Source organism: Lytechinus pictus, chromosome 2 (genome assembly GCF_037042905.1).
Source record: "Lytechinus pictus isolate F3 Inbred chromosome 2, Lp3.0, whole genome shotgun sequence".
In the NCBI taxonomy this organism is placed as follows: domain Eukaryota; kingdom Metazoa; phylum Echinodermata; class Echinoidea; order Temnopleuroida; family Toxopneustidae; genus Lytechinus; species Lytechinus pictus.
The window spans coordinates 52,363,354-52,507,532 of NC_087246.1; the positions used below are offsets into that span (position 1 = coordinate 52,363,354).

The 144,179-nt window shown below is 35.3% G+C and overlaps 4 protein-coding genes across 4 annotated transcripts; 2 read left to right on the plus strand and 2 right to left on the minus strand.

Annotated features, from left to right (window-relative positions):
- The first annotated feature begins 2,400 nt into the window (after positions 1-2,400).
- LOC129277883 (anoctamin-10-like) lies at positions 2,401-28,742 on the plus strand. Its single transcript, XM_064095130.1, has 15 exons — positions 2,401-2,515; positions 9,803-10,087; positions 10,637-10,841; positions 11,104-11,238; positions 11,945-12,067; positions 14,123-14,365; positions 15,207-15,536; positions 16,758-16,813; positions 18,382-18,456; positions 19,014-19,217; positions 21,256-21,447; positions 22,559-22,690; positions 23,679-23,795; positions 24,183-25,810; positions 27,697-28,742. The coding sequence occupies exons 1-14, from the start codon at positions 2,456-2,458 to the stop codon at positions 24,294-24,296; spliced, it is 2,271 nt and encodes a 756-aa protein (XP_063951200.1). The 5' UTR covers positions 2,401-2,455; the 3' UTR covers positions 24,297-25,810; positions 27,697-28,742.
- Positions 28,743-28,864: 122 nt separating this feature from the next.
- On the minus strand, positions 28,865-57,416 carry LOC129277871 (conserved oligomeric Golgi complex subunit 4-like). The gene is made up of 18 exons (XM_064095129.1): positions 57,286-57,416; positions 51,861-51,943; positions 50,966-51,080; positions 50,524-50,574; positions 49,661-49,787; positions 47,967-48,160; positions 46,195-46,351; positions 45,657-45,825; positions 45,106-45,202; positions 44,318-44,479; positions 42,780-42,865; positions 41,702-41,918; positions 39,962-40,135; positions 38,901-39,077; positions 37,303-37,404; positions 36,821-36,949; positions 35,659-35,750; positions 28,865-31,688 (listed from the first exon to the last, which is right to left on the minus strand). Exons 1-18 carry the CDS (start codon positions 57,385-57,387, stop codon positions 31,646-31,648), a joined length of 2,277 nt encoding a protein of 758 aa, XP_063951199.1. The 5' UTR covers positions 57,388-57,416; the 3' UTR covers positions 28,865-31,645.
- A 2,702-nt stretch (positions 57,417-60,118) lies between these two features.
- LOC129270764 (uncharacterized) lies at positions 60,119-62,081 on the plus strand. Its single transcript, XM_054908091.2, has 3 exons — positions 60,119-60,211; positions 60,737-60,790; positions 61,552-62,081. The coding sequence occupies exons 2-3, from the start codon at positions 60,754-60,756 to the stop codon at positions 61,980-61,982; spliced, it is 468 nt and encodes a 155-aa protein (XP_054764066.2). The 5' UTR covers positions 60,119-60,211; positions 60,737-60,753; the 3' UTR covers positions 61,983-62,081.
- Positions 62,082-64,283: 2,202 nt separating this feature from the next.
- Positions 64,284-98,347, minus strand: LOC129254003 (ankyrin repeat domain-containing protein 12-like). The gene is made up of 12 exons (XM_054892447.2): positions 97,702-98,347; positions 89,940-90,282; positions 85,380-85,479; positions 76,462-76,626; positions 75,793-75,990; positions 74,676-74,818; positions 73,987-74,242; positions 71,412-73,588; positions 70,839-70,937; positions 70,352-70,492; positions 69,801-69,896; positions 64,284-69,325 (listed from the first exon to the last, which is right to left on the minus strand). The coding sequence occupies exons 2-12, from the start codon at positions 89,967-89,969 to the stop codon at positions 69,146-69,148; spliced, it is 3,585 nt and encodes a 1,194-aa protein (XP_054748422.2). The 5' UTR covers positions 89,970-90,282; positions 97,702-98,347; the 3' UTR covers positions 64,284-69,145.
- Between the last annotated feature and the right edge of the window lie 45,832 nt (positions 98,348-144,179).

The following is a 144,179-nucleotide window of genomic DNA, read 5'->3' on the forward strand; positions in this document are numbered from 1 at the left end:
ATGTCCACTATAGACCCTAAATGCTCTTCTATTTCTTGAAACCCCTGAGATTTTGCTTCTGAGTGAAGGATATTGCACAAAGAAAAAAAAAGGAATAGACATTCGAGGAAATATAGTATTCTTTTCCCTCTCCACTAACCCCTTTCCCTGAATCGATCCATTGCCATTGTTAAAGTACTAATAAATGTACACAATATAATTCTATTTGTATAAAATTTTAGGAATGAAAAGCTGTCTTCTTTCGTACAAATGATATTTTGTAGTAAATGTGCGAATTGAACAGTAAAAAAAAGATAATTCAGCCAACAAGATAATAAATCCAAAGCAAATATTATTACAGTGTCAAATAAAGTTTCAGTAACTCAATTCACAATTACATTGAGTAAATTTAAAACTATTTCCAACAGTTAAAGATTAATGAGAGGACACTCTGAAGGGACTATAATGGTAGTATGAAACTAGTAGGACTTCTACAACCTGAAAAAAAAATGAAAAAACAACAAAAATATTACTATGAAAGCAATTACACTTTATTTGGCAAGAACAAATATGGCGAACTTTTTCATCAGTAGTCATTGAAGTCAATATCTATTTCTCAAGAAAGTCAATTATTTTCAAAGCTTTCAGGTTTATACTGAATATGTGTCTTCATTTTTGTTAGAACCCCCATTAAATAATGAAAGAGCTTAACTATTCGATTACAGTTCCTTTATCTGATTGGTCAAATGTAACAGAGGTGTACCTTATTTGTTGTCGCTTTGAATGATTCATACACTCTGTGATACTGAATAAGTGAATACCGATTGCTTAGATCTGTGGGTGAAAGCAGTTGGAGTCAAGCTACCAATTTTGGACCTTAATGCATTCTAACATACATAAATAAATAACCTTGAGCAATTGAGTGTTTTTTCCTGGCCATATATTCATTTAAATGTGAACTGTTCAAAACACAAAGTGATACCTTTCGTGATAAACCATAGATATTATCCTTATTTGTCATGAAACCTTTCCAGGCCTCCAAAGTTTTTTATATGTCCACCCATTGCAATCCAATAGAGAGAGAAAGGGAGAGAGTTGGCAAGGAAATATCTAACCTCCTGTCATGTGAAAGGGGCAGTCAGTATTTGTTGAACTTATTCCATGACATTTGCTCCGACGACAATTGATCCGCCATAAATTCAACACACTATGCATGCCCTCCTCGCCCCCTCAGTCCCCAGTCTAATAAATTTTAGTCATGTGTCCACAACGTGCTCAAGAAAATATTTGTGATCAAATGCAAATTTCAGATTTAAATTCACAAGTGATATTTTTAGATCAATTTCAACTTTAATAAGCAAACCCAAGTTATACTTGTTGATGCAAGAAACTGTCCGTCAACCAGTTGGAAATGAAATGCACGACTTTCAATCAAATTTTTAACCTAGAATTGTCTTGCAATTGATCACAGTTTCTTGGAATGTCCCATTAGATTACCGAGAGAATGTAGCTATGCTGTCATTGTATAACACCATCCTCTTTCCTTCTTAAAGGTGTATGAAAGCTCTTCTTTCATAATCATCTACTGCAAACAATTTCTTATAGAACATTTTGAAAAGTGGATAAGAATGGGGAACATATTATTCAGTTTGAGTTATATATTTTTATAATTTCCAACAAAACAGTAGACAAAATCCATCATAAATACAGTTATAGCAATTGAAATGTAATAAAGAAACATGTAACGCAATATATATATATAGTTCTATGAAGAATTTTAAAAAGATTATTCAGTATATTATACCTAGCTATTAAATCTGTATTACAGCGATCACACCATCACACCTTTATCCCGTCAATTAGGACTCGTAATCTCTTTGTTTCTTTGTTTGTTTTTTCTTCTAAGTCGGACATAATAGCATAACCATAGTGCATACCCCCAGAGAGCTCGATCCACCGTGCCTTGTCCGCCGCAGGTCCACGGTCCATCACCTCACTCCGAAGCTCAGCTCAAGGAGTCAGGCTTTAGGAGTTGCATGAAGAACACTATTGTAGTTACGCGATAAGGGCGATAACAAGGAAATATTTTATGTTTTACAATATCTACTAATAAGACTCCGATGTGGATCGAGTTGAACATCATTAGGGGTACCTTTTGGTGAATAAGAAATCTCTTCTTATCCTTTACAAGAATTAGTAGCCATTATCAAAATTTGTTCAGTTGATTTACAGGACCAGACCAGCTGATCCAAACTTCCTGTTCAAGTGCCCCGCCCACTCCACAAGCTCGCGCGCACATTTACCGATATCTGTACCGATCTATACAATGCAAGTATATATGCATACACGTACGTACGTATATACACGATGCATGCATTATAAACACAAACGGATACTCATTAACCACACATTGCATTGTGATGATTCATGCAGTGCTGAGCAATATACCGGTATCAGTCATCCAATACTCTGCTGCATGCTGCTAGATGATGTGGAAGCAGGCATGGAGTTGAACACAGATCAAGAAATTGGAAGCGTGAGTTATCTCATTTGAATTGATGTATACTATAACACTCAGAGTTCAGCCTAATGTTAGCAGCTAGTAGTACGTAGTTTAAGTTATATTTGAGCTATAAAAATATGTCAAGTGATTCTGATTTAGCCTAAGTTAGGTCTAACGTTAGTCTAACAAAAGTTTCTGATTAAACATAATTGTAAGTGTAACTTAGTCTAGATCTAGACAGTTGTAATGTAATTGTATGAATATTTAATTATCACTATGTTCAATGAGTTCAGATGGACACTTTGAAATTTGGGTTTCATGTGTGTTGAAACTTTCAGCTTTTTAATTTGAATTGATTATTTAACTTAGGAAGCCATCATGGCCATGATTTAATTTTAAATTGGACTTCAGTATCTGAAAGACTGAAGGGTCTTGGATAGTGGTCAGGTTTCAACTTTTAAGTTTTATTGTTAATGTTAGGTATTGATTATGTGGAACTCAGCCTCTGCCAATTTCAAGGGTGACCCGACAATTGCTCCGCCGACATCTGCTCCGCCGACAATTGCTACGCAAAATACGACATCTGCTCCGCCGACAATTGCTCCGGACAGTTGCTCCGCCGACAGTTGCTCCGTCGACACTTGCTCCGCCGATATCTGCTCCGCCGACATCTGCTCCGCCGATATTTGCTCCACCGATATTTGCTCCGCCGACATTTGCTCCGTCGACATCTGCTCCGCCGAAAATTGCTCCGCCGACAATTGCTCCGCCGATAATTGCTCCGCCGACTTCTGCTCCGATTATACGACAATTGCTCCGCCGATAATTGCTCCGCCGATAATTGCTCCGTCGACATCTGCTCCGCCGAAAATTGCTCCGCCGATATTTGCTCCGTCGACATCTGCTCCGCCGACAATTGCTCCGCCGATATTTGCTCCGTCGACATCTGCTCCGATTATACGACAATTGCATGAACATCTTATTTCTCCAAGTTGGTCTATGTTTGAAATGATAAGAAATTCATCCTGATACAAATTGTTTTCAGGCGCGGATCCAGGAGGGGGCCGAGCCGGCCCCGGCCCCCCCCCCCTATTTTTTGGCAACCTGCAGAAAAAAGTGTACAGGTACTCTTTAAATTGATAGTAACGATGAAAAAGAGAAAGTAAAGTAAGAAAGCGGTATTATACCCATGATGTGTAATTTACAGCCTCGTAACGGCTGGCCCGACCCGAAAGGAAACAAGAAAAAGGTGAGGGGAAGAATTTGAAAAAATAATTTACATAAAAAATTTCACTCGCGCTTTGCGCTCGCAGTGCCTGTGTAATGAATCTCATTCAAGAGGATTAAATGGCACTTACATGTAACATATCCAGTTCTGAAATCAATTTGCACACAATATTTTAGCTCGCAAATCAAGCTTTCATTATTTTGTTTGATTTACACACTGTATAAAAATTTTCAGCTCGCGCTGCGCGCTCACATTGTTTGATTTGTGATATACCTATCCTCTTTGGAAATTCTTACCAAAATTTCTCAAAATGCTCCTTTATCATGTCGGTAAAAATGTAAGCTCGTGCTTCGCGCTCGCATTTAATTGTTGTAGACACAGCTTGTTCTTTAATTAAATAAAAACGTGCTTAGACTGTCCAGTTTTCAGGTCGAAATATCCAAAATTTTGAGCTCGCGCTTCGCACACTCATTCAATTGGTGATACTTGTATCCTCTTCATTAATCACAAAAAAACAGTCCTAATTGATTCCCTTTTCACGTTACTATAATGCAATTTCGGCTCGCGTTCGCATTGTCCAGTTGGATACTTATATATCTTTGTTCATGATTATAAAAACTGCTCAGAATCTTCAGGTCTAAGGACAAAATATCAAAGAATTTGAGCTCGCGCTTCGCGCTCGCATATTATATTTAAAGACAACGTGAGATACCTTATCTTGTAACAATAAAAACTAAAACTTCAGTCTTTAGTTAGGACTACCCCCTGAAAAACCAACAAAAAATCAGATTATAGCGGCCAATCGAGAAAAATGTTGATGACAATATTTTTCGGCCCCCCCCCCCCCTATTGGCGAAAGCTGGATCCGCCCCTGGTTTTGATGGGTTTTTTTTCTTGTTATTCGTTAATGTTTTATTTATTTTATTCTCCCCCTATCATCACAACTTTCTGCTTAAAAAAACAAAACAAATCGTTCTCCCTGCCGCTGCCACTTGACAAATTGTAACGGAGAAGGGGAATGCCACACTCCCCATTGAAATTGTGAATCTGGATTTTTGTTCATATATTATTATCATTGGTTTCACTCCGGTCTTGAGCGGGGAGAGAAATTGGGGGGGGGGATGCTGGACACAATATCTCTTCTGCTTTCCAGCAACTTATACACCATACATTCGCACGGGTTCTCTCTCTTTCTCGTTTTGTTCTTTCACGCTGTTTATTTTCATTGATGACCGCTTGATTTATTGTATATTTAGCAGCATTATAATTATTAATATTTTTATCAATAATTTTTATTTACATCTTGGGCCTTATCTACCCTTGCACCTTTTTTCTTTCAATTTGTTCCAAACGAAAGTATGATCATCACTGGCGTACAGATGTGGGAGGGGCGTGCTAGGGGTCACGGATCCCCCCCCCCCCCCATTCTCCCTACCAATGAAAAAAATAAATAAAGGAAAGGAAAATAAATGTAATCCTTGTCTGGCCCCCTCCAATTGTTGTTGTTGGCTCATTACGCTACTGGTGAGTTACTATAAAACTAGACTTCGGTTGTATTTTTGTTCTATTCTGTGCAATAGCGACAATATAAATATGTTTTAATAAATGAATATATGTATCTCTCTCACTACGTCTAAACAAATAATGTTATTTTTAAAAGAACAATAATATATATACCAGTAATAATATAGTTACAAATTCATGAAACCCGATACGCATTAAACTGAATTTATAATGCGAGCACAAAGCGCGAGCTGTTATTGACCTGGACAATTGTAAACAATGAAACATATCTCGGGGGGGGGGGGGAGGGGAGATATCTCATAGTGAGAGCGCAATGCGCTAATTGAATATTTTTGATATATTTCAGAAAAGGGACATTTTGTGATCGTGAACTTGAGATATATTTAAGGAGTGGACCAAGCTTTCGCCACTAGGGTTTGGGGGGCCGGGTGGAAAAAACATTTTCATCCACATTTTCGCCGATCAGCCGCTAAAAGCGGATTTTTTTTAAAAGGGTTAGTCCTAACTAAAGACTAAAGTTTAAAGTGGAACCGTCGTGATGTGGTGTAGCGGTTCTGACTCTTGGCTTGTACTTAAACGGTCGTGTTTTCGAATCCCACCTTGGTGTAGCAAGTCGTTAATCCACACTTTGCCATTCTCAACCCAGGTGCTAAATTGTAAGATGTGAAAGTCATTGTAGCTTGTCCTGCAGGGGTCCTGCATTATGTGCGCCTAGTCGGTGACAGGCTGGATTACTCCCCAGGGAGTGGAGGATGTGCATACGTTGGGTGATTTCAAGTTCGGTGTTCGATGTTGGTGTTGGTGTTGTCACAACACCAACACCAGATTTCAACACCGTACTTGAAATCACCCGTTGTGTGCATGCGGGAATAGCTGATTAAAATGATGACCGGGGTGATAAATATGTAAGCGCTTAGATACATACCATGTCTTAAGCGCATTATAGATAACCAGATGATTGTTATTATCATTATTATTGTTATTATTATAATCATTATTATTATTATTATTACTATTACTATTTTCATTATTATTATTATTATCATTGTTATTAGTAGTAGTTGTATTATTTGTATTATACATGTATTTCATTCTCCTTCCTTTCATTTTTTTGTAATATTTCAAAATATTTTGATATCCGTTCCAGAAATTAATCAAAAGAATACAAATCTCGCCAATTAAATTATGGAGGAGCTAAGCTGAAACTTTTTTTTCATAGGTCGTGAAAACGGAATATAAAAAGAAACACACACAATCATGTTCAGTATCTTACTAAATAGCGCGATATGCAAGCTGGGATTATGTATAGGCCTACTGGTCTGACGCTCACAGTGGCATAATGAGCAAATTTTTTGACATTTTTAATACAGAAATCGATTTTTTTTAAAAGAGTTTGACTTAATATTCAGAAAATAATATACCATTTCACCCTTTCCGTTTCATTTTCTTTCTTGTTCATTTTCTTCTTAGGCGGCCATATACAGATGAAGGTATATCATTTATAGAAGAAAATCTTGTTTGATCGATTTGTTTTATTTTGAAACTACGTGTAAAATTATATATATCCCCCATCAACAACAAATTGTTACTTACATTATAACATCAGAATGAATATAATTCGACTATTGGCGGACCATATGGATTTTATTTTTTAATTAAAAAAAATTTAAGTATCCTTTTTCTATCAGTGAAGAAAACAATCATGATCAACTTAAAACAAAAAAGCAACTCACTATTATATATTATCATAATCTAAAAACCTACGGTGTATATGACATGATGTTATCAATAGAATGAAATTTCTTTTACCACAATCCTCATTATTTATGCTTTATTCGTCATTGATTTTGCCATACCTGAATTACGGTCTCTTGATTTGGGGTACCCATCAAACGTTGATAGAAAAGATTTTTATACTGCAAAAGAAGGTTATCCGGATTATTTGCAATGCTCCAATACGCTCTCATACTAATTCTTAATTTTTCTTTCGAAAACAAGATTTTTTAAAACTAAGGATTTATATTAATTTCAACTAGGTCAGTTTTTGTATCAATATAATAGCAATGATTTACCTATTGTTTTTATGACATGTTTCATAAAAATGAGAGCATTCATAAATACCCAACTAGGCAATCAGATGAATTCCATTTACCGCTTTTCAGGACGTTCAAAGCCAAAAATACTTTCATTTATGAAGGCCCAAAATTTTGGAATTCCCTTCATAATGACTTAAAGAATTCCCCCTCTCTGTACACTTTTAAAAGAAAGTTAAAATCTTTCTTACTGAAATCCTATAATCACGTCTAAAAAATACATCATCACAGATTTTTATCTTTAATCACCGTTCCTTTTCACTCATGCGCTACGTTGCTTCTGTTTGTCTACACTCCTCTCCCTGTAGTTCATTATGCAGTTCTAACATTCATTCCCCACCCCCCCCTTCCTCTCTCTTTCTCTCTCCCTCTCTCATTCATCCGCTTTATTTCTATACTGTTTCTCATTCCTGAGTTTTTTGCGTAATTTTCGTATATTTTGGTTATTTAATATTTTCTTTTAATGATGTCTCCTGTTGGTAATCATGGTTTATATTTTGATTTGTATATATAAATTTATTTCTCGCTTGTCATATTTTGAGGAGCCCACAATATACAAGCTTTGCTTTTAAGTGGGATCCTCCATTTTCACAAATTATAAATCACAAATCCTTTACACATGATTACTTTGTATGTAACTTTCTTATAACATGTCTTTTTCAAGTTGATTTTATGACCTTGGTATATTTTTTTATGATGTTGACTTCTTATGATTGTATTTATTTGATTTAAATTTTGTTGAAAATTAAATAAATGAAAATTAAATGTAGATGTGGAGACCAGAGCACTGTGTATACGAGAGGATATGGAAACCAGATTGGAGGGGTGTGGCGAGAAGGTGACACGACATGTAGCGTTTCACAAGTTGGTATTTTCGTGAATATTAATTTTTAATTACTGAATGTCTTGGTCATGTTTGTGAGGAACAAAATTTGCCGACAGTAAACATTTTGCGTGACTACAGGTTTTCGACAAAAAAGGTGGGGGTACCGTTGAATTTCACCTGGAGCAAATATCTCCACTTTGGAGCATATTTCGCCAGAGCGATTTTGACGCTAAGAATGGGGTATATCTAAGTTTTTTGTACTGTTATAATAATTACATGAAAACGCGTATTTTTTTTCTCATTCTAATCACGAGGCACGTAATAAAACTTACACAAATGCTCCCCCCACCATGAATAAGAATTAATAATATCTATCCCTCCTTTGTGCTTGCCCCTTTTTTTCTATTTCTTTCTATATGCATGTATCAGAATTCAGGAGCCGCGGAACCGTGGGGCTTCAGCCCCCCACTTTTTTTCAAAACCGTGTACAAAAACGTAAAAATGACCATATGATTGCGATTTTTAGCAGGGTCAGCCCCCCACTTTAGACTCATGCAGCCCCCCACTTTGAAAACCGTTCCGCGGCCCCTGTGTATGCCATGTAATATATCATGCAAGCATTATCGGAGCAGTTTACGGCGGAGCCATTTTCTGCGGAGCTGATATCGGCGGAGCAAATATTGACGGAGCAGATGTCGACGGAGCAGATATCGGCGGAGCAATTATCGGCGGAGCAAATGTCGTATAATCGGAGCAGATGTCGGCGGAGCAATTGTCGGCGGAGCAAATGTCGTATAATCGGAGCAGATGTCGGCGGAGCAACTATCGGTGGAGCAATTGTCGCGGAGCAATTGTCGTAAAATCGGAGCAGATGTCGGCGGAGCAACTATCGGCGGAGCAATTGTCGGCGGAGCAATTATCGGCGGAGCAGATGTCGACGGAGCAAATATCGGCGGAGCATATGTCGACGGAGCAAATATCGGCGGAGCAAGTGTCGACGGAGCAAATATCGGCGGAGCAAGTGTCGACGGAGCAACTGTCGGCGGAGCAACTGTCCGGAGCAATTGTCGGCGGAGCAGTTGTCGTATTTTGCGTAGCAATTGTCGGCGGAGCAAATGTCAGCGGAGCAATTGTCATGGAACCATTTCAAGATACACCATTCATATGTTGTCATCAGACATACCTAGTCTCATACCTTAACGTTAGGCGTGAAACTTCTGGTTTTCCAGACTCTAAGTCTTGCTCTTCCCTAACCCAGATGGGTGGCTGCAGGCCCATCTGGGTTAGCTCTCCCCCTGAATCTCTTTCTCATTCTGTATCACAGCTTATCCTGACGTTAATTATTCTTTTGTACTTCTTTAGAAATAGGACACTGTGTGAACGAATTTGTTGCTTATTATGACTCCAGTCATAAGAATAATTGACTTAAGTCTCTCCTAGCTTTAATAAATGATCTTCCTCTAGTCTTGGCCTATTCAATAATGGTACACAGGATCATAGGATGAGCATGTCTGTAACAAGAAATGGACAGAATTAGAAATAACCGTCTGCAAGATATCTTATTTTCGTATGTAAGTTCAAGTACACGATTTCGATAGAGAGTGTGTCATGGAATTGTTGAAATTCCACTAATCTCTATTTTTTTCTAGATGGAGTGTGATGGGGTCAACCCCGTCCAAGACCCGGTTGATGGACTGTTGGAGGACATCACCATCGAAGAACCATCACATCATGATGACCTCTATAACAAAGCAAGCATTCAAGACATTCCGCTCCATCAGGAAGATCCAAGCAGTGCACAGAATGGATCAGCAAGCTCTGAAAGTTGCTGTAACCATAGCGAAGATGAAGATGATGATAAAATGCTGTGTATCTTGCAATTCAGCAAAAGCACTAACATGGCAACAAAGAATTGGCTCTTGTCCTTTCTAAAGGTTAGTTCTTCTTGTTCTTCAGGTTACATCTGCCTCCTTCAGGGTTGAAGATTCTTGCAGATGTACATGAAACAGTTATTGTTTTAGTGTTGAGAGTTGGGAAAAGGATGCTAAACAGAGCTCAAACACCTAGTTACTAGGTTCAGAAAGATGATACCGATCATTTCAATCCCAGTTCAATTCAGAGTGATGACAACTACCTTTGTGCAATTGTCTCAACTTTTCGTAAAAAGTCTCACAATGAAGTCTGAGAACTGTCTCATGCAAATTCATAATCTAAGCCTGTAAGCCGAAAGAGCATCTAAAGCTCTGATGATTTGTACTCGTCTTCAGTTTCAAAAGTTTTTTTTTAGAAATGACTCATCAATCCTTAAGCTTTGAAGGTCACTTATACATGCAGTGTCAACTGCTGCCACATTGTCAGTAAGGTCCTGTATATCTAGATAACAACAACAAAAAAAATGTTTTCTGGATGACGGGCACTCAATAAGGATCGCAAGTATAGGAGGGAAAACTGGAAATATTTTCAAAGTTCTATTCTCCTTACAGGCTCCAGAGAAGGAGGGAGGAGGGGAACTCCTAGTCAGCACCATCCAAACCAAGAACAACGGTGATGGAGACATTGTACTCCAGCTTGGAGCAACAAGGGAGAGGCTCCTTGAGGGAGCTGAGAAGATCTGTATCAGGAAGAAATGCAAGGATGGATCCCTGAGGGAATTCAGTAGGGGACATCGGGATCACTTTGACAGTGGAAGTGAGTCGTGACTTGTCATAGATAATTGTTTTGAAATTTTTCAGAATAGATGAGAAATAGACTTCTTTCAGGATAGACATAATAGACATAACATGGACGAAATGTATCTGACCAGTCATATTCTTGCATGCTTGAATATCCTGTAGCTAGGGGACATAAAATGAAATTTGCCTCTCTCTCTTTTTAATTTGTTTTTTTACTTGTCACATTCACCATCAATGATAAATATACTGAGCTTTTATGTTATTTCATCTTATTGTAGATAAATGTTTCCTGACTACTTGCGAGAAACAGCGTGTAATCTACTACCTCCTTACTAATGTTCGAAGTTCAAAAGAAGAAGACATTCCTGGTACCGAGACCAAAAAGCTAACCCTTCACCCAGAACAAAGAATAGGTGAGAAACCTCAAATTATAATTTTTTTCTTTCTGTGCCTCATTCAGCATTGCTGTTTTAAATACACCCCTATTACACTTGTAATTGTTTGAAATAAGTGTCATATGTTTTACAATATTGGTAGTTGACCTTCTAAGCAGTGCAAAATGTGTACACGTGTTATGATCAGTATTTTAAAAGAACTTGATGCACTTGAGGATCATATTGAATAGATAAGCTAGAATGTATTGATTAACAATACCATGTGGTTCTTATATGTTTTTGATACCTAAAGTATGTATTAATTACAACTGTAGTACAATGAACAGATGTCTAAATTAACATTATTTATTATCCTTTTGGCTGAGAAGTGGATCATATTAATGCATTTATTAAAGATTGGAGTTATTTTTTTACATTGCATGTAGTCACAATTTTACACACTTTTAGTAGTATACATGATGAACTAAAAGAGAAGAGTTTTTCTGATTTTAGAATTACTGGGACATGGGGCTCATGTGAAATTATTTATTTTATAAATGAAAAAAAAAATAAAGATAAGTGATCATGTAGAAACACATCTTTCAGTCATCAATGGTATTGCAATAGGGGAAGGGAAAAAGTATTTGATTCAAAGGCATATAGTAATTTGAGGCATTCTGAAAGACTTACAATTGATACGAAATGTCTAATTTTTCAATCTCTGTTAATGACTTTCATATCTTAGTGCCTAAGATGATGAACAGTGGACTTATTGATGGAATCTATCCCCTACACACCTTATCTGAACTCATATCATTAGAGAATCATTGGTATAATCATTCCAATTACTTCCAAGGTCAACCAATAGGTAAGACTGTATCATTATTATCGCAAGCCCATTGCACAAAGAGTTATGTTTTTAAAAACATTCAAAAATCAATCAAGTCTGGAATGTATACTTCTGACTGGTTGAAGTTCAAGTTGTATTAGGTTATATGTCTGCATTAACTTGCGATCAATTGCAAGTCTATTTTGAGTCCCTAAATCACATTTGCAATTAAATTGTAAATTTGTGATTGATTGCTGATTTGCTTCCTTGCAACAAGCAGTATAATCTAAGTTGACCTATCATTTGTAAATTTGCTACAGAATATTTGCAATTGATTGCAAATATTTTCTTGCAAGACCCAAAGCGTAGAGTGTGCTCACTCTCTGTTTACTGAGTTTCTTCTACACAATGTGTGTCCCAGCAAGATCAATTTAGTTCTTTAGAATTGGTGGTAATTTTGTTCTTTTTTTTTTGCAATTTGAGTATTTAATCTATTTTTGTATGGTATCTTATAAAATGAGATGATTTCCCAAATTATCTTGACATGTGTATAATCCTGATGTTAATGTATTTTGCATAACAACCAAACTTCATGAATGTCTTGCTGGTATTTTGCTACGATTTATCACAAACCATGTCAGCTGGGTGTATGGACATGTGCAAATTAAGGGAAATTATTCCGTCAATGCTGATCATTGAAGTGTACTATTGCAGACATCGCTGGACCACATTATATTTAATATTCTAATCTGAGGTGTGCATGATTACCTGCTTTTGATGTGTTCTGCTAGACTTTAATGAGCACAATCCCACACCCTGATGTTGGTTTAGTCTCATCCTGTGTTCTTAATGATAAGATATCAGTTGATTCTTTGTCTTAAAGTTGACATGTTTGTATTCTGACGGTATCGCGTTGAATTTGTGTATAGGTCTCCATATTTGCCTTGGGTAAAGATCATTGTTTACAATTTGCAGGTGGACAATGAAACTGTACAATTGCAGTTACATGTAAGCTTATTTAAGGCTATGATCTTATGATATCTTCTTGATAAAATAATGAGTGACTGTTTAATAGCGCAATAGTTGTGTCGATTACTTTCAGATTAACTTCAGGAAAGTTTTTCATAAAGAGTTTTGTCTGTTATTTTTGCTGACTTACTTGCTCTCAGCCAAACAGATGTGAGAATCATCTTTAATTTTATTTTAATTCAAGATCTACTTGCCTCAAACCTAATGTGAAAGGGGCAAACTAAATAACTCCTCCCATACATCATTGTACAGTTACATTACCAGCAAAAATGATTGGAGATGAGAAAACTAAAAAAGATATCATGTTACATAACTCTGTATGTATGGAAGCATAAAATTCAAGGACTGAAATCCAATATGTGGAATATATTTCAACCCAAGGTTGCATTAAACTATGATGGGTTGTGGTCTCTGGATTTTATTGGTGTATTTTAGAATGTACTACATGTATGTATGGAAATATATGAACAGGTGAAAAAAATATTTTAATTGATTCATTAAAGTTTGACGTTTGTGTAGTTTTATGCAGGCATCAGGTACATGTATTTACAATATAATGCACATTGAATTTACTGTATAAAGCATTATTCCACTCTAGGATTTATCTTCATCTCCATTTACATAATATTGCTTGTGTAGTATGAACACAATATCTGTTTTTAGAATAACTGTATTTAAATCAATGTATAAAGTACATTCTTATATTCACACTTGGAACAACTGTTGTGAGTCTACAGTAGCAAACTTCCCAAAATTTCAGCCTTTTACTAATTTGTCAGAGTGGCACTCTGCATGTAAACAAACATTGAATATTTTTTATTATTATTATTTTTTTTTAAATTTGGGGGGGGTGTGCAGCCAATTAGAGCGCTCCACGTCTTTACCTGAACGGCAAGACCAAGTTGCGAGACTCAGGCCTGGCGAGACTACCTCCAGAGATGGTCCAAATGCATGGTCATGTTTAGTCCAGCATTTTGGATCTTGATCATCACAGTGACTGTAAATATGATCTTTGCATCTGGACGACAACAAATGATTTATTTTTATTTTTTCACTTCTTTATAGAGATGATCAGGGACTACTTTGGAGAGAAGATTGGCATCTACTTCTCCTTTCTTGGATTCTATACCAAGGCTCTGTTTCTCCCCGCTGCCTTTGGACTCATCTACTTTCTCCTGGATACATTTGTCGGCCATCTCCCCCATGGCTATGCTATCTTTGCCATCTTCAATCTCTTCTGGACCACCTTGTTCCTAGAGTTCTGGAAGAGGAAGTGCAGCTCAAAGGCTTTTCGATGGGGAACCTACGGTAAGAAAAATTTCATGTTTATGGACTATGTTTGGTCAGTGACTAGACTGGAACACTCTCCCTCCCTCCTTCCCTCCATCCACTTTTGAAGAGAAGATTGTGGGATTAACTAAAAGCAAATACGTACCCGGTAGAACTGAATATGCTTAGCCAGATATGTACCTAATTTATTTGCTTTGAGAGTTTTTTGTTATGCAGGATGTTTTTAAAGAGCAGTTTTGTAACAAGACAGGGGTGACTGTTCTGTCAAAATGTATTTCAGGTCATTAAATCTTTGCAAAAGTTTTGGTTTTTAAATTTACTTTAATTGTGATCGAAAGATCCTCTTTTTTTCAATATCCACATCATGTAGCATTATTTCAAGGTCACACTCTCAAAGCTGATGCAGTAAAAAATTGTGTAGTGCAAATGATAGCTCCAGGGACATTCATCTTGCCTAGCGAATAAAATCATGTTTTTCAAAATGTAACCCGCTCCAGACCCTTTTGTATTTTTTGATACTTTGATGATTGAAGATTATTTGATATTGCTTCCATATCTTGAGTATTCTTATGTGTCCAAGTTATAAAGAAGATTTTTAGAATTCATGACAGCCTATTCTCCTGGAGACTACAAGAACACTTGTCAAAAATGCAAAATTTGGGTGATCATTTACAGGACCAAAACATGCCCATGAATGAGTACATGGCATACTGTATAACCACTACACTCTTTCCCCTTTGCCACAGAAACCTTGAGAAGTTACACTATTTTGTGTGTACTTAAACTATTGAGGGTTTTTTTTCATCTAGAATGGACAAAATTTTATGGAAGATATTTTCATTTTAATTTTTGCCTTCAGGTATGGTGAAATTTGAGGAGCCAAGGGCGGAGTACCACGGACCGATCGGCACCAACCCTGTGACCGGACGAAGAGAACCTCGCTACCCAGAGTCCAAACGTTTCTACAAGAAATACTGTGTTTCAGCCCCAATCATCCTGGTCTTCCTCTGCCTTGCCTTTCTCATGATGTTAGGCTTCTTCTGGTTTGAAGATTACCTCAAGACCAAAGTGGATGTCAACACCACCGTCGGAGGCCTGGTGCTCCTACTGCCGAGTGTGCTCTATGCTGTCGTCATCATCATCGTCAACTCCTTCTACCGCAAGATTGCAAGCTTTCTCAACGATTGGGGTAGGTTATCGTGAAGTGTCTTGGTTTTGTGGATGCTCCCCTGTATACCTGTATGAGTTTGTGTTTCGAAGCTGTGAAATCTAATTCAACATTGAATTTATGCCAATTATCATGCCATTGGTATTCCAATATTCTTTAGATTTTATAAAATGAATTTTATCTTGCATGCAATGAAGAAGAGATAAGAGAATGCATATGTTGTTTGTGTGTCCACATACAAGTCACAAGATCGTTAATGTGTCATGGCATGAGTAGTTTAGTAATTAAAATATAATCACCATTGATACATTAAATACTAATCATTTTTATTAAGGTTCAAAAGAATTGCCCATATTAATAGAAGCTAGCAAATACTTTCTCTGTAAATTTTCACTTTGAAGCTTTTTTTTAATCAAATCAAGCAATAATTTTGAGCAGAAACTTCAACACATTAGAAGTAAAACATTTTTTGCAAGCATGTTTTAACAAATATGCATGCAAAGCAAATAAAATGACATTAGATTTGATTGCGTGTTTGATATGAATGTACAGTGGTGCTAAAAAGTTAGTGAACCCCACCAGAAAATGAACAAATTTAAAATAGTTCATGTTGTGCCGCGTTTTAGACATTTCTCTGGGGTTGCCAAATATTGTAGTGTTGTTGTCTACATTCAACACTTGGCATAAAGGAGTGCATTTTCTGGTGGGGTTCACCAAATTTTGTAAGACCACTGTATATGAATGCTGTTTGTTCAACAGAGAATTTCAAAGACTTTTAACAGTCTGTTACAGTTACAAATCATGTGTTTTGATTGTTATTTTAAACAGCTGTTACCTGTACCAATAATCAATATCAAATGGAATGAGATATTTTGCATGTTTGAATTTGCTTTCATGATGCATAATAGTGTGAATATTTTACTGTTGTCTTTTTCGTACTGAATTAAAATTTTAGATGAGAGTATTTTTGTTTTAGACTTAAGAAAGGACTAGTGCATAGCTGAGTAATACAATACTGAACAGCAAGTAATTATCCTTTGGGATATCACTGAATTGCACAAATGTACTGAAAAAAACACCACTTCTGGAATCTCCTGAAATATTAATACCCTCAATATTCCTTGCCCCTTACCTCACCCAACATGTATTGTTGCTTTCTAGTACATTTTAAGATTTGAATATCGTATTCACGTGGGTGTGTATTTTGCATGCGATTGTCTTGTTTTTGTGTGTGTATAACAGAAAACCATCGTCTTCAGTCAGCTCATGAAAACAACTTGATTCTTAAACTCGTTGTGGTGAGTGTCTTTTCCCAAAATTTGTCATATCCCTTGACCGTCAATGTATTATAATACTGTGTATATACATGTATATATATTTACTAATAATACTGTCAATATGAAACTAGACTCTCATCGTATAAGTATCATTATGATTCCAAGTACATAAACTATGATTCACTTTGCATGAAACACAAGTTCAGCTGCTTCGTGTTCCAAATAACTACATGTAGGGAGAAAAAAGTATTGCTTATTCTTTTCTTGCACAGCTGCACAAATAGCAGTGATAAAATAAGATGTTGATGTATGAAATGTTGATACTGTACACTATTGTAAAACACGAACTTAAATGAACACAACATGCAAAGCCTAGTTTGATGCCAGTACGTTTCATTCCTGTTTTCACAAATCATAATATATTTTAACTAATAGGTACATGTAGTACAAAATTTGAATTGAGACATTTTTCTGAAAATAAAAGACTATATCATTTGTACACTTTACATGAAACAATTTCAGAACAGTTGATTGATAAAAACTGGGGGAGGAAGGTGAGGGGTGGTATTTAAACAAAAATTATGAGTCTCTGTCATGCTGCACACAGAAGCGATTCATGTATGTAATTCATGAAAATTTAAAGGATTCAATGCATATTGTCAAAATGCAGTAAAACCTGTTTATAGTGACTACCCAAGGGGAAGCACAAACTGGCCTTTATAGACAGGTGATTGCTGTATACAGGTTCTGTACACACAATCTGCCTCCATGGGAATCAATTTCAGTGGTCATCATTATTATAGGCAGGGGCCTGATATATAGAGGTGGCCATATTATAACACAGGTTCAACTAAGTCTGCAGGCTCATCAGACCCTTGGTTCGCAAATCACATAGTGCATAATGCAGAGTCTGAATTGGTGAGACTAGAATCACTATGTACTGTGGCTGGCTCTACAGACAGAGTCTTTGGAGTCTAGTCTTTACTCTAGACCTGTTATTGTTTAAAGTGTCAAATATGAGTCTGTGCTTGCAGACTACTACCTTGCTGCCGTCAATATTCCCTCATTATCTCGAGCAGTTCTAAGACGATTTTTTTCGAAAGATTGCCTTGTCCTCATGAGGGCTGAAATACGACTATGAATTGAACCCAAAAAAATAATGGATGAAGACCAAACATGAATTATATTCCACCTAGGTGGATTGATAGCTTTTCCTTGTTCAATAGTCCTGACAAAAAGGATGAGATTTTTCATTTGAATTATTTTTGTACTAATGTTATTACATTTCTTATTTCTTGCTCATTTTTTAAACCAATTTTTCTTATACTTTACATTGAAGGCTTAAGATAATCTGTATTTGTTTGAATGAGTTGGCAGCCATCATTCCATTAATGTGTGGTCCAAGTTGTTCAAGGATTAATTTTAAGTCTAAATGTGATTAACTTTGCAAGTGTTGTGAGAATATCAACCATGATGTTTGGGTGTTACAATCATTTGAATAATTCCTTGTATGTTCTGCAATGGGTTTACAATTTATTATTACACGGTAATATTCATTTTTCTCTTTACTTTTTCTCTGTATTATACAGTTTGACTTTGCAAATTGTTTCATGTGCCTGTTCTTCATTGCCTTCTACTTGCAAGATATGGTCAAACTACGCAAGGTATGTCACTTTATTATGCCACTGGGCACTGGTTTAAATTGTTGGTGAACTTGTAAGAATTCTCTAGTTCCCTAGATAGAGATTGTCCATCATTTTGACTGAGAATTGAATTATATATATTGAATATATCATAGCATTTCACTTAAATAGAAACTACATGTATACTGATATGCACTTTTAATATAGTACTTTGCAGTGTTGATTTGTAAAAACACATCTATTATTATTGCCTGCATTGGAAATCACATCTTTTATTACTGTTATTTTTAGTTTTATTTAGGGGATCATTTCCATGCAGTAATTATTTTTCATTAAACAATATTGTTGAAATGTCTTAAATGCTTAGAATCTATTAAATTACTTGTTGTCGGCTGAGGCAAACCTCAGTAAATTTTAACGTTGCAAATGCTTACATTTCTTGGAATGAAGCATTTTATAATGTGTATATATAGCATACTGTCTCAAATATTAAAGGAATATTGAGTAATGATTATCAATTTTAGGGTGTATTCTAGTACATCTTTTCATAATTCATTTCATTTCTTTGTATCCTACAGTACCTATCAACCCTACTCATCATCCAACAATTCATTGAACAATTCCTTGAGACCGCTCTACCCTATCTCATCCTGAGGTTCTGGCGTGGTAGAAAGGATGATGATGTTGCCAAGGCTAAGAAAGATGATGATGCTCCTCGAGAGGGTGGAAAGAAAGATGCGGCTCAGCTGGTAGCAGAACAGAGCAAGATGGACCATTATCCAGTGAGTTCAGTTGATGATGGTGATGATGATGATGATGGTGATGATGATGGTGATGATGATGATGACGATGATGATGATGGTGGTGATGATGATGATGATAATATTCAGGAATGCCTTATAGTTTGAAAGTATTTTGCCTTATTTTGAATACCGGTTCATATATGTTTATGATAGCTGTATGATTTTGCAATAAAGGCAAACATTCAAGTAATGCTTATTTATGTATTTATACATTTCAAATATATTTTGCTTAAAAGTTTTATTGCAATTGCATTGTACTCTCCTATTGATTAATTTATTTTGATTTTATTGAATGTTATGTGAAGTTAAAGGTAAGAATTCTTTTATTGATATTCCTTTCAAAGTATTTAGGTACAAAGTTAATTCAGGTCTTTGTTTAATATTTCATCAACATTGTTTGAATAATTCTACTTTACTTATTCAGGAAAGTGTTGATTTTTTGTTTTTGTTTCAAAATTGCTATTCTTTGTGGACAGGATTACACAAAAATCGTTTTTAGTTAAATGTGTAGGAATAAGTTGGTCAAAGGAAATGTATTTACTATTAACACAGTTATGAGGTGTTCATGCAGGGAATGTAGGCAGGGTTTAATACTTGTGGCATAGTTGAGTGTGTTTTAAACCACCCCAAAGTTACATTAGCAAAGTTATGACTGACGATGGTTCCAACCCACAAAATGATATGTGTGTCATGTGATGAACAAAATGCGAATAATTAAGAAAAGGCATGAAATATAATTTACATCACTTGACACATGAAAATAATAACCAATGTGTGATACAGTATCAAAGATTTACCACTGCGAATCAAATCACCCAATTCTTTATAAAATGTTGCTCAATTCTGCATGAAGCTATGTTAGAGTGGAAAACATTATGTCCCTTGGATAGGATGTTAACTAGAGGCCTTGTGAATAGGAGAATTACCACCTTTGCCTTACTCACCGCATTACAGGGATTTAGTTTTAGGAAATTTAGTTTTCAGCAATAGGATGTTGTGGTAATTTTTTAGGATTTCTGATTTTTATTTCTTTTGTCTTGTAGTAAAAGGATATAGACTTTGGTATATCATTGAAGGAATTTGAGCTTATTTCGTGGTTTTTCCTGTTTTTATGCCTTGATTTCCACAGCTTCCTACACCTTGTGGAAATCTGATTGTATAATAATCTGTGTGATTAATATCACAGTTGTTCCATCTACTATTTTACATACATTAAAATGTAGTTTCATGATTTTTTTGTAGATTAGGGTAATTTTAAGAGAATTTCTACATCTTAACTTCAACATTATGAAAATTGATTTTTTTTTAAAGGATATTTTATAATTTTGTCATTGTGATTATTATTTTGATTTTTTTTTCAGAAGAATTTGAATAAGTAGTAATACATGTAGGTATAGTTGTACTTTGCCATTTATTATTTTTTCCCTTTTAGCATTTAAAGATTGAATATTGATATGCCAAAAAGAAAGTATGAGAGTCAGCCATGTGTATATTACAAATAAATGTAAATCTTTAAATGTATACTCTAGACAATGATTCCATTCCCTTGGAACTAGGTCAAAAGGCAATTGCCATGTATTAACTTTTTTTTTTTGTCCTCGGTGTTCCAAGGGAAATGTTTTCTTTCTGTTATATGTAATTATATTTTATATTTCTTTTGCTGAATACATGTAATATAATAATGATAACAATTCAATAATCTATTATAGGGAGTGCATGGTGTCAACTTTATTTTAAACTGGAGAAATTAGCAATGTTACACAGTCAACGGCCTTTTCTGAAAAATGACGTGATAAAGGCAGAATGATGTAATCTTTGCCTTTTTATATGTCAGTTGAATACCAGTAATGTGTTGATTTGGACATTATAAGAGTAATTCAAGCGAGTTTAAAGAGTAAATCTATCCCCCCTGATAAATCAAGATTTAAAAGGTGGATTTACATTATCCACTCCCAGCTCTCAGAACAATCAAACCAATGAACATTTCCTTTCTATGCGTTCAATTATCTTTCTCCAGGGGACGTTTGATGACTACCTTGAGCTGTTCCTGCAGTTTGGTTATGTATTCCTCTTCTCAGCTGTGTTCCCGTTGGCTGCTGTCTTTGCTCTACTTAACAATGTGATCGAGGTCCGCAGTGATGCCTTCAAGCTCAGCAGAGTCTGTCAGAGACCGTTCGGACAGGCCGTAGCAGATATTGGTACATGGCAGGTAGGATCAGTCAATTGATTACAGAGGTTAGAGGAACAGCACTGAAATAGTCAATATACATGTACACAGAAATCCCTGTATCTGGTTTGTTGAATGCAAGTTTTTCAGTGAAAATAACTGTTAACTGACCAGGGACCCATTAACTCAGCAGATCAAGCACAAGTCTAAAAAATGTATGCTTCTTGTTGGTTAAAATTCAAGTTGCGTTTGATCGTTATCTTTCTTTGACACGCCTTGACTCTTTGCCCGCTTTGTTCGACTATAGAGTCACATACAGGGGGCTGCCAACTTCGACTCAAGTCACAATACACACAGAGTGTATTAAGTTGATTGTTCATGCACACAAAAACAATAGTGATGTGTGCATCGCAATGTACTGCGTATACACAAAGCTTTTCTTTACAATAAACCAATCAAAAATATATTGTGAGCTGAATTAGCCTAGTCTTTGCAAAACCCCTCTTAAGATTGTACCTTGAATTTAATGTGGCACAGGAGTGATTTTGTCTGTGGTGGGCAAAGAGTTAATTGTTCATGATATGCAAAACCAAAAAGGAATAGATTTCTATCTTTGTTGGTTCAATTGCTTTTCACAAATTTGTGTAAAATAGGAGTTCAATATAATCATAATAATCTTGTTAATCAGTTTACAAAATAGTTTGGTTTGTGGGAATGTTGTTGATAGCTCATTTAGGCAAAATCATGTGCAACATTTTCAAACATATATTTATCACTATTTTATTTGTCACTAACTTTCGCAAATGAGTGCTTTATTATTTTTCAGATTTGAAAATCCTTTCTTTGAAACCTGAAAGTATTTAACTTATTTGTGATATGACAACCTCATCTCTGCCATATTGATGAACTAAAGTAAACTGTTTAATGAAACAGAATATAGTTGATATCATCCATGATTATACAAAATCTTGTTGTTTTACCTTTACATGTCTTTACAAATAATTACAGATATTTTAATGCAAGTACAATCTTGGTTTTCATGCTTGAAAAAACAGATAAAACTAAAACCATGATGATCTCATATTGATAACTCAGTCTTGCCTCCAGATAACCTTTGAGATAATGAGTCTCCATGTTTGACTTTTCTTTACAGATCACCTTTGAGATAATGAGTATCATAGCAGTCCTTACCAATGTAGCATTGATGGCACTATCACCCGAGATCCAGTCTATGTTTCCTGACATGTCTACCACCAAATACATCCTCCTCTTTGTGATTGTAGAGGTAAGTTCATATATAAGGTTACAGTTTTGTTTTCCTTTTTTTTTTGCCACCATATAAACATATAGGCCCGTATTCTGTAGTCAGGTTTAACTTAGATCATGGTTTAACTCTGTGCTAAAATTATGGGAAGCCAAAGGTGTCAAAATTTTTATTATTGTATGTTTCTTATGTTTACTGTGCTCTTTCCTGATTCACCGATGGTGAAGACAATCATCTATTTATACTCCCTAGATAATTATGAATGATTTGAGAGCCAAATGAGCTGAAATATACTGTTAATGATTTATATCTGATTGATCATGTCTGACAAAACTCAAAATACACACACATGTAACAATTGGCTATCCATACTTAAACCACAACTTTAAACCTGAGTTTAAGTTAAACCTGACTTCAGAATACAGACCATAGTTTACAGCATTTTACTAAGCAGGAAGTCCATAACCATTTATAACCAATCTGTGAATTTATTATTATAGAGCAGTGATAAAGGATAGTCCAGGGTTAAGGATAGTATGGGGTTAAGGAAATGCAGTGTGAAAAGCAAAAGAGTGTATTAAGCCTATTGTTCATGCACACAAACATAATAGTGATGTGTGCATCGCAGCTTACTGTGTATACACAGTGAAAAATATGTGATGAGTGACTAATGAAGTTTGTGAAAATTTATAATACTAAATCTAGAAACTCTCTGAGCTGTTTTCTACATGATATAACTTGGTATTTATCATCAACAGAATTAGATATGATTTCCGCATTGAGAAATATGGAATGCTTTGGGAAATTGATTTGCAGCTTCTAATCTCTCACTGGATCTTTCCATTGTTATATAAGTTACAATCAGTTTGATGTATTAAAGCATATCTCTTGATATTACACCCCTGCTTTGATATTTAATTTCCTAAATATCCGTGTTTGATGAATTTCTTTTTGAGGAATACTGCTGAGAAAGTTGATATTTTTCCCCTCGTTTCCTCTCTGCTAACAGCACATCTTTCTAGCCTTCAAGGCTGCCATAGCTATCTTAATTCCTGATCTACCTCAATGGATGGAGGTAGAGCTAGCCAAGGAGGAGTTTGAATCTAGAATAGCTCTTGCTGAGAGGGTAAGTTTCTTTATTTGTTAAGGCTTTTTTTTGGGGGGGAGGGGGGCATTCTGAGAGTTGACCAACAGAAAGCTTCAACCAAAATAATGTTGTTGATTTTGAGAATTATGTTTAATATTTTTCTCCACCAAGCAAATCTATTCATTGTAAATTGATATTGATAAATCTGTCATTCAATCAGGAATCTAAAGTTTTAAATCGATTTTTGTCCAAGTTGAATGAGGCAATCACCCTGACCCCCCCCCCCCCCCCCCCCCCCGTCTACTTTTGCATGATCCGGTACGTCTTCTGTCCTCAAACCAACCTACTCGCTGCTTTTGTGTTCAAATGAATGTTTCTCTTATTGATATCTTTCTGCTCTCATTCTTCTATCCCATGATGCAACAGAAAGCAGCAGAGTTGACCCGCCAGCTATCCTTCAGCATAGACAAGGAGAACGGAGGTAATATGAAGGCTGCCCTCTCTGAAGCCCAAGCAGTGCAGGCCAGTGATGCTCACTGATTGGTCAAATGAAACCTACCAGATTTGTTTCTTATATAGCTGACACAGTATGGAGTAAAAGAGTTTTATATGACCTGTATTAACAGAGTTACTAACGCAAGTTTGTGCTTTCATGTGTAAAGCATTTCAATGATTTAACATATGTATATTTATTTATATTTTTCATTAATATCAATAAAAGTTGAATGAGTAATTGTAAGAAAGGGTTTTGTTATTTTATTAAATAACACAATATTTGTGTCAACCTAGGGAATGGAATGTTCTTGTAAATTAAAGTATGTGTTTGAGAAACATCCAATACAATCAGTTGAAATTTTGATCAGGGCCCAGCTTGTATAACTTTGCATTACCTCAAACACACGGCATAAGGAGTTAGGGTTAATCTCAAACTTGTGAATGAACTGGAACAATTGCAAGTGTTTATACTTTAGGATTTTGTAATACTGAAAAATCTTTATTTTAATCTGAACTCGAATACAATATCGGAAGTGTATTCTCACTAAAGCATTAACTCCTGTACTTCATCTCTTGATTGTTATGCAACTCTTTATATCATTATTAACACTCTCAACCGTGTCAAATTGGACTGCAAGACACCTATTACACTGCGCAATAGAAGAACCAATTTGTCTGTGTGTCTCCTATACTCAGTATGTTTATAATAATAATAGTCAGTTCTTGTATAGCGCATAATACACTATGAATAACGTCTCTATGCGCTTCCAAAAGACTTGGATATTATTACCCCGGCTTTAGCTGGGCTACCTAGGCGCTCAAGCATTCAAGGAATTTCTTCCTACCGGGTACCCATTCACCTCACCTAGGTCGAGTGCAGCACAATGTGGATAAATTTCTTGCTGAAGGAAATTACGCCATGGCTGGGATTCGAACCCATGACCCTGTTTCAAAGTCAGAAGACTAATCCACTGGGCCACAACGCTCCACATACACAAAATATCATAGGTCATTGTCTTTTTTACATATCCACTCAAATTGGTGATTGCCAGATTATCAATAACACACGCCAGCATTGTTTCATAGAATATTGATATTTCCTTCTGATGAAAATATGAGGGCGATAGTATTTCATATCCTACAGTGCTTTCATTCAATATATCCTTTATCTTGCCAAGGAACACATTTTGTTTACATGTTTTGTTCTATGCATATCATTTACACATTGTAATTTCAGGAAACACTGAATTGTCAAATGTTACTTTTACTCACATTCTCGAATGCAATACTTTTCAAAATTTATTTATATTGAGTTTGTTTTCTTCCATTATTCATGTTTTTCAGCATTATGAGTTTCTAATTTACATTTTCTTTGCATTGAACCTTTGAATGACCCACTAATTTTATTGGAGAGAACAAGTTCTGTACTGCATTAACCCTGACATTTTTCTGTTAAAGGTTCACACTGCATTGTTTTAAAACTTCCTTTCAAGTCTCCTGCAAACTTTGGACCAAATTTACAACAATGCGGGTATGCTGATCCAAAATTATGCAAATATGTAACTGCAGACCAAAAGTTGCTCAAAAAATTGATTTCATGTACAAATCTGCTGCAAATTTGGTTTCTAGCCATAAATCATAACTAACATTATTTTTACTTTTAGTATTTAGAATAAATTGATCTCAAGTTATTTATTATCAGGAAAATGTTGCCAACAGTTTTCATCAAAAAACAAGTAAAGAAACAAATAAGATTGATTACTCTTGATAGACATACATATTTCAGAACTAAATAGTTCTGAAATATGTATGTCTATCGAGAGTAATCAATGTTAGATAGGCAGGGCTAATTTTATACTCCTGTTATTATTACCTATTGAAATCTTAATGCTTGTGTAGCTGTACCTGGCATATCATTTCAAAGTCAATTCCATCAAAAATGTCCAACCTGTAATAGATTGTGCATATACATTCTGTAAAGACTAAAAAAGCTGTCAAGTATTGGTGTGTGACCCGGGGGGTCACTCTCCACATGGCCTGCTACGCACCCGCGGCCAGAAAAAGCGTCAAAAAGGGTCCCGTTTCAGGCACTCGGGCGGCGTCGATGTCTTTGGAAAAAAGGGTTGCATTTCATCACCATTCGCTCGTAAATCGCCGATAAGGGTAGCCTTTTCTTTCTCTCTTCATGCCGTTTAGGGTTGCTAATTTGGTTGTGAAAATTACGCCATTTAGGGGTGCAAATTTGAGGAGACCCGGGAGCAGACCTAAGCTATAAACACCATGAAAGGCGATTTACAAAACAATCCTCCCACAATCCTGCGCGGCCAGCGCAGCACTTATGAGAGCATGGACCTACATGTATTAGGTCCATGATGAGAGTTACCCCCGTACAGTTCTAGCTAGTCTCTTAAACCTGGCTCTATACTAGGCAGCATGCGTTACCCACACGGTCCACAGGTATCACATTAATCGATTTTGATGTTTACGCCACTTAGGGTATCAAATAAGGGGATTTCCCTGTTCACGCCACTTAGGGTGGCTTTTCTCATGGGTTACGCCGTTTAGGGTTGCAAATTTACATAATGTCATTACGCCGTTTAGGGTGCATTTCTGAGGTAGTCGGACACGGGTGGGTAGCAGTCCATGTGGAGAGTGACCCCCGGGGTGTGTGATTACTTACTTAAAATGCATTCAGGAGTGTAAATCTACAAGATTAGGACTTACATGCATTCAAACTATTGTAAACTTCACAATATTTTGTATTACAAATTTTCAGTTATATTTACATCTCAATATGTATTATTTGTTTCTGGATAATCCATGTTTCTCATTATGCAACTCTGTTTATATCTATGTCATTATGATACAATCCAGTCTAATCGTATCAATCTATCTTTTACAACAGGCAAATTTATCTGATCCAAATGTATGTGTTAATAATTGAGGTGTGATATGGTATGAAATATGATCTAAATATTTGGTGATGATAGATGCATGTATGTAGTATGCACAGATGCTGTAATTTTCATTAAAACATTCTTTACTGTTATCATATTCTTGATAATGAATGATTAGTATGAGCATCTTTGTAGTGGACAAAATGATCACCATTTTGGGGATGGTAGAGATCTATTTTTTCCATCTTATAACCATTCATTTTAACAAAAATACAAATGTACAATAATTATATATTACAAATGTTAAGTTGGTAGTATCCCCTACTTTATAGAAATTGTAATTGGGTACCCTAAGATAACCAAGAACCAACTTTTTGACAATCTTTGTTTTCATTATGCAATGTGTTTTAATTATAAACTGAGAATGGTTTGGGCCTTTATCACTTTATTCCTAAATAATTTTGTTAACATATCTTGGGGCCTTATTAGTGAAGATACAGTTCAATTATATACTAAATAGTTACAATTGATTTTATATCTCCTTCCAGTGCCTGGCAAATTTGATAGATGTGTGAAGGACCAACCAGACCATTTTGGTTCACACAAATAGATCATTTCAACACTTGCAATTATTAGTAATAACATACATGTATGAAATTCTGCCAGAAAATTAATTTTGTATAAAAACTTGAAGGAAATTATAGACTGTTATTAGAGGCTTAGTTCAGTATACAGGCTCAGTAGGCTGAAAACATACTGAAAGAGGTGTATATCGTAATATTTATGTTCAAATGATATTTGTTAGTTTGTTTATAGTTGCAATTGTAACAGCAGAGGCTTGACAGAAGCGGAGAGGTTGTATTCTGGTTTGCTAGTTTGTAAAGCAAAAAGAGGCCTATTACTCTCATTAATGTCAATTACTTATACAAGGGGGCCTCATGATCATAATTCACAAGTGTTTGAAATGCTCTCAGTACCAGTATATCATATAAAGCTATGTTTGAATGTATTGAAATATACCTGTTTATTATTGTATTAATAGAAAGTATTTGAATTTCAGGAAGCAAAGGCAATCACTACAGTGAGACCTGTGCCAGATTTTATAAATGTTTTTCTATGGGAACTTTTCATGATACCAAAAAAAGAGACATCTAGAGCACCTGATAGTGTGAATGTGGAGCCAGATTTATAAACATTAAGAAATGTATGTTTACCTTTAATCATTTCTGGCTTGAAAGGTGAAATTGCACAAAATATTGTTTTCAACAGCAACAGTAATAAATTTTATGTATGTTCCTTTCTCCACTTCATTGAACAAGCTTTTAAGTTAACATTTTTCTACTTTCTACATTGTATTTTTCTTTTAGTTAGTGCCTTATCTTTATTCATACATATAAACCTATTCTTATAATTCTTAGAATAATTTCAAATTTAGAAAGATCTGAAAATGCGTATGGTATTATTTGTAGGAATAGCATCATAACGATGTGCTGGGTTATTAAAATTTTAACAGTATGTATTCATTAACCCATGAATATAACAAAAATTTATTTTCTTTAGATCTTTATTGGAATAAATACAAAGAAAGATAATATATTAAGCTTGGATATTTTTTGTCATGTCAGTGTGTCCCCCCCCCCCCTCCCCCGAGCTCTCTCAACTTTACTCCTTTTCAACACTTTGAAGGATGCACAGAACTAAAATCTTGTACATGTATAAAGTTCTATTCCATTTAATATGTACAAAAGAAATACCACATATACATAAAACAATATTTCATTTGAATTCATACATGATACACATAAGTTTGGATTGAATATAGATTCAAATGTGGATGTTATGGAATGCCAAAGTTATTATCCATCTTTCCCATATTCATGACCAACATTCACAAATAATAGAATGTTCATCGAAACAAACTGAAAAATACAGCCGTTTGAAAAATATATGACATTGTTTTGTGTAAGTGTGATGGACACAACATGGGCTGTGTGCAAGTGAGTTGAGCTTGTGTTAAATCTATTGATGTGAATTAAGAATCTATCCTCAAGAAAGGAAAATGACAATTTGTAATATTCCATGTGTAGGCAGATTTTCATGAATCAAGGCCAACTTCAAAATTTGTAACATTTATTTTTAGAGCAGTTCCATTAAGTAAGTATATGGAACATTCAAGAAAATACTTTGTTTTCTAGTCCATAAAAAAGTTATTTGCTTTCAAATTATGATTTTGGCAATTTTCATAAAATTCAAGTAAGAAATTTCTAAGTGCCCTACATCCAAATGCCTTGATGAAATTATTACTAAATTTATTTTTTCAGCTTAATTTTCTAAGTCAGAGTAGGCTAGACCTAATTTCATATCCATTTCCAAGAAAACTTTAAACTCAGCTATCGTGCCTTCACCTTCCCCATGAATACAAGTTTTCCTACTAAACATGTCTCAATTTTAATCTAAAACTCTGGTGCTAACCAGACCTAATGATGTTGGTTCTTGATAAGTGAAGTGACTCTTCATACAACCTAAGAATGTTTGATTATTGAAAAGTGAAATAAAATACATCAGACCCCTTCTTAATAGTCAGTAGGATAAAATAGACTGGGTGAATCTCTGATAATACAAAAAATGTATGTTATTAAGATACCTGATATCAAATTCTTCATTCTTCTTCCTATTTGCCCCCAAAAACCTGTTTTTACAGATCTAAGATCCTTCCTTACAACAAAATATTTGTAACACAGTTCCTTTTTTATGAAGCGAGTTTCCATTTATATTGTACAAATATGAATTATATCATTGCAATAAGCTTAGCACAAGCATAACCAGAGGATGTTATGTTTATCAACGATTATTCATTATACAAATAATGAATGTTTATGAGTGCATTGGACAGAATACTTCATGAGGTTAAAGATGAAATTATCCATTCAACTCGGCTATACCTTGTTGAATGGATCATGCATTTCATCTTCCACTGCACGAATGAAAGAACATCAATTATTCGTATTATATGAGACCTAAAAGAGATTCCTAGTCATTTATAAATTTGAATGCAAAAGTGCATTCAGTGCGAGCGCCGTCTATCGATTCTCTCATACATACAACACGCCCACTGTGTTTTTACGTGTAGCGCCAGTGGTCTCGACGAGTGTACAATGGACATAATCATTTGGATAAAAAATTGCAAGATGAATGGATCAAAAATTGCTCGCATGATGACGTAATTGTAAAATGGGCTGAATGATCGACATCAAACAACCAATGAAATGACAAGGATCTATCTAGGTGTCATATAAAATCGATTATTCATAATCACCATTCTAATGGATTATCTGTTCAGATATTTTTATCTCTTTTTGCATCTTCCTGATAAAAAAAAGCTAAGCATATATTTGTAATAAATAAGCTATGCAATAACATTATAAAATGAATTGTACAAACTAATCGACTTGTATGATCTTAAATAATATCACAGATTGTCAAAGCTAAATAAGCCAATTCGCAGTCAGCTCATGATCAACTTTTCTCAAATGACCTTTCCCATTTTCATTAGGATGAGCACTAACTCTTAAATATTGCAGATGTTGTGTAAGCTTTCCCGGCAAAGTATTCAAATTCTACAAAAGATAGGCATGACACAGACCAGGACCCCGTTACACAAAGGTTAGCTATTAATCGCTAATTGGAAAGAACACTTCTGATTAGTTCCTAGTCAGTCTACTGAGCAAAATGCGCATGCAACGATGATCATGATAGGCCATTTCATCTAGCGATTAATTGCTAACCTACGTGTTATGGGGCCCAGGTGACAAGAATAATGTCTGCGATCAAATTTGGAAAAGGTTTGTTGTATTGTCCGCTTTTGGCACATTGAGTATTGTTTGGGCTGCGGTCAAATACCAATGAAAACTTAATTACTCTTCAGCTTGGATGTGATGAAAACAGAAAGGAATACTTTAGAATTTTAAGACCCCTTCACTGGTTTATCTCGAATGACCTTTCACTGCCCATGCAGACATATCATGGAATATTGGCAGAGTGGGGCCATGCATATTCGTGCTCTAGTTGACAGCCGGAAGTGTACTGCCAAACGGCAACCATAAGGATGTTAAGTGTCCCTCTGTCCATGAAATCAATGGAAGGAAATGCTTGGAATACCTGACCAATTGGAAACATTTTCTACTGACACCACTTGCCTTATACACCACTCTGATAATTGGAACATAACCCTCTCTAAAAATCCTATTTTGATCGGTGGCCGTTGGACCCGTCTGTTAACATGATTTCCTGAAAACAAAACCCATGATATTCCATTTGAACCAACAGAGTCATTAATTTGCACTATCGTTACTCAACATTCATTATTCTTCTTACATATCGCAGCGCATTTAATGGCAAATGGATATTGACACTCCTGGGTAATTATTATTCTGAAGTCTTGTAGACGAAAAATATATTTTTACCATCCTTTTATAAAGTAATATGGCGTTCAGCTCATCATAGTTTTAACCTCTTGATATCTTCAGATCGGAAGTCTAACCTGGATTAATTAAGAAAAATACAACATGATTAAATATTGTAATAATTGCATTATATGTATGTATTACAAAAATACAGTGTATGCATTTATCACAAATTGTACTCTATGTTAGAATTGAGTAGAAATAAACCTGAACTTGATTTATCACATCTCCGATAAAAAAATATTTGGTTTAAAAATTATACTTTACTACTACTATTTATATGAATATACAAAGCACTGTCTGTCTAGAAATAATATAGTCAGATGTGTACAATTATTATCATTACTATTACCCTGGCTTCAGCTCATTCTAAACAAAAAAATACGGAATTTGCAAAGTATTCACCATAGACGGGTCAATATACGACCAAAAATAGCCTTACCCGGAACAAATTGCAACAAATGATTTTTCAACGGTATTTTGTACTATTTGACCTCAGGAATAACGTACTAAAAATCTACCAAAATCAGCATCCGGGAAAGTGGTTATTTTACAAGATGGCGTCCAAGATGGCCGCCATTCACTGAAAATGGATACAACTGACACATTATCCACCCTAGAATACTATTTCGGTTCATATTCCACGGTCTGGGGGTACAAAAATTGATTAAGGCTAGAATGCATTGTAAGCCCTCCAGTGTACCAGGCAAATCCAAGATGGCGCCCAAAATGGCTGCCGTAGACTGAAAATCCACAATTCATCTAAAGTTGTTTTTTATTCAATGGTTTTAAGGGTGAAATAGTATATTGAAACAAGTTACAAGGACAACCAGTGGTCTGGTGTGTCCAAAAATCCAAGATGGCTTCCAAAAATGGAGTTTAAAATGGCTGTTGATAATTAAAATGGACATAGTTCATTTCATATCCGCCTTGGAAATAATGATTTTGGTGTCTAGACCATGATTTCAATGGTCAAATAAGATATTGGGATAAGTTACAAGGACAGTCAGTGGTCTAGTATGTTAAAAAATCCAAGATGGCTTCCAAAAATGGAGTCGAAAATTGCTGTTGCTACTTACAAAAACCGACATAGTTTGCTCAATGTCCAGAAATAATGATTTTTGTGTCTATACCATGGTTAAATGGGTCAAATAATACATTGGGACAAGTTACAAGGGAAGTCAGTGGTCTGGTATGTGCAAAAATCCTCGATGGATTCTAAAAAATGATTCTGAAATGGCTGCTAATACTTAAAGCGGACAAAGCTCATTTCATTTTGGCCTGGGATATGTGATTTTGATGTCTAAACCACTGGTTTCAAGGGTCAAATAATATATTAGGATAAGTTACAAGGACAGTCAATGGTATGGTATGTCCAAAAATCAAAGATGGCGTCCAAAAATTGGTATTAAAAATATGCTGCTGATACTTAAAGCGGACAAAGCTCCTTTCATATCGGCCTGGAAATGTGATTTTGGTGTCTAAACCACTAGTTTCAAGGATCAATTAATACATTAGGGCAAGTTACAAGGACAGTCAGTGGCCTGGTCGGTCAAAAAATCTAAGTTGGCTTCCAAAAATTGATTCTAAATTGACTGCTGCTACTTAAAGCGGACATAACTTATTTCATATCGGCATGGGAGATGCGATTTTGGTGTCTAAACCACTAGTTTAAAGGCCAAAATAATACATTAGGACAGGTTTTAAGGCCAGTCAGTGGTCTGGTATGACCAAAAATCCAATATGGCTTCCAAAACTTGATTCTTAAATGGCTGTTGATACTTACAAGTGGCATAGCTCATTTTAAATCAATTTTAAATCAATTTTAATTTAAATTAATTTAAATCAATTTTAAGACAATGGCAGTCAGTGGTCTAGTATGTCAAAAATTACAAGATGGCTTCCAAAAATGGAGTAAAAATATGTCTGATGTAACTTATAAAAGGACATAATTTGTTCAATATCTGTCTGGGGAATATGCGTTTGGTGTTAAAAGCATGGTTTAAAAGGGTCAAGTAATACACTAGGGTAAGTTACAAGACCAGTCAGTTGTCTGTATGTTAACAAATCCAAGATTACTTCAAAAAATGGGGTGTAAATTGACTGTTGCTACTTAAAAGTATGCATAGTTTTTATACACCTTGGAGGTATGCTTTTGCTGTCTATACTAGAGTTTACAGGGTCAAGCAATACATTGGGTTAAGTTGAAAGGACAGTCAGGTGTCAGGTATGTCCAAAAATCAAAATGGCTTTAAAAATGGGGGTCTTAAATGACTGCTGTTTCTTAAAAGTGGATGTAGAACATTATAAATACACCTTGGGGATATAATTTTGGTGTCTGCACTAGGGTTTCAAGGGCCAAACAATACTTTGGGACTGGTTACCATGATATGCAGCTATCCATTTTGCCTTAAAATCCAAGCTGGCTTTAAAAATGGGTTCTAAAGTGAATACTGTTACATAAAATATCTACCTGTTAGAAATAATCGTGGTGCCTACACTTAAATGCATGGGGACAAGTTATCATATTGTTTCATGAGTTGAACAGCACCCATTTTGATGAAATTTTAGAATCCATCTTGGATTATTTGACAAAATGGAGTACTAACCATCCTATTTACTTGTCCGAATGTATTATTTGACTCTTCATACAACAATTTGGACACCAACATTATTTCTTGCAGATGAATATTGTAGAACTCTGACCACTATTGAATGATATGAGTCGTTTTAGATTCCTTTAAAAAAAACCTCTTGTGTTTTAGGCGAACTGGACAACTGCATATCAATATAACCAGTCCAAACGTATCATTTTAACCATGAAACCATAGTGTGGACACCGAAATGTCTCCTAGGTGGATTTTAAATGAACTATGTCCATTTTCAAAGTAACAGCAGTCATTTTAGACTCCGATTTTTTGAAGCTTTCTTAGATTTTCGACATACTGGACCACTGACTGCTGTCCTTGTAACTAATTTTCTGCCTTTTGAAACCATGATATAGGCAACAAAATCATATGCCCTTGACGAATAAAACATGAACTATGTCCATTTTTAAATACCATCGCGGCCAATTGATACTATTTTTAAGCCACCGTGGACTTTTGGACATACTTAACCACCAATCGTCCTAGTCACTTTTTTGACCAATTTAACCATGGTATAGGCACAAACAATCATATTACCGGATATTGAACAAACTATGTTGGGTTTTTTTTTAAGTAGCAACAACATTTTTTACTCCATTATTGGAAGCCATCTTGGATTTTTGAACATACCGGACCACTGACTGTCCTTGTAACTTGTCCCAATGTATTATTTGACCATTGAAACCATGGTATAGACACCAAAATCATATCTCTCAGGTGGATGTGATATGAGCTATGTCCATTTTGAGGATTAACAGCCATTTTAAACTCAATTTTTGGAAGCCATCTTGAATTTTTGGACACACCAGACCACTGGCTGTCCTTGTATACTTGTCCCGACGTACTACTTCATCATTAAAACAATCGGATGGAAACCAAATTAAAGCCACTTAAGTAAATAATAGATGAATTGTGGATTTTTTAGACTACGGCAGCCATTTTGGGCGCCATCTTGGATTTTCCTGGTACCCTGGAGTGCTAATATTCACTCTAACTTGTATAAATAAATTCTTTTACCCATTGGACCATGGAATATGAACCCAAATAGGATTCTAGGGTGGATAATGAGTGAGTTATATCAATTATTAGTGAATGGCGGCCATCTTGGACGCCATCTTGAAAATAACCACTTTCCCGGATGCGGATTTTGGTAGATTTTTAGTATGTTATTCCTGAGGTCAAGTAGTACAAAATACCGTTGAAAAATAATTTGTTGCAATTTGTTCCGGGTCAAACCATATATTGACCCGTCTACCACCAAGATCTTAACCACAGCCATGGTTCAATTATTGGTGTTTATACCTGTACATCAATACTGCAGTTGAGCAATAAGTAATAGTTTAAATTGTAAATTGAATGGTTATGGAGGAAAGATAAAGTGTCATGACACCAAACTGACCTTAATGAAAGCACTTGTCTGACCTCTGCAGGGGTCAACCTCCAGGTCAAAGGACCTGAGTTTGATCCCCAGTAATCCAAAATCTCAGTCACCTAAAGAAAAGAAAAAAAATAGATAATTATTCATAATAGTTATACTATTGTGCTTAAAACATACTTTCTCTGAATTCTCTAACCGCTCTATAGTAATGCAGCATACTGCATTTTCAAACACTCAATTCTGTACCAGCAGAGTTCATTGCAATCGATCAGATATTTAGATATGATAATGAAACTGGGTTAAAAAACCCCTATCAACATCAATCCCAATATTTCAAAGACTATCATCAAATCAAAAGTCACTATTTCAGTAATTGTTAATGGCCTTAGATATTATCCAATAAACAAATCTCATCTTGACTAATGTATCTTGCTTGGTATTCACAAGAGTTAGAGCCTGATATGAAGAATAAGACAGAAATAAACTGAGCTAGGACTTATTGCATCAAATCAAATGCAAGTACCGAATGCTCGTTTGAGATTGGTTGGAAATCAAGTTGCTTTTTATTTTTAAAAGTAGGGTTTAAATTGATAAGAACACAGATTTGTGATAAGCTATAGAATCCTGGGTTCCATTTCATAAAGACATGTTATCATAACAAATGCAGAATTTCTATAACCAATCAACTGTCAGCCAATCAGATGAAATGATTTAAGTAGCTTAAATCTGTTTTTGCAAATTTGTTACTACGACACGTTTTATGAAACTGTGCACTGGGTATGGTTTCACAAGACTGCGAACATCAACAAGTTATAATGCACTAACAACTTCTCCTCTGTTCTGATTGGCAGAAAACATGGTTATTGCAGTAACTGTCTGAAGATGTCACTTGTCAGTGGTGTCTACCTTTATGGAAAGTGTCATTGTGGTCTCTCAGTAAACTCTAGGCAAATAAAACCATTGAGTAATCATCTGTACCGCCCCGCACAGAAAAGTCGTTAGCGCTAACACAGTCCTCTGTTACAACCGGTAATGTCACAGCATTCCCTGATGCCACAACCTTTTATTTACATCTTGGATCAATGTTTGACACTACAATCTGAAAGATGTGACTGGGTCTATTACTTTGTTAATGCTAACAACATTTCTGTGCGGTCAGTACTGATTAAGAAGCACTACTTACCCTATCTAGGTTCAAGATGGTAGCCATCTGTGTCAGCCGGGCAAACTTGTCTCTTATCGTCCACTGGGTGACTGAGGTCAGGTAACCCACCAGTGACCTCAACTCCTTGTCAAACTGAAGACCACCAAGCTGTAAAAAAAAGTAAACAGATTGGTCAAATGCCTGAAGAGCCAGTGGATAGTGAGGTAGAGAGAGCGAGAAAGAGACGGATAGACAAACAGAAAGAGTGAGTGAGAGAGCAACAGAAAGAAACACAGCAAGAAACATTAAAATAAAAATAAACAGACAGGGAAGGCGTCATTGCTCGGTAAATAGAGCTTTCAGTACATTTAACTAAAAGACCTAATATGATTGTTTTAATTCTTTTTCTCTAAATTATGAGAAAATGAAGATAGTGGGTAAAAACTGATTGGATGTAAATTCAGTTCAAATCAGGCAATAATGAATGATGGTTGTGAATGATAAATGTTTGTGATACTTACCCTGTTAAAGACTGATTTAAGAACAGCTTTCTCTAGCTGCACAGTGACTTCATTTGTCAAGAGGCTGACCAAGGCATCATAGTTACTGGATGTTAGAAGATCCTGAATGGGAAAAAGACGACAAGTATGGGGAGATTTAAACTAGTGATATTAGTGTGTAATCTAGTGGAAAGGTGGCTATTAGAATTTGACTTTGAATTTTGAGAATATCTTTAACATATTTTGAGAAAAGATACAACAAGTGGAATACCTCTGGCCATCTCACCTGCATCACGCGATTCAATATAGCAGCAGTGCTGATTTTGAAAACTACTATAACTCGCACAAGATGTTCAGTGATACTTGGTTACTCTTATTTCCACGTTTTATGAACTAGACCAATACACTTATAGAGATATGATGGCAATTCAACAAATACCCCCAACGTGGCCAAAGTTCTTTGACCTTACATGACCTTTGACCTTGATCATGTGACCTGAAACTCGCACAGGATGTTCAGTGATACTTGATTACTATTATGTCCAAGTTTTATGAACTAGACCAACACACTTTCAAATTTATGGCTGTAATTCAACAAATACCCCAATTTGGCCAAAGTTCATTGACCCTAAATGACCTTTGACCTTGATCATGTGACCTGAAACTTGCACAGGATGTTCAGTAATACTTGATTACTATTATGTCCAAGTTTCATGAATCAGATCCATAAACTTTCAAAGTTATGATGGTAATTCAACAGATACCCCCAATTCGGCCAAAGTTCATTGACCCTAAATGACCTTTGACCTTGGTCATGTGACGTGAAACTCATGCAGGATGTTCAGTGATACTTGATTAACCTTATGTATAAGTTTCATGAACTAGGTCCATATATTTTCTAAGTTATGATGACATTTCAAAAACTTAACCTTAGGTTAAGATTTTGATGTTGATTCCCCCAACATGGTCTAAGTTCATTGACCCTAAATGACCTTTGACCTTGGTCATGTGACATGAAACCCAGGTAGGATGTTCAGTAATACTTGATTAACCTTATGGCCAAGTTTCATGAACTAGGTCCATATACTTTCTAAGTTATGCTGTCATTTCAAAAACTTAACCTCAGGTTAAGATTTGGTGTTGACGCCGCCGCCGCCGTCGGAAAAGCGGCGCCTATAGTCTCACTCTGCTATGCAGGTGAGACAAAAATGAAAATATCTTTCATAAAGAGTTCTAAAATCATCAACACTAATTCTATACTTATTAACCTTGTGGACTTATGAGAAAAGATACAAACATGAAAATATCTTTCATAAATATTTCTAAAAACATCAACACTAATTCCATACTTATCAACCTTGTGGACAAATTTTTTTCTCAGAGACTATAAAAGTGTCACCATGTTATATGAAGTAAGATGAGATTTATTTATTTATCTTACTTTCTGTGCATATGTCACAGAGAGTATTACATTTAAGAATCATTAATCATCATTTCGGAAATATGATATTGTTAAAAACATATTAAAATGTAAGGTTAGGGTCTCTTTTATGTCAAAATAATTGGTTTTTACATTTAAAAAAAAAAGAGCTAAAGAAGCATTAAGATTAAAGACTTACTTTGAATTCATTGAGCAGCTGTTCAAGGTTCAGGATGAAATCCTGTACAAAAGGATCATTGGCTTCGTAGTTAGAGAACTCCTCTTCACTAATGTTATGACTCGTTGATAGGAAGACATCTACCATGGGTTTGATTCTTGGTTTGATGGCACTGGTATTGAGTTGACTTAGACCATACTACAATAAGGAAAGAAAAGAATTAAAGAATTCTTCTTCACTAATGTTATGACTCGTTGATAGGAAGACATCTACCATAGGTTTGATTCTTGGCTTGATAGCGCAGGTATTGAGTTGACTTAGACCATACTAAATTGAGGAGTGAGAATGGCAGAAAATGAAATTCCATTCAATTATAATTCTTTAAATATGTAGCTTTAAGTTTAACTCTCCAAAAAATCCAAGAGCACAGAGATGAAAAAGTGGCAGGCAGAAGATAATTTTATAGGTTCACAAACAATTTTCATTTTTTCAAAGTGCATTCAGGTATTTTTTCTTCTGTATATATTATAATCAACATGTTATAAAATGAACAATCATAATTAAACATTAGATAAAGAAAATAAGGAAGCAATTTGGGATTGATGAGCTCATTTTTTCCAACTGAATTGCTGACTAAATTCTAATTCCCGGGAACCGTTGCATGAAAGATGTCATTATCCAACATAGTAATAGTTGGCCACCAGTGCTCCTTAGACAATTACAACTGAGAAAATTGTCAGATCTGGTGCCAATTTCAAAAAACTTGTTACAATAACAAATTTGCAATAACAGTTAAAAGCTACCATAATCCTTTCATTTGATTGGCTGATGGTAAATTTGTTACAGAAATTTTGTATTTGTTATCATAACAAGTCTTTATGAAACGGAACATTGGAGCCCGTTTCATAAAACTTGCTATAATAACAAATTTGCAATAACAGTTTAAAGCTCCTGAATTCATTCGATCTGGCTGATAGTAAACTTGTTACAGAAATTGTGCATTTGTTATTATGACAAGTCTTTATGAAATGGAGCCCTGATATTTTTCAGACAACTTTTTCCATATGAAACTATTCACTCACCTCAAGAACATCTTTGAATTTGTGTGTATGTGTTGTGAGTTCATTAAGGCACATATCCAGCTTATCTTTGCTCATTCCACCATTCTGGTTGACTAGACTTGCACATTCCTCTACCAGACTCTTCTTGAGAGTTTGTGTGTACTCTATACTCACTTCTACATTGTTCAAGGTGGTCTAGAGAGAAATACAAGTAAATGGAAAGAACAATGATTAAAAATGCTGCTATTATAGTAAATAAAAGATTTTTATTCATTTTTAATATGTTTTCCCAATGATAAAAATCACTCTCCCCATGATACTTACGTATTAAAGTCACCATCATTACCATCACCAACAACATGATCATCATTTACATTATCATCATCATCATCATCACAGTCGTCCGTCACTGCCATCATCATCAACATCATCATCAATATAAGGATTTCATTCTCAAACTACAATAAGACAGTCTAAAAACAAAAATTATTTCCTTTATTAAGGAGAGAGATGTGATTGCGTCCACTCCCTGTCTGATCACATGACCAATGTTCATTACATTCCTTCTTGTTTACCAATTACAACTGACATCAAGACCCAATTAATTTCTTGTACATTTCCCATCTCCTGTAATCTACAAACCTCCTGTAATCAACAACCCTCATGTAATCTACAAACCTCCTGTAATCAACAACCCTCATGTAATCTACACACATCTTGTAACCATTGTTCTGTTCAATTCTAGTGTACATTTCACAGAAGCATGTCCTGTGTAATGTACATAGTAATCTCCAACCTGTCAATCAAAATGTGATGGGGTGATTTTCTGCTTTCTGAAATAGGGTCAAGTTCATTGACTCTGAAAAGTCTATTCTCATTTTCTTGAATTTATTTTGATGCTCATTGATGTCATTTTAAGGAAATAAATATCATAACAAGTGGAACACCTCTGCTAGTCTCACCTGCATTACATGATTTAATATAGCGCAGATTTTAAAAGAACTAAGATGAATAATTTTTGGAAGAGAGGAAAACAAATTCATTTAATACAATCACAGGTCTGTTGACCAAGAAACTTATTATTCATATCATTTGTATCTAATAACTATCTCAGACAAGTTTCATTTAATTTAATTTTTTTTTTCCTTATCCAAAATAATCTTGACCCAGTAACCTGAAATATTGAATTCAAAATCTTGATATTGATACCACAACATGATCAAAGTTCTAATGACCTTTGGTAACCTGAACCATATGTGAGGTGGACAGATGATAATGACACTTGATTTCTTAAATAGGAAAAAAGTTAGTTATGAAATTTCGAAAACAAGTTTTGGATTTGCAGGCAAGACAAAACTCATTTCAATTCATTAGAACAAAAAAGAGCAAATATAGCATACTTATCTCAACCTGTGTATGCAATGTACGCTTGAATCTTTAATTCAAATCTAAATCTAATTAACATAAATTACTTTTTAGTTAAAAACGCACCTGACTAACATAACTATTCATGTCAGACAAAAAAAGGCTGGGAAATTATAGTATGTTGCAGAGTCACGTGTTGTGCTTTTTTGGGGGTTACGTTGATGTGTTGGCATGATCATCACATGACTAGTCACATGTCCTAATTGATTTTACTTAATGCAGGGCACAAATTTATAATCAATTTAATCCAGTTCAGATGCAGCAAACCAATCCAATCAAATTGAATCAAATTAAATCAAATCAAATCAAAATGAATTAACGATCTTTCATCCTCACCAGAAATTCTAGTTTTGCAGCATTTGTATCTGAGGCTGACGTTGGAAGCCGACCCTGCTGAAGCATACTGTACGCCTGACCGACGTCAAAGGACCCCGATGGGAAGCCCGCCCTCAACTTGCCATACAAAACATCTCGGTAGTCACTCTCTAGTAACGTACTAGTGTGGTTCAACATTGCACACGCACAGTCTACACTCCCACTGGATACAGCTCTCCTAAAGAATGCAAATAAATAGACATGAATGACGAGGTGGTGATGTAGTCAACTTGTTGTCAAAGTGAAAAAAAGATGATTATATACACATGAAATCTCTACATTGGTTAAAGGTCAACGATTGCATCATCTTAAAAATCCTTCTCCTTGTATTCCATGCAATTAACGGTTCTGCTCCACAATACAATATTAATCTAATCAACAAATACACTCCTGTCAGGTCTCTATGTTCATTCAACTCTGGTTCCCTAGTCGTTTCCAAATCTATTAATACATTTTTTGCTCACACTGGCCCTGTTCACTGAAATGATCCTCCCCTGGTTATTCCCGATTGCACTTCCATTGACACATTCAAACACTACCTTAAGACGCGTCTATTCAATGCTTCCCACTCTTAATTGTTCCATAATCTATCGTTATATTTGTACTCATTATCTCTTTCTTTCTATCACTGCACCTTGGGCACTCTGCAGAGTGGATTTGGGCATTACAAATCCCATCTATTACTATCAGTATAATGTATACACAAATATTCAGAGCAAATATCCAGAAAAATATTCATCAAATAAGAGGCATGATCAGGTGATATAGATATACGAAATCATTTAATCAAGTGAAAAGGTTCGTCTTAATCTCAATTTACTTCAAAATTTTGCATCAATTAATCAAACATACACATGGATATTAAAAGAAGAGAAATTTAGATAGATAGATAGAAAGATAGATAGATAGAAGAAACAAAAATCTTTGCCACTTTAATGATAATTTCCATTGTAAGAAATATTGCCCAATAGCTGACATAAGATGTATGTTATGATCTATGTTTTATGCAACCTGGTCCTGGGCATCAAAAGAAACTCACCTTGTACACTTCTTGAGAATGAAGAAGATATCATCCACCATACTTGATGTATGCGTACCTGGCTCTATTATATCCATATTCACTGCCTGTTAAATGAAAGAGACAAGGAAAAAAATGTAAACAAAGCTGACATAATGTATCTAACTGTACAAGATTCTTGACCAGACACAGCTGAAAAGTATATCTCTATAGAGCAAGATAGGGACTTTTAACATATAACATCATAATATCAAAATTGTCTCAGATCATATACTCTCAACTATAAAAGCAAGCAACTGGTTTTAAGTCAATATGAATTATTACACAAACAAATTTTCATTCATTTAGTGACCTTTGTTTCCCTAAACATTTGACCCTTTGATCATGTAATCTCAAATTCTAAACATACTGTGCTCATCTTCATGGCCTGATAATCAAATATCATAAAGCATATCTGTCATTATCTATAACTCTATATCACTGACCAAACCCTTCATAACAATAAGTGACAAGACAATCCAGACAAGTGGAATGCCTCTGGCCGTCTCACCTGCATCACGCGATTCAATATAGCAGCGGTGCTGATTTTGAAAACTACTATAACTCGCACAAGATGTTCAGTGATACTTGGTTACTCGTATTTCCACGTTTTATGAACTAGACCAATACACTTATAGAGATATGATGGCAATTCAACAAATACCCCCAACGTGGCCAAAGTTCTATGACCTTACATGACCTTTGACCTTGATCATGTGACCTGAAACTCGCACAGGATGTTCAGTGATACTTGGTTACTCTTATGTCCAAGTTTTATGAACTAGACCAACACACTTTCAAATATATGGCTGTAATTCAACAAATACCCCAATTTGGCCAAAGTTCATTGACCCTAAATGACCTTTGACCTTGATCATGTGACCTGAAACTTGCACAGGATGTTCAGTAATACTTGATTACTATCATGTCCAAGTTTCATGAATCAGATCCATAAACTTTCAAAGTTATTATGGTAATTCAACAGATACCCCCAATTCGGCCAAAGTTCATTGACCCTAAATGACCTTTGACCTTGGTCATGTGACGTGAAACTCATGCAGGATGTTCAGTGATACTTGATTAACCTTATGTATAAGTTTCATGAACTAGGTCCATATATTTTCTAAGTTATGATGACATTTCAAAAACTTAACCTTAGGTTAAGATTTTGATGTTGATTCCCCCAACATGGTCTAAGTTCATTGACCCTAAATGACCTTTGACCTTGGTCATGTGACATGAAACTCAGGCAGGATGTTCAGTAATACTTGATTAACCTTATGGCCAAGTTTCATGAACTAGGTCTATATACTTTCTAAGTTATGCTGTCATTTCAAAAACTTAACCTCAGGTTAAGATTTGGTGTTGACGCCGCCGCCGCCGCCGCCGCCGCCGTCGCCGTCGGAAAAGCGGCGCCTATAGTCTCACTCTGCTATGCAGGTGAGACAAAAACCACAACTGGCTATAATTGTCCAGAATTGAAAAAGAGATCATCAAGCAACATCTAAGCTCCTCCTCACCTTCATAACTGTTTCTCTCATGAAGTATTCCTCCATGACGATGTAGCTACCAATGATCTCCTGCATCCGTCTACTGAGTGTGCAGTCACGTAGCATACGTTCCAGGCAAGATAGTCTCTCTTCCTTGACAGGGCCATCCTCGTCACAAACCTCAATGTCACTCTACAAATCAAAATAACACAAAGAGTGCATATTATTATGCCATTTTCTGTTGGCTTCCACCATAACTGTAATAGGCCACTGACATTCTTCCATCTGATTAGCTGACAGCGAATTTTTAAGCGACATATACTGACAAGATGCTTGAAATTTTATTGTATCACAATTCAGCGTGAATTGATAACTTTCTAAAACATGAGATGCATATTCTATAAAAGCATATCAGTGTAAAGATAGTTCTCAAAATCCACGATATCAAGAGTATGATCATACGGTGCAAATAAGATTAAAGGTGTAAGTGACCGAAATTACCTGATGACTTTTCCCTTATAGAATGCTTCATTACATAAGAGTAACATAGAACCATCTCATGCATGGTACTTTTCAGTCATATATACCTTGCACATAGCATTCATTTTAAACATTCATATTCTTGTTACTTTACCTATTCACCTACACAGAGGTTTGTAATGCCATGCATATAAAAACTTTCTTCATTTGACCAAACATATTTACAGCTGATAATGGCATTTCTCTCTAATTTGTAAGAAAAATGCATAAATAGTTTGACCAATACATTGTATATCCACTAGGGTGGCCTAAAAAAATCAAAAGAAAGAAAGACTCACTGAAACTCTCCTCCTGATGAATCTAAGGTAGAGCTCTGTCCTTGCATTCAGTAAGGTACACTCTGCAAGTAACACATCAAGATCTCTAGGGTCTAACCTGTTCATCAGATTAAGAGATGAATAACAATATTCAGTACATTGAAAGGAAGTTATGACAAATTGATAAACTGCTTTCTTGTGGCATTGTATATACAAAGAGAGGAGGGGGATAAAAGTTATATATATTGCACAAGCCAAATCATTACAATAATCAAAGTAATTTTAACTATCTAATTTCTTAATGTTTCCCTCATGACATTTATTAATCATTATATAATATTTGTATCTGGCAATTCAATGAAAATATTCTGAGTTCTTGTAAAAAAAAGAGTAGTACAATGTATTACAATATTTCCAGATGTAGTGATGTGAGATGCACGTAATAAATACTATTTCAAACCAAAATCACAATATTCTAGACTAGCAAAAAAATTCATTGCTAAACACTTGGAATAAATACAATATTGCCTTTGCATATTCAGAAACCAGTCACAGGTTATAATTAAACTCACTTGTCATGGACATTTGAAGACTTGTAGGTTGTCCTGTTGAAGCTTTGTTGAACCTGCTGCGACTTCCTACTAAACTCTCTCTGTTCTACAAACTTATTGATAATCTTCTGGGCTTGCTTATCACATTCCTTCTGAAGAGACTCTATCAATGTTAATAATTTGCCAGGACCTAATACGGAATTTAACAAAATGTAATTGAGAAATTGTAAACACAAAGATTTAATGGATGTATTCCCACCTATTCGCAGTTATACTTGATGCCTCTTTCATTACCAGCCAAGAAATATATATCACACATCAATGATGATTCAATATATTTTGTGACAATTTAATCAAAACTAATATCACGCTACCAAGTGAGCTAGAATACTATTATCATAGCAATAATTATTTGAATTTGTTTCGAATAATGTGAATCTTGAAAAGTTGGTAATTTGTTGATTTTTGAGGGTTTTTAAGGGAATTTGGATATAAACTTTGAAACAAACTTTGCATTAAATTTTGAAATGATTGACAAGACTATATATACCCTACTCACCATAATATGTTTCCACAAGTGGTTGATGGACTTCAATGATCTTGCCTACATCTTCAAAGAGGTTTGTCAGAGCATCTGCATACAATACACCAGCTCTTCTATCAGAGCTATCAACACTAGATGCTATTTCAAGGTGTTCCCTTGCATTACTCACAATCTGTGGGGAAAACAAGCAGGAAGGTATATTTTATTGTCCATTGAATATCCAGGATTTATGAAAAAAATTATGTCTTTAAAGGACAAGTCCACCCCAACAAAAATTGATTTGAATAAAAGGAGAAAAATCCAAAACGCATAACACTGAAAATTTCTTCAAAATCGAATGTAAAATAAGAAAGTTATTACACTTTAAAGTTTTGCTTAATTTCACAAAACAGTTATATGCACATCCCTGTCAGTATGCAAATGAGCAGATTGATGACGTCAATCACTCGCTATATCTTTTGTATTTTATTACATGAAAAATGAAAAATTCTAATTTTCTCTTCATTTTCGTGTGAAATTAAATATTATTCCCCCTGAACATGTGGAAATATTATTATTTTAACAGTCTATGGCTAAATCAAGTTGGTCCTTATTGTCAAATCTGTAAAAATTGAAATAATGTATAATTCAAACAATAAAAAACAAAAGAAATAGTGAGTGAGTGACATCATCAACTCTCTAATTTGCATATCACTGAGTTGTGCATATAACTGTTTTGTGAAAAATCAGCGAAACTTAAAGATGTGATAACTTTCTTATTTAACATCCGATTTTGATGAAATTTTCAGCGTTATACTTGTTTGATTTTTCTCTATCGATTCAAATAAATAATTTTCTGGGGTGGACTTGACCTTTAATGAAAGGGCATATTGAGAGGCTAGTGCTAAAATTCCATCTTGAAGTAAACCGGTGTGTTGGCTCAGTTGGTAGAGCATCCGTCTCAAAACAGGGAGGCCGGGAGTTCAAACCCCGGCCGCATCAGACCAAAAGTCGTGAAAAGAGGGGAGTTGCTGCTACCCTGTTTGGCTTTCAACGATTAAAGGGATAGAGCCTCGTCGATCTGGCGCTGCACAGAGGCTGCTGGGCCCACAATCAATTGGGCAAAGCAAATTTTCTGAGTATTTCATTTCATGTCTATTTCGAACAATAAAATATGGATTTTTATTTTTCTTCATTTCATTTTCAAGTACTTTCTAAGAAAATAAAGCATTGCGATATACATGAACATATTTGTTGCATAATTTATACGGTGAAAATTTCAGAGATTTGTCAAACAGAAGAAAAATTGATGACTGAGAAAGCACAGGGTGATTCCATCCCCCTTCCTCTTCGCTTTCCCACTCCTCCTCAATTACAACAAAGGACTTACTGATTTTTATGCACTAAAATTCATGAAAAGCAAACCACTGCAAATTATGTCTCATACAGGCTTGTCTGGACATATTAATACTGTGCTTCAGAGAGAGATTGTTTCAGACTCCTTGGCATGCTATTTTTATTCATGAGTCCACAGTTTTGAATGGGTCCACTCTTCTGAAAAGTGGACTCATGAATAAAATGACATGCTTAACCATGGCAACCAGCGTTAAATCAGAGCAAATTTGACAAAAGTTTATAACAGTATTGGACATTTATTAATATATGTGGTAAATTGAGTATAATATATATATGAAATCTGCATAAACTATAAGTTCAACAGATGGTTTTCAAAACCACCTTTGTGAATTCAGGCCAATGATTTCAACCTTTGACAACAATTTGATTGCTCGAAATGAAAATGCCTTTACCTGAGCCTGTAAATAAGTAGAAAACTTGGTCAGGCCTTCCTCATGAAGATTCAGCAAAGGAAAGATCTTGAAGAAGCGTTCTACAGAGGGTCTGTCGGAGGAACTGATGGCTTGGTCTAGCTTCTTCCTAACCAATGCCTTCAGGTTCTGTTCTCCTTCATGAAGTACCTTGAGGGATGCATCGATGCTGCTTCCTGTAAAGAAGGTAGTGAGACTATTTCATGTAGTAGTTGGTTAAATATTAGAAGATTTTCAGTTGAGTTCAAGGTTGCCTATATGATTCATTAGACTGCATCACATACACATGACAAATAAAACGATAAATGTATGATAAACTGCTATGTGCAGCACCAGTTACAATCTGGGATCCGTAACAAAAAGCTTAGCAATTAAATATCGGGCAATTCCATAAAGTAATCAACCTTTTTGTACATCAGACTCCCATTTTTCTCAAGTTTTACTTCACTTCATAAACTGACCAAGTCATGGTCATTTGAGAGCATTACAGACTGTCAAAAGAACAAGAAATTAGAGACAGAAAATTTCATGAAGGTCCCACATATTGGAGGTCGGATGTACATATTTTATGGAATTGCCCCATAGACAAATTTAGATTGACCATTATGTACAATCACTTGTGAAAATGAATTGTACAATCAGTTGTCAATTTTTGTGTTACAGGACACTAAATGTAAATAAAATCCATCTTCAGCTTGTGTACAGAAATATAGCGGCATGGCAATCATTCATCCAGATCATGTCAGATGTCATTGTTGGTTCCAGCACCTTTACTAACATTGATTGTTGACCCAGAAACTGTTATGCGTCAACTTTCATGGAGAATTTTACCTTTCTTCAAATACTGTCAAATCATCCAGGGTAGAATAATCCAAAGTAGACAATAGACATTATGCAATTTGATTCATAATCTTCACGTTGGATCATATGGTAAAGTCATTATCTCACTATCCCTAGTCCGACACTGCTTGAATGTGATGGGACAAATGCAGGCAAATAATGCGATAGGACAAATCACTGACTGAGCTCTAAAGATGCAGCCACATTATAAGGAATTCCAATGCTTTCCACCGAGTATATTTTCAGAAAACTAAAATCTACCCTCTATGAAGGGTCAAGACAGACTTGACATTTATCTGGGGCCCGTCTTATGATTGATCAAGTATATGGAAATCCATCATTGTCATGATTTTTCCTCAAAAAATTTGCAAAATGTCTTTGTAAAACAAAGAGGAGCACACTGAATTACCAAGACAATAATGAACATATGAGTATACATCATATCTTGGAAACATTTTGAACAAACATGGATTTTTCAATGTTGGCATTGCTGGCTTTCCATGGTTGTGGTTGGTCAGATAAATCATATGTTTGTGTAAGATGGTGCCCTGGGGCCCGCCTTACAAAGAAGTATGATTGATCCCATCAATCGTAACTCTATGGAAATCCATCAGTGTCATCATTTTTTCTACAGGAAATTTGCACAATGTCGTTTGTAAACAAAGAGAAGCACAGTGAATTTTCAAGTAAACAATAAATGCATGAATTTACATCATAGTTTGAAATTATTTTGAACAAACATGCAAAAAATAGATGTTAACGTTGCTGGCCTTCCATAGTTATGATTGATTGGATCAATCACAACTTTTTGTAAGACAGGGTCCTGATCAGCTTACCTTCCCTTGCATCTGTTAATGCCTGTTTGAGGACCTTCTCATCTAGGGTGAGATAGCGATGGATGTGGCCAGCTGCCTTTTCATAGTCCTCGGATTGTAAAGCTGTCTGAACTCCATCTGTACAAAACTAGGGTGGTTGCAAAAAGATGATATTAAACAAATGAAATATTGCAGAATGAGCCAGAGAATTGGTGGAAATAGATGCTGTGATGTTGTCATGTGTCTTGGTAATAAAATATTATATTTCATAGCCTGTTGATCCTCAGAATCTATCAATATTATGCATTTTATAGAGACTTCTTAAACAAAGGTTTTTCTTGAAAACGTTTTAAGTTTGTAAGATGATTGATGGGCAAAGAATTAAGAACAAACAATTATGCAAAATGGAATCTAAATATCATACTCCACTAAATTTTTAAATATAATACATAGAATTCAATGTCACGTATGTCCCTGAAATGCAATATGTTTCGTCAATTAATTTTTTTTAAGTTTTGCAACACACTTACAATTAAATTACAATGAATTGTAAAATTACTTGTATCATCCATGTGACATGGTCCTGGTCCACCAAATAATAAGCCAATAATTTACAAAGATGTCAAACTACCGGTAGTCTATTCACAGAGATTTAGGCCACAAACTATATACTGTATAGTCTGTAATTTGAGAGAGGACTAACACGCCTAAGATTTAATGTTTGTTCTTAAAATGTTTTATAATCAATTTTATTGTGCTCCTTCAAAAAAAATGTCAACAGAATCTAAAAGGGAAAGAAAAAAGATCTTAACATGAAGACATCCTTTCATATTCATGACATCTGCACATAAATTCTGAGTATTTTAATGTACCAGGATACTTACCTTTAAATCTAAGATATCATTGACTCTCTGAATGGCACTTTGGACTCGACTCTGTGATACAGGTTTAGAGGGAGAAATAGAATAAAAAAGACTATCAATTTTAATCTAAAAACCATTACTGTTTAGTCATTAATTTTTAATAAAAGTTCAAAGATTATGATGCTAAGATCAGTGAATAGCTAACCCCATGAATAGCACTCACATAAAAAATACAATTAATTAAAACTAAATAATTTCATACTTTTGCAAGATTTACTCTTTAATAGTGATAAATATTTATTTGATTAGTCATAAGGAAGATGATCGTATTAAGTGAAAGTGAAAATGAAACTTGTAATATCACATTAGTGAAAACAGTACACCATTCAAAGTACTGGCTCTACTATGATTTTTTTTTTTTTCATTAAAAAAAAGGTTGAGCTTTTAATATGTCTGAACATACCTTGGCTAGATCAAGCTGTCTGACTTTACTGCTAACATTCTCTGCTAGCTCTGAAGTGCAACCTATCATTCCACTAAGCTTTTTGGCATCCAATGACACATGCTGTAAGTTGGGACTGGGAACAAGCAATAAAAAACAATTGGTAAAAAAAAGATATTCTTGTTCATTTAATGAATGAACATTATACTCACAAAATTAGATAATAAAAAAAATTTGTGTCCAAGTTGTAAAAATTAATAATATACTTTTGACAAAGTTTTGAGGATATTATTGGTCAACATTTAATAAACGCTAGTATACAAATAGCAAATAGGCATGAGTGCGATGGTGCGACATTTCGCATGAGGTGAAAGAAAGATGCTCTATTTCTTTCACCGAATGCAAAATCTCGCACGATTGCACGAATATGAATATTCGCTATTTGCGTTGTACTACGCCTCAGAATCTAGCGAAAATATGAAAAAACAAGAGTTTTTCCCTGCAGTAATCTATGAAAAGGGAACAAAAATATTGAAAGCGAAAAGCAAAATCCCACAAGCGCACATGACCTCGGGCAGCATTGCGCATACACGTATTGCTCCTTCATTTTTACTGAGCGCAATGAATTAAATCGTATTGTGACGTCACCTCCTAAAGCTGTGCAACGGTACTATTTGGACGGTACATTTTGGATGGTACATCGTGTGTGCAATGTTACGAATGTTTGACACTCAGTCTCCAATTTGCTTGCGTACAACTAGCAAAGTAGGCGTTGTACAATATACAAAATGACCTGTACCCTTCTTATACACATTGGTAACCTCCTATTCTACACTGGCTTTCTACAAAATGTGGCAGAGATTGTTGCTGACACTTGCCGTACCAAGTCTAATCAAGCCTTGACCGATATACGTACCCCATTCTATGCAAGGAGTTCATTTTAGCCTCAAGATGGCCATGATGATCCAGTAACATATCAATTTCATCTGTAACTGATTGCTGAAAGAGTAATTGAAACAAAATCAAATTAGTAGAATTACACAATTACTCTGAGGTCATACACAATGGTCACTGTGGGTGAATAAGTATGCTTCTATATGTATATTTATGTACATATGTATAAATATGTAAGACAATATGATCACAATAACTGTTGAGATGAAATTTTCCAAATGTATGTATTGGTATACATATACAAATTACAGGTAATGTGTATCAATCAATGTATAGGTGTATGGTTGAGTGTGCTTTTGCACATAAATGTATGTATGTATGTCTGTATACAACAATACGAACATAAAACTGTCAAAATGAATTTTCCAAATGTATGCATGTGTTGGTGTACATTGCATAAATGTAATGTGTATTAATCAATGTATTAATATTCTTTGTGTAACAAATTTGTGTAAATGAAATAAAATTTAATATAAATATTTTTGCTATTTTGAGTGTAAGAAATATTTTCATAACTTTGCAACAATAAATTGAACCTAACTTAACTGAAAACCAGAAGTGTTTTCAGAGTGGGGAGAGCTCATTGGATGTGGAGGAATTGAGCAGGTTTTTGACATTTCACAGGTCTGCTCAATGTTTTTGAATGTGGGAGAAACCATACCCTGTATTCCTGGAATGTTTGTACTAGGAGATACGAATACCTTGATGGAAGACCTCATTATTATTGATTCTAGGTGAAGTGAAACACCCCTGGACTAGAAATTTGTGGCTGTAAACCCTTGTTGACCAATGGGTGAAGAGTGGCTGTAAACCCTTGTTGACAAATGGGTGAAGAGTGGCTGTAAACCCTTGTTGACAAATGGGTGAAGAGTGGCTGTAAACCCTTGTTGACAAATGGGTGAAGAGTGGCTGTAAACCCTTGTTGACAAATGGGTGAAGAGTATTACATAATTTATGCAAAATAAGATGCTATTGGAAACTTTCTTCCAACCTGCATTATTGATCAGGTAAGTCACCCTGACTTGCGTTCCGCCTCAGGAGTGTTGAGCTGTAAGAATCCAGATCAAGATCCTTCCTGCATTCTCTAACATCATGCCAGGATCTAATTGGAGTAACAAGCTTGGTGATCCCTTGACAGATGTTTCCTGCTGGAGAAATCCTTTCGATTTCTTCTGTTCACTTATGCTGAATGAAAGTACGCTCTATGAAAGGCTCTAACAGTGCAATTTACTGTAATTGCCTCTCCATGCATCGAGAGTTTAAGGCATTACAAGCTTGTCGCCAACCAATATAAGAAAAAATAATTAAAAGTGCGGAGATGCCAGGGTAGTATTACATGGAGGCATTAACAAAAGCTACCCAATACAGTAATATTCACCACTCTATATCCAAAGGTTCCTAACAGGAAGTGAAGGTATTTTGCTCCTGTGAACACTACAAGCAGAAAACAGAAAAAGAAAATCATAACATCAATCCAAGATGTAGAAACCTGGCCCTAAATTGTTGTTTTTAGACATTATCATATCTACACCTTCCTTGCTCCCCCCCCCCCCATTCCATATTTAGTCTTTTTTTATTTGGTATTGTTTTTGTTGGTGTTTTCTTTATATCTCTGATTTTTTTTTTAATGTATATTGTGCATTGCTAGTATTTTGTTATAATGTACTGTAATGATTTTAATGAAACTATTTTACAAATGTGGAAAAATTAATTTCATATTCAGGATGTATTGAATGGGTGCTGCTTGCGATTTAAGTTGGTATGAATTATAGGAGAACATTGGAGGACTAGGCCAATTTACTCCTGGGTCCCGTAACACAAAGCTTAGCAATGATCGTAGAACTTTTTTCTACGATTATTCCATCGACTACAATGTACGATCAATCGTTAAAATCAAGCATACGATTAATCGCTAACCTTTGTGTTACGAGACCCAGGACTGAATACTGAGACTTGTCAACCACCTAGAGGAGAGATAAAGCTTTGAGGTCATGTAGAAATCAACAAGAGCCTGTTTGGACATTACTGCAAATATAACCATGGTGATCCGAGAGGTCAGAAGGTGTGGATTCTGGGGATGGTGGAGAGAGCCAGTAACTGCATTGTCCTCTACCCTGTCGATACTGACCCCTCTCATCGAGCGCCACATTGAAAAGGGGACCACAAAATACACGGATGGAAAGAGGTGCTACTCATCACTCAATGACTGTGGTTACCACCACTTCACCGTGAAGCATACGAGGTCTTTCAAGCAGGTGTACCAACATACAGCAACTGGTGAGCAGACCGTGGTGCATACTGATCAAAGGAGCTTGGAAACTTGCTAAGGATCATTAACACTATACATGTATAAACGGCACAAGCATCGGCAACTTCGAGGGGCATCTCAGCAAGGTCATTTGGAGGAACAGGGTCACTACAACATGTGGATGTCATGTTCACATTAATCACAGAGTACTACACACTCCAGTGGAAACCTTCCCTGGAAGTACAACAGCTGCTGTTCGATTCATGGTCAGCCAAACAGGAGGATCAGGTGATCAGGAAGACAAGACCGTGAACCCCTCATTGGGCCCACCGGCAACTGGAGAACCAAGCACTACCAGTGTGCCAGATAATGATTCAACTGTACCTGCTGAACACTGCCCTTCAACTTCATCCAGCTCCACTACAGCTTTTCTGACCACCCAATAGATGCCATTGGATTCTTGAATGAAATGACACAACGCTTCTCCTCCATCCCTCACTCCAAAATCAAGAAAATCTACTTGAAGCACTGTGCATCAAAAGCAAATGCAAGGAAATCAGGCTCTAAGCATAACAAGTGGTATTCTCTGCTATTCACATGGATTCATACTACTGCAGTTGGGCAAGCAAGTAAATGCAGTCACTTACGCATCCATCGTACACAATGACAGACTTCCAATACGAATGGTGATTCTAAGACAGGAACCTTAATAGCAATTGAATTAGAGAGGTGTGCGATATTGATTCAATGAATAGACATAGATCTACACAACCTATAAATGCATGATTCTGACTTTTTTTAAACACTGAAACATTTAGATTGTTCTAGTCTATAGGGTATATCGCTAATCAGAACTCAGATGCATTATGGGTTCGCAAATGGGGCAATTCGCTAGTTCTGCGCACGCGCACTGCGAACTGTCCGCTAGTGCGTGTGCGCAAAGGCCCCTTTTACAATCCCATAATGCATTGTGGTTCTGATTAGCGATATACCTTATTCTGAGATGTTACCATTGACATAGATTTTATAAAATCAAAATTATTTAAATTTCATCCTCTCACATTATTTGTATGCTTCTGCCCTTTTTCACGTTTGTAAGGTGAGATCATCAGATAAAATCGGTCAGAATACAATGCTTAATTTTGAAAATCACAAGTGGTCTTTTGAAATCTCACAGAGTGAGATACACAGTATTACACAACTTCATGACAAGTTGAACTTAAACATTTTATTGACATTGCCATTGCCATTGTACTGCAGTTAAAAATTGACAAATACTAATAGATTATCATGATTATGAAGAGTTACCTGCCCACAATTCAAAATGTCAAGCTTTTCTGCAATATTTTTTGTTCTAAAATGTCTTTTCATGTTCAAAACATTCGAGAGGTATTTTCGAACGGTGTTCGAAGTAGATTTAAATGACCGACTGGTGGTCGAACAATAGTCCTTTCATTCAGGCCAATTCTGCTTGATTCAGAATAAGTGTGATGGGGGCTTTAGAATCCAGATCAAGATCCTTCCTGCATTCTCTAACATCATGCTAGGATCTAATTGGAGTAACAAGCTTGATGATCCCTTGACAGATGTTTCCTGCTGGAGAAATCCTTTCGATTTCTTCTGTTCACTTATGCTGAATGAAAGTATGCTCTATGAAAGGCTCTAACAGTGCAATTTACTATAATTGCCTCTTCTGACCTCAGTGAGACAAAATTTTGGGTGGAAAAAATCATGCTTTTGTTGGCGTTGTTTCTTTTGTCCTTTTGCAAACCAAGTCTCCAATGTGGGAGATTGTCTCCCCTATTGGAGAGAGTCTCCTATATTGGCTGTGTGCCTCTACTGATTATGACGAGTTACCTGCCCACAATTCAAAATGTCAAGCTTTTCTGCAATATTTTTTGTTCTAAAATGTCTTTTCACAAAATGAAATTAACATCAATGCAATGTTCGTTGAATATGTTTTTCTACTAGTACTAGCTACTTTTAATTGCAATGTTTAATTTCAACGTCTACATGTATCTTAAATTAATATTTAAAGGACAAGTCTACCCCAACAAAAACTTGATTTGAATAAAAAGAGAAAAATTCAACAAGCATAACACTGAAAATTTCATCAAAATCGGATGTAAAATAAGAAAGTTATGGCATTTTAAAGTTTCGCTTCATTTCACAAAACAGTTATATGCATATCTCGGTCGGTATGCAAATGAGGAACTGATGACATCACTCACTCACTATTTCTTTTGTATTTTATTATATGAAATATGAAATATTTTTATTTTCTCGTCATTGTCATGTGAAATGAAGTTTCATTCCTCCCTGAACACGTGGAATTCCATTATTTTATCATTTTGTGCTTCAGGCAAGGAGGTCCTAATCATCAAATTCATAAAACTTCTTCTTCTTCTTCTTCTTTGTAGTCTGCTTCCTTCAATCCTGAAGATTTCTTGCAGAATGAAGATTCTTGCAGAATTTTGAAATATTGTATAATTCAAACAATAAAAAACAAAAGAAATAGTGAGTGAATGACATCATCGACTCTCTCATTTGGATGTAACTGGCTCGTTCATATAACTATTTTGTTAAAAATAAGTGAAACTTTGAAAAATCGTAACTTTTTTATTTTACATCCGATTTTGATGAAATTTTCAGCATTGTGCTTGTCTGATTTTTCTCTATTGATTCAAATCGATATTTTTCTGAGGTGGACTTCACCTTTAATAAAAATTGTTAAATCAATGTATCGCCATTTTGCCAATGTTTGCGGCCACAATTCGAGAGCACCCGCCTCTCATTTGACATACATGTAGCACATTGCACATTCAACTTCAAGTGTCGATGCGTGTGAACGCCGCTGAACAGCCATTCGCCCCTACAGGCTATATCACGCTCGGACCCCACCCATACGAGCATTACATCATACATGCTCGTATGAAAATCACAGGCAAAACGCCCGGCCTTCGCAGCAGCAAGCCCCGGCACCAGCGGCGGAGCTACTTCCCAGACCCCGGCCATTTGCCGGCCAGGGAATGTTGATTGTTGGCAAAATCAAAAGACTAACTCGAATTTGAAGTTCCATACACTAACTTGAACACACACACAAACATATCATTAAATTCGCACTTCTCACAGTTCTCACCTCTTCCTTTGAGAGTTTCACAAGAGCAGTTTGGATTTCACTTATTTCTGTCAAATTTTCGACTGATCCTCCAACTCTTTCAGAGGACGTGGCGGCCGCCATCTTGAGATAAAAAGCGCAGTCAGCGCGCGATGATCGAGCGAAAGATACGGTACCTGTTAGTATTTTCGAGTTTTTTTTTTTTTTTTTTTTTTTTTTTTTTTTGTAATATAAAGTTTTTAAAAAATAAAAAAATAAAAAAAGGAAAAAAGGGAAAGAGAGGGTGAAAAGGTAAAAAAAAAGTGTAGAGTGACAAATGTCTAGCGAAAACATGTGAATAGCAAAAAAAAAACCAAAAGCAAAAAAAAATAGCAATAAAAATGAATAAGAAAAACTATTCAAAAAGATAAACGGAAGAAGAAAAGTGAAGAAGTTAAAGTTAAAAAAAAAATGTAAGGGTTTTTTCGGGGTTTTTTTAAGTTGACAAGTAAAATGAAAGCGGATAAAAGCGATCACAATACTATCTCAAATGTAAAATAATGATAATAGTAATAATAATAATAATAAAGTGAAAAGTGAAAAGTGATAAAAGCACATTAATAAAAGTAAAGTAGAAGTTTAAAAGTAAAACGAATAATGAAAAATAAAAAGTGTTATAGGTGAAAGGAAGGTGTAAAGTGAAAAATCAAATAGGCAGAAAAGTTAAAATTATGTTACACTCTCAAATAGCGAAGGCAAAGTAAAAACAACGTTATATAATGAAAAGCGAAGAGTGAAAAGGTAAAAGTTAAGTGTGAAACGTAAGTAAAAGGTGAAAAGTCACAATTAATTGAAGGGTGAGTGTAACATGGAAATTGAACCAAAATAAGAAAGAGTAAAGAGTGAAGAGTGAAAAGTTGATAAGTGGAAAGGTAAAGAATGAAAATGGTAAAGAAGAAATTAAAGTGTGAACATTAAATTCTAACAAAAAAGTTTAAGATTCAAATTGGATTGCGAGAAAATAAAAGGTGAAAAGCGAAAAGTGAAAATCCAAAGGAAGCAAAAAAGGTATAATTGGAAACTAAAAAAAATAAAAAGTGACATATACGAAAGATGAAGAGTTAAAAGGAAAAGGGAAGAGAAAAGGGGAAAGGAAAGTGGAAAAGTGATAAGTTATATTAAAATGTAAAACTTAAAAGTGAAAAAAGGTACAAGTAAAAATCGTAAAAGCAGGCGAACAGTGAAACTGAAATTTAGAATATGAAATGTAAACAGTGAAAATTACAAATTAAGTAAGAATTTACAGCAGAAAGATACAAATATAACAGTTAAAAGTGAATATCTAAAGGCAAAAATTCTGCTATTATCAAAATGCAAATGTCTACCGAAAACATGTGAATAGCAAAAAAAAAATACCAAAAGCAAAAAAAATAGCAATAAAAAAAAATAAATAAGAAAAACTATTCAAAAAGATAAACGGAAGAAGAAAAGTGAAGAAGTTAAAGTTTAAAAAAAATGTAAGGGTTTTTTAAGTTGACAGGTAAATTGAAAGCGGATAAAAGCGATCGCAATACTATCTCATATGTAAAATAATGATAATAGTAATAATAATAATAATAATAATAAAGTGAAAAGTGATAAAAGCACATTAATAAAAGTAAAGTAAAAGTTTAAAAGTAAAACGAATAATAAAAAATAAAAAGTGTTATAGGTGAAAGGAAAGTGTAAAGTGAAAAATCAAATAGGCAGAAAAGTTAAAATTATGTTACACTCTCAGTAAATAGCGAAGGCAAAGTAAAAACAACGTTATATAATGAAAAGCGAAGAGTGAAAAGGTAAAAGTTAAGTGTGAAACGTAAGTAAAAGGTTAAAAGTCAAAATTAAGAGGAGGGTGAGTGTAACATGGAAAGTGAACCAAAAAAATGAAAGAGTAAAGAGTGAGGAATGAAAAGTTGATAAGTGGAAAGGTAAAGAATGAAACTGGTAAAGAAAAAAATAGCGTGAACATTACATACTAAAAAAAAAGTTTAAGTAAGAGATTTAAAGTGGATTGCAAAAAAATAAAGGTGAAAAGCGAGTAGTGAAAATCCAAAGGAAGCAAAAAAGGTATAATTGAAAACTAAATAATAAAAAGTGACATAGGAAAAGTGAAGAGTTAAAAGAAAGCTAGGATATAGAAAAGTGGAAAGGAAAGAGGAAATGTGAAAGTTATATTAAAAAGTAAAACTGAAAAGTGATAAAATACAACTGAGTAAAAAGATATCGTAAAGCAGGCGAACAGTGAAAAGTTAAAATTTTAAAGTGAAATGTAAACAGTGAAAATTACAAATTAAGTAGGAATTTACAACAGAAAGATTCAAATATAACATTTAAAAGTTAATATCTAAAGGCAAAAATTATGCTATTATCAAAATGCATTTATATATATTATTGTCAATCGCATACTATAGTGTTTTTTTTTTTTCCTTTTCCTCACCTGCACAACAGATCTCGTCTGTTTATGGTTATTTTATGCCATGAGTTGTTTGCTCTGTGCCATCTAACCTCAACCTTTTCTATTGAAACTCCAGCCCATGCACGGATCGATGAATAAATACAACTCCAGTATACTTTTGAAGTTATCAGAACGGGTATGCAATATACACCTCTCTGCAGTCTTGTATACGTCTCTGCACTCTCTGAAATCAATATGCAGTCATCCATTCTAGTTTAATCCCGGAGTTTATGATTACCGTAGTTGACAGCTGATAGATAAGCCTACTAGTATCTTACAGAAGCGATTCTATGATGTTTTCATGGTTATGATGAGGTGATACATTTATATACCAGGAGGTTGTTTGAAACAAGGGAAACTTGTGAACCCGTCTGCAAAACTGAAATAGCAGAGCCTAGACAGAACTGCAAACACTTCACAAGGACTTGGTTCAATCAAAAGTTTTTTTTTTTCAGTGTTACAGTATAGTGAAGGGTAAGTATACATCCTACGCTTGTTAAGGTCTTACGCTTGATTCTCTACTCTTTTGTAAAGATATAGAGTCTGTGTAATTTTTCTACTCTTATATACTATATTCTTAAGTAAATATTTATATTTTTTTCTCTCCCCACAGACGCATAGGGGTATACCCCTCCCTACTTCTTCCGGGGGCATGATTATATATACCTTTCATTACTTGATATATAAGAGACACATTGATTAGAATATTATGCGAGTTGATATGCTGGTTTATTGCCGAGATATAGTTTTCATTAATTAGATTGTTGATTCTTCTCACATTTTTTTCTTACTCATGTATGTTTAATTTACTGTAAACTACGAAGAGTTGAATACTTTGTTTACTATTACTATAGTATTTATTCGATTGCCGTACGCAGCGAGTGGGGTCCTGAGTCCCCCTCCCCCAAAAAGAAAACATTTTTAGGGGGCAAAATGATTGTTTTCTTACATTTGCGATTTATTTTCAATGAGTTTGAATTTCTTTCTTTCCCTCTGAAGATCCCGAAACAATCACGATGGCGACGAACATTTCAACAGCAGCTATGATGACAAGTAAGAATGATTTTATACAGTGGTACTTATCGAGTGGTGTATATAAACTTTCGATATGATTCATTTCACATACAGGCCCATTTCCCAAGTAATGGAGGTCGTAATTACTAAAATACAATTCATACCACCATTTACCTGTTTGTTAAAAGTATATATAATGAGGATTGACAAGTCAAGTTCACGGATGTGTCGATCGTGCGTGCCGGAAAACCTAATTACAGTTATCTAAAAAAATCATGCCGAAGTATTATGGGAATAGGAAATATAAATTCTATAGAACTATTCAACTTGACTTTTGGGTTTCCTTTGTTATCGAAGCATGTTGACGAGCAAATATAAAGAATGTAAGAGGCCACACCTTTTGGCTTCCAATTTGTTTACCCCCCTCCCTGAATTGCAAAGGAAATGGAGGGGGGGGGGTGTAATAACAATGAACTATTCAATTTTACGTGCTTATTCTGACAATATCAAAGCTGCAGCTTCTATTTATTAACGATCATGATGAAGAAGAAATATAGCTTAAAACATATTCATAAAACATTAATGTCTTGACGACAGAGATTTATTTATGAATATAAAAAATAAGTAAAATTATTTCCCCCTTTTTCCTTTCGTAGACCTAAGTTATATTTTTATGTATAGTTTTTACACTTAAACAAGGATGTTTTCCGGGGATGTTTTATAAAATTATATTTGTTTTGTATACTGGCCTATCCCACATGATTCCTATTGTTCTTTCCATAACTTTATCTGAAATACAGCACTGACGACAATGGAAGCTGAAGGCGAAATCATCTTCAACTTCACCGGCCTTTGGATCTCGATCGGAGTTCTTGGATTCTTCGTCGTCGTCGTCGTCCTCTACGGCCTTATCACCGCATGGTCTGGTAGATTAATCCTCCCGCAGAGAGCCGAGGACAAGGAGCCACTCTCCCCGGACCATCGCGACAACGACGTCGAAAACGGTGACAAGAAAACATCACTGAGAACCACGGCGGAGGCAGAGGGCAGCCAAGAAGCGGAGAACGCAATGGTTGCCGATGAGCCACCATCGTATGACAAAGCAGTGCTTGGTGCATCGTCGGGCCAGGAGGCAGCAACAAACACGGACGATGGAAAGCTTGTTGATGGTACAGACGTCACGGTAGAAGTTTACGAACAGAAAGTTGATACTGCCGACGAAATTGCATAAGAAGGATCTATTCTAACCCCGATTCTAACAACTGAAACTGAAATAAATTAGACCAATTTGCAAATCGATTAATTAGTCGTTGAAGCGATCAGATAATCATAATTATTGAACAAAGTCGTATTAAAAAAAATCATATTTTGTTATGATATACCTCCATTTATTGATGAGGGATATTGCATAATCATTATCACGTGCAAGTCACAATGTCTCTGTGGTCTAGTGGTTAAGGCACCGGCGTTCAATGCTGGGGGCCCGGGTTCGATTCCCGGCAGAGACATTTATTCGGCATTGCCAATTTTTCAAAAGGGCAGTTAGCTCTGGGGAACCTTGATTTAAGCTACGCCTACCATTGTTCTCTTCATCCATTTCTTTCACAAAATATATATATATATATATATATATATTTTTTTTTTTTTGAATTTTTGGCTCCCCATAGGTTTAGCACAGACATACGTAGTTGGCATACGTTGACTAAATCGTCCATCTCATTTACTCAATTCCGCATGTCCATTAAATTTTGATTGACGGCAAATCAAATTTTGGGCTCAATTACTTTCTTCAATTACAATTATGTAATTGAAGAAATTTTCAATTACAATTACTTTTCAATTATATTATATTTTTTCAATTACAATTACCAATTCCTTTTTTCAATTACAATTTCAATTACTTTCTATAAAAGTCATAAATGAAATCAATTTGTATTCTGTATGTACTAGCACCATCTACTAGTATATCAACAGACATTCAATCTAGCTCTCCATATTCATCCAGCCCATAGAATTTTGGTTACACTTCGTAATTCCGAATGTTTTTTATTCCGAAGGTTCGTAATTCCGAAACACGCAAATTGCCTATACCTCGATGTTCGTTAATCCGAAAACGTAAAAGGGTTCGTTAATCCGAACATTTGTGGCTTTATTCCGAAGGTTCGTTATTCCGAAGGTTCGATAATCCGAAAACGAAATAAGGTTCAATGTTCCGAAGGTCCGTTAATTAGAAAACGAAATAAGGTTCATTGTTCCGAAGGTTCGTTTATCCGAAAACGAAATAAGGTTCATTGTTCCGAAGGTTCGTTAGTCCGAAAACGAAATAAGGTTAGTTAATCATTTAGTTTTCGGACAAACGAACCTTCGGAATTACGAACCTCATTTCTTTTTCGGATTAACGAACCTTCGGAATTACGAACCTCACTTTGTTTTCGGACTAACGAACCTTCGGAATTACGAACCTCATTTCGTTTTCGGACTAACGAACCTTCGGAATTAAGAACCTTCGGAAATACGAACCTTCGGAATAACGAAGCTTCGGAATTACGAATGTATGCGGAAAAAAAAAAAAAAGCAAAAAAAAAAAAAAAAAGACATTTATAAAGCATCAACAAGTTATTTTTGGATGTCTTTTGAAAATCAAGTATAGAAAATATATTAGTTTAAGTGAGTATATAAATAGTAGTTTAGTTTCTATAAAGAATACAAGACGATATTAAAAATTATACTTATATTAAATTTGCATGTTCTAGAGGATAATGATGTATAATTTGATTATAGTCTGTCATTTACAAAATTCTTATATTACATTTGTTTTATATTTTTCTATATTATGAAAGTCAAATATTTTATGCTTCAGAGCTCTAAAGAAGGGAGAGTTTCACCCAAGATGACCTTAATATAGAGAGTTATTCCATGGTTTAATTTCTGGGGGTATAAAACTTAATATTTTTATGAATAAAAGGAAAAATAAATAAATAAATAAGGAAAATTGAAGTTAATATTGTGACATCTGATAGCTAGTTAAAATGGTTATTTTTATGCATAAATAATTGCTTCCATAGTTTCATTAAAGACCAAACATTTTTTTATTAATTTACCTTAGTTCCATTTGATTTTATTTGAATTTTCACCGTTTCATTCAACTGTACACTATCATTGATCAATCTCACTCATTTGTTGTTCTTGGCTTGGCCATTATAAGATTTGTATTTTCAATTTCCACTCTTTTCAGTATATCTCTCATTTGTTCTTGATTTGGCCATTTTAAGATTTTTATTTTCAATTTCCACTCTTTTCTCCTGCCCAGACCTCCTTCTATCCTTCCCTCTATTCTCTCTCTCTCTCCCACCTCTCTCTTTCCCCCTTCTCTTCCACCATCTCTTTGCCCCATCTCTGCCATCCAACTCATCCGTCCCTCCCTCAGACCCTGTCTCGTTTTCTTCTCTCCTTTCTGATCTCGAGGCAATAAAAAAAAACAGCCCAAAACACAGACACACAAATTAACATAAAGTGGAAAGAAAGAATAATATCACTTTTTTCTACATTTTATTCATGAGAAAAATTTCCAACAAGAAACTTGTTATCAACTTTGCTGCCGCCATAGAGTGTCCACTGTAAATCACATTATGTAAGATGAGAATACAGTCGGATTTACAAGTCAACTTGTTATACACATCAAATATAACCACTGATTTTTTTTTAAATTGATTGTTGATAATTGACTACATCTGCACACAAAGGCACAAATGGGTGCAAAGAACTAGTACATATATTGAAATCACAAGGATTAGGATTATGAATAGGGTAAATCCATTTTTGTCTTCATGTATGTAGCCGAGAGAATTCTGAGTTCATATGAACGTATGCATTTATACTAGAGTGGCATAAAACAATCCATTTAATCAACAGATGACAACTGTGTACAATGTGAGCTGAAATTCCAATCGATATGAGATATCATATGATGTTGTAGTTTAATAGCTTGAAATGAATACCCTCCTGTGTTTAGTATTTGATATACTTTGTAACTGTGTAAAATCAAAGAAAATAATAAATCGAATAATCATTGGTTGTTTACTCTGTATATTCAAAACTGATTACCGAAAATCTGCACTTTAAACTAGTGTTAATAATTATCAAATTGAACCTATATGTTATGTTTTATCATGAGGGATGGTATAGTTGCAGGATTGTCAACTATTAATGACAAGTTAATGGTATCTTTGAAATTTATTTTCAGTTACAATCCTGATCTGTCATTTTGACAATTTAAAACTTATCTTTCATGAAGATACTATACATAGATGGGGGTATGTACTACTACTGATCAAAGTTTGTTTAAATAATGGTATCTTTGAAATTTATTTTCAATTACAATCCTAATCTGTGCTGTTACCCCCTCCCTATCTATTATTTTCTTTAATTCTTTAACCTCAAAATCAAGACTCGGAACAAAAAGCAATATCAAACAATACAGACAAAATACTAGTGGAACACGGAGGACAATCATTCACTCATAAACTCCAAAATTTAACATCAAATAGTGTCAAACTCAGTAACAAGGTGAAAACTAACAACAAACTTTCAAATTTTGTTTTTGCAGAAGAGAAAATTCAACATGTTAATGAACGCATACCAAACGGTGATTGCTGATGCAAAACACAGAACATTGATGAACCGGTATTAAATCAAATTTAAAAGCAGTGAACAAATTGTAATTTTGAGTCAGCCAAAAATTACAAGGGTAATCTAATTAACTCAACATTTCGAACATTACTGAACTGATGCCAACTTTTGTTTTAAGAAATTAAATTGTGAATTATCTTATCCAATCCATTCAAACTGTCAACTTGAAAAATTGATCCAAAGTCAAGTGTAAATCAACAACGCTTCAAATTCCAATGCAAATTTTTAATTCGAAATGACTTAATATTTCAAACCTCAAATAATCGGTATTTACAGTCTGAAATGGACATTCTAGCATTTTTATGGCCATCTTGCTACCTGAATTCTGAATGCCTTTGACATTTATGTATGGAAATCTGACGGTGAGACCATCCGGTCTTTAAATTCCATGTAGCATAATAAAACCCTATCATTATGGAACCTTTTGATTTGTAATCAAGATGAAAAAAGAGGGAAATATTTCACCTTTCACTACGTTGAATATATTGTAAGATAACCTTAATAAAACATTCTTACTTGATATTAGGAATGGTTACCATGGCTATAGAACATTAAATGGTGCAGCCTCTAACATGGATGTTCACAAAGTTGACTCGCAATGCAGCTAAATGACTACATTAATCTTACGGAATAGTGAAAGTTATAGACACTGACCACTCTATTAATGTTTAGCATTGTCTATACTGATGTATAACACTGGATTAGGATTTAATACACATTGCATCTGACCTCAAAGGGCTAACTCCATGATAAGATTGAACTTCTGTAGTTTACGCACGAGCTACGATAGTTGGTGCCATACACAAGTCGGCAATATTATAAGAAATGTCAAGCAGAGGATACCTTCACTTAACTGATCACTGAATACACGACAGACAGTACAATATAGAAACACAAGATTTCACATTAGCATAGATGCTCTCCATTCCCTCCTCTCTCCAACAAATCACAGAGAGGACTCTTTGATTGAGCCACAGGCCAATAAGGTATACCCGGACTGCTCATCACACCGGAGAGAATTTTTCATAGTGACGAAAAAAATAAAGATATGTACAGCTTCAGTTCCGTTATGTACAGGAGATAATATATTTACAACGCTGGCTTTGTACTGACAGAATGACGGCTGACCTCACTCTCCGAAGTACAAACCAAAATCAATAAACTTCAAAATGGAAACGTTTAGCCATGGCTGCGTCAAAGAGGCTACTTTTGATGCATCCATGTGCTAATGGCCCCAATCCCTCCGAGTCTTCACTTCTTAACACGTACTTACAATGTGCCACCACGGCCTCAGAACCCGTTCAAAACTGCAAGGAGCTCTAGAACCCGAAGCAGTGCTCTCAGAGTCGACCACACAGAGAAAAGTAAAAGCCAAAACTTGTACATTGATTAGAATTAAAAATTAAGACCAGATAATTACTGCGTATCTGACAGGTCCTATGCGGAACTTCTGTCTTCATGTGTGCATAATACAAATTTGAATTGCATAAAGCAGTTTTTATCCAAGCTGGGGTGGATCTTTTGGTAGTTTCATAATCAAACATTTTAGACACAGCCAGCATATATGTTGTAACCGACGTAGCATTACCACTCAAGAGAGACAAACAGGTTTTGTCCATGTGTGGTCGGAGGAACTATTGTTCATTTACTCGTAGACCAACGATACAGTTACCTATTAAACTCTGATCTCTGTTGGTCCTCGACTCCCATAATACTAATACAACATTCTATCACTTTTCTTATAGAATCTTATCACACTTGTGAATATTTTCACACTATTAGTAAAAACTGATGCAGATATTGCATTAAAGGGCATGTTGTATGGCGATAAACAAATGAATATGAATCTCAAAACAATGCCCCCAAAATATACAAGAGTTGTATCACTACAAACATACCTTATTTTTTTTAAATCTAAAGTCAGCTGCTTGATATTCTTAACCATATTCATGAATAAAAATGCACTAATGGGACTAAGCAGAAAATATTACACTTAAAAGACATGTATGATGCATTATATAGGGAGGGAATGGGAGACAGATATAGCCTCTCATTCATCAACTGACAACAATAAATTTAGATATGAGAATGTTTGTAAACATCCAACACAATGGTGCTTCACAAAACTGTCATAAGTCTATCTTCTTGGAAAACCTAAAGAAAAGCATGTTTTAGAGTCTTGACCTTACAAGGAAGATGGATTACAATTTGATGAAAAGCAATGGAAATCCCTGTAAAATACTTATACTTGGGTATCAGCTATTTATTCTGTACCATCCAATTAGATTGATCACAAAACATTACATTTCGTTGACAGATTCTGCACTTTCGGTCCAGGATTAGGAGATAATCATTTTACCAGATGAGGAAAAAAAAAAAAAACATAACAAGTATACACTGATTGGTCATATAAATTCATTCCACTCAATTTGACTGACATCAATAGATAGGTGGGGACGTTGTGATTAAGACTGTCGTCTTTCAATCTGAGGGACTTGGGTTCAATTCCCAGCCATGGTGTGTTTTCCTTCAGCAAGAAACTTTCCCACATTGTGCTGCACTCATCCCAGGTGAGTGAAATGGGTACTGGCAGGAAGTAATTCCTCAAAAAGCTGTGAGCACCGGGATCGGTAAACTAGCTTAGCCAGGGTAATATAGGAGCACCATGAGCACCTCACAAGGTGGATATATGTGCGTTACAAATCCTATATTATTATTATATGATATAGGTATTAAATTCTCCATGAAAGATAACACTTCACCATCGTTTACATTTACACGCAATTCGATGGCATGTAAAGAGCTCATGACAGGTTTGTGAAACTGGTCTAAAAATGTCAACCTCAAAATATTTGGCTTTTACATTACCTACAGTCAGTGATTAAGTACAACAGGACCATGCAACATAAAACTATACAATCAATATTTACAATTGATTACAATATCTGTACATGGACTGCCATAGACTAATGGATATAATTCCATGTACAGTTGATTGTATCTTTTGATGTTACAGGGCCCCGGTACTTCAAAAGGGAACAAGTCCCTCAGGCTCAAACTAGCCTAAAGGTAGAGAAATAAAATAGTTGTCATGATGGAAGAGGCCAAACAATTTGCTCAAACAGGGGGGCGTTTCATGAAAGGACTTGTCGGACGTTTTATCCGACAAGTCCCATTTTATCCGACAGTTACCATAGGAACAGTGCCTCTCAGCCAATCAAATTCATGGAAAGATGTCAGATCTGACAACTTGTTGGATGAAAATACTGATGAAACGCTCCCCAGAACAATTTAGAATGATGGGACTCTGACAGCGCCAGGTTCAAATGATGTCAATCCGGTTATTTTGCTGCATGAAGTCCTGTAACAAGCCTTAGTTTTGGTGGATACGATGCAACCACACGATCTTCGAATCAATGTATGCTCGTTACGATGACCCATGAGATGTTAGGTTTATAATGAAATGTCTACATTGGTATACTGTGTTGTCAAGCTGGAAAGAAGAAAGGATGGCTGTAGACCTCAACGGTGAACCATCCTCTCTTTACAAGAGGTTGGTGGCATTGTTGGGCCCACTCGTGGATCCTATATTGAGAAAAGTAATTCTAGTGATGCGATACGCTAAAGCCTGCTTGGGACCTGCTGCCCTGGATACCTCAAACATGCCCATAGACCGTTCATGGTTTGGGTGAAGCGATTGGGACGTCACGCAGGCAACAGGTCAAAGTCTCTGTTGACTTCCACGATGGGTACATGGCTTGAGTGGACCTGAGGAGGGCTCTTGGAATCCCATTGCTTGAGTTCTTGAAGCTTGAGTTCCCATTCTAGTTTCTGAATGGCGTAGAGTGAAGCTGCCTCATGCTGATGACGCTGTAAGAGCTCCTCCTATTTGGGAGACAAATGGAAAACAAAATTGTGAACAAAAGTTACTCAGTGCTAACACAAAAAAAAATTAGCCAGATGTATTCCCTAAAAATTGTTGATTACAAACCAAATACCTATACACATAAGGAAATTCACAAATGGTAAATATTATAACTATTATGAACTATTTAACTATAAAACATCCCAATTATTTACTATAAAGAATAAATCACTATTGAAATTATATATTTATTATATATAAAAGAACTAACAAGCAAGGAAGATATTCCCAGTTACAAAGAAAATATTATTCTCCAATAATGGTGTAATATCGTCCTTATGATCATTAAAGTACCCTGAAAGGGCCAGACATTTTTTATTTGTATATCAAAACTAATAGCACCACAAAATAAAGAGCTGTGACCAGAAAATTGCTGTACTAATTCTCATTATGCAGAGTCTTCACTGTACTGAAATAAAATAATATGGTATTTACCTTGAGTTTTTCATATTTTTCATCCACGTCTTGTAACCAAGAGATAAACTGACGTCCATTGAACCTCTGCCTGATATTGCCCTTCTCCTCCAGAGGCTAAAAGAAATTGAAAAGTAAAAAAAAAGTGAAAATATGTAAATGATAATAAATAGCTACTCCCTTGTTTCTTCCCCTTCTACATTGAAATGTCAGTATAAAATTATCATTCAGTAAATGCAGTTTGGATATCCTCTGACCTCATCAAATTTTCCACACCATATCATATTTCTGCTTTCATTTGGCCATCTGAAGATTTTCGAACAAATTCAACTAAAATTCAAAACACAACTTCACAAGTTTACTGGATCCTTTCAGAAGTTGTAACGATCCCACACCTAATAACGAGGCATTTTGTCATGAAGATTGTCGGTAATGACAAGTCACCACTCAAAAACAAAGTCCTTTGGGTTTGATAGACACTACCAGTCAACTTGTTCGTGCTGAAAACTCTCATGAGCTACCATACTGAGGGAAACAATTTATGAAGGTGAATGAAAGTGAGCGAGTCTTACCAGAGGATCAGGCATGTTGTATATCTCCATGTCCTTCAGAACTGTGCACACACTGAATGGGATGGTCTGGTTGACAAGCGCCCTCGCAGCTCGTCCATGGACTCTCACAATGTCCTGCTCTGCAGCCAACATCAGCTTCTCCTGATGACAGGGAAGGAATAAAAGTATAATTCAATGTACAGGTTTTAAGTTACAATAATTCCTCAATGCATTACATTGTAAATGCTTTATCTTGTAAATTCTGTTAAGGTGAAAATGAAAAATAATAAATAAAATCAATCAATCATTATAATGGAGGCTATCAAGACTTTCAAAGATATGTGATTTAAAACTGGTTTAAAATTCTTTTTCAAAAATTGTAAACAGCGGATTTTCAAAGGATTCAAGCATAACATAGGGCACAATTTCTTTTAGATTTTATTTTTTCATATACTCAGGATGAGAATAATTAATATTTAATGAATATTTTAGAGGATTTAAGACTTACCCTTTCTATGTAATGTCTAAGACGAAGTTCATGTCGAATCTTCTCCTGCTCAGAGAACTGACTCAACAGTCCATTTGTCAGGTTAACTGGTGCAGACATCTGAAAAGTGGAAAAAGAAGAAATTATGACACCATACTCTCTACGTGTTTGAAAGAATCTATTCGCTGAAATGTGGAATACTTCCTTAAAATAATCATCTGTTATCAACCAAATTCCTAACCAACAGAGACTAAATTTTGATACATCATATATGACACAAACTCTTCTGATTTATATCAATAAGAAAACTGGATGTGTCATTCATTCACCAAGGCACTGGAAATGTACTTAATCGACAAATCAATGCTGGCAGACTATGACTGAGAGATATCAATTAAAAATGAGTCATGTATTAAACATTGAACAATGTACTGTAAGATGTCAATTAAACAGAAAAAAAAATTAGGCTGTCCAAGTGATCTCAAATTTGCACTTTCTTCAAATATTCATGATCGCTATCTTCATGTAATTAAATGTTCTCTACTGCAAATTTCATGATTAGATAATGTACACACAATCACAAGACCAACTCACCCTTGGAATGACTTGACCGATCTTGTTATCCGGGTCAGACTGCAGGAGGTAGTTCTTCCTGTACATGAGGTATTCTTTGTATCCATTAGGTGGTTTCGGTTGCACAGATGCCATCAGGGTCTTCTGCCTTTCTGCCACCTGCTGTCGGATGTTGAGGAATGCCTCGATGGAGTTGGTCTTCTCCTGGGGTGCTGCAGGAACATTATTGGCCTCTTCCATCTGTTGGTTCTGCCGGTGACGGGCCAACTTGCGTTTCCTTGGATGGGATTCCATGTTTGCCTCTGTGTTGTTGTTGGTTGAATTTGCATTGGTGTTTGATGTAGAAGCTGCTGCTGCTGCTTCCACCTGGTTGCGCCGGCTCCGTGTCATTGGCTGGGAAAAGGTTGGCTTGTCCTTTTCTTCCTTCTTTTCCTCATTGCCATTACTGTCACTGCTAGTGGTCAATGCCGAGTTCGATCTCAAAGTCCTTGTTACTTTTGCGGGTTGTTTTTCCTCAGTTGAGGTGGTAGAGGATGTTGAGCTATCACTGTTCTTTTCACTCTTCTCAACTTTATCTGTGGATTTTTCATTACCCTTTGGGGAGCTCGATCTCCCTGAACCATTGACTGATGAGGTTACATCAGGGCTTCCTCTAGCCGGAGAGCGCCTGCGCTCTGCTTCCTTGTTCACGGGACTCTTACGAGCATTGCCATTTTCCCCATTTGACCCACTAGTCCTTTCATTCACATTGCCCGATGATTTGGTATCATTCTTATGATTTCCATTATTTGAACCTGAGGCACTTGTGGACGACACAGATGAAGTACTAGATGATGTATTATCTTTGGATTTATGAGACGCATCACTGCTAATCCTTAGTAATAATGATTTGATTTCTCCTGCATTATCACCAGATGATGGAGGTGAAACAATGTAGTATTCCCTAGCCACAGCTGAGAATTGTGATTTCCTGTCTGGGGATTTCCTTGATGATTGTTCTTGTGCCTCCTCAGTAATTTGCGGTGATGAAACTTTCTCATGAGTTTTATTAGAGTCTTCTTTGACCTGATCTGAAGCAGACTGGGTGGATGTTGTAGCCTCCTCTGAAGTATCCATTTTTTCTTCTTTCCTTGAACTGTGGCTATGATGCCGGTGATGCCTTTTATGGCTCTTTTGCGAACGGTCACGATGTTTTTTCGTCTTCTCCTTCCCATGGTGCTTGGTTTCATGTGACGAGTCTGATTCGCTCCTCTCTCTTGAATCGGGAATGCTTTGTGAGGGAGATTCCCTCCTAGATTCTGTCCTTTGATCACTATCAGGTTCTGAACGCTCACTCTCATGCCCTGAGGACTGTTTACCTGGACTATGAATCCCTGAAGTTTGCACACAATTTGACGACACAGACTCCTGTTGCACAGACAATGAATCACACACGGTCGGTGACTCTGAATGTTTTGAAGATACTGTATGTGCACTTTGTACAGGTGAGGATCTCGTGGGAGAAAACTTATTTCTACTTGAAACAGGCTCTGGTCTTGTAATGGTAGTTTCCATAGTTCTCACTTCATTCTCATTTGCATTAAAATCATAAGGGGACACCACTGCTGCGCTATCAGTACCCGACTGCCCATCTGTCTGAGGACTTGGAGCGCTGCATGATACCCTAGAGTTTTCACTCCTGAGTGAAGACACAACTTTCCCTGATGGTCCATTCTCATTGATTTTGCTCTTAAAGTTCCACGAGGGTATGCCACCATTGACTGTAGTACTATCAGCTTTACTTCCGTCTTTGTTATCCCCTGCCATATTGGAATCATCCGATATGTACAGATTCGTCTCACTAACACAACTATCTGAGTCCTCTTTCACCTCTGTCAACGTCACTCTTGTGACAGGTAAAGAGTCTATAGTTCTCTCTATGGGAGCCACAGAGGTGGTTATGGACGGACTTGGTTGTCTTCGTTCCTCCTCGACACATTCCAACTTGGAGGCTGTAGATGTTAAATGCGGATCAAAGAGATCACTCTCCGACGTGGTGGTCGACGACACAGAATTGGGTGCGGCGATGTCCCGCACTTTGGGTATTGTTCTTGTTATTTCCATCACATTGGCACCCTTGCCAGATTTGTCAGGTGATGCCCAATGAATGGTGATCTTTTGCTCACTGCTCCCGCTGTCCTGGGTGAATTCATATGGATCTGTAGCAGAGTAAAATAGGAAAAACATGCCAATAAATGAATACCTAATTAGTGAACACATATGAAAACATGAAACAATAGTATCATCAACTGATTTCTTCAGTACATCATTAAGAACAAAAAAGTCACCTCTTTAATGGTTTCTTTTAATACAGATTGCGATTAACTGTACTCTTCAGTAGTAATGAACCTTCAAACATAATTTAATAGACGTCATTCTTTTGTCAGCTGCTGTACTTAGCCTAACGGATAAGCAAATTCCTAGATAAAACAAAAGTGAAAACAACTATATAAATAGTATATGTTTGGGAGGGAGGCTTATTTACAAGTTCTGTAAATTTTTCTCAGAAGGTTGCAAGAGATAACATAATTCTTTAGGTTACTACAATGGACCTCACCTTCAGGTAGTTCTGCACCAGTCTTCACCACCTTGTTGTTGAGATTGCCATGAACATTGATGGGATGGGGCGAGGCCATACTCTCTGGAGATGACGGTGATCTTATGACCTGATCCGAGCTGTCGCTACTTGAGGCTATGATCTCTAACCTCATGAGGGAGTGGATCTCCGTAGAGCAGGCAATGTCAAGAGGGCGTTTCCCTCTCTTGTTCACCTGGAGCGGGTTTGCACCATGCTTCAGGAGAAGTTTAACAACCTTGAAAAGAACAGCAAAGAGAAGTAACATGGTGTTCAGTGCATTTTGAAAGCTCATTAAACAAGTTATAATCGATATGAGAACATCAGAGTCCTTTGCATCATGTTCACTTGCCAGTAAAAATCAACTACTAGTACGAGTATCTTGTAGTATCTATATTTACAAAAATTATGTTTTTGTTTTTTTGTACTCAATTTTTACTTCCTCATTATCCGGATAAAGAGCAATGCTTCTTCATTACGTTAGAATGTCATAGGTATCGTAAATTTCTCATGATCTTGTATCACATTCCAAATATCCACCTTACTTTATCAATGCAAGGCAAACTTTATTTTGGCAAATCAGACTGCAGGCCTCAGCAAATAACAGGAGTTTGTTAGTTTCCAATGACAAAAAGCTACAAGACAAAGAGTCCTGGGCATGGTATCCTTACCTTGACATGACCATTAACAGCTGCATCGTGAAGAGGGGTATCATCCTCAAGTCCCATGGTGTTGACCGAAGCACCTGCTTTGATGAGTACCTTGGCCACATCATAGTAACCGTGATTGCACGCTTCATGGAGTGGAGTCCAACCTACAGGATAGAGTGAACACAGTACTGTCAATCTGTAAAGGTGTTGTGGCCAGGCGGATAAGTCTCCAGACTTTGAACAACAAGGTCTGGGGTTTGAATCCCACCGCAGCACTCGCGTCCTTTGGCAAGGCGTTTATCTACATTAGCCACTCTCCACCCAGGTGTAGCACATGGGTACCTGGTAGGATGAAATTTCTTGAATGCTCAAGCATCCGATCAGGATAGCCGTGCTACAGCCGGGGTAATAGTATGCAGCCCTTAAAAACATTTGTATTAAGCGCTATATAAATGTTGCATATTATTATTATCTTGCATCATACATCAAAAGTGAAACCTGGGCCGTGTTACAGAGTCTCAATACATTCTAAACAAACTGAAATTGCAATTGATCTGAATTTGCGTAGTTTGGAAATTAGAGATTTTAACTGTACTTTTTCTTTGAATCTTATCATCAATCTATGTTAGGTGAGGGCCCTTTTTCTGTAAGAACAAAAGGCAATTTTAAGAGGAATAGAGCCACTATCTACAAGGTATTTCCTTGATCACTATCATGAGATCATAATATTTCTAGGTAATGAAAATGAGGCTGTCCATCAATTCATTTACCTCAATATCCTCAATAAGCACCTGCTGACCAGCAAAGTCCTAGGTATTGACTTCAGTTTCTGGTGCCTGGTGAAAAGCCTTGATAGATTATAAAGAGCTTCTTTAACAACAAAAATCAGGTTTTTGTTCCCTATTTTCTTGTCATCTCAAATTCATATGATGAATGTTTTACTGTTATCAATATCATTATTATCATCATTATAACTGGTGCCTGTTCCATAAAACAAAAACTTTTTTTTCTTTTGCCAGTGTTTCAATGTGTTATTGTCAGTGGCATAATTTTGTTTATTTGCCAGAGTTTTTTTTCTTTCTTATAGCTAAAGTTTTATGCAACAGGCCCCTGGAAATGACAATGAATTCTTATTTACCGGCAAAGTCTTGGACGTTGACTTCAGCTCCTTGTTTGATGAGATTATGGGCCATCTGAGCATCACCCTTGATGGCAGCCATATGAAGAGCAGTCTCACCTCTCTCATTACGCTTATTCACCTTGTTCTTCACCCCACCTGAGCTGTTTGGTGTGGCTGGGTTATGACCAGTCTTTGACTGAGGTGTTTGCACTGATACTGAAGAAGGAAATGGAAAAAAAAAAGGTAAAATAAGGTAAACCTTCGTAAAAACAAAATCCTTTTCTCTCTTGTTCAATCAATATCTGTCTTTAATACTTTATTCTAACATTTATGGAAAGATAATCTCTTCTGAAGAGCATTTTATCAATATCACAGTATTTTAACAATTCAGGAAATTACCCGCATATAAAAATTGCATATTGTAGTAATTGATCAATTTCTGATGGTGGCTCTGGTTAAAGAAACATACAGACCATGGAATACACATACACACAAAAAAAAAAAACCATCGTCAGTCCGCCACTTCGTGTCATATGCTTCTTTTACAAATTGTAAACATCTATGAAACATAGTCCCTTCACCAATCAGATTGCAAGATTTCAGTAGCCTATAACAAACTTTTAAATCGTAATTTGTGAGAACCAAGGCACCGAGATATAGAAGAAAAAAAAAATCCAACCAACCAACCTGGATTGCTGTTTTCATTTTCATTGGCTGTCATCTGCATCAGGAGAGCAAGCTGCTGCCGTTCTGAAAGAGGGATGGTTCTACCGGGTGTACCTAGGAGGGTGGGACTACCAGGTTGGGAACCAGGCTTCTTACGCTTAGGAGCAGGCTTACTCGCCTTCTTGTCTGAAAGATACAAGACGAAAAAGATGGGGTTAATATCACTGGGTGAGGTTCAACATTAAAGTTTGAGTTGAGTGCCATTGCAAAACTATGACAAGTAAGTAAGAATTGTTGGGGGAGGGAGGGATACTTCTGCATTGTTATTAGTTGAAAGCATGATATTGAAATAATCAGGGCCTATTTCATAAAAAAGTTGATACGATAGGCTTGATAGCAACTCTTGCTGGAATGTCAACTACTATGATAACAGTAAATATTCTGCTTTCTGAATGGCTTCTCCAATGAAATTAGACATTTTATCAAGAGTTGCCATCATAGCGACTTTTTCATGAAATGGGGCCCACATGTCAACCCGATGTTAATCAAGGTTGGAAATCAAAAAAGGTGGAAAAACTGAGTGATAGGTGTTCAAATGCTCAGATACAAAAATAAGAAACGTTTTTATCACTGTCTCCTATTCAAGCCATCCACAAACAATTGCACACATCCAGATGGTGCTTGATCAAGTGAGCTTATAATAGCTAGTCTAGCTCCCTCTCTTGACAACAAACATATATTTTGGGAAATATGTGAAGGGAACATTCAGTATTCCCCCAAAATACTGTCACATCCATCAAAGTAATCAATACATACATTGTGGCATACAATAAATACAATTCTTTTTTCATAGATGTAAAATATACATAAACCAGCTCAAATGTAGGCTACTGCACATAAATTCAAATGTATCCTGCCAGCTGTAGGCTTATTAACTTCGAACTTCAAATACTGTAAGCCTGTGTACATATTTTCTACATGCTATAAACACAAATTCATTTTCCTGTTTTCTCTAAAATATTGGTCACAACCATGTTCTGCTTTAAATCGAATTCATGTACATGTACAAAGCATCATGTAAGACAATAACAAATGAATAAGTTCAAATCTGTACAATTTATCGCCAGTTTATATTCCTTTATATGAATGTATGTGTGGAAGCCAACAATTTTTTTTTCTCCAAGAACCAGTAATACTGTATATGGAGGTTACTTATAATTTTATAACGATCTCGGCAGCAATAAGTGCACAGGATATAAGATTGTTGAGGCACCATTAACGACGACAACAACAATGCAGATTATTACACATTTTTACAGAACAGAGTCGAAAGTATTGGAATCAATATTGCTTCCAAATTATTTTTCCAAATGGTAAAAACTGACAACATTCAATTTCAACCTGTCTACAGTATGAACGATTGAAACAGCATTATGTTGGCCTGTACATTGATTTAATAGATAATTAGTTTTTCAGTTTCCTATCCAAAATCATAACTTCTTTGCACGAGACATATGACACTGACACATGATATCATACCCTTTGGAGGGCATGTTACTTCAGTTGGATTAGTACAGGATTTTTAAACTTTATTTTTAACCCAGCCAAGTACAGGATAAAAATACATGTCCATTGTAGGTCATGTATTATAATAAGCTACGTCATGTCACATGTATGTGGCTTCATTTGTCAGATCAATGCAAATGAAATATATTACATGTATATACACAAGTTTGATAACCTCAAATATATATATACATTAAAAACATATCCCCACAGCATACATTACTGGAAATCAAATTTAACATATACTGGCCTACTCTGCATTAGATGTTGTGAGCCTACTGAATTAATAATCATATCAAGCACGTTAAAATAAGATCTTTTGTAATCAACATATGCCTTTCAAATCCAACCATCTAACAATGAAATAATTAAAATTAGAAATATCCTTTGCAAGAACTAGAAATTTTGGCTCAGAGGGGTGGTGTTTCATGAGAGTTGTCCGCACCGACTAACAGGTCAGTTCTGACAGTTTCAGTGAAATCCTTGGTTTCACTACTTAAAAAGTCTTCTAAAGTACATTGTATGAGACTTTAGAATCATTATATTTCAACTAAAATTCCTCAGATACTATTCATTTAAAAAGTTAACAAATCACTCTCTAAGTTGTTGATTCTGTTCTCAGCAACAAGCATTCCTCAAAAATGATAGAAAATGCTAGGAATAGAATGCATTCAAGACAGCCATGCATGTGATCAAATTGATTGCATAATTAAATTTACAATGCAACCTGGGAATGTAACATGATGCACAAATATACACGTAATGTAGTTACAGCATGATTTTATTACATATTGTCAAACACATGTATGTTGATTTATACAAAATATTGTCAAACTCAAATCAACATCGACTAACAAAGTGTAAACAATATCTTATGTCACCATATATTTTAATAAATCTAACGTTGTCTTGTTCAAAACAATGCCTGTCCACACAAACAATTCAAGGAGCATGAAGCATACACGTAAGTGCCAGAAGGGTGTTTTGCAATCCCTACTACCTATTATAATACTTGTATAGTTCTGAGCAGATAACAGTCAATGTGACTACGTGCAAATCATATTGTAAGGGGTCAGCAGGGGTAAAAACAGGAAATAAATTCACCTGTTTTAAAAGCCTAAATTTCCTCTGCCTTCAGCAAGAATATGAGTCACTTTCACCCTTAACACATAAAATAGGCAGAGCTCTATCATGAATGAACATGAAGGCAGTCTTCCACATTCCTAATGATGATATACGCCATTTCAACAATAAAAAAAAATCCAAGTATATTTGAATTAGAATAATGACATTTATTTGAAATTTTTAAAAATTTACAACTTTCCTAGAAAATTGCATTTGATCAAAATTTGTATATGGAAGCTGCTTGCATACTGTAGTACATACATGTATGATGAAAAACAAGACTTTGAAAATTCATTTTTCTGCTCAATAAGCTTACATGTACTTGATGGGTCATACATGTAAGTCACTGCCGAAGTCTGAGGTGCCCCGATCGGGGTCACAAGCTCTTGCATAGTCAAGAAATCAAAAGTGATTTTTCAAGGTGAGTCTGCATGATAGTTTCATCATTTGACTTACAAAAGCAGTAAAAAAAAACAGCAGACAATGTTCTTGGGCCAAGGATTTCAAGTTGAAAAGAAAAAATAATAAAAAATTTTAATCTGAAAAAAATAATCATTGTAATAAAAACAAATAGGAATTCCGATTTAAGTCGGGAGAATATCATGCCTACATGTATGTTATTGTGGAGCCGTTGCATTGAAGCGACATAAAATAAAAAAAGGGGGAGGCTTCAGAATCAAGACACGATCCCCTAACATAAACTTAGAACAAAAAATGAAATCACACACTTTTCTACAATTAACTGCAAACGAATTGGAACTATGACTTCTACAGACTGGCTTGTGCTCAAATGTTGCATGACATATTGCGAATCTCAAATTTTCAGATGGCAAACAACATAGTATACATGTAAAGCTTACGGTATTCTATTTCTATCTTAAATCAATATGACAGGAAATGAGTTATGCCTCAGTCTACAAAATAGAAATGAACCATACAGTACCAGATGCTATAAAGAGACTCAAAAGTTACATGTTTGTGCACAAATTTAGATGAAATAAGGTAAAGAATAATAACTCAAGGGGCCTTATCGCATGAAAAAATAAATTTGTTCATTGCCTTTGATTACAATGCCTCGACGTAAAGTCTTACATCGCATTTCTATTAAAGTTTACTCATTATTGAGTTGGATTATTCTGATTTGTTTTTCACATACAAGACCCAAGGCATTTAATTAAATGAGGATTCCATTTCCAATAGAATGTACCCACCCCCCCCCCCCCTCCGAACTAATAAATGGCAGGATTGATATCCCAAACATATTGCAGGCCTAGGCCTATATTTTAATTTTCATTTATTTATTTATGCTTAAGGTCATCTTTAATTTGGACACAGGTTGCCTTTATTCGAATATTGGGCATTTTCCCTTGAATGAACAAAAGGTCCATTTTAATGTCTAGCTTTGTTTTGGATGAGTTTCTATAAAATTTGAATATCTTGGAATTCTTTAACATGGACTACGGTAGACAAGGAGGCTTTGGCCATTTCGATTACAACTATAGAAAAATACACTTTTCATCAAGACTATATTTCACTCAGTAGTCCATATCCCATTGCACAATTGAAGTAGCCTTCAACACAGAATTTTATGCAGGGTTTCAAACAGGCAGCAGAACTCCCTATCCTCAGAAAAATTGTTTTGAAAGCGAATTGCGAAAATATTTCATCAACTGGAGATATTTATAAATGTGATGGTACCCACTTCTTTACAGGATTAGTCATACCATGGACCTACTACAAAATGATCACAACTGTTATATCGTCCAGTATTGCATAATTCTCTCTTTCTCAATAGGCCTGTATATAAATCTTCATGCATGATGTACTCAATACATGTAAATGTCACAATGGCCTACTGCAGGTGGTTTCAAACCGCCTTGATCACAAGAATCCCTGTTAAATTACAAGAACTTTTTCAGGCTAAAAAATACCTGTCAATTATTCCCATATTCACACCGCCCCCGATACATAACATACATGTAACCTTCGGGATAAGGTCCTGAAATTAGACATACGCACTATGGTCTGATAAGCAAGCAAGGCGCAAGATTCAAAATCAGTAGCTCAGCAGCCACCCAAAAGCCTTCGCCTAACTACACACTGGGCTAAAAGTTCCAGTAATTGCTTTCACGCTGCCAAAATATACTACAACCTTGGAAAATTCCCAGCAAAAGTTCTCGTAATTTTGACAAGTACCTCCTGTTTAGCGGGTATTTTCTTTCGGGGAGATAATGCGTAATTTGCTTTCCTGGTATTTTCTGATCGTGATAGATCAGGGCACATTTCCCGATCAGAAAACACCTGGAACTGACAAACTTTTAGGCGGTCTGAAACCACCTAATGACTATGTATTTTGTCAACAGGAGTGAGATACATGTAGATCAATAGAACAAGTAATTAGTACCAGTCATCAGCAAATTTGCCTATTAGTTATAACAGACCCTGTTACCCCTAAAAGGTCGCCCTTAAAATGAAAGAAATAGACCCCCCCAAAAAAATAAAAGATAGCCCCTAAAAAATAAAAATTATTACTTACCCTGTTAGAAATATATTTCTAACAGGGTACATGTACTTACACCTTGCTGCCCCCCATATTTTTCCCAATCAACTTCTAAAATGTATTTGATCGAGGATGAACCAAAATTAAATTATTTTCATCAAATGTCATAACATGTACAAACAGCCTAGTTTAGGCCTATAGCCATAACAGGTCTAGATGTAATTAAAGGTCAAGTCCACCCCAGAAAAGTGTTGATTTGAAGAAAAATCAAACTAGCAAAATGCTGAAGATTTCATCAAAATCGGATATAAAATAAGTTATCACATTTTAAAGTTTCGCTCATTTTTCACAAATGAGAGAGTCGATGATGTCCCTCATCACACTGACTATTTGTTTTGTTTTTATTGTTTGAATTATACAATATTTCATTTTTTGCAGATTTGACAATAAGGACCAACTTGACTGAACCATAGGGTATTAAACAATGCAAATTCCACATGTTCTGGGAGGAATTAATCGTTGTTTCACTTGACAATGAGGAGAAAATTAGAATATTCCATATTTCATATAATAAAATGCAAAAGAAATAGTAAGCGGATGACATCATCAGTCTCCTCATTTACAAATCGATCAGGATGTGCATACTGTTTTGTGAAATTAAGCGAAACTTTAAAATGTGATAACTTTCTTATTTTACATCCGATTTTGATGACATTTTCAGTGTTATACTTGATAGATTTTTCTCTTTTTATTAAAAACAACCTTTTCTTGGGACGGACTTGTCATTTAATGAACAATTTGTGTATTTTCTTTAATACTCAACTTTATTCAATCCTCACTTGTTCGACAATGCAGAATATCTAGCACAACATTGCAGGCTAGGAGGCTGGCCTTTAATAAAATACACCATCACCATAATGTTTATTCCCTTTAAAAGGGTGCATAGCAAATATATCCACGCACTTTAACCTTCCTGTGCATTATGGGTAGCCAATATCCTGTGTAGCCAGGCATTAATATCCTGTCAACAACTAGCCAGGGAATTCAGCGGAGAAATATTACAGCCAAAAAGGTCATTTCTCTGATCACATTTTAGATTCAGCAGCTCTTACATTAAAAACTGAATAATCATATATATGGCATGGTGATGCATCATATGGTGTTCAGATACTTTAAGGCTATACACATGTAGGCCTATTCTTACTATTACACATTCCTTGAATTTGCCAGTTACACGTATCTCCCTTTATCAAAACATGATCAAACATATAAATATATAAAATTATAATATTAAGTACAGGTGGGTGTTTCATAAAGCTGCTGGTAACTTAAGAGCGGCTATAAGAATGACTGGTGAACCTTTCTTGTGAGCTAAATAATCACCAATGAACATTTAATGGTGAATATCATTTACCAAAAGAAAGGATCACCAGTCGTTCTTAAAGTCGCTCTTAACTTACGAACAGCTTTATGAAACGGCCCCCAGGTGTATGTAACAAACTTACATGTAATACTCTATCACTCAGAATCAACAATATAATAACATACGACTTTATCAAATTCAGCTCCTTTAATTCAGTGAGATACTAAGCTTACTGGTATTAATTAGTTTCACCATACAATTCCCTGGTCTCTCTATGACTGATTTTTTTTGGTCATGTATTAAAAAAAGATGACTGAAAGCAAGGCTCCACATTAACTTTTTTTGGTGGTGGACGTTCGGGCCACCAAAACCTTCAAATAATTTTTTTTGGTGGCCCGATATTAAAGTTTGGTGGCCCGAAAAATATAAAGAAAAACATTAAAAATGAATAAATGGGTATAAATGGTTTAACCACTGTCAAAAAAAATGAAAGAAAATAAGAAAACGGCAAAAAAAAGTGTGAGAAAATTCCTTCCCTAAATTTGCCAAAATGTTGGAAAAATTCACATTTCATATTAATGAAATGCCTTCCCAAAGTATTTACTTTCTCAAGAGTTGTTTAAGAAGTCATTTATAAACAAGAAAGAAAGTAACTCTGTTTATTTTTGGCTAGAAAAGACCGGAAAAGACACAGCTTCGAAAGAAACCAAGTAACAACATACATACAAATGCACATGTGGGACTGTAATGTACTCGCCTATGTGTTTTTATGTGTAGGGCCTACCGGTATTATTTTCATTTGGAAATCGGTCTTTTTGAGTCAAAAGAGAGGTCATGATTCCTCTTTTTAATGCTTGCAAATAATCAGGATACACCAGATATTAGCAAAAAGGTCTGTAGAAGGGCATTTTTTTGGTGTAAAATGTGACTTTGACTTGGATTTTCACAGTTCTGTGGAAGATTTCTTAGCAGCAACATTTCGTATTGCAGCTCCCTGAGTCTGAATAGGCTGCTAACGCACAGCTGCTTCAAGCATGCAAAGCTCACGCCAGCCGGCCGGCTGGATAAAAGCTACTTAATGCTATATAGCGGTAGGCCAACTTTGTGTGTAGATCAACAAAAAGGGCGCATGATGAACTGGCTTGCAATTTGAACTGTAGAAAGTTGATAAATGCGTGCAAAATGGGGAGAAAAATTGCGCTATTCTGAAAATAATTGGTTGCCCGATTCGGGCCACCAAAACTTAATATTTTTTCAATAATGGTTGCCCGAGGTGAATTTCTGGTGGCCCCGGGCCACCGCTAATGTCGAGCCTTGCTGAAAGTCATGTAAAGAATGAAGGCTAGAAAGAAAATACAGGGAGTATGCCCAGGTAAAATATCTTGAGAGTTTGGATCATAAAAATCAGTTTGACTTCATGAAATTTGACTTACAGAAGTAAAGAATCTTTTCAGTCTGGTCTCAAAAATTGCTTTGACTTTACTCTCTGATGTTAATGGAAATATGCAGACTGAGCGGTATGTGCATACATGTAGATATGTGCCTAATTTCAATTCGGTTTTATTAGATATAAAACAATACAATGCTGTAGTCCAAAGACTAATTGTGCAATGTTTACAATTTAAACCAACAACAAATTTATTATATTTTCAAAAATAATATATTTGTTGTTTATGGGTATTTTATCGAGCCTTAGAGTAGACTACTGTACATGTAGACTAAAAATGTTGATACTTATCCCAAGTCCATCTTTGTTTCAATACCATCCCTCTTTTTATACAATAGGCTACATGCATGTTAATTCCTTCACAATATTTCTGATTGTAAATGACTCATTGTTTACATACATCAAGCTGAGACAAGTATGACATCATTGCAGTACACAACATGAGCGAACCATGCCATTCTAACGTTTTTAGCGAACACTTTTGGTGACTACACATTGCACTCCACGCATAATCTCCATGAGCATAATTACAGAGGACACTAATTAACATCTCATGAGTCACATAAAAGTACATGATCACATGTTCAACCCATTAGAAAATTGTCTATGCTTGACTACATGCAAGTACTGTCCTGTATACAAGTTGCACAACTTCTATTTTGGGTGTTTTGTATATAAACTTTATGAAGATAAATGTAGGCCTACATGTACATTTTAGCTGTTACTCAATACATTATTCAATTTTACTGTAATCCATCTAAAAGGCCTACCATACTATTCTTGTGTACATATTAGTAGGCCAACAAGTCATGGGTATTGTAAATTCATAATGAAATCCATCACTCAATAGAGGCTCTGAAAATTAGAGAGAACAAAATGATTCTTTCTCTTGAAGTACAAAATAAAACCAAAGAATAATATATATTTTTTTGTCTTACCTTCCTCTCCATTGACACTAGTGTTGAAGAGTCTTCTTTTGAGAGACGTCTTGCTCTCAGGTTTGGCTGACTGCGGCATTTTTAATGGCGGTTGTTTTTCCTATGATACAAAATGAATAGAACATCACATTACAACTTGCTTTGTGAATTTTGAGGGGAAATCTCTCTTTATAATCACTATATTTATGTGCCACTTTCCACAAAGCAGTCTTGGTATTACCACTGAAACTGAACACAGAAGCTACATGTACATGTATGGTCTGGTACTATTTATTAGATGAAGGAAATAAAAAAGTGCTTTACAACCTTGCTATATGAACATATAGTGATGATTAAAAAAAATTACTGTAGAAAATATGACCAAGTTAGCCTCCCCCCCAAAAAAAACACCTTAGACAGGCGTATCTTCGCCTGCATTGCGAAATTCAATAAAGCAGTAGTGTTGATTTTGTGAGTTGCGTGAATGCAATATCAAACATTTTGTCTTTACTTTTGCTTTTGAGCTTCGACTACAAAATTTTGTGAAATATTCATACATGTGGGGGCAAAAAGGATAAACAAGTTCTTGGCAACAAGTATCTATAGTACAAAATAAGAAAATGAATGGATAGATCTGATTAAACTTTAAAAAGTATTTTACTTTAGGAGGAAACATCAACATTTACCTACTTTGACCTGAGATGACCTTAGCTGAGTTTGTAATACATGTACTGTATGTTCATAATATTTGTGATATCAAGTATTCATCTCACATCAGAATTTAAAGGGGGGTCCAACCCAAATAAAAAAGTGTTTTTAGACTAAAAACAAATACCTGACAAGTAGACAGGTTAACATTTGTATATTGGACAAATAACAAGTTCTGAATTTTTTAAAATGGTAAAAAGTGGTAATTACTAGACCCAATACCCATGGTCAGGGAGACCAAATCTCACCCGCATTGGTAATGACCAAGTGATACATGTAAGTCAAAGACTATTCTTCCATTTGATAATGATTAAAGAATTAATGACGGTAATACCCGATGTTTATAAATATGGGCTTTGAATTTTCCAGTTTCATATGAAACAAACAAAATTTTAGTAGTATTGTCCCCAACCCTCATGAAAGACATACAACAACAAGCAAAGGGTGGTAAATGCTTAATGTACATGTAGGTCATATTTAATGCTCCTCTTCCATAACTTCCTAGTTATTCTACAACTCCAGCAAATGGTAAATTTATTACATGGTTACAAGGGAAATGGTGACAGGAAACTTGCTGGTTGAGGCTTTTCCTTTGTGTGAATAACAAATAACAGATGGTTTTGTTTTCATTTTAAAGGGTGAATTTTGAACAAAGAAACAAATTAGATGCGTACAACAGGTCTGATCGCAGCCCCAAATTCTTTGATAGGATACCCATATTTCTACAAAAAATTCATTTCCAATTTGCCACCCTGTTCTACCCCCGCACCATAATAATGATGTCTCCGATAGACCTACATGTAGGCAATATGGGGAACTCGACTCTCAAAATTTGCTGGAAATTCAGAGTTATACGCCTATGGGTCAGTGAAACTGAAAGTTGAAATAACTTTGTTTGAAGTTTATAAACATAATGGATACATGAAGCACTGAGGAAAAGATGCAATAATTAAAACCGAAATTGGATACTTTGTAACTGCATGTAGTACACATGACATCGCTACCACCGCTCATCTCGTGCACAATATTCTTTTCAACTGATGAAGGCATAACATAGAACTGCAACTATTTTTTTTGTTCAGGGTGAATGTATAATTTACATTAAAAAATTGGAAAGAATAAAGTTCTGATTTTTAATTCTCGCTACCCCAAATAGCGATTTCGCCGAGATCCGGGAAAATCCCTGTAACGTGCATTGCATTATGGGATAGCTTTTTCGGTATTACAACTTCCTGTTCGGAAGTCCAACGCACTGTTTTGCCATTTAGATCAACAGTGCCGTCATGCACAACAACACAACGTAGCTTTCGCTCGGAAAGTTCGTGATCACAACCCTCTCTTTCACTAACAGTTTTACAGCCTTTTCTGCTAAAGTCACTAATTCTGCCTGACGCTTTCCATTGCACGGTATTCATCTGTCAGTTAAGATTTTTTTTAAGTTCCGAAACTGATTTTTATCCATTTTGTGGTCGACGAAAAATTGAACGAAATGAATGCTGAATATATTTAGTGTCTAGTTGAATACGATCGTGATGTCAGGCCGGTCGCTAAATGCAAAATTTTAAGATATTCATTATTTGTTTGATTTTTTTATAACCAAATAAAAACATGAATAAAAATTATTCTCACGTGAAATATATTTTTTATTTTTATTTATAATTCAAATGGAATCAAAATTGACCAAATGTAATAAAAAGTATTATACTCTGTACATATTACGTTGATTGGCATCGATTTCAGCGTGGTGGAAAACTTAGTATCGCGAACCTCGCGCGAGCATGACTCTAAACCGGAAGTGGTGATGACGACCCGACGGAGTGAAAATTATCTCGTCTCGCGCATTATGAGATTTTTGTTCCTATTTGGGGTAGCGAGAATTGGTATTTCACTTCTTCTTTTTTTTTAAATAATAATCTTAACACAGGTCAAGTCCACCCAAGAAAAATGTTCATCCGAATCAATAGAGAAAGATCAAACCAGCATAACATCTGCATACAGTTTGTACCATGGTACAATTGAAATCATAATGACTTTGGGCCATTAGGACAACAGTATACGTAAAATGGGTTCAAAGAACCAAACAAAAGACCACCAAAGTATTCATATTTGTAAAATATATGTAGGCCTACAAGTATTAAATGATTCTCGTCAATAATCAGTGTAAAACAAGCTAAAAATTCTATTGGGTTGACCGGTCTTCTTCCAAGCAATAAAATACACATCATCGTAATATGTGCTTATCAATGTTGGTGGTTTGTATTCAGGTTTTAAATCATTTCACAGAATTCCATAAACATAAACTGTCACTGTTTGTCAAAACTTCAGTTTTGTAAATTGTATTTTATTTTATAAACAGTTAACCATGCAAAATTACTGATTATTGCCATTGCTTAGATTTACCTTTAAACATGAGGGGGGAAATAGTGATCAATAAACAGTAAATTAGCAAATGTGAAAAATATTCATGATGCAACATTTTAACTGCAGACCATTCACATTTAATATGCCATTACTGATTTAGGTTGTAACTAAATGTGAGCAGGCCTGCAAAGTTATCCGTTTGAATTAGCAATGACAATCAATCTATGGCACCACCAACACTAATGAGCTTTTCCATGAAAGACGGAGAAGGATAGCAAACAGCTTGGCCTATTATCTCAATAATCATCTATAGGTGGTTTCAAACCGCCTCGATCACAAGAATCCCCGTTAAATTACGAGAACTTTTTTAGGCTGAAAAATACCCATTAATTATTCCTGCATTCACACCGCCCTGAAACATACCCTTCGGGATAAGTTCCTGAAGTTACGAGCATGCGCAGTATGGTCTGATAAGCAGCAAGGCGCGAAATTCAAAATCACTAGCCCAGCAGCAACCCATGCACGGCGCCGCACCCAACGACACGCTGGGCTAAAAGTTCCCGTAATTTGCTTTCAGACCGCCAAAATACCCACGACCTTGGAAAAATCCCCGCGAAAGTTCTCGTAATTTCGCCAAGTACCTACTATTTATCGGGTATTTTCTTTCGGGGATATTACGCGTAGTTTGCTTTCAGACCGCCAAAATACCTGGTATTTTCTGATCGGGGTAAATTTCCCGATCAGAGAATACCTGGAACTGGCGAACTTCGAGGCGGTCTAAAACCACCTAATGAGAATACTTGATGCTACATGTACCATATATGGGGTGATGCAATGAGCAGTGTATGACATAGATCCAATGAGTAATTACTCCAAGCGAGCAAGATGAGATTTTCTGGAAAGATCACATGACAATATCAATTCGACTCAACATCTTGTATCCTTATGAACTTAAGGGGGAAAAAAAAGCTAACATTGAGGCTGGGCCGATTTAGCCCCTTATACCGTTTTTAGAAAAATTGTGATATTTTTGTCCGCACCAGGCTTAGTTTCACCAAGGATGATTTTACACATTGAATGAAAAGCCAATATTTACATTTAAAAAAAAACTATTGGAAACAGCTCTATATTTTTCCTAAATCAACATAACTTTCAAAATCCTGTAACTTTTTAATTTCATTTTTTTTTAAATTAAAGTTTGAGTTTTTGTGGATGCACAATTTTCATTCATACATATTGACTCGATCTCAAGAAGGATAGCCCATCAAATAAATAGGCCTACATTATGAAACAATAAAATAATTTTCTTTAAACAAAATATCAAAAGGATGCCTCAGTGAGTACACCTAAATCTGTAAATTCTATTTTAACAAATAAAAATAAACAATGGAAGTTGAAAAAGAAGTGCAATATATCTGTAAATTTTATTTAAACTAATTCAAAATATAGGAACAATAATAGCTGAATGAGAACGTGAATATTTAACAATGATAAGTGGAAACATTATCTTACCTTTTTATGAGGAGACGCTTTCTCCGCCATGCTGTCTTCCAATCCCGACACTGCATTTAAATCCACAGTGTGGTAGCGAGTCAGTTTGAAGCCGGAACGAACCGTGGTGTCAAGACAACGGCTGAAGAGCCTCCCTACTCGGTGATAGCTAGCTGGTTAGCTAGCGAGCTGCCAGCCCTCTAGCTATCGCGCTCCCACAGAATCACCCAAATGGTTCAGGAAGGCAATGGCTCCTCAGTCGTTAAACAAGATTTAATTCCAGATTGGTATCCAAGTAAGATGAAGATAAGTGTAATCCAACGAGTTTGATGGCAGTTCTTGTCACTGCTTCATTTGAAGATCACTGAAAATTAGAGGTGAAAATGAATAGAACATTATTGGAAGGGCGCCGGATATTAAATGTTTGTTGTTCATTCTGAGAATAAAAAAATACAACATGGGGACCCAGAATCCCCAAGTTTATATTTGAGTTACTATGATATTAAAGGACAAGTCCATCCCAACAAAAACTTGATTTGAATAAAAAGAGAAAAATTCAACAAGCAAAACACTGAAAATTTCATCAAAATCGGATGTAAAATAAGAAAGTTATGACATTTTAAAGTTTCGCTTCATTTCACAAAACAGTTATATGCACATCTCGTCAGTATGCAAATGAGGGAACTGATGACATCACTCACTCACTATTTCTTTTGTATTTTATTATATGAAATATGAAATATTTTGATTTTCTCGTCATTGTCATGTGAAATGAAGTTTCATTCCTCCCTGAACACGTGGAATTCCATTATTTTAACATTTTGTGCTTCAGGCAAGGAGGTCCTAATCATCAAATTCGTATAAATTGAAATATTGTATAATTCAAACAATAAAAAACAAAAGAAATAGTGAGTGAGTGACATCATCGACTCTCTCTTTTGGATGTAACTGGCTCGTTCATATAACTATTTTATTAAAAATAAGCGAAACTTTGAAATGTCATAACTTTCTTATTTTACATCCGATTTTGATGAAATTTTCAGCATTGTGCTTGTTGAATTTTTCTCTTTTGATTCAAATCAACATTTTTCTGAGGTGGACTTGACCTTTAACAAGATAATCCCTAATATGTAGTGTATACAAGCATGTAGGCCTATATGTACTTGCATTGCAGTATGCATTATGCAATAATTGAGAATTCAATACAGAGGAATATCATAATTTTTTTTATAAACAGAATGGGCCTACATGTACATATTCAATTCTGATCATGTTCCCACTCCCAAGAATTCACTTTTCTCTTTTTTCAGTCTCTCCTGCCTCCTCTCATTGCCAAATATCACACTCGCATTGCTACAATAAAAATAAAACTCGTAAGGTATGAATCTAAAAAAAAAATTTAATCAATCGGATATTGCAGACACTAGGCATTAACCCTTTAAACCCTGAATTATTGGGGGCCGCCGTGACCCATACCCTGAATTATTTGCACGTATCAACCACATTCATAAACTCCCATGATTAGAGCCCCAACGGCATCTTCCCCCCGCCTAGTACCCGGACTGGGCCGGCTGAAGTTGTTTAGCTTCTCGCAGACCTAGCACGTGACTCACCGCATAATACACCAGGTATTACCGTACATGCCACACGAGCCACCGAAGTAGAATGCCATATTTTTTCAATTTTTAATGCCAAAACCTTCCAAAATCAATACAAATATTGACTGAAATTATCGACTAAATATCCCTACACGTACTAGAAAGATGACGTCATTTTGAAAAGATCCCCTGACATTCAGAACCCATATTTTTTAGTCACATGGCTCAGGCCGGAATTCCGGCCTATTGGGTTCAAAGGGTTAAAGTAGACACATTGTAGTCCTACACCAATACCTTCTCAGCAAATAATAGAAAATAAGTACTTCTTTAAAAAACATGTCAGACTATAGAATCAACAATTCCACTAATGTAGTCAATTGCTTTTCTGTTAAGAATACATGTAATGGCATTCATGCTTTCTTATTGTAATAATAGTGCAAATGAATTTCATGAAGCATTTTTTTTTTTTTGGAAAAAAAATGTAGGTAGGCCACATGTAACATCATTATTTGGAAACTTTTATTACCTACATGTATGGTTAACAGCAGGAAAATGGTAAATAACTGGCAATAATAAACAGTGACATCACACCCCGGGACTTGGCAAAGTGCCAAATCGTGGTTTATGCCAATGTGCAGGTGAGTACTACTACCATGGTACTAGTAATTTGAGAAAACTGTCAGAATTCATGAGTTGTTGGGGGTCAGGCTAATATATACAGTTGTTCAGTTGTTTTGGTTCAAAATTGTCCCAGCTATAAATCAGATACACCTGCAATAGCTGGAGGCCTATAAGTGAATATAGTATGTACAATGTATGCACCATGCTCAATGGGGTTGACCTGTGAGTGACCTTCTGTAAGGGACGGTCTCGATATATCAGTTATCGACTATCCCATTAGAATGGACACTAATCAAATATCATTGGGGTTAATTGGTGGGACTTTATGGTCATGTAAAATATGAGGATATCCCTAAACTGATTATAGCACAATTAAAAATTATAGTCAGCTTTCTTGGTCCACTGCACTCTGTACACGTACACCTACATATTCACTAATACACAACTGATGGAGAATAGGCAGACATAGCTGTATAATAAATGGCCTGTAATACAGGACCTTGTACAAATAAGAAGCAACAAGCAAATGTGTCATTTGATGAATTCAAATAGAATAAAGGCCTATATGTGGTCATGTAGGCCTGTAGTTCTATGTCTTTTGAAGAGAAAAACTATCAATGCAGAGCAAAATGATAACCTACAAAAACATGTTGTTCAAACCGGCACTGTCCGGCAGTGAATTTTGCATTTTTGCTTTATCTTCCAACACACTTTTAAAAGATAGGGCCCATTTCCTGCGGCCAGCTTTTCCATTAGAAATGTAACTTGTTGTATGTTAAAATGGGCTTATAGCTTACTTTTTTAGAGATATCTTCAGTATTTCTTTCTTATTCTGCATATTCATGTATTTACAATGTTTGATCGTTCAGCAATGACCATACATTACAGAGGCCAAAATATTATCAATGCTAGAGTGGATGATAAAAAAATACTAACAAAATAAAATGAGTACCGGTACTTGGTAAAAAATATATATATACATGTAGTGTGGATTATTTCAGAATTATCAAACACAATATCTATCGCCATCATGCCTACTTTTTTCCAGTTCAGACTAGTACGAGTACTTGACATGAATTCATGGAAGTGTTTATAAAATAGGATACCCTTGCAGATATGAGACTCTTTGTACATGTATTGCATTCAAGTCTACGTACCCCCACTGGTGCGAATAAGAACAAATGCCAAAATCAATGAACAGACATGAATGTTGATAGAGTGATGGAGGAAAAAAACAAACAAACACAGAGCTCCAGAATATTGTTGCGCTGCTGTGGTCCTTTATTTGTCTTTCCCTCCCACACGTTCCCTCTCTCCTAATCAGGCAATGATTACAAGGACCATAGACCAACACATTCTAAACAACCATGTAGATAATCAGCTTTGCCTATGAGCATACACAATTAATCAGATCCCCATGCACATACATGTACATGGATAATACTTTACAATAATAAAGCGATTTATTTTCATTTGGTCCCATGCCAATTCGTCAAATCACCAATTTGTCTACTATCATTTGGTCTACCATCAGTTTGTCCAATATCCCCATGGTCTAATTGCCATTTCATCTAATAACCAGTTGGTCCAATAGCCATTTGGTCCATGCCATTTGGTCTAATTAGACCAAGTGTTAATAGTGCAAAATGAATGAAAATTAAATGAACATTAATTGCACCAAATGATAATGAGACAAAATTGTCATAGACAAACTGATGATTAGAGGAAGTGATGGTTATTGGACCATCTTAGACGAAATGTTGATGGACAGAATGGCATTAGACTAAATGAAGGCAGACCAGGTGGTGAGTGGACGAGTTGGCAGTGGACAAAGTATAGACAGAGTAAATTTCATTATTTCTTGAGAAAAACTACTTTGCTTGGAAAATAGACCTTTGTGATTTTCTGTACACAATGCAAATGAATAATCCTTCAAAATAAAAAATAATATCCTCACTGCCTATCATAGATTATTTCAAAAGTAAAAAAAACAAGAAAACATAATTCTAAAAAAGGATTGGTCAAAAATATGACAATTCTCTTGATTAATATGTGTCCGACCAATAAAATTTGTCAGAATCAACCAAATTCCTGGTAGATTTTAACCAATAATTTGGTGGATTTTGACCATTTTTCTCAGTCAGACTCATATTAACTACATGAAAGATATTGGTCATTTTGACCAATGGATAAATCTCCCTAGCAATTCAGATAATTACTTGTGTGATGTCGACTTAATACATTCCACACTGAATCCATCACTCCCTTTATAAATATAGGTCCCCCTATTCACAATATTTTTTTAAAACTGAAACAAACCCTATAGATACAACAGAACACATGCTTACATAGCATGTTTTATACTAGTACATTTTACTGCTGTTCATTTATGTATCATTAATGTAAATGTCATAATATAACTGCACTCCTACTCTTACAGTAAGCCAGCATAAGATTGACAAAATCTGAGTACTAATATCATGCATGCAGATTATTAAAAAAGGACGATCGAGGTGTGATATTTCAGAGTTGCAAATTGCTATTGATTTACAAACAACTTCATCAAAACATAACATTCAATTTCCATCAGAATTGTCTGAATATTTTTGCCTCACTCTGCTCGTAATTTCCCAAAACTGTTGATCATTTTTATATGTCATATATTTTACACGCATGCTTATAGTTAACACTAAGGGGGGAATTTAATTCCCCTGTTAAGCCTCTAACCGTAGTTTCATAGTATTATGAATACAGTACATCATGTGACCTGTATCCCCTTCTATTATACTGCCATAATATCACATGTAGACAAAGGCAATCAAAAGAATAGGACATAGATAGGTTATGTAACTGCTATTCAAACTTCATCTCCTATGGGGACATAAAAGAATTGCATGCCTCTATAGAAATTGAACTATAGGGAAGAATTAATGAGAGTACTTGTGGTGGAGGGAATGACGTGGAAGATTTCACAATAACACTACGGATGATCACAATATGGTCTATACCCTAATGATGACTCAAGATGATAGAGAAAATACTGAATGTATACGTATCTAGCACTGAAAAAAATTAAAACATAATGTGCACATGATGTCATTATATTAATCAATCAAATTTTCTTGGAATGAGATCCACTGCCAAAAAATAATCTATTTAAGTTGATTTCACAGACTTCAGTTTCAATGCTAATATACAAGAATAGATAAGAAAAGTAATGATGATACTAACTACAGCTACAGCTACAATAGTAACTAAAAAATAACAGCAACATGGTGATAATACATGTAGGGTCTAATCAATAATTATGATAATCAAACAAATAATACAACATATTATAAATGGTTCTCAATGACACTTCTGTAGTAAATTTTGAATAAATGCACTATTATCTATGACTGATTATTATGTATTTAGTAATTTTATGAAAAGACAACGAATAGCATTCGATTATTATTACATTTTTCCCCTTGTTTTTTAACATAAATTCTGTCCACACCCCCCTTCCCCCATCTCTCTTTCTCCAACTCCAAGAAAAATATCGGACAAAAATTTGAAAGGCGAGTACAGTTTTCCTACTCTCCTGCAATACCTTGACAGAATGAAGAAAACAAAATCAGATTAACAATTTTCTTCTTTTCTCTTGGTGGAAGTAGTGCAAAATGGTTCTTTCCTGTGGCTCCAAGATGAATCATCCCCTTTACAGCATGTATATCTGTGAGCTTGGAGTATTTTGAAACTAGACTTCCTGATTCAATCATCGAGAATTGGCTTAATCATACACCAACCTCTCATCACATCGCAAAGATGGAATTATTCTTTTCTTAAAAATTAAATATTGTTTATAAGTTTGTACAACTTTTGATTTATTACAAAAATAATTATATTTCAACTACTGTACATGTATCATACAATGTTGTCCTAAAACGATTTAGATATGATCAATCGTACGAAAAATAATGTGCAAAAAAAGTTAAATCAATTATAGAAGTAAAAAAAAAAAATTCATGATACCCTGTAAGGTCAGGGTAAAATATAGGAACATTAAATGCAGTCCCACATGCTCCACTCCCCCTAAAAAATTGAATAAGGAACAAATTTGTTATTCTTTCATTTCAAATATTTTTTTTTGCGTACAAATTTGTTGTAAGGCTGCAGAATTTCAAATTTTATAAAAATATTTTACCTTTTCTTAAAATAAATTTATATTAACCTCATAAATTTTACTGCATATTGGCCTATTAAACATTGAGATTTTTGCTTTAACTCTTAACTATGACAATGATTAAAGCTGCTGTTTTCTAATCTATCAAACGAAAGCAAAACATGGATGCTCAAACTACAGTTTGCACATATCCTATATCAGCCCACAAATTGCAGAGTTTCAAATGGTCTTAATACCTATATATGAAAACAATGAAAAAATGTAGGTACATATCTACATGTATGCTATTATTGCTCTGCAAACAAGATCAGGAAAGACTTGACTCATTGAATAAATTATACTAATTTTAGTCAATTAAATATAACAATTAAAAAAAATGAGCAAGCACATTCATCGATAGAAACAAAGACAAATTAGGCTTACATGATAATTTATAGGATATAAAAATTGGAATAGAATAGTTTAATGCATACAATTATCAATTAATAGTTTAATGCATACAAAATACAACAACACTCATTACAGATAAAACCTTGATGAAAGCTTCATTTAGATGTAGGCCCACTATGATATATGAAATCTGCCATCACTTTTGGATAATTCTGTAATCTGTATCAATTTTTCAAGATCCTGTACATTCATGTACATGTATGTATGGAAACATTTCTTTATTCAATCATTAATTTCGAATAAGAAATAAAATAACATATTCCATTGTGTTCATCAAACTGGGTATCTTGAATGAATAACAATAAGATAAGTTGCTTCAAATTCAAATTCACTGGACACAAGTTATGGATCAAGTATTTTTTTGTAATACAGAAAAATAATATCAATGGTTCGGGCATCAAAATACATGTTCCTTACACAAAACACGAAATTGGAACGCATTTCACGAATGATTATAGCATTTAACTCCATAAACTGCATGTATGTTACAGTACCAATGATCGGGACAAGTGTTCCAAATGTAGGAAAGAGAATTGTCAATAATATTCACATTATATTCACATAATTTTGAATAATGTTTAAATTTAAACTAAAAACATTATGTAATATACTAATAAATACATAATATTGTTTCAAGTTGGTAAATTACACATTTTTAAATTTTTGAAGATATTAAATCCTTCACAAAGAAAATGCTACAATTAGAGTTAATATGAAATGAATGAATAGATATGAATAATAACAAACAAATAAAACACTTGTAAACAAATTGCAATTCACCATCAAATAAATAAACATTATTTCCACCCACACATGGCACCCAACAGCATGGCACGGAAAAAAATAAAAAAATAACGATTAAATTCAAAAGCTCAAACAATAAAAGGCGAATTTCATCATGTGCGCAGCACAACAACGATAATCTATTACTATGATTAAAAATTCTTACCTTTGGAAAACATTTTGGTTTGGGCTGCTATGAAATATTTACTCCCCCAGATCTTGATCTGCACATCACACCACATTTGAAATGAAATGCAAGGAGAGCCAGGGACGGTTGCTACCAATGCACTCTATGCATACAGCGCTAGCCTGAGAGCATGCATCACACACTCACACACACACTCCATGCAGAGTACTGAGTCATGGCAGTGTGCTCATATTGCATAGTCCTTCCTTCTTCTTTCTTTCGTTCGTTCGTTCGTTCGTTCAATCAAGCTTGAGGGCCTCGCTCTTTTTTCCTGACTTGCTAATAATAATCCTCACAGCATGTGACCGTTCTAATGCCTGTGTATATACAGGATACTCTCTGTACCAGGCTACCTTGCTTCGCTACACACAGTCAATGCTTTGCATTGACCCGATTGACAGAGAAGGGATAGAAGGGATAGAAAGAATAAAAGAAAGAAGGAGAGAATGGGGGAAAATCCATCACCCATGCAACTCCTGGGGAGTAGCTCTATTATCATAATGACATACAGTAGAAAAGCATGTGTCTGAATTTGGAATTGTGTGTGTACAGTGTGGGGGTGTGTTTGTTTGAAAGATATGGAGAGGGAGGGAAGAGAGATGGAGAGAAAAGATGGGGAGAATGAGACGGAAAAAGCTTTTGTTGTTGACAAACCACAATCTTTTGTTCGCTCAGGATAAAAGACCCAGGGGGACTTCGGACTTTGCAGATGGGATCAATTGTCATCAAAATCTAAATGAGATAGCTTATGCTTTTAGTCAAATGCTGTTGGGAATGTATTGTTCAATAAAAAGAGGGAAGATGCTTTATGATCAGAGTTTGAAAAAATAGTATCTTGTTGCTGATGACAACTATTAAAATTGGAAATCTCTCACTAATACTGCATTTTGTCTGGGGAAAAAATAAGACATATCAAGAGTTAAGATGGGAAGAATATTAATTGCTCTTCAAATATGTTCACATAAATTTACCATATGTTACTTTTCATAACTACAATGATCATATCCATGTAATGTATAACAAGATAGTTGTAATACATATAGGTCCATTGTAAAATACATGGAGGCTTATTGCATGAATATTTTATTTTCACTACAAATACAATGAAATTCAGACGAACCAAGTTTACAGACATAGTCATAGGCCTATCCATATGCGATTGTAGAGTGAATAGGCTATTATTGTGCACTTTTGGAAAAAAAATAGCAACTATCAGTTTCATATTGACAATAACAGAATCTGAAGTCCAGTTAAAGATCAATTTTATGTATTAAAAGTGATTGTCATTTCTCAATACACATGAGCAATGAAATATAAATATTAAGGACCCTAACTTCATTAAAAAGTTGAGTACACTTCTAAATAATGGGACATCCAGGAGTCATAGCAAAATGGCATTTATGTGAATAAAACTATGTACTGTAATATGTGCCATCTTCATTTAGCACTTTCAATGATACAGAGTATTAACTTTAATCTTATGAATTGCAGAGTGAAAGAAAATGCAATTTAGACAACATTGATCAATTGTTGTGAACCACGGTGTTTACATCGGCCTTCAAGAAACATCTTTGGTGCATTTATACTTCAATTTCAAAGGCAGAATGAGCATTTCAAATAGCTTGTCATACACAAAAGGTAAAGTTTGAAAAGTGTATTGTTTTGTTCCAATGAATATAATGAAGAACGCAACCTTGTTTTTGAAAATCAATTCAACATGCACTTTGAAGATTTAATTTTTCAATTCCTAATAAAAAACATGTTAGGAGTACAACGTAAAACGAAGTGTGAAAAATGCAATCAAATAAAAAAAATGGTTCCCTATAATTTACTTTTGTTTTATCTCTCTTGTGAAGACCCACTTCCACTTACTATGTACAGGCATGGTAAGGGAAGAAAATTCAAGAATAAGATCTTTGTTTAGGCCTACAGCAAAAAATATTCAATTACTCTAATCAGATAAGTGTTCAGCGCACACATCTTCTTCAAAAGCATGCGACATGCATAAAGAACAGGCAAATTTCAGTTGTCTACAACATGGAAATTTACGTAAAATGTATTGTACATTAATGAGTTTGATTTGTGGAATTGGGAATGCTTATACCTTGTTTTTTTTTTAAGTATTAAACCCATTGGGCCTATATATCATAACCTTTTCAAAACTCTCGTGAAAATGGATCCTACCCTTCACATAGTATCAATAATTAGTTGTATCTCAAGACTATATTCGTTCGTAATTCAGTCTTTACCAGATCTACATCCTCGCTTTAAATTTTGAAAGGGATATCGGATATCATATCTTGTGAAATGGGACCCTATATTTTTTTTTTAACGTGAAAAAGTGTGGGCCTATACCTTGGATTTGATGCAAAGAACATACATGTAGGTGCCCATACGGGAAATATATAAAATCATAAATTATTTATATCAGCATACGAATTCCTTACATAGCCTACATTTAATAGGCCTATTATCTGAAGAGTAGGACTTTATTTCATCTATTACACATGACACACCTTGTACTGAATAACAAATGCATTTCTTCATGATTGCATATTTTTACATGTACATTGCAACAACATGGGGACAACAGCCATCAGGAAAAACACCACTTTGCACGTACATCATACAGACTGTGCATACACCATACCGAATTCACATCACACGTACACTACCAGTACTGTGTAGAATGCAGTGTGGTGAATTTGCTTATTTAGCTTTAGGGCATGCTGTAACCTCCTTTATGCCTTGGCCTCAGTGAATAATAAATCCTCCTTGTGCCCCCCTACTGGCAAGAGGCCATGTGTGCTCAACATGGAATGCGGATATCTGGAAAAGCGCTGCATGAAGAGGTTATCATGCTAGACAGGGCCAAGGCATCAAGTTTAGTTTTTTTTCCTTCTCCCATCGTTTTTTTCCTCCCAGTTTCTCTCATACTGTATATTCAGCCAAGTATGGGATTTAAAGGGAATAATCAAGATAAAAGGGAAGCCATATATAGGGGAATCCAGATATAGCTACGCTTCTCCAAATCAATCCTAGACCTATATGATTCAAAATTCAAAAGAAATGTTTAAGAATAATTACCAATTCCCATTACCTAGCACCATCCGCACCTTTATTTAAGAAATTGTATTTACTTAATATATATGATATTAATAAGCAAGAACTCGCAATATTTATGTATAAGTACAAGAAGAGGTTGTTACCCACTCCTTTTTCAGATCTTTTTCAATACAATAATCAAGTTCATAATCATAATACCCGTTCTTCCAATAAATTTCATTTATGGTCTATCAAGTCTAGTCACGAAGCTAAATCATTGAGTTATGTAGGTCCCAAACAATGGAACGAGATTCCCCAAATAATAACTAATTCACAATTTATATCATCCTTTAGAAAACAGTACAAAATTTTTCTAGTAAATGATTATTAATTTTCGCAGTTGATATCAATGCATTACTTGTACCATATCTACCCCCCCCCCCCCTCCTTCGATTCGTGTCTTTTTGTATTCTTTGTTGTTGTTTTTTTCCTCCTTTTTCCTACATTGTATTTACTATAATGATATGACATTCTGTGTTTTTTTTATTCAATATTGTTGTCGTTTTACTATGTTTTGGCGATCCAGCCTTACAGGTTTCTTATAACCTTCATGGAAAGCCACGCAATTTATTTTATTATCTAATCACATTATTTGATGTTTCTTTGTATTTTTATCTTATTTTGCGAAATAAAGATTGAATTGAATATGAATGAACAGTGAAATGACAATGTTCAGAATAGAAAAATGTACAATCCTATTCCAAGCCAGGTGACATGATGCCCAAAATATATTGAATTGTCCTCCCATTTTACCATTTGTGTCTGGGTCCCCTACATGTATCAACCCTCCCTATGACAAAAATCATCCACTGTCTATAATGATTGTTCGTATTTGTGAACAGTTTTCGATAATTTCTTATCTTGTTTCGCTCTCCTGTATTGTCTTATCTCCCAGGTTATGTAGACCGATGCTTATATTTATACCGATCCTTTTGTGTAGGCCAAGGTAGCATAAATATCTGACATAGGCCAACTCCAAGCTTTCATGTTTATTTAGTTGCGTACACACCCTATATGTCAGCTAATTTTTTGTCCAGGGGAGGGATTCAAGCTCTGTCTTTCTCAGTGTTTCCTCTTTTTTTAAAGTTCGTTCGATGTTAAGATGTTTGTTTGCCTCCAATTTGAAATGTGTAGCCCAACCATCCAATTTAATGCACCAGGTGATGCTTGGGAGAAATGAATATATCTTCCATCATCCATGTAATAACTCATAAATTATGAAAAATTCATCTTGAGTATTATTATTCTATTAAAACGGAAACTGATCCATCTATCTGCCTCTGAGCCCTGAAAGCTCTTTAGTTTTCCCCTGTTATTATGTTATTATGACATGTGATATTATTATGACATGTGATGTTATTATGTTATTTATAGTGCATAGGATACATGTATCAGCCTAAACACACAAATTTCCCACTTCAAGATGGGTTAAAATGCAAAACGTGTGCCTCCTACCACACCTGCAATGCCAATTTCTAGCACACAAATACTCTCATAAACAAATGTGAATTTATGGGGAAGCACTAATTTTACTTCTCTCTTACATAGCCTACAGGCCTAATTACAGATTGTCCAATAATTTCTTATTCAAAGTCTGATCTCCTCAGTTCTAGGATTATTGTATTCCAATACATGTTATTTATCAAAAAAGAAACTATTCATTACGAGATTTGGTAGCAATACCTTTTCAGCTCATAAGCCATTTTTTCGCTGTAGGGTTGTATTATGACATTTTATGACAGTAGAAGATGAACTCCCCCTTTTGCTGATGAAGTAGGCTGAAGAAGGAATTTTAGAAACTATAAATTTACATGTACATGTATTTTTTCATTTCTAAGGACATGCTGCTTTCTTTGAAAAAGTATTAAAAGCAGGAAGTTCTTAATGAAGCAGGTCCAATTAGGCCTTTACCATGAAAAGTATAGAGTTGTTTATCCCCACTCAAGGGTGTTCATAACTTTATAGATTTTCTCACATAAAGTAATTTAAAACCCTAATGTATGCATGTGTTCAGTGCAGAGGAATATCTTTTTTTTTTGGGGGGGAGGGCAACAATCGATGTCCCCTCTCTCTCTCTCTCTCAAAAAAAGAAATAATCATCAGCACTGATGCCCATGAATGTATGACATAAGCCTAGATTTGTTGAAATTGATAATTCAAAGATTGTTTCTAATTCAGTGCTGTAATTTACTTTTATGCTTTTCACACTGCACTTTTTGTCCTAAATTGGTGGGGCTAAGGGGGAGTCTTAGCCCCACCAATTTCCCGGGGTTAAGCTTAGCCCACTTCGTTTTCACACTACGTTTTAGCAAAGTGGGCTAGCACGGTAAATAGTAAGGTACTATCTGGCCCTGCAAAAAAGCAGGGTTAGCCGGCTTATTGTGGTGCTAGCACCACAATTGCGGTGCTAAGAGATGCAATGTGAAAAGAAACAGGGCTAAGCAAAAGCGGGGCTAAGCATTAGCCAATCACAGAAGTCGAAATTGCACGTTGATGGCGCTCTGTATGGTAAAATCATCAATATTTATGAGCTGTGTGATTGCCCGGGGTTAAGGCGTTAACCCCGGCTAAGCAATAGTACGGGGTTAAGAAAGACAGTGTGAATCGAAAAAAAGATAGTATGGGGTTAAGGATAGTCCGGGGTTAAGGATAGTATGGGGTTAAGGAAATGCAGTGTGAAAAGCATAATATAGGCACTGGTACTTGTGTTTTGAGGATATTAGTCTATTGCTGACAGAAGTGCAATGTGCTATTTTCCCTCTGTGGGACAATTAACCTCAGCAACCCCCCCCCCCCCTCGATGTTGTGATCAATTCATATTAATTTTAAGGTCCTTCTAAAATGGATTTAAAAAAGGAATACAATCTTCTCAGGGTGCTACATAAGCACTTGCCCGATTGCCCGGGGCAAGTAAAATTTAGAGTCGGGCAAGTGTTTTGAAGTAAAGACCAAGACTACTTGACGGAATTGGGCAAGCAAAATTCTCACAGTTGAATGACCAAATTTAGGGTCAAGATGATATTGACCCTAATTTTGGTCATGGCAGGCAAGATAAAATCACTTTGGAAAAAGAAATGCAAAAGCAAGGTATATCAGTTCATGTCAAAAGAGAGAAAAAGGTCAATGGTTTAAATAACCGCAAATCTTTCCATTGAAGAGGTAAAACTTTTTTTTCAAGGATTTTTTTCGGGCAAGTGAAATAGATTTTTGGGCAAGTATATTCCATTTATACCGGGCAAGTGCTTCTAAAAAGTTATGCAGCACCCTGCTTCTGTACCTAAAGTTTGCATTTAGGAGAAATAAATGATACCTATGTTTTATTAAACACTTCAATTGATGCAATATACATGTATGGCTACGCCTGCAGTATTCAGAATACAACACTCTAGCTTGGCCCAATGTCTGAGAACATTTCAGAAAGGTAACATTTTTATAATGAAACACAATGCAACAATGAAATGCTGTGTTGTTTCTTTTTCATCTTTTTGCAATCTGAAATGCCAGAAACTGACTTCTATTATTACTCCGGCTTTAGCTCCAGCTACCAGTTTTTCAACGGCACTCAGTGCATTCAAGAAATTATTCATGCCGGGTATGCATTCACCTCACCTGGGTCTAGTACAGCACAGTGTGGCTGAAGGAAAAAATGCCATGTCCCAGGAGGCTGTTCTCACTACATTCCTAAAACTAGTTTACTGGAAACTAATTTAGTGGAAACTAGTTTAACGCGTAGTGAGAACGGTCGAAGCGGTCTTGGAAGCGATCTTCCAAACCAGTTTGGAAAACCACCTCGCGATGTAGTTTTCAAGATCGCTTTGCCTCATTAAACTGGTTTTAGCGTAAGTGAGGACACAACCGTTCTTAGGGAAGCGATCTTTGCACATTTTGAGCGCGCTACTCCACACGACAGGTGTAGAATGCCTATGCTGCGGTTTCAAATTTCGCGCGAAACGTGTCACCCCACTGAGAGCGTTTCCACAGCAACACGAGCGCTTTACGTGAAGTGATTTTGAAAACCACTTTCGTGTGATCAAGTGGGAACGCTAGCAAAGCGATCTTCCAAAGTGGTTTCCTGAATCGGTTTCCAGTAAACTAGTTTTAGAAAGTGTAATGAGAACGGCCTCCAGGATTCAAACCTGTGACCCTCTGTTTGATTGGCGAGTCAGAACCACTAGACCACGACAAACCCATACTATTATTCAAGTAGATCCTCATTTCTCACCCAAGATGCAACATTTTTATGTCCACCTCGCAGTTTATCTCTGTCTTCATTGAGGTGAATCATGTTATTCAACTATTATTTCAATATTCAAATCTGACATGTGTAGTGACTATGTAACAAATTTTCATTCATTAATTCAGAAAATACTGGAATTTACACTAAAACCCAATCTTTGTAATGTTTGCAATTTTCTCATTGAAGGTACTGACTGAACTAGTAATCTTCCATACATGTAGATTGGATCATGGATGGATGCTTTTTGTCCCATTACAAGAATAACAGTTTTTTTTATTATTGTTCATGTAATACCCATTTCATAAACCCATCCTCCAATTAGCCGCCTAAGAGTAATGCGGATAATTCAATAAAACTTGCGTTCACAAACTCCGAAAATAATCCGCACTATTTTTACGAGCGCCCGTCCTGAAAAAGGCGGATAATCGTCATGACAACTGCACACGCCCCCTCCGATGCGGTTGTGTTGGAAAAGGGTGACCTTGTGACCGCACCATGGCAATTATCCGCATTATTTGGTAATGAGTTCATAAAGTCAAAATCTGGTCCTGATGCCGCTATTACGCGGATAATTGCAGCATCAAAATAATGCGGATAACTCAGGTCCTCCTCCGATTTTACGACCAAATTATGCTGCTATTAGCCGCATAATTGGGTTTATGAAAGGGGTATAAATTTTACTTGTAGGTCTATATCAGAACATATCAAGTATTAAAAGTTAGAATTTCCAGAATCCCAAAACTTAATTATGTAATATGAATTGGCTATAAAATGAGCTGAGGGGAGTAGAGTATTTTTGGTCAAATATTAATTGGTCTCATTTAATTCTCGCTACCCCAAATAGGAACAAAAATCTCATAATGCGCGAGACGAGATAATTTCCATTCCGTCGGGTCGTCATCACCACTTCCGGTTCAGAGTCATGCTCGCGCGAGGTTCGCGATCCTGAGTTGGTACGTACGGTAGGTATTTCCACCACGCTGAAATCTATGCCAATCAGCGTAATATATACAGATTATAATTTATTTGGTCAGTTTGGATTCCATTCGAATTATAAAAAAATATATATATTTCACGTGAAAATATTTTTTTTTCATGTTTTTATTTGGTTATTAAAAAATAAAACAAAATATGAATATCTTAAAATTTTGCATTTAGCGTCCGGCCTGACATCACGATCGTATTCGACTAGACGCTAAATATATACACTACAGCATTCATTCCGTTCAATTTTTCGTCGACCACAAAATGGATAAAAATCAGTTTCGGAACTTAAAAAAATCTTAACTGACAGAGGAATACCGTGCAATGGAAAGCGTTGGGCAGAATTAGTGACTTTAGCAGAAAAGGCCGTTAAACTGTATCGTGAAAGAGGGTTGTGCATCACGACACTTTCCGAGCGAAAGCGACGTTGTGTTGTTGTGGATGACGGCACTGTTGATCTGAATGGCAAAACAGTGCATTGGACTGCCGAACAGGAAGTTGTAATACCGAAAAGCTATCCCATAATGCAATGCGTGTTACAGGGATTTTCCCCGGATCTCGGCGAAATCGCTATTTGGGGTAGCGAGAATTGTGAAACATTTGACATGAATGAAGTCATATTGCCCCCAATATAGTACCACCTGTATTTCATATTTGAAAGAATACCAGTATTTCTTAGTGATAGGAAGTACAAAATATTACCGTATGTATATAGGGGCTACACAAAATCAATTTGACCTGCATGAAACATGTAACACACTGCTCAAATAACAATGATTGAAATCGTAATTTGAAGGAATACTTCAGGCTGAAAATATGATTTGAACAAATTAAGGAAAACCGGGGAAACAAAATACCGAAATTTGATCAAAATCAGACAAGGAATAACAAAGTTATGGCATTTTAAAGATTTGCATTATTCCGGTGAAACATTTCTTGGCATGTTTTCATAAATATTCATATTCAATGAGCAAACTGATGTCATATCCCCTCTTGTTCTTTTGTATTTTATCATATGATATTAGGTTTATTCAATTTTTTTCCTTCATGAACCATAAATATTGCAATAACAACTGATTAAGTGCATTAGATATTCGTTGCTGCAACTTCTTTCATTACATGGGAGACATATCATTCACACATGTATGAAAAAATGAAAATATTATGATTTCATGTAATAACATAAGAAAAAGGAAAGTGGGGATGTGACATCATCAACCCATCTAATACATATTTATGACAACTTGCATATTTTTATAACTGTTTTCACAATATATTGCTTATCTTTAAAGTTCTATTACATCGTTATTTGTTATCAGATTTTGATGAAATTTTCAGCATTTTGCTCTGTGAAGTTTGCTCAATTTATTTAGATATAAATATTTTCCGCCCGGAGCGTCCCTTTATATAAACCAAATCTTTAGTAGGAGGAGTCAGGTGTGTCCATTTCTTGTACTTTTTATTGGCATATAACCAATAATTTCTTTACCAAGCATATAGGGCCTTTATATAAACCAAATCTTTAGTAGGAGGAGTCAGGTGTGTCCATTTCTTGTACTTTTTATTGGCATATAACCAATAATTTCTTTACCAAGCATATAGGGCCTAATAAATTTGTCACACAGATAAAATAGTGTGAAAACTTCACATACAGGCTTCAGGCTTTCAATTTCATAGGTTTATAATTTTTTTGTCAAAGTCTTCATAACAGAGTTCCGGACTCGCTGGGGGGGAGGGGGGGGTGGAAAAAGTGGTTCCATGACATTTGCTCTGGCGACAACTGCTCCAATGGAAAATCTGCACTATATGCCAAACATAAAACCCTACCTCTAAAACTAAATAAACCCTAAATACTTATCTTTACATCATTTTGGTCCAAACTCTCATTATAATCCTAACTCTTACCCTATAAATGTCCCAGGAGCATATGACCCCTGTTACATCTGAAAGTTTCCTACCCGAGACCCGACCGAGTCCACTTGCAACCTTGACTGGATTATTGGTGGATTAGCTTCGCGAACGGACCGAGTCCGAAATGTGGTCTGTTTACATCACAGCGTTCATTCCCTCCCCTATCGGTACGGTTTCGAGCGGTATCCGATTGCTGACACCAAAGGGCACTCTCGATCTAGGCTCTGAATAATTTGCGCGCGCTAATTGAAGTTGTTTACATTTCGTTATTCTGGAAGCATGCTGATGATCCCAGCAGTCGTTGAAGATATGATCGATTTGAAAAGAATACGTTTAAAGTGCTTCCTTCTTTCCACTAAAATCAAAGACTTTATCAATCACAATTCACATGTCAAAAGCCGCAAAACACTGGAAGAACGACGGGGCTGGGGAGGGGATAGCGCGCGCTATGACGTAATTTGACAGCTGGCGAACGGACCGAGATAGGTTTGAAAGCTTGTGTGCGTTTACATCTACGAATCGGTGGACCGGGGCCGGCCCGATACCCACCCGAGACTACCTCTTGATGTGGTCTCGGGTAGGTTCGCTAAAAGGTGGCCCGAGGTAGGTTTGGGATGTTTACATCTGATTTCTTTCCGACCCGAGGTAGGCCCCGGGCCGGCCCGAGGTAGGGAATCTCTCAGATGTAACAGGGGTCTAAGTCTTGTCAACCTATATGTAGGCCTACATGTACATGCATGTTTGATGAATTGCCTTCTCCAAAGAAAAAAAAAATGTAAGAAAGGTCCAAGCCATTTTTCATGTGAAATGCCTGTAGGTAGCCCCCATGCATGTAGCATGTAGGTCTAAATGCACTTTGATGGCCATATTATCATTAGCAATAACATCAAGTATCATTTCAGTTCTATCAAGAAAAATTGTTAATTATTACATTTCACATGTCCTTTCATGTGCATCATTAATGTAAACATATTGATTACGGTATCGATATTCCAATTACAAAATTTCCATGATATAATGCACTTGATTAAATTCTGTTTACTCCTCTTGCTGTGGGTGTGGCTTTTAACAAACATTATGATCTGTTAGTGCTTTCATTTTGTTGCTTCATAATTGATGGAAATTTGATCATTGGTATTAATTCAAGGATCTCAAAACAAAATGAATTATACATTGAACATTGCTTAGCGAGTGGGCCTATAAAATGACTTTTTATATTATAAGTTCACATTATAAGTTCACAGAATGCTTGAGTGGTTGCTTTAAAAACTTGCCATATGGAGCTAACTACACTTCGAGGACTATGAACAACTGCCTTTGCTCCATGCTGCAGTCATATAACATGTCAGGGATCACCTTCAACACAAGCACAGTATGGCATCATATTAAGGGATCAACTTAGCAAGTCTTGTTTTGCACATCACTTCATTTCATCCATTGATGTAATTATAAATTTGTCCTATTCCGAGTCTTACAACAACAAAAAACAAATTGCAATCACATTTTGTGTACAAAAAAGGAAATACAAGCATGGCATATGTGCTTGATATGAAACAGAAATTGTTAATAGTCCTACTGTACTACAACATGTTTGGTCACAGAAGTTATTTGAGATTTATTCCTTTCTACGTCATTTCTTCATTTGAAAGAAAAATCTGTATGATGCCTATATACCCTTTATATATCAGTTTTATTTCTCAGGGGCAGCTAACAAATAAGATCTGTTCTTCCATAGCTGTCCCCATCCACAATAATTTGTATATATTATGTTTAGTGCAGTATATTAATATTATATATTTACTTCATGCATATTGTTATGTTATATTTATATGTCTTTTTATTGTTGTGAGTAAAATAAATTGAAATGAATTGAATACAACAGTTTGCACCCTGATAAAAGGTTTTGGCTTACAACTTGCCAACCACACCCCCTTAGACATGGCCAAAGCACAGAAGACGACTATGGATGGGCTCCTAATGGTATCCTTCCACAAGTCATCATCATTTGGCTTGGCCTACACTAAAATGGCAGTATAACTCCTCTTTGCCAGAGTAAACACCAAACATGGTGTTCACAAGGTTATTAATTTGTGCTAGAATCAGAAGGGGAGCTGGGGCCCGTTGCAGAAAGAGTTGCGATCAAACGCAAGTCAAAAAATCTTGCGCAACTTGATTTTCAGCCAATTACATCCTAATTTAGGACTTGCGCTTGATATTTTGACAAGCGTTTATACACAACTCTTTCTGCAACAGGCCCCAGATGTCCTAGGAGACCAAACACCTGCAACATCAACATGATCGATCTTGTGACTGTAAATAACATCCTCAAAAAGGATGTGAAAATGCAATATCTAATTGTACATGCCTACCTATCCAAACCATTTTTTCTCATAAATTTTGAATAAGACAGAAGGAGATGGCATAGGCCTACTTGGGGATAGATGTGGAAGTTCTATGAATTAGATGCCTCTAAAGGCTAAGATGGCATTTCTTTTTATTGCATTGAATTCACATTCAATGCCAGGAACTCTATCAGGAATGGGAGCAAGATTATAAATTCAAAAATATCAATGCAAATTTGTAACCATATGTTCATCAACATAATAGATGCAGCGATTCAGTCTACATTGGCATTCCGCTCAACTCGTCTTGCTGGTGGAGAGGGTTTTGAACATATGGAACAGAACAAACAGGCTTCTTGTATGTAGTAGAAGCATGTTGCAGGCTGTGAGATAAGCCTGATCTAACAGATGATGGGCCATGTCTAAACTGTAGAGAATGAACATAAGGGAGAAGATTCCCATGCCTGGACGGTAATTAATCCATCCTGTGTAGACTGTAGTGCAGATTGAATCATCCATTCACTTCCAGTCCAGTTTAATATTCATTTCATAATCACAAACCCAAGGATATAAACTTGTTAGAAAGGGCTATAAACGGACACTGGTTGTGGATTACTTCGATAAAGCCCAAAATCAAATTAAAAAAGGTCCACGCTTGCCTTTGTATTGTTACTTTGATTATATTTTGACAAAATTGTTGAACGGAAATAAAATCTAAATCTATGTAGATTGATATTCGATAATGCATGTTGAAATTGTTACAAGTCAAAATTCAAATGATAACTTGCCTATATATGCTTACAACCCCAATACGTTCCTTAAAGCAAATGAAAAAATTAATTTAATATTGTTACTTTATTCTGAACCCAAAGGGAAATGAATGGCTAATATTTTGAAGGATTATGGGTTAGTCCTACCCTTTTTACACACGCTGAAATTTCCTTAACCCCGTACTATAGGTGGGGCTAAATTGCCATTTAGCCCCACCTATAGTACAGGGTTAAGCTTAGCCCACTTTCTTTTTACACAGCATTTTTGCAAAGTGGGCCAACCCCACCTTTAGTACGGGATTATTTGGCCCTGCAAAAAAGCAGGGTTATCCCAGCAATTGCGGTGCTAAGAGCGATAGTATGGGGTTAAGATCGCTAGTGTAAAACGAAAGTGGGCTAAGCTTAACCCCGTACTATATTAGCCCCACCTATAGTACGGGGTTAAGGAAATTTTAGCGTGCGTAAAAAGGGTACGAGTGAATGAGCTACCACTAGTCCGGGGTTAGCGAGTTTCGTGTGTGAAAAGCAAGCATTCCTTATCCGGGGTTAGCAATAACAATTTGGCATGTGTGAAAAGGAAAAAAAATAGTACGGGGTTAAGGATAGTACTGTGTTAGTGATAGTCCGGGGCTAAGAAAATCCTGTGTAAAAAGGGTAAAAGTAATTTCCTTTGTTTCTGTAAGGGGAATATCCCAATCTTGACTCAAATCCTAACCTGTCTTCGGATTAAATCTTGATATTGCACAAGCGATGTTTTATCATCCCATGTGAATAATAACAAGAAAACCTGGTGCAAATGAGTATTTCTTACTAATAAAGATAAGAGATTTGCTGACCATTGACCATAACAACTCAATGCCATCTCCAAAGAAACGCATATATACTGAACATGGATTCTCCATTCACTACCACAGCTTGAAGAAAAGATCAGTCTTTTTATCATATAAGCTTTTAATCCCTTCACATCCTCGCCATTAAGGGATTATACACTACTATAAAATTCCCTTCCAGCAACAACACATCAACAAACAAAGACTATGATCAGATAGCCAGCCAGACTAATGGCCATAACATCAAAACACATTGAACTTCTGAAGCAGGAAACCCAATAAGCCCCCTGGCTTCTCAGAATCACATAATTCACACTTGGGATGTTAGCAGAATAACAAGTCTTTCTTTCTTTTCTTTTCTTTTTGTCAACTGTAGTTTGCTCAGTCATCTTAACCAACAGCAAGTCCGGCATCATCACATTTCTTTACTAGATAATACAATAGTATACTCTGTAATATGAGTATTACCACCTAACCCCTTTTTCAGACAAGAGTTCTTAAAGCTGTATGGATATGCATCAGAATGTTTTTTTTTTTTCTACATTGTAAATTTAACAAATATATAGAGATGAAATTTTGCATATTTTCCCAGACAAGAGATTCACAGTATGGTGAGTCACCTATCGGTTGCATCGGACAGGCCAGATTTTGCAATGCCTCATGGGAAAAAGTCGACATCTATTGCGCGCACTAGTGCATGCATGTGATAATGCTGTGCTGGCCGACGCGACTCGTCCGGCTTGCATAGAATCATGCTGTTTACCTGGGTCTAGGAGGTAGGAGAGAATTTTGCCGCATATTTTTGCGAATTTTTGACCATTTTCGGGGAATTCTTCCTCCACTTTTGCCATATGGTTTTCATTTATTAAGCATCACAGTCACACGAAAAGTACACGAGCACTGTGTGCTGCCTGCACCTGTACACGATGCCGACTCCAAAGTTAGAGATTGGCCGGTCCGCTAAAATATTTAATCAGTCATTCATGATTTCTAATAAAAAATAAATATATGTCATGGAGATTGCATTGTACAAATGACTGCTTTAATACACACAATGATAATGAAACTGAAAGTGATCTGATCTTGACGTGGAAATCAGGGTAAGCTAAGTTAATATTAGATGCATCCTAACAATTGTCAATCATATTGATGTTGTAATCCTGGCAACATTTTCTTCTTACCAACTTCCCGTTCCAACACATTCCCAGTTTCTTGTAGAGAGGGGCCACAAATATGACATCCCCCCCCCCTTCTCCACCCCCCTCCTTTTTAATAATGAATGAGGTAGAGAGAGAAAACAAAAGAAAGGACATATATATCTAAGTTGAATTTTGAATTACACCCATACATGTTGATAAAACACTGGACCTGCCTATTGACAAACAAATATAGGCATATAAGCCTACAGAATTTTGTTTTTAACAATTTTTTTTACAAAATAAAAGGGGGAACTGAGAACACTTTTATCTATAAATAAATGAAATCAGGCTTTTAATTTTGGTGTTTTAATTCAACTTTGCAAATGTTAATTTCTCTCCAACTTTGTACTATCCAACTGTTCAGGGGTTGATAAGTAGGCATATCAGCAATGAGAGGCAAAATCTGATTGCCAATTTTGAATTTTCAGATAGCAATCAGAAAACAAACCCTTGAAACAATGGTGGAATAAGGCAGTGCTTTATTTGACTCTGAGCACAGCGTGGGAGAGAATTAATGTTGATAAAATCAAGTAATTCTAATGAGAACGATACAACAGATACAAAATGTGTACCGTTATGAAACAGGCGCGGAATTTGCCTCTCGACTCGGTAATAACACACCAGAAAACCTGCCATCAATAGAGAAACGTCAGGAACAAAAGGGTATTTCCTCACTACACTGTATTTACTCAGAAGCCATTGATAACATATTGATGAATTGATTAGTTTGCAACAATACATGTACAGGGTCTGCTTAAATGAGTTCCCTTTGGGAGACACTGTTCACACTGCTATTACAATATGCATAGATCCAAACAATGCAACCAACAACCAGCTATATCAAGAGCAATTCCTTTCCAATTTTGAAAATTGCAAACCATCAATAGTAAAAGGGCAGATATGGTACATTGTTACAGGCCTAGAGACCTAGAACATGCTTTTTTTATTAAATTGCATGTGTGGCAGTGTGGACACCTTTAAATGTGCTTTTATAATTATACTGACACATATCAAATCAATATTTTTGCAAAGTATTCAATCACATGTGGTGAGCAAGGATATACAAATTATTTAAAGCCCAATGATCAACATAGTCACAGACCCCCCCAAAAAAAAATAAAAGAGAGACTTCTAGCAGAATATCATCCAAACAATGGTGCACAAAGGATATGGTAATTTTCTTCTTTTTTTATACAATTATTCAAAAATCCATTCCGATTAGTTCAACTGAATATTTTCCCATATTGTTTAAGCAAACATATGGGTAGGGGGGAAATGTGATTATTAAATTTCATAGCTTTTATATACATGTAGGCCTATTATAATAATTCATTATTGAATTTGTGAGAGCAAGGTCTGCCTCAAAATTCTTGAATGCACCATGGGGCCATGTCACAAATCACATGAGCACATGACTCAAATACATTAGGAGTCTTTGAATAACTTCAACGAAGGAGGAATTTGACTTACGGTGCACAAAACAATGGACTTTCAGAATTCCATAATATTTGACTATGGCAGAATGATCAACTGTAGTCTGTAGGGCCATTCTTACTCGACCGTGTGACCAAAATTATGACAAACCTTTACTTTAATTAGTTATAAATCTAGAAATTTTAGAGATCTATAACTACCGGTAACTATAATGACTTGAAAATTCACAGGAATTTTAAAATGAAATTAAACTTTCAAAATCATGTTTAGAGTCACACACATGACCCACTTCTGTTGGCCTCTGAAGTTGAACCTGCATATTGGAGACAACAAAATTATTTCAAAATAATAGCTGACTAAACTTTAATGCTATATAACCTTTGAACCACTAAATCTCTAGAATTCTTATATTTATGAATAATTAAAGTCAAGATATGTAATAATTTCAATCACACACGTGACCGTGATACCACTACTACCAGCAACACTTAGCAAAGTGATCTGACAAAAACTATGAAGGTTAAAAATGGCTTGGTATGAAAATGATATGTCCTAAATATGCTCAATTTATAAGGCAATAATCTCAGGCCTACATGTAGGCCTTTACAGCAACAGAAAATCTTTTTGCAGTTAATTCAACTTCATCCCAAGGCTAAATGTAATTTGCTACAATATCAATAACAACAAAGTATAATTTTAGATGGCCCCCATAAACTGCCATTGGATTTGATATGAAATATCATTCAAAATGAAAGTTACGATTGGTTATCTATTGTTTCCATATATTGTAGCAGTTACATTTGCACAGAAGAGCAGATTGTTTTTAACTTTTTTTAGTGTCGATGAATATGAAATTCACATGAAATACGAACCGAAACTTACTGCATCAAGATCGATATTGCCTCCAACTCCAGGGACCCATATCAAAGACAAAGGGTTGTGATGGACAGCAAATAAAAAAGAACACTGTTGACTGGATTCTGATCAGTGTTCCAAACAAAATGTTCATGTAACATTGACCTTAATTGGCCATTTAGTGATTGATCATAAAATGTAAGGCGCTATGATCATGCAAAACTTCAATACACATAGGCCTGTGATTTGTGATTATTGGCAATAGGTCAAACTTGACTATTTTCACAAGGTACTTTTCCCCTCATATTCGTTAATAACTACTGTAGCAAAATCAGAAGCAACAGCAACTCTTCTTTTTTTCTTTTCTGTTCATACGCCTATATTCTTTCATTTCAATAACGCATCTTCTTTTTACAATATAATTTCCATTTTATTCTGGTAAGAATGTAGGCATACTTTCATATTGTGGATTTGTTAAATAAAAATAAAAAATCCACTTCTTTTCATTGTAGTAACTTCTGAAACAAATTAAAAGGAATGGCAACGGTTCTTTTTTTCTTTTCTGTTCATAAGCCCATTTTCTTTTATGTCAAAAACGTATATTCTTTTTTTACAATGTAATCTCCATATCATGCTGATAACAATGTAGGCCTAGTTTCACATTGAAGATATGATATTTAGAACCTATCTACCCCCTTTTGAACATTGATGAAATCAGATACATTTCCATGAAATGAAATTCATGCATCCGGCTCTGATTAAAATCAAATATAAAGTAAAAACATAAGCATATGTGGTTTCATATACTCTTTCATTATATTATGTATGTCCACACTGTTGAGATGGTCCCTAACAGTTACACAGGATACAGCCAGCTCTGGTAAACAGGAAAGCAGTGGAAAGGCTGTGGGTTCCATTATCGTCCCTGCTGCTTTATGCACACACATTCAATACACATGCTGTGTTTCTAGTCAATAGGCTTTTTATAGTACAGTATTCAATGTACAGTCCATACTAGTCTACAGAATACTGTAATGGGTGTGCGTGTATTATTGACCTTTGCGCAGCCATTGTAAATTTGATATATCTCTGAATAAATTGGGATACAATATCCTGTATTTATTACAAAACAAGTTATAAATCCAGCAACAAGAAAGGAACAATAGAGTAAAAATATGTGGGAACAGAATCAATATATGCTTAGGCACCATTTCATCTAACTAGGGTATTCACTCGCAAATATGTGACCCTACAATGTTGAATCCTCATGACAATGTTTTCCCTTATTCACCAAGATAAAAAATCTTAATTCTTTTTTCTTCTAGGTCTTTTTTGTGGAAAATCTTTTATCAAACAAAATTTTGAATATAAAGGTAACTCGATTATTGAAAAATCGAATCTCTTGGTACGAGAGAAATCTCTTTGACTTACCGGTAGACAAAATTTGACTTAGAAGAGGTGTAGGCCTATAATTAATGTGGTCTCAAAATTCAACATGGGCAATTATTCGACTTATGGAAGGTCGACTTTAATAGGCAGAGTATCCTGTATAGTTAACATTAATTTCAGGGTTGGATGGAAGGCTTATTCAGGAAATGGTTTACTATTGTATCGTTTCAATCTTCACAGAATAGAAATAATCACACTTAGTTAGACCCTATTGGCCTAGGCCTGTAAACACAATTTTCACCTGGCTTCATGCTCGCCTTATAGACATTTTATGCACTTAATTCAGATCACTGATATATTCCTTCAAAATTTACGCATAAAACCAAAAGACCAAAGATATACAACAGCAAATATTTCAACTTTCAGATAATCAGCCTTTATCATCACTTACAAAGTAATGGACAAAATACTATTAAACTCAAGTTGTGGTAACAAAGGCTGGCTCTAACCAATTTGCAGGTAAATTATCAAACAAAAATATGATATAATATTGCACATAATCCTATCAACTACAAATAACAGAGAAAAACATAGGATTTCTTTTTTTATTCACATTACTCTGAAAAGATTCTTCGTTTAAATTATAATTATTTTGAAGATAGACATCAACATGTAGGCCTATTCATTTATTCAATCAATCAATTAAAGAAGCTCGATCTGAATGTATATCTCAATTGCAATTTACTTAGGTGTAATGAATAACACGGATGTTGGTGTTAATGTCATGGTGTTATTACTAAGGAACTCAGAATGCAAAGATGGACCAAATCATACCCATTAGGCGGTGCTGCACCATCCCGAGTTTGCCCAATTTCGAGAATTTAGCCAGATCGGCCCTCTTCGCAATTAATCTCGAGATTCAAAAAACCCCGTCTCCACCATTGCAAGAAGAGCAATTCCTGCTCGAGCGAGGCATCGATGCATTATGGTCTGACGCCGTGAATAAATAATCCCGAGTGCGTCTGCACCTACGAATTAGCGCGATAATTCGTGAAATAGCGCGCTATTTTGCAAATAATCCCAAGTTGACTTGGGATTGCAATCTCGAGATTAATCCTACGAACTAGCGCGATAATTGCGTCTCCATTGCAAATAATCTCGAGATTGTTCAGATCGGGATAATTTGCCGGATCAGAAATAGCGCGCTAATTTGAAAACTCGGGATGGTGCAGACGGCCCTAGTGACTCGTGTGAGCATTCCTGCAGATTGTTCACAGGTCTACTCATCCAGACAAAGATTATGATTTTCATTATTCTATTTCATCTCAAGAAGAAAACTGCTATCCCCGCTTCCCCTGGTCTATCATCATCAATCAAAATCTTCGTAGTAAACAGCTGACCAATAATATGGACAAGGCTTTTAGATCTTGGGTTTAGATTCAATATATTTCATTTGGATGACAATTCATCTCGTAAACCTGCCAATATCTCAAAATCAAATAAAATCAGAGCCTCTACCCCCCAACCCAGGTGTGAAATGCTGAGAAAATCCCCAGGAGTGATACAGCATTATTAATCAAATATTCTTCACTCTGTGCCAGGCTGCGAGCATGTTACACAGCTGTGTGAACAAAACCTTGCTATGTTCACACTTGCAATTTCAAATGTTCTTAAACATAGATATTCACTGATTTTACACATTATCTTTTCATAACGATCCAGGCCTACACAATTTAGTGCCACAATTAGGTCATCCATGCTCAAGATTTTAATCAATAAAGTTCAGGTTTGTCAATTAATACTACAGGTAGGTTCCTAAATTACATGTACTATCCCTGTGTTGGTTATATCAAAATGATTTATTACAGAAACATAATAGGTAAATCATACAAGATATTGGTGTTGTTTCATGCTGCTGCTGCACTAAAGGATACATAATGACATGTTACAAAATGAACAGACTTTTGAAAACAACTCGGTGAAGAATAAAGTAATTTATTTAATTCATAAACATGTCTATCCATGGGTATAATATGAAACTATGAATTAGGCCGTATGATATTAATGTGTAGATGTATACATTACTTAAATCGTAAGCCTTCATTTAAGATAATATGAAAATTAGAACTACATCAATTACCAAATAACTCTATTTCGCAGGTGTTGTTAATTTAGTTCAGACAAAAAATCTGTTGATTTTTATGTTGACTTGCTTGATACCATATCTGAAATAATGTTTGTAATCATGTTTCGCATGAACATAAAATCACCTGCGGTTTGAATGAGGCCTTCTCTATAATCCACCATCAAGACAGGCTGTTGCCTCAAAGCATGAGTCATTTTACCAGAGTGTGTGCATTTCAGGCAGAATAGGCACACAAATGCATTTTCCATTATGCTGATCACAGCTTGTTTGTCAGGAGTTATACCTGTCACAGAAGCACTGCTAGTCTCTTAACAAACACTCAACAACAAAAAACTTGAGAAAAACAGCAATTATTGTTGTGAATTATTAGTATTACAGTGAATATTTTTCTGGATAAAAATATCGATGAGTGTGTTAATTTTCAGTCCGATCCCACAGGTCTTAGCTTGCAACTATCATCGCATCTGTTTTTTCATGCACAAAGTATTTCATAACTTTCTGTTATTGATTTTTCAGCTGAGCACAGAGGTCAAACAGAAATATTAACTGTGATTGGAAGAGGAGATTGAAAATTTTCTTTATATACTGAGCAAATGAGAGGAAGCTTACACATAACATCACTGTTTGATATTCAATACAATTTATGTGTATTCAAGAATCATGTTCTGTTGGAAGAATGTTGTGTTCTTGCCATGTTTCATACAATCATGATTGACATTAAGAAAATAAATCCCCTAATCCTGATGATTGGAAGTCACCAAGTTCTCAAAGGAGTAGTCCACATAAATGTAAACACATTTTCACAGAAACAGCTCTTGATTGACACAAATGACTCATGTTTGTGCTTCTGAGTTGAAAATGCACATGAATGCACAGCTATAAATGGGGAAGTCCATCCTAACACAAAGGTAAAATAAACAAATGAGAGATTTATATCATTAAAGGTTGGGTGAAAATATCTAATAATGAGCTAATGATTTGTAAAGGCTAAATTGGAGAAATTCCTGTGAAAAATAAAAGTAATTTTTTGAAAAGTATAAACAAACTTGCAGGATGGTCTACTTCATTTCATGGACATTATGAGTAATTTGCTTTCATACTGGCAAAATTCATGTAATTTTTCTCATCTGAATAGAATTACATCACAGAATCCCAGGAATTTTCTGTGACCAAGTGGGTATGAAAGTACCTATTTGAGGTTGGATTTTACTTTTAATGACATTATATAGAGTTCATAGTTAATTTTTTAAAAATCAAATACTTACATCATTGTATATAGAGTTCATCTAATAATCTACAGCTGTTTGCCAATAGCCCTCTTCCTGCACATAATACGAAAGAGAAAGAAAAATACAGCTCATTTATAAAGCTGATTAGGATTGACCTATGATTAAAAACAAATTTAACTAACTAAAGTTCATGAGAGTCATGTTTTGTGACTGCTATTATGTATCTGAAATCAAATCGAAAAGTGACTTCAAATCGAGACTACTTCTATTTCTGGATGGGATAAAGTCTATTCATGTGAGATATAAAAGAAATACAATAGGTGCAGATGTTTACATTGTATGTTGCCACAGAGAAATACTTCCTGCATTTCCAATCCATCTGCTAATCCCCCCTTCTCTCCCTCTCTCTCTTTCTCTCTCATCTTTTTGAATATATACATCTTTCCATTTTATCATTGCATTCATTAAAAACACAGTAACCTTTTCACTCTCGGTCTCAATAAAAACAATTGAATATTCACAGGAATTAACACCACATACCTCATTGCAACATAAAACATGATAGAAATATATATCTTTCCATTTTATCATTGCATTCATTAAAAACACAGTAACCTTTTCCCTCTCGGTCTCAATAAAAACAATTGAATATCCACAGAAATTAACACCACATACTTCATTGCGACATAAAACATGATAGAAATACATAAAATATTAGACCTAATTATTTTCTGAAACAATATGTAAAACCACACAGACTGCAAAAAGTAAGAAATTAAAAAAATATACATTTTCTTTCTACTTGATGATTAGACAATCTAAATTCATAGATAAAATATTTTCTTATTTGCATTTTCAAACCACAGTAAAATTATTCTTTATTTTCAAACCGATTTCATAATCATTTTCCTCATGACAACCTATAAATCACATTTGTAATAGTAACGAGTAAACTTTTTTAGTTTGCTCTTCATTTCTTTTTCTTTTCTTGGAGTGTAGCAATTATTAGTGTTAAAGGATTAAAAGAAATTGTTTCGTTGATAAAATTTTTAAGGGCAAAAATCATCTTATTATAAATAATTTTACAAATGATATGACAATAAAAAGCAATATTTGAAAGTAATATCCCAGAGAATATGGAATGAGATTATGATTGAATTGAGATAATTAATTGCCGAACATATAGCCAACAAAGAAATAATAAACACTCTCCTATAATTTTAAGAGATTCTGCAAGATACATGTATTACAACTAGACCCATTCATTTTCAAATGTGCAAATGATTTTTCATTTGATATCGTGGCCAAAGAGACCAAAAATAGCTCAAGATTCTCATCACTTGATAGAAAAAAAAAACACCTCGGAAGATATTCCCTCAGCAGCATGTAAATGACAGAGATGCTGGCCTGCGAAATGCAAAATGAAAATTAGTTTTTCCTGTTTATCTCTCGTTGTGGTCAGGAGACTCATAAGCAGAGCTTAATGACTCATCATATAACATCAGATGTCTTAAGACCCTGTCTGTTCCTGCTAATTTTGGATATGATGCGAGAGTATCAGAGCCCAGGCAAAAGGCTTGTTATTGTAATGAGCATGCTGTAGATTAATTAGATCAAAGTAGACTCATTTACTAAATTTTTCAAATTACATATTGTAGGATACTTTAATTCAAGGGACCTAGAAATTAGAGATTTCCTTAACCTATTATAGACAATAGTTTATTAAATCCAGTTCACATATATTTTTTTGCCATTTTGGGGATCTTCTTTTAACAAGATAAAAAAAAGCCTAATTTCTTCAAATAAAATCATACTTTAGAGAGAGACAAAATCTCATTACTTCCTACACTTTTCTTTAATTCAACTGAGTTCTTATGTGTGATTAAGAATTTTGTAATTCAGCGTTATTTTTGCAAAACAATGATATTATTGTTGATTTCATGGAAAATGCAATTTCATTCAAAAAGTAATGACTTCATATTAACTAAAGCATAATTCACAACTTTAAGCCTCTGTGATGATGAAAGCAATCAAGCTCAAGTATTGTGAAATTAGTTTTGTGAGAAGTAGTTCAAATAATACAAGTTCTAATAAGCAATCAAATGGAAGTATAAAGGCCTACATGTATGTATTCCCCTGTAAGAGGTTTCTACTCCTCACAGGGGAAATGAATTTCATTTCAGATTACTTCTTGGAAAGCAAAGCGACTGCATTTCTTCTTCTTTCTCTCTTCTCCATCTCTCACTAAGACCCTGTTCGCATTGACAAGATAGCATGATCGGGGGGCATTACACAAAGCTTAGCAATGATCGTAGAACATTTTTTCTATGATCGATTGAATCAACTATAATGTACAATCAACCGTGAAGATCAAGCGTACGATTAATTGCTAACGTTTGTGTTACGGGACCCTTGTAAAGTTGTATGCTTTCTCTGCAGTGAAAATGGGTGCTTTTTCTAGACATACTAGACAGCACAATATAGCATGCACCAACTTTGTAGTGAAAAGAACCCAAGGGTTATTCATGGAGACTTAAAACAATAATGAAAATAAATGTTAGTGTTATTTTTTTTAATAAAATCATTTCTTAAGCATGGAAGGGGCTGAAAAATCAAGATTTAACCTCTGCTTTGCGATTGTAGCTTTCTGATATGAATGACATAACTGCATGCACTTGTTCATAAGTCTTTGAAAAGCATATTTCATAGATAATTTTTTTTTTAGTATCGAGAGGCGTTAAAGTTCCTAAAATGTGACATCATATTTTCACTTTACTTTTGAAATACTGGAATGTTAAATGATATTCCAATATAATAAACATAAATATTCGGAGGGGGGGGGGTCAAGAAAACAAAATTACTCCGAAACGCTCTCTGATTAGATTGTACTATAGAGGTATGCACCGAGATGGAAGAAAAAAAATTATTAGTACTGAACCCAGTGGAAACTTATGGCACTCTTTCACCTAACAAGGCCAAAAAAATATTAAGACAATTCACACCAAGCCCCATGCTCGGGAGGGGCTGGTACCAACCATCATATCATGACATGATGGTTGGTAATACCTCGGTCACATTTGCTCTACGGCGGCCGTACGGCGAGTCGAAAACTGCCGTTTGATTCATTTTTATTCAAACCACCTATGTGTAGCTGGTACAAAGAATGTTAAAATGGCTGTTTGGTAATACCTCGCTCGCATTTGCTCTGCGGCGGCCGTACGGCGAGACGAAAACTGCCGTTTGATTCATTTTTATTCAAACCACCTATGTGTAGCTGGTACAAAGAATGTTAAAATGGCTGTTTTCGACTCGCCGTACGGCCGCCGTGGAGCAAATGTGACCGAGGTATGAGTAGTGAGAACCCAGAATCCAGTACAGTGAAAACAGGGTTTACTCTACACCACATTTCATCGCTGAGAAGCCGAGACCAAGACAGCCATCTCCACCAGGGAATGCTATAAATATCATGCAATAAGCAAAGCAAGGCTCTGCGGCACATAAATCATTGATGGCTTCCATATGCCACCATTAATTTTATCAATATCAATACTGGAATAATAAAACCATATAACCAATGCTGCGTACATGTACAGCTAATGAGGGTCTAATTTACCTTGAAGACATTCACTTAGATGTATTCCTCAAAGAAAAAAAGAAAGAATTTAAGTAGAAAGCATGCCTATATGCATACGCCTACAATCATCAGAGGAATAAAATGCGATGAGAAATCAGGAAAAGGAAAGGGCTACAATATCACACCCAAATTATCAACAGTAATGAGGTTTATCAAATAATTATGATGCCTTTACATAAAGCATGGCAAATATTGATTTATAACAAGCATGTGGCTTGAAATTAAACTGCATATTTTAAAGTGGTGTTAATTTCCTGAAAAAAAATTTGCTTTGCAACACCTGCAAAATCAAATTGAACTTCCCGATGTATCTTTACAAAGTACCAGTAAATGACGATGAACGATGATGAAACATTAACTCTGATGATTTGCCATTGAAGTCTAGTAGGCCCTATATATATATATGCATAAACAAGATGTGAAAATGTAGATCTTTTTCTGCACTGCATGATTTAAAATTTTCAAATTTCAGAGCTTGTTCATGGTACTTACGACTGCAAATGTTTATGTGTGTCTATCATAAGTCAACATGATCATGACAACGGCCTAGACTTTTCTATTTGTTTGAATACTTAGAACTCCCATTTCTTAAATTTTAATAGCCATGTCCATGATCAAGCTTTTGTTGACATTTTCCTTTTTTTCTACCACATGACTGGTACTCTCAAGTGGAATTAAAAGTTAAACTCTTAGGACTTTGCTTTTCTCTTTGATCAAAATGGATGTACTCAGGTAAATTGTTACCTGGAGGGCTAAGCATTTGCTACCTTACTTTCTGCATGAGTTGGGTTATTAAGTTGTCCTAGGGATACATGCTATTTCCTATTTCTGAGAAGTCTGGATCGAAATCGAAATTGCTCTAATGGATGGCAACAACAAGTGAAGAAGGGGGAAACAGGATACAATCATGTGCTAATTTACACTGGATTTCCTTAACCCCGTAATATTCCTTAATCCCGAACTGATTTTTTTCCTCTCTACACACGCCAAAATATCTGCCGAACCCCGGCTAAGGTAATGCTTGCTTATCTCAAACATAATGGAGACATATCATTCACACATGTATGAAAAAATGGAACAATCATGATTTCATTTAATAACATAAGAAAAAGGAAAGTGGGGATGTGACATCATCAGCCCATCTAGTGAATATTAATGACAACGTGTATATAACTGTTTTCACAATATATTGCTAAAAAAAAAGAAATTAATTTAAAATTCAGTAGGGGAGGGAGATGTAGGCCTCTATTATAATATACTTTTCTTTAAATCAATGGTGAGACCTGCAGACAGAGAGGGGAATCAAAGGGGGAAATAAAGGATAATTGAATACAAAATAAGTCTATAGCTTGACATCTGGCTGACATCAAGGCATTAGGATTTATACAAATGTATGCTTCCATCAATCCCCATTCAAGTTGGTCACGCAGAAAGGCACTAACTCTCACACACATTTATATGCGTAGCACGCGCTTGATCTAAGGAGCGAACGTCCTTATGCCAGGCAAAGGAATTAAAATTGCTGCATACTGCACACACCCTACCACCCTTCTGACTACAAAAAGAATGAGTAGTCCAACAGCATAAAAATAACAAAACCTCTCTGGAAACTTGATACCTTTGTATGTTGTTTACACAATCTATAACGGCAACAGGATTTCCTCCTCTTGTATTTGAAAGGATTTCCGAACTTTCAACCTATCCTTGGTCTTTGATTTTTATATCATAGATTGATACTTAGTTAAAGAAATTATTTTCACCTTGGCCTACACTCCCAATGGGGCAACTCACTGCACATGCATTCTATCAGAAACATGGGCCTCCACGTAAAAAAAGAGTAGGCCTACATGGAAATACTTAATTATTCTGATGATTTTACCATTAAAAAATATACTGTTCTGGAAGTTTTCAAGAAATCGTGGTCGCGAGTGTGTACAGCGATATAGTCGAATGACCCCCCCCCCCCCCTTTCATATTCATGAACACTTGACTAGTTTCTCATTCTATTTCCTGGACACATGAATTGTCCTTAAGCGCCTACATTGTTTAGTTTTCCTCATTTACAAACAGTTTGTTCTTATATAGGCTAATATCCCATATTCTATTATGTTTTCATGGGGGCGAGGGCATTCAAAAGATGCAACGCTAGAGGCTACAGCAAGACCCAGAGGCTTCAGGATCGTTATCAGGCTACCTTGAAAAGGATTGAATTCATTCAAGGTGAGCTACATGCACAGCATGGTATTGAACTTGAAGCCCTATACCCCACCCCCCCCCCCTTCCATATTTCCATCAATTGACCTCTCATAATAGCTAGCTACTGATTGATGTGTCTAAGCTTCAGCCCATCTTTCTTGGCATCTGGCTGAATGACTGGGGCAAGAATTTCTACAAGCCTTCATAGGTCATGATCTTAAAGTAACACAACCACATAGATGATGTGGAATTAAACTTGAACTGCATTGAACTGAACAACATATACATGCAGTAGACCCCCCCCCCCCCCCCGCATAATCAATAACAAGAAGAATACAAAATAGTATGCATGCTCCAAAGTGACAATTTGGAAGAAAGTAACACCACCATAGCTTATGGATGATAAAAATTGGTTGGTAGATTTATTCAATTTAGTGAACAAGGTTCAGATTGACAGCTATTGAAAATTGAAAGTATTATGTTCATATCCCCAACCCCCATCCCCCCCCCCCCAAATAAAAGAAGAGGTCACAGACACCCGAACTGATGGATAGTCAATCAATATTTAGGCTAATTGGTTGGTTTGGTGAATGTACCAACCAATACAAATCAACATGGATAAATTTTCAACACCAAATCTTGGTAAAAGAATTTGTAACTGAGGAAAATAACCTTTGTTTTTGTACACCGAGAATAAGGCAATTTTGATAAATCATGAGTTATAGTACAGTTAAGGCCTAAACACAGTTTTCACTTTCCCTATTCTTAAAAGGGATATTCACCCTGAAGAAGTTGTTTCCAAATATTCAACTTACAATAAAAGTATGAAAATAAGGAAAATATTGGTGTCTTTTGGTGAAGGTTTGCTGAAAATCTAACAAATAATGAGAGAGTTACGAATAGATCAACTTTCAATTTGAAACGTCATATGCAGCTCCCCATTATAATGTAATGTAAATTCCAGTGTTTTTAATAAAACATGATAAATGAATGTTTTTCTTATAGAAGGGGGTATGGTACGATGTGCCTGATGATATATCCACCGCCCACACAAAACCACTTTCAAAATTCTGAGAAAACATTTAAAAACAATTATACCACACCATGTATGGTGAATTGGCTCGTCTGTGACATTAAAAACTGAAAACTTCGAAAATCTGCTCGTCTGTGATGTCACAAAATCATAACTTCAAAAATTATTTTCTTTGAAAGTCTTTTCATTAAACCTTGATACATATTGTTCTGTAATTTTTTATGGTTTTATTTACAGGGTGAAGAAGTTTCCCCTATAACAAAGTGGTTTGAACAGTATGGTGTCATATATAGACAATAGTTTCATGGATATCACCAACCATACAGGAAAGTGTATGCTTAGCTTTAAACTAAAAGCTTAGAAAAATTCAGAAAGTACTGAGGGTGAATATATGTGTAGGGTTCCAAAAACAACCTGATGCTGCTTCACTGCACTTCTTTTCACCAATAACATGGCAACTTGAAGAAAGAACAGAGATAAATGAAAGTTGGAAAACCAGCAACATTTGAAGTATACCACAGACCTTTCCCCTGAACTTGCCATTTCTCATGCATTCCACATTTTCCCACCGTTCCACTCCATTCTGCATGGGTGCATTTTCAAAATAACTTGGCAAAGCGTTTTGCAATGTAAAGGTCATGGCTTGAAGGTCGAGGTTTCAAAGGGGGACATCACATTTACTTCGCGTCCAGTTTATTCAACATCGTTTTACTGTCCATTATTTGAATGCTTTTACTCTGGGGAAGAGGGGAATTCATAAAAATATAACATCATTTTTTTTTTGTAAATTATTCTGACGAATATGTTGAAAGACTGTTCATATTTCTTGATGTCTACGTTCTATTTTTGCATAAAGATGATAATCATGAGGTGGTTTCAAACCGCCTCGATCACAAGAATCCCCGTTAAATTACGAGAACTTTTTTAGGCTGAAAAATACCCATTAATTATTCCTGCATTCACACCGCCCTGAAACATACCCTTCGGGATAAGTTCCTGAAGTTACGAGCATGCGCAGTATGGTCTGATAAGCAGCAAGGCGCGAAATTCAAAATCACTAGCCCAGCAGCAACCCATGCACGGCGCCGCACCCAACGACACGCTGGGCTAAAAGTTCCCGTAATTTGCTTTCAGACCGCCAAAATACCCACGACCTTGGAAAAATCCCCGCGAAAGTTCTCGTAATTTCGCCAAGTACCTACTATTTATCGGGTATTTTCTTTCGGGGATATTACGCGTAGTTTGCTTTCAGACCGCCAAAATACCTGGTATTTTCTGATCGGGGTAAATTTCCCGATCAGAGAATACCTGGAACTGGCGAACTTCGAGGCGGTCTGAAACCACCTATTGTTTGTTACCCCTACCCCTCTGTGTGATTGCAGTTGAAAGATTTGGACTGTCTAATGCACATGTACGTTTGTCCTTGAATGCACCATGTAAATAGTGATAGAGGTTTAGTTATTGATTGATAGATCTCGCTTGATTACATTCCACTTGGGTTTGGAATTACTGGATCAGGAAATTGTGTATCCAAAGGTCAGACCGTTAAAGGAACAATACACCATTTGATGCCATCATAACATATAAAAGTGATATGTCAGGCAAAGTGTAGTTTCAGTGCAGTCACATCTGTCTCTGACATAAACAAGCATAACAATTTTTTTTGGTCAATACTTTGTTCCCTCATAAAGCTTGCAGAGGAAAGGCAATCAAACCTTTATATCTGTGATCATCACACCCACATAAAGCAAAGAAATTATAGAAACTATACTGTAGTTGAATGCCATGGGTCAACAAACCTTTTCTTTTCCAAGTATTCGGCTAAATATTTCATAAGCCAATTGATTGATCATATGCAGAGCTCCTAAAATGATTTACAAGTGGCATACCCAGTCCAACTAGATGCAAAATGAGCCATATGAATTTAGATATACTACATGTACAATTTCTCCAATGTACAGTTTTTATGACACTTACTGCAGTAAATTTGAAAACTATAGGCCTGTGTGGTATAAGACTGCATTCTGAGAGCATTTCAAATGTATTTTTTAAATTTATAATTCATAAATATGACAAGAATAGTTTGCCAAGATTTCACTAAAAAGTTCTGAGCTGAAATAATATATAGGCCTTTGAGTAAGACTATTCAAAAGTAACTGTACTTCAATACAATTTTCATAATATTTCAATGGCATTCAAACAACATTCGTAGCATTTTTATTGCAATTGAGAGAGAACTGGGATTATTTGGGAATCACAAGCATCTTCATATCACGATGCAACTGGCTGATGGTAAAAGGTCAATCAAAATTCCCCTTGAAATGTAGCAAAAATTGTGATATAGTTCTTAAAGGAGAATGAAACCCTTGAAACCAGCAGAAGCCATATCAAAGAGAAAAATAAAAGAAACATATTGTTGAAAGTTTGAGGAAGATTGAATGAATAATAAGTTATGAGCATTTGAATATTGAGATCACTAATGCCATGTAGATCCTCCAATTGGCAATGCGACAAAGATCTGTGATGTCACACATGTACAACTCCCTCATTACTTTAGCACTTATTTCACTTATATTCTCACTTTTATAGAGTCTATCACAAGGTGATGTGTTCTCTTTATGAGAGGACAAGTACAGAGGTTTCACAACATTATATCATTGATGAATCATTTGTCATATGATTAGAATGAGCTAAAAGAGATATCTTGGGGTATATTTTCAGTATCCAAAAGGGGAGAGTTGTTCATCTGTTACATCATAGATCTTGGTCGCATTGCCAATAGGAGGATCTCCATAGCATTAGTGATCTCGACATTCAAATGCTCATAACTCTTTTATTGCTAGTCCCATTTTACTCAAACTTTTGTTGATCTTATTCTTTGATTTTTCTGCTTTCACAAAAGCTAACTTGCTCCAAGAGTTTCATTCTCCTTTAATTAACCAAGGAGATATATCTCCTTGATTTAACACTCAATTCTAGCTCTTTTTTAACAAGTGTGACAGGCCTACTTTCTTGATTTTTTTCATTAAAAATTTGACTTTTAGCCTCTTTCCTTAACATGCACACATTTTTATTTCAAAATACCACCACTCAACTTTCACAAAGTCCGTTTAAATTGCACAAGCCATGAATTGGCATTCGTCATACTGTTTGCACCGAGAATGCAAACATACGAAACATTGCAGATCAAACAAATGTCTGAGTTTTATTCCTTCTCTCTTCTTTCTTTTTCTTTCTTTATGCTAACAGCTGTGTCGCAAATTCCCATGACGGAGAGAGAATTGGATGGCAGAAAAATAGCTCTCTTCAAATAGTCTCCAAGAAATGAACATTAGACTTGTTTCCTGTCAAATTTTATTTTTAGTTTTACTGCACTCAACACACAAGATTTCCAAATACCATTTGACATTTATGATATTAAAATTCATACTAAGTACATTTGGAAATTATACTGCTTTATAAAATATATGATTTAATGTGGGCGGTGAGCTTTTTATTAAACCTTTGATATTCAAGTACAATTATGAGAGAACACAATGTACCTGATATGAAGTCAAAGTTATTCTTCAGATTCATTCATTTGCACATAACATAACCAATATATTTTCATTGACGGCACAGCATTAAAAGTAAAATGTTATTATTTTGTACATTTTTTTAAGATTGAGAATTTATATCAATGCTGCAAACTTAATATGATATACCGGTAATGCATACAGTAATAAATAAATCATAATCTCTTGGCTCTTTTCCTTTTTTTTTTAATGCAATTCTTTTCAATGCTATCTTAATTTTTTTTTTTTTTTGGGGGGGGAGTAAATTCATGAATGGACATAAAAGACAAGTGGGTCAGTTGCATAAAATTATTGGTAACTCTGTTATCAATGGTATTTACCATAGTAACATTGCTACTTTATAGCAGTTCCAAATCAAAGTTTCATAGATCAATAATACCTCAGTCACATTTGGTCTACGGCGGCCATAAGGAGAGTCAAAAACAACCAATCATTCATTTTTATTCAAACTACCTATATGTACATGTAGCTGGAACAAAAAATGTTATAACGGCCATTTTCGACTTGGCGTATGGCTGCCATAGAGCTAATGTGACCAAGGTAATAACCATTAAAGGCAAAGCTGCATTTCATGGTGAGTTCTATGCAACAAGGCCCTTATCACAACAGATTTCATTTCTTTACCAAAAAAAAATTAGCATACAATGGAGACGATAAAAGTGACAGAGTTCCTGGAAAGCAGACTAAAAAGACACTCAAATGATAGCAAATAAGTCTTCTCACTGAATGTCAAGTATAGTCCCTAGGGAATGTCTCTGCTTCAATCTCATTCCACCCTACAATGCGTTCAGGCGTATTAAGAAAAGGAATCATGAATGTTTTATTTACCACATGATGTACTCAGATTGAAAATGTACTGATATTTCTGAGGAGTGAGTGTTCATACATGCATTTAGTGCCGATCTACCAGGCCAAAATCCAAGAAAGCTGGCCCATTTGGCATATAATTTTTTGTGGCCTATATGCAAAGGGTAACATGAAATGTGACACATTTTCAGTCATGTTCCATAATAATGCTGCCATAGAAACATTGTTTCTGGACAGAGTCAACCTCAAAAGCCTTTCAGATCTATGATGATCTGTTTAGAACTAAATACATGTATGCTTCAAATCAAAACACTGGCATGAAGTCTAGGTGTATTCAGAGCACCTCAATTCAGAGTACCCGTTAAGTTATATGAACTTTTTTAGGCCTTAAAATACCCAATAATTATCTTCCAAATTCATAACGACCCGAAGACCCTTTTGGGGTAAGTTCCCAATGTCACGAGCACGTGCAGTATGGGCTGATAAGCAGGCAAGGCACAAGATTCAAAATCGCTAGCTCGGCAGCCACCCACGCCCAACTATACGCTGGGCTAAGAAAAGTTCCCGTACTCTGCTTCCACACTGCCAAAATACGTGCACCCTTCGAAAAATTCCTGAAAAAGTTGGGTAACTTTTGACAAGTACCTACTATTTCGCGGGTATTTTCTTTCAGGGATATTACACATTATTGGTTTTCTCACTGTCAATATTACCTGGTATTTTCTGATCAGGGTACATGTAGATCAGGGCAAATTTCCTGTTCAGAAAATACCAGGAACTGATGAACTTTGAGGCAGTCTGAATACATCTTCTGTAACATGTCGAGTGTAAACATCCCATTAGATGCCATGCCCATCACACTGTTGAGGTATGATCCTCCATGTGCACCTCAGAAAGCCAGTGGCAACCACTGAATTTTCTATTTTTCCACACATGGTAACGTGTGCAATGTATTGTAATAGTCTATCGGTTTTAGAAGCAGTGGTAAGTCTGTGTTGAGTAACAGAAATAATAATTGAAAAGGTAATAAAGAAAATGTCTCCTTTCTCCATTTTCTTCTAATGTTTGAAAAAAAAATAATTTCAAATCATACAAATAGTTCACAGATTTGTGCAATTCAATTTATTCTGCAATCCAACCTTATAATGAAATATCATTATTATTACCATCATAAATAGTCATCACAACCCATGTCACTGTGTCGTCACATCAATAGTTGGGCTTCTTTGCACCTTAGGCTAAAAATACTATCAAAATTTCAATTGTAATATTTTTGGGTACAGTGCTGATCACGTTAAAATTACCTACGCGTAACCCCTTGTTAAGTGTAGAAACACATATCATCGCGTTAGGTCATACGCGTTTCGTACGTTAGCTCTATCTGTACATCCCGTACCTTGCACTTAAGTCTGGAATCTATGCCAAATATGAATGGAAGTATAAAACAGATAGATCTCCATGATCTTTGTATACCAGCATGAATGTAGAGATTCATAAAATCTACCCTGACTGGTAAAAAAAATGAGATAAGGTTGATCTTTTTCCAGACCTTTTCATTTCATTAGGCGGTGCTGCACCATCCCGAGTTTGCTCAATCTCGAGATTTTAGCCCGATCGGCCCTCTTCGCGATTAATCTCGAGATTCAAGAAACCCCGTCTCCACCATCGCAAGAAGAGCGATTCCTGCTCGAGCGAGGCATCGATGCATTATGGTCTGACGCCGTGTATAAATAATCCCGAGCGCGATTAATTCGAAAAATAGCGCGCTAATTTGCAAATAATCCCAAGTTGACTTGGGATTGCAATCTCGAGATTAATCCTACGAACTAGCGCGATAATTGCATCTCCATTGCAAATAATCTCGAGATTGTTCAGATCGGGATAATTTGTCGGATCAGAAATAGTGCGCTAATTTGAAAACTCGGGATGGTGCAGACGGTCCTATTGAATAATAATTTATAATGTAATTATAGGCTTTGTTACAAGGACTATCATTTCCAAGAGGCAAAAGGATAATTCTAAAAAAATAGCTCATAGTTTAATATTTGACTACTATCCTCTCTCTCTTTTCTTGCTGCATGAAATTCATCAAGAATAAATTTCACTTCAAGGTAAACGTCCTCTTTAAATGTTAAAAATGATGAGGCAACAAGTACTTGCCATATCTTGAACATCTGTGCTTGTTGTAATAATAATAATAATAATGATAGTAGCTGGATTTATAAAGCATTTTTTTTTGCCTGAGGATACAAAGCGCTGCTATAATTACCCCCCCCCCCCCCTTAGTTGTGCTGCTATATACATGTACACGTAGGCACTGAAGCGTCGAAGGAATTTCTTCATACCAGGTACCCATTCACCTCACCTGGGTTGAATGCAGCACAATGTGGGTAGATTTCTTGCTGAGGGAAAACACGCCATGGCTTGGAATCAAACCCACGCCCCTCAGATTGAAAGACGAGAGTCTTACGATGCCCCCACATACATTAATATAATAATCTATAATATCAAGTATGAATACACAATACAGTATCAATTATACATCATATGTTCCATATGTTCTATGAATAAATAATGCACGAATATGTATATTAATCAAGTCAGATTTCGCAACACTCTCCGGAGGCTGAGTGATAATCCATTCAGCATAAAAGACCGACAAGAGTGAGCAAACAATCCACCTTTATCCACTCATAACCAAAATTTCCCTATCAATCACACAGGAATTATACATATTTCATACTGTAAAAGGAATTTATCCAGTCCACACATTACCAATTTTTATAGTGATCACAAAAATCAGATTCACATCTAAAATACCTGTATATCTATGTATCATATTTATTCTTCTGCTTTTAAGATTGACATTACATGTACAGGTCAACTTCCCCTTTAAACCTGTAGCCTTAATAATTGAGATACTTCAAACTTTACATACAGACCTTGAGACCAATAATATGAGAGTTTAGACCGCATCTTTAAAACTTTTTTATGTCACGATGTATTTTTTTATTTTATCAGACAATTCAAAAATTAATATTTAGATTTTACTTTTAAAATACGAGCTTCAATGAATTAAACATAGAAATGTGTATTATCAATTCAACAGTGCATTAACAACAGACATGCATTAATAATAAAACAATATTTATAGCCAGAAATTTTAAAAAGGCATTTACTTTCTAAAATAAAAAAATGTATTGTGAGGTGAGTAAGCATAAAAATGCAAACTTAATTTACTCTAGTGTTCATCAGTTAAGGCCTATGACTATAACGCTTAAAATGAAATGAAGTTTTTGTGGTTCAGGCATGCATGAGTTATTCATTTACTCAAGAGTGAAATGAACTGAGATAGCTTTGTATTATTTCCTCGGAAAGCGGGAATCTATCCTGCAATTGTGATACAAAAGAATTACAATGGGTAAGATATCCTTTAGCCACATCCTTTGTCTGTGATTACGCAGGAAGTCATATAGTTAGGTACAATCATGACCATATTTGGCATTCCGCATAATGTTGGCTGAAAGCCTATTGGTCAACCTCACTGGAGCACCTGTGCCACAGCACGAGACCTTTGGCATTGGTAAACATATTCACTTGCTGATCAGCCTGACATACATTATTAGGTATTAAAGGTGAAAACTACCCTGATAAAGGTTGCATTGAAGGGAAAATTACTTTTTTAATTGATTATTTCATTTAAATTCATAAAAAAACATATTTTGTTGTTGTTTTTTGGGGGGAAAGTAGTTGTCAAATCTATGAGATGCAAACTAAAAATACTTTCAACTGTTTTTATTCATATGATAAATAATGATCACCAGTAATAATTGGTCACCAGTGTACGTGTAGTTTTCCATACAGGGGTCATACAAAAATATATTTGCAATTATTGTATGCAGAATTTTTTTTCTTTGAACTTGAAACTTCATAAAAGTACTTGTTCTGAGAGCATATAGAATGTCAAGAATGTTGTTACAGAGCAGTCATTTTTCATTTGATTGATCACATCTTCAAAACATTTATAACTCATGTATTTCATCAAATCAGAATCTGCTCAACTATATTACATCCTGTTTCTCTCAGTTTTTGATTAAACAACTTGAATTTAGAGCACGTAGTATTTCTATATCAATATTGGTATGAGTGATATACATTTATTTTAGGGCATAATTGTATCCCAGGTACTGGCAACCACAATAAGGGATTACATCATGAAAATTTTACAGGCATCTTCATCACTACATGTATAAAAATAGAGCACTATCAAAAACACAAATCTCCAAATTAATGAAAAACTAGTAATATGTAGTCGTATTGCTGAAACTGATTACCTCATCCCACGATGCCAGCCTTTGCCTCCTGATGTATTGCCGCAATGAATTATTACCATCATGACAATGCAGTTCCTGACACAATAAAAAATACATCTTGCAAGTCTTCAATCGAAGATCAATATGGACAAGTCACATGAGCATTGGGCAGAAACTGGGGAAGTAGTTTGATCCACAGGTGACACGACAGACATTTGCGCCTGTCTTCATTTCTCAGAGGGCATATGGTTAGAGTATAAGAGTTTTTAGTTCAGAATAATGTGAAGATAAGGATTAGGGTTTACTGTTGCAGGTTAGATATTTGGCTAACATGCAGAATTTCCATCGGGGAAATTGTCATCAGAGCAAATGTCATGGAAGCGATCCACAAGATCTACAGTGGACTGGCCAACTGACCAGTTGCCCGCCTGTCCAACCATACATAAATCGTAGATGTGCCCCTCATAATTAGTTTGGCAGGGATATGATAAAATATGGTATCATGGAAAAGTAGTCAAACATTTTGTTTGAACACTTTGTTTTTAGATATAGCCTATTGCCTTCAAATAATATGAATAGTAATTTTTGCCTTTAAATTTAGCTATGAGCTTGAGCTTGATTTGTTTGAATACTTTTTATTTTTAGCATATACATGTAGCCTATTTCCTTCAAATAATATAAATAGTAATTTTGCAATACATAGTGCCTTTAACATAAGCTATGAGCTCATGCTTGTACCTTCAGCTTTGCAGTACATTGCACATCTAATGAAATGAAGACAATTTTCTGATGCAACACATGATCTCACAATACAAGAATTGCATTCCATATATTGTTACAGACCTCGCCTGCATGGTAGAGTGGTGAATGATGAATAGTGGTTTTATCATGGAGGTATATACACACCTCAGTGGTTTTATATAGTTCACTCAAGATACTATGGAACAATTTTATGACTCAGATCAGAACGAAATGCCAAATTACGATAAAAACGGGGGATTGTAAACATTCAGTTCCCCATCCTAAATTCCACCACTGATTTTTTGTATCATTGTATTTCAGGACAGTTAGGACAAATATTCAGCTTTAGAAATATTGTAGGCATAGATAATTTTGTTCAGTATGCACTAACTTGTGTCATTTCCATATCACTTTTACTCTGCTGAAGTTCTGAAATGAAATAATATGGTTTTCTAGAAAATACAAAATCTGAAAAGGAAAAAAAAATGACCTGTAAAAAGGACAATAGGAAATGAACATAGAATGAGGAAGTTAAATTATTTAACAAAAACACAATACCAGCCATTAAAATGTGCTTACTGGTGAATTAATTGGGATAGTCTTCCTGTTAGTGAATATAAATTTTTCAATATCAAACCAGGGAATTCATTCAAATTTGACCACCATTTCATTTTCATCACAATCCAGGATATTGATCTAAGAAGCTTTCGGAAGATGAGGCATCCGGCCTTGATATGAAAATTAAATAATAGAGACCTTCCGCTCAACCTGAAGACCTGGTATTTTGGCTGTTTGGACTGGAATGATTTCCCCAATAAGTATTTCAAGAAGTCTTCGAAAAAAACATGATTCCTATATGGAAAAGGTAATTCACGAAGGAAGAGATCAAACGGTGATATACTGCCAAACTACACATGTAGGCCTAGGCCGAATACAAATATGAACCACTGACTTTATCTTTAAACCCCAGCAAAAAATGTATTATACAGTTCCACATTCATGATATCTTTGAATTCTCACCATCTAATAAAATGACATTAGTTATTCCTTTCTACACGTAAGCCTATGGGCATCTACCCTTTTCCCAAAGAGGATTTAGAAACAGGACTATGGTAGACAGAGTGGCATACTACCAGCTTCCGCTTTCATAAATTTACATTTTCTTGGAAATGCACTCCGCTTTGTCTCTACAAGGAGGTGATGACTAACTTGGAAGCCTTTTCAGACAAGTGTTTTCATTCTAATGATTGAACTTGAATTATGGCCATGGCAATAACCGAAACAAAATTAGAATGATCTGAGGGAGATCTGAAGTACGCACTTCAAATGGTAGTCAAGATGGTTTTATCTAATAAAGTAAAGTTCTCAAATTACATGAAGTCTTCATAGGAAATGGATGGTATTAGCCCATCATATATTCCCATTGTTATTAAAGATGTCAGGGCTTTTATGACCAGAAGAAGACTGTCAAACCACTTCAGCCAAAATACACTGGTGTTTTCATATTTCAGTTTCTCACTTTGTCGGGATGTTGAGCATTCTCATTTTATTTTCCTGTATAATTACATGTACATGTAAATCTGAGGCAAGCCACGAGCCACAGTGTTGTCACACAAGATCTCCTGCATTTATGAGGAATATCGCCATATTTTGCTTGCATTGAGTCAGGGAGATTGCAAAAGTGGACAGATTATGAAAATAGTTTAGAATATGGGTCGCATTGCATAAAAAATATAACTATGGTAACTGTCATGAAAGGTAGCTGGCCTGGCATGGTATTTACACAATTCCCAATAATTATCTATAGTCAATTACAATCAAGAATTCCATAATAATAATAATAATAAACATTGCTTATATAGTGCACATCACAGTGATAACATCAAGTCTCTATGCGCTTTCGAAGAAGAAAATGCCATTGAAAGGCAAAATTACCATAATGGGAACTAATGTATCATCCACCTGACCTACATGTAGCATTGCAAGATCCATATAATGTATGTCTGATTGGCGTGGCTCCAAATTACAATTTCAATAATGCAGCTGAGGGACCTGCTCTTACACTCATTCCGTAATTTGCGTTGCAACATCAGGGGCCTGTAACACACATTTAGTGATTGATCATAAAGGTGATAATTGACAGCACATAATGACAAAATAAATAATAAAAATCAGATCGGGCCTTTGATTAAGCATCAAGCTTTGTGATAGCGGGCCCAAAATGACACTAAATAACCATGTGAAAGCTCTCAAAGCTCTCCAGTTGCACTTTAGAGAAGGCATCTTGTCTGTCCATCTGCCTAATGGACGCACGCTGTTACTCAAATGACCCAACATAATTGAAATAGTTCAACTTTAATATAATTTCCCATTATCCACTGGCCTTGTCCACAAATCATTTGACATGGACAAAATTAACAAGCAAATTCACCAGGCCTAATTGAACATGTAGCCCTGTTCATACTAACTTTGCAGGAGAGAACAACTTGACCCTCCCGAGGTGTGCTTCTTTTTTTCTTTTTTTTAGGTTGACAAGCTTGATTGACTTTTCTTGTTTACTTTGGTAACAGAATATTTTGCACAGAAACCACCACTACCTATTAACATAGGTCCCAGTACATTGAAGTTGGTCCAACCTTTGTGTGCCTACGGAGAGTACACTGGGTCTGAGCACTTCATAATTTTTGGCTGAATCAGTCGATCAGTCCAGCAAGTGAGGGTAAACGGGTAATTATAAGATCCCTTGATCACAAATTTGGTTGAATTTTGTTTTTAAAACTAGGGAAGAGTTAAATGAAAACAATGTCAAAGTTTTTTGTGTGTGATTTTTGACGTTGACAATGACATTACTAGCATGGAATGGATGCTTCATCAAAGATCGGTTTTACAACATTTATGAAAATGAAACCAATGTAAGAATAAAAATATACATGCAGAGTACCATGATGGTTGATATAAAAGGGGCAAAATAAATTTCCAGTGCTGAATAAATCCTGGAAGACTTGCTTTGAAAAAAAAAACAATTTCTAGTTTCCAGTCTTTTATGATACAAGCAACACATTTATTAAAGATTCATATTCCACAATAATTTGATTTATATTTATATTCAATAATAGAAAATAGGCCTAAATAAGTAACTAGAAAGGTATATGAATAGATAAGAAAATAAATAGATGAATTTCAATTAGTGAAGTCTGGTCCACTTTAAAGGTAAAGAAAGTGATTGCAGCAAACAATTATTTCATGTGAAAGCTTGTAAAATCAAGGCTAATTACCAGTATATTATCATAGATCTAGATCTGGTACATTGAAATCAACTCATCTTTGCGAAATCATGAAATCTTAGCCGAAAACTGATAATTCTCATGATAATTAACACAAAAAGGAATTTGTGGGACAGTGTATTAATATTGCTTGGAAAAATACCCGACATATTATGGAATTCAATTATTATTTTGCTCATTTCTCAGCAATAACACCTTTTCTTCCAGAGCCACTGGGCACATAATTTGTTATTTATACATAGAAACACTTGGGTGGTCATTTTATTGGATTCTGTTCAAAATCATTTGGAGATCGTTACCACAACTGGTATTTATCTTTAATGAAGTACAATCTTGAGAAATAACATAATACATAGGTCTAGAGCTTTAACTGACATAGCCACTAAGAATAGGCCTAATCTGATACAGCTATACTTTCTATTGTATTCTGTTCCTTCCTGTTCTGCAAAGTGGAGAAAAAAAATTGAAATGGAAAAATGGGCCCCTCTCTAATTGATCGTGTTTCATCCTCATGCAAGCCACAGTCTCTCAGAGTCTTGCAGATGACTTGTGTGCTTGGTTACATCCAAAAATACTTCTATTTTTCAGCACTTAAAAACATCTCCCACTCTGCCTCTCCATTCTATTTATGAATTACTGCTGGATTCAGAGTGCCCGATTGCTTCACAAGCTTTGATTTCCAAGAGAAAAGACGTCACTGCTCTCTGATGCTTTGGAAAGGCCATCTTGGACTTCCTTTCACCCACTTCCAATTTGACGAGCATAACCCTGGAATTTATGAATGCTCATTATTTTTTTTTAAACAGCATTCAGGGATGGCACGGCATCAATCTTGCTTTATTGCTTGCCCTTTGAAATGCAGGTCTTCCAACCTTCTTTTGTGTATTACACAATAGGACAGATGAAAAGATGCTACTGTATGCAGGACTCTGAATCTATTCAATCACATACTTAACCATTAAGAAAAACAAAATAGTTCAAATTTTATAAAGAAAATATTCCGAACAGGATAGAGTTGTTTATAATGAAAAGGAAAATACTTACAAAACACAAACATTTTACCAGAGTGAATAAATCGAATTGAGTATTCAGTATTCTACATGTAGGCCCTAAGTTACTATCAGGGGTCTCGCCAAAGGCTCAGATAAACAGGTGCACTCCCACAGGAGTCATTCTTAATGAGATAATTCTCAGGAAATGAACGAGATAGAGTAAATTGGTTGAAGATGCACTATGTGAATACAAACAACATTCTGGTCTGGTGGCTGCTTTGAAAAAAAAATACAAACGATAATGAGTTGTTAGCCAAGAATAACAGGAACATAGTCTTCCTGAAATAGTTCTAAGCAAGTACAGGTCATCACACTGATCTCAGCTTTGCTTTAAAAAGTAAAATAATGGCAAAGAGGCAGAGCTTCTTCCAATCTCTGATTAATTTTTCCAATCAAGAAGGCTTCCTTGAAATGACAAGAGCCTTATCAATGTTTCCCTCGGGCACTTCATCTCATTTAGTTTTCAAATTCACATCAATGTCTTTTACTTTTATGAGTTCCACATGATCTTGATATTATTTATTTATTGATTCATAATTGTTTATCTATTTATTTATGTATTTATTCATTTCTTTTAATACATTCATTCATTCATTCATTCATTCATTCATTTGATTATTTTTATGTTTGTTTGTTAATTCATTATAAAAATTTATTAATCAATAAATCCATATATTTATATAAAATACAGTATACTTTTATATTAGCATTTATACTAGCATTAGCAGGAAGAAAAATTTACATTAGTCAAGCACAAACCATATCGCATTAACATGACAAAAAAGCAGTGCTAGCAGGACATTTTCATGGCAAAAAAAATAAAGAAAGTCCTCATAGTGCACTTTATGTGTGTTCTATATTTTACTAAACAATTAGTATTTGTTTAATAGTTATCAGAATATAGATACATTTTTTAGCCCTTTGAACCCTGAATTAAGTGACCCTCACCCTTAAATTATAAGCAGATCAAGCTTATCGGCCTGGCCCGGCTGATGTTGTTTGGCTTCCCGTACTAACGATAATCTCACATTTTGTCTCAAAATCACTAATTTGACAGAAAAATTCAACAATAATATAGCTTACGATGGTCCGTATACGACTCAACGTTGTATTATCGCACGAGCCTCCTTGGTAGGGTAGGATAAATTGGTCATTTTTTATGCTAAAACCTCATAAATGAAAGCCTATTGCCGATGACATTAGAAACTGAAGTTATATACTGAATATCTCTAAAATTACGTCATTTATAAAGGTCACCTGATATCTAAAAACCCTTGCTTTTCGAACCACATGACTTGAAGCCCGTATTCCGGCTTTTCGGGTTCAAAGGATTAATTCTGATCATGTCTAGTTATTCATTCACCTTAAATTATTTAATTGTGATTCTGAATAGCACCATAATTTCTATTAAGTATTTGTTTCATGTTTTGCAGTCTTTATAGTTAACTTAACTGCCTGCAAGAAAATATAGGATACAGAAATTTCTGTTCTCAAAGGATTTTCTGAGATTTTCCTTTACTTTTTTTAAACATCCATCATCAAATTTTGATAGATACAGAGACCCTATGTTTGTTTGACAATAATTCCAGTAATTCTGTCCATTACCATGCACTAAATGTCATTAGTTAGATTTGTACATAACAAAAAACAACATAGTGGTCCTGATATATCTTGCTTCAAAATATTCAACAGGTGAATTTGACATTTTAAAATTTACTTAAAATAATCTTATCACTGATTCATAATTTGAACAATGCAGAGCAAACATGCAGTTCCCTTTGTAAAGAAATAAGGTGTAATTTCCTGAAAGCAAATACAGTTATTTGCACATATATCTGAGGATGCATTATAATTTTCACCCGAAGCATGAACGTTGCCTTCATTACACGCTTTAGTGAGCTCTCCCCGCAATGACTCAGCATTCAACATTTACATATATATTGAAAAAAAAAATCCAAAAAAAGTCAAATTGCAAACGATAGAGGGATAAGCTTCTCACTGGTCTTATTTTCAAAACGGCATTCAACTAAATGGCTAGATGAACATGAAATACTTGCCATACCGTCTTAATTTGACTCAGTCATATCTAGTTTTAGTAGGAGATTAGCGTAAACCAATCATATTATTAAACATTCCAGCTTTGATACCAGCTTTTGCTGAAAGGGCACCCTATTGAAATATTGTTTAATAAATAAATAAATAATAAATTCATATTAGCTCAGTATAAGAGTTTGCCTATCAATTGCTGCATCAATAATCAATTATGCATATTCAAGCTATAAATAAAATCTCAAAAGAAAATACTCACCAATCATAATGAAGAAATCCAGCAAGAAGCCTCTGCATATAAAATCCTCTCATAAATCTGTGTTCAAGATTTAAGGAAAAAAAAGATGTAAAGAATAATAAGTCATGTATACTGAGCCATTCACAAGCCCACTCTACATTATTATATACAAAGAGGTATACATGGACATCATATTTCCTTTCCTTTGTTTCATAAGATCCCTTGTTATTATATTTTTCAAACATTGTGATTTTTGTGGTAGATGCATGTCTATTCAGGTAACAAATATATTAACAGTATTTTTATTTAGTCTAAATTTAATCGGTCATTACATTGAGTTATGTAAAGTTGATGCATACAATTATTAATTCAATATTTAAACTTCATTATCATTTTCTAATAGCTGTCTATCTTTTTTTCTCTCTCACTTTTACCATTGTCTATTAATTTGACCCATTTTGAAATGGGGATACTAAATAGTTCTTCAATATTCTTTTTAATAGTTGATTATATTCCAACATTCATTTCACTTTACGCTTTCATAGATCTACCAGTATATTTTCTGCCAGTGTCCTGAAATAATACTCTCTCAAAGCTTCTCAGTGGCATTTGATTCGAGTTAAGCTTTTTAAAGGTTGTGGTGTATGAATGCCTTCAAGGATGTGGGCTTATGCAAACACATGTATCACCTCCAGGTTTGTTTTCTTGATTTCAATTCTGTATTCACTGAATATTACGTTTTGCCATTCTCTTACAGGGCAAGTTCACCCTGAAAAAAAAATTATTGTAAAAACTAAAAATAGCAGAAAAAATAATAAAAAATATTGCTGAAGGTTGGAGAAAAATCCATCAAAGAATTAAAAAGTTATTAGAATTGCAATTACTTGATTTGTGACGTCATATGCGAGCAGCATTCCTACAAAGCGAATGGTAAAAAATCAATGAAATGTCATTTTCTCAGAAAATTGAAAATGTTTTTTATTGTACCTTCAGTATATCAATAGAAAAATCATTTCACACCCAATCATGAAAAGAAAACAAAAATAAGTCATCAGGAAGCATTAAAAACATGAAATTCATGCATTTTATATTACATAACATACA

What these genes read in the sequence shown, in the direction of transcription:
- LOC129270764 (XM_054908091.2), top strand. Translation starts at nt 60,754, where the DNA reads ATGGCGACGAACATTTCAACAGCAGCTATGATGACAA. An exon ending in AACAGCAGCTATGATGACAA is followed by an intron (nt 60,791 to 61,551) that starts GTAAGAATGATT and finishes TCTGAAATACAG; the next exon opens with CACTGACGACAATGGAAGCT.
- LOC129277871 (XM_064095129.1), bottom strand. Translation starts at nt 57,387, where the DNA reads ATGGCGGCCGCCACGTCCTCTGAAAGAGTTGGAGGATCAGTCGAAAAT. An exon ending in AACTCCTTGCATAGAATGGG is followed by an intron (nt 51,081 to 51,860) that starts GTACGTATATCG and finishes GCTTGTTCCCAG; the next exon opens with TCCCAACTTACAGCATGTGT. An exon ending in TCTTCAAATGTCCATGACAA is followed by an intron (nt 45,203 to 45,656) that starts GTGAGTTTAATT and finishes TCTGATGAACAG; the next exon opens with GTTAGACCCTAGAGATCTTG.
- LOC129277883 (XM_064095130.1), top strand. Translation starts at nt 2,456, where the DNA reads ATGCTGCTAGATGATGTGGAAGCAGGCATGGAGTTGAACACAGATCAA. An exon ending in CTTCCAAGGTCAACCAATAG is followed by an intron (nt 12,068 to 14,122) that starts GTAAGACTGTAT and finishes ACTTCTTTATAG; the next exon opens with AGATGATCAGGGACTACTTT. An exon ending in CAGATATTGGTACATGGCAG is followed by an intron (nt 21,448 to 22,558) that starts GTAGGATCAGTC and finishes TTTTCTTTACAG; the next exon opens with ATCACCTTTGAGATAATGAG.
- LOC129254003 (XM_054892447.2), bottom strand. Translation starts at nt 89,969, where the DNA reads ATGGCGGAGAAAGCGTCTCCTCATAAAAAG. An exon ending in AAGCGTCTCCTCATAAAAAG is followed by an intron (nt 85,480 to 89,939) that starts GTAAGATAATGT and finishes TTTGTATCATAG; the next exon opens with GAAAAACAACCGCCATTAAA. An exon ending in TAGTGTCAATGGAGAGGAAG is followed by an intron (nt 76,627 to 85,379) that starts GTAAGACAAAAA and finishes TGTATCTTTCAG; the next exon opens with ACAAGAAGGCGAGTAAGCCT.